The following is a 144179-nucleotide window of genomic DNA, read 5'->3' as shown; positions in this document are numbered from 1 at the left end:
GACAGCTAAAACATTCATTGCCATATGAGAAAAACATAGTCCCTAGTTTATGCTCTCTGGAGGCTTCAACGTCCTCGATTGGGAGCAGGTAAAAAGAGATCTCCAAAGGCTTATAAAGAAGAGGGGCCTGATAATTTCCCTATTGCCACCGTTTCCCTTTGGCGTCTAGTTAAAGGTGCGCTCCTGAGCAACAATGTTAAAGAACAAATGTTAAAGCTGAATAGGACTTTTGAGGAAGTACAGGATTTAGAATCTGTGAAGTCTATCATGGAACAACTAGGGATCCCAACTAGGAGATGATAGTCCTACAGTAACTGATGAAGAAGATACTTTGGAAGCAGAAATTGAAGCTGATGAGCAGAAATGCCGTCCGTCAAGTCACAACCCCTTTTGTGATCCCTTTAGTAGGGTCTCTGTGCCTCGAGGGATAGAGGAGGAGGTCAAAGATTTAATAACCAAGGTAGAAGCATTAGGAAAGGAAAGACAAGCTTTTCCTGTGACTGAGACAGTGGATCCTCAGGATAAGAGGGTTAGGGAGCACAGCGCACTAAATTTCAAGGATTTAAAACAGCGTAAGGAGGTTGTCACTGCTTAAGGGCCCCATGTTCCATTCACTCAGGCAATTTTTGAGTCTTTCACAGCGTTTTGCACCCCTAGTGATTGGATGCAGCTCTGTAAAGCCACTATGAGTGGAGGCCAGGTGGTAGCCATTACCTTTTCTCAGAAGATTCGCAGATGCTCATAGGTACATAGGATTGTAGCGTGGGCGCTACACCATGTGGATGGATACCTTGTTCAGCCTTGGCATGGTGGGGAGGGGTCCTTGGTCTTGCCTCATTGAGATGATGGGGCAGATCTAGTAGACTTCCTAGGAGAGGCCATACTGTCTCTGAGGAGCAGATGGGAGGTGGGGGGAAGCAGGGTGGAGGGCTGGAGGAGAGGTGGGGGGAACTGGGATGTAAGAAATAAATCAATGAAAAATAAACCTCTTTGTGTCAGGTGATTTCTGCCTGATGTAGACTACTGTAAGTGTTCTATGTAGTATCAAGAAAGTATCAGGCTTAATGCTTTGTAGTTTAGGGACATTAGGTGCAGTTTGGATGTTTTGGAGGACATGACTCCATAAGAAATGGAAGGTCAGCTATTTTTTTTTTTTTTTTTTTTTTTTTTTTTGAGCTAGCTGGAATCTGCAAGATTTGCTAATAGACGGGGTCAGAGGGTAGAAAGCTGACTACAGACTTCTGGATGAACAGTGGGGTGGAGTTAGTGTGTGGAGGGGTCAGTAATTAACATGAGGGACACAGGAGGCACAAGGCATGTTTAGATAAGCATCGCATGTCCAAGAGGAAGCAGAGCAGGCAGGAGGAGCCTCGCTCAATGAGTTGAGACAACATAAAGGAGATGTATGCGTTATTGTCCTGTTCTAGTAGCATACCTACTTCTAAAACACTGCTTATCACGGTTTAATAAGGATCTGGTAAACAATTAGGCCGAACAGATGTTTATTCAGGGAGAAATAACTCACAACATAAGACAGGTGAACACCAGCAGGTTCCTGCTTCCAAGGATGCCTCCAAAGTCCTGTCCCCATGAGGTTTCCTAGAGAGCTCCCCCTCCTCCTCAGACCTAATTCCCCAGGTCACTTCTGCCCCTGGCTCCACCCCCAAATGGGCGTGGTCAGTGCCACGGAAGGAGACAAAGTGAATATCCCACTATACTGTCTTTATATTAGATACGCTTCATGAATAGTGAGTGTTATTTGAATAATAAAAAAAACCCTCTCCCCATTTGCTTTCCTGTAAGAAAATAGCAACTTTACTTTTCACAGTAGTTATGTGGGGAGCTGCAGTATTGTCAAACAATTCCTCAGCATATTCTGGTGTGGTTGAGGCCCTCTCTGACTTTCTTATGTCACACATGAGGAAATGTCTGTCTTTCTCTTGACGCTGAGCTTAAAGTCACGATCCTCCTGCCGCAGTTTCTTTCTTTCTTGTTTCTAAACTTTTTAAAATTTATTTCCCTGTTCCAATCCCGGTTCCCCCTCTTTCCTCTCCTCTCACCTCCCCCAGCCCCCCCCCCCCACCTCCCATCTGCCCCTCAGAGAGGGTGAGGCCTTCTACAGGAAGCCTACGAAGTCTGTCCCATCATCTCGTTGAGGCAGGACCAACTGCCACAGGTTAAGTTCTGTGACTAGGATATATGTCACCATGTTTGGCTATATGTTACTTTTGATCGAAAAACAAAGACTTAGTTTGAAAACCGATCCACTATTAGGCTTGCAACAGAATTATAAATAAGTAAAGGAATCCAATATTTCTTCAAAGGGTGACACTGCTGACTTTGTGGGACTTGCCTTGTGGGTCTTCGTAGAACTTTCTGTATGTGTTCTGAGCAAGAAAGGATGATTAGGAGGCTAAGCACACAATCTACCATGTGATCACTTCAAAGGGAAGATTGTTGTTTACTTAGTTCTTAAAGCTCCAGTTTCATTCATTCATGATGATGCATTTACCATATGCCATGCTCCAGGTGATTTTCTAGTCAATTATACACAGTGAAAAGAAGATGACGATGCTAGTTTTCAAGATTTAATCCTTACTTCAAAACACTGTCATCTCTTGGCCTTATTCCCACCCCTTTGTAACTCTAGCTTTAAAAAAAAAAAAATAAAGACAAGACTAAATAACGCATTTAACACTGAAGCAAACAAAAACATTCAAACACGGAAACAGGCTGCGCGCATTGCTGAAGGGTAGAACATTTGCTTAGCTTGTGGAAGACAGAGGCTTCAATACCCAGGACCTTTTGCCATACACAAATACGGGGGAAAGCCCAATTTTTATCTTTGCCCTTCTCAATTGGTCTCTCTATCATATTCTCAGAAACATAACTCCCACCACGTCTAAAGTGATGAATTCTTATGCACGGCAAACATCTCTTCTTTCGTCTACTGCACTCTGCTATCACGGGATGTTGCAAATCTCCAGAGCAGGATTCTCACACATTCATCAATGCTTAATAAGGCCTTTAATGATTTGATACCCATATACCGTGGCCTTTATTTTTATTTTAACAACAGAATAAGTCTGAGAGAGAGAAAAAAAAATCACCATTTCATCAAATGATGAAAATGAAGGAGTTCTTAAGGAGTTAATCAATATGTATTTTGCCCGGGAGCCTTCTCTGTCCCTGAAATCACAGGGTATACGACTTACTTAGACTGCCAGGCACAAAGTCTGGGAGCAAAAACATCTTTCAATTTTTCACCCATGTTACCATTCCCTTTTCTAAAAAGAAAAGAGATGTTCTTTGGTGCTCAAATGACACGTTAGCAAGCGAGTGTCACTGTTGTGCTGCGGCCACGGGCCACATTCAGCCTTGGTTTTCTTTAACTAAATGCCGCCTGTACACTGTGCTGGGCCTCTACTACCAGAACACTTCTTCAGCCTGTGCAACATGTTATTACAATCAGCCCTACTTGTTCCCAGTGCTTTCAACATCTGTCCTGGCAGCTGGCTTGTCTCCCACTTCACCAGGAAGTGCATTCAAGGGTATCCGGCTAGAAAGTTCCCCCAGCAAGCATTTCTTCACAGTGGAAAATGAAGAAGAGAGGGTTCAGTTGAAGGTATTCATATCTGGGGTTAAGTAAGGTAGAATAAAGTCAGGAAGGATCTTCCATCATCAAAGTGTCTCCGTCATGGGTGAGACTTGTCAACAATACCCCCCTCTGTTCCTTCATAGACTAATAGACTGGCATCCCTTTAATCCAAGCTTGAATCAGAGAAAGGGTGAGCAGAATTATGCTCTTGGCAAAGCCCTTGTTTGTTTTCTAAATTCCCACAGGAATTGCTCTCATACCATGGATTTCCTCCAAGATGGACAGTCTGATTATTCCAGTGCACTTTTGTGTGGGCCTTCTTGCATTTTGCCACTAAACAGCCATGTCTATCTTTCTCAAAGTTAATAGGAAAACTCTGGCATGCCCATGTGGTTTTCTTTCTTCTTCCTGAGCAAACAACCTCCTACTGTTTTCCACTTGTCCTTAGGTTCTGAATTCTGAACAAATGTAGAACTGCTTGACGAAGGTGGCAATGATAACTAGGACATATCAAAAATATCTGAAACAAGTCCAGTTAATGAGGAAGGGCTTGAGTGGAAATCCCTGTGGCCCAGAGAACTAACTTCTCATATTTTCCTCTTGGGTGTAAAGCTCTGGGGAAAAAAGCTTGTTTATTTGTATGTGTGCATGTTCACATGTGTATGGCGTATTCACAAGCCAGAGGACAAGCTTGGGTGTCACACTCCTCAGGTGCCATCTACTTGTTTTGTGAAACAGTGTCTGTCCTTGGCTTACAACTCACTATGTAGGTGTGTAGGTGAGGTTGACTAGCCACTGAGCCCTGGGATCCGGTGTATCTGCCTTCCCATATTTGAGGCTACAGCTGAGTATCATCATGTCTGGCTTTTTTTTTGTTTGTTTGTTTTGTTATGTTTTGTTACTGTGGGGTGTAAAAATTCAGACACAGGTCCTGGGATTTACATGGCAAGCTCTCTTCTCTACAACTGAGCCATCATTCATGCCAGCCAATTCATTTTTGTTCCTGTTATAGTTAAACAGTATGCTGTGTCTAGGAATGAGGATTACAGCCAGAAATGCTTCTGGCGTTCACCAGTCTTTGGCAGTTGTCGAGATGAATGTGTTTTTTTTATATAAAGATTAACCGGAGTCTGAAATGTTTAAGGAAGCTAACAATTAACGAGTGCTTGTTTTGTACCAGGAAATATGCTAGGAGTTTCTGCATATATTATGTCATAGTCTTAATTTTCTACTTGTTAGTTTAAGAGACTAATTTTATTAGTATGGTATGAAATGTTGTCTGTGTGGTTTACACTTGAAACAAGGTGTATTTAGTGGTCTTAAAAGAGGTGTGGTTGCTGGGTGGTGGTGGGACATTCCTTTAATCCCAACACTCAGGAGGCAGAGGCAGGCAGTTCTCTGTGAGTTTGAGGCCATCCTGGTCTACAGAACAAGTTCTAGGACAGCCAGGAAACCCTGTCTAAAAAAAAAAAAAAAACCATGAAGACAAAGCAAAACAAAATACTCCAAAACCCCCAAACAAGCAAAAACATAAACAAATTGTTGTAAATACAGGTTTTGTTCACAAATGTGAATTATAAAGTTAGTGGCATCAGAAGACTTCCAAGACAACTTTGAGAACTTGGGACTAAGTACTCATTCATCCATATTTCCAGACTTCTTGCTTATACAGGGTCCTTATGATAGATTATTAGCAAATGACCCTTGCAATTATACATTTTCCCATATCTCCCAAATTGTGGGCATGGCACTTGCTTCAAGCAATAAATACAATCAGAATTGCTGACTGTTACCTTCAGGTAGAAACTTTTAGGGCTAGTACATGCTGGTGATCAACAACAGCCCAGAGGATAGAGGTTCCGCCAGCTGATGGGGGATGTCCTTCTGTATATATGTTTCTCCTATTGGTTGATGAATAAAACAGTTTGGCCAATGAGGCAGGAAGATAGGTGGGACTAAGACATGAGAAATTTGGGAAAGGTAGGCAGAGGGAGCCCACCAGAATGCCATGTACACCACAATGGAGTAACAAGACCACATGAAAATACATAGATTAATAGAAATGGGTTAATAATTAAGACAAAGCTAGCCAGTAAGAAGCCCTAGCCATCAGTCAACAGTTTAATAATTAATATAGCGTCTGTGTGTTTATTCGGGGCTGAAGCGGTGGTGGGACCTGGTGGGACAAAAACCTTCAGCAATAGTCAGCCTGAGTTACAAGTGAAGATAACGAAGTGAAATTCATCAGCAACCCAGTATCCCATGAGGAAAGAAAACAAACTCTTTTTATTCTAAATCCACCAAGCTTTGGCCATGGCTTGTAGACACAACCACTCCTAGATTATTTTGACTAATGTAAGTACCATCTGTCTAGAAGATGGGAATAAAAGGCCTTCTCTAAATGCATCTCCTTTCTGATATGAGAAGTTTAGTCTGCATTTTGAACTGGCCACCCCATTCTGTTTGTATACAGTTCTGCCATGTTCTGCCTGTAAAGACTTGATGACTTATCCTGAGTTTCAAGTTCTTCATCTGGAGAAGGGGGTAAGTAAGAGTAATGCTCACCTTACCGTACCAGTGTAAGGTGAACTAAAATAATATACAGAGGCACTGAGTATGGATGGCTCACCTACAAATGGCTCTGCAAAGACCTTGAGCTTCTTCGTATTGTGTAGTCCAAGTAGTGATATCTAAGAGTCCTTGTGTTTGGAAATGGGGGGAGGGGAGAAAAACTGGCAGGAAGAGGAACAAGCTTAAAGAGGATATAGAATATGGTGGGGGGGATAAAGAGAAAGCTCTAGGAACCAAAAGTTAGAATGGGCCCAGTCTGTTTAATCCACAGGCAGGAAAAAGAGCATCCTTTAAAAGAGAATAGGTTATAGGCTGGAAGGAGAAGACAGGTAACAGGGAAGAACCCTGCTTTTCTAGAGACCCAAAGGGCAAGGCCTGTTCCAACTGCCTTTGCCCCAGTTCTACTGTGTTTTTAAGACTTTATAAATGTTTTCTTGTAGGAAAGTCTCAGATGCCGCGACTTCATTCTTTACTCAGTAGTTGCACCTTTACGGAGTTTCCTTAGTGATTAGAGCTCTGCTTCTGTCAACCGTCAGGTGGTGTACCGTTCTCCACATCCTTGGGGGAGTGGTTCGAACTGAGACGCGTGTTTGAAGTGACACATAAAGAGTTCTTTCTCCTACAGAAAGCTTAGTGGTTAGGATTTCATTGTTTCCATAGTAATCATGATGTGACTTTCCCCAGAAGAAAGCAAGGAAGCTAAGCGTGACATTATCAAAGATGTTGCTGGAAATACATGGATTTTACCAAACTGGCATGTTCAATAGACTTCCCTGTCCATTGTTCATCTTCGAGCTTCAGAGTCCTTTCCTCAGACATGGGCTCTTTCAGAGTTAAGCCACTAAGCCATCCATTAGTCCACTACAGGGGGATAGCTAAAGAGCTGCTAAGAATTGGCCGCACTACACATGGGACCTATGCCAGGAACATGTTATTGAAGTCAAATAAAAGAATACAAGTGTTAGCCTAGGTTATCAGACAGGATGAACTTTGCAAGCTTAAGTTCTCAGTATTTGAAACTCCTGACGGGACATGGAGATACCTCTCTGACCCTCTACCACATCATACCAGAGTCCAGTGAGGTTGCCACAAGGCTGCAACAGCATCTACTTGCGATTCGACTCTAGGCTATACAATAATCAGCAGGGACTATGCAGAAATTGATGCCTCAGGAGAGACTGGGTTCCCCCCATTTGTCCATGGCCTTACCAACCTCTGGGATTGGTTTTAAAGGCTCTTCTAAACTAGAGTGTCAAACTCAGCGTTCTTCTTGACATGGGCTCTCGTGTCTCCTGGTCCTTTTGAAAAGCTCATGTCATTGGTATTACAGGCCATCGTACTTCTCAGGTTTTCTTGCCAACCGGTCGTTAGGTAGCATTAGTTAATGGAAGGCGCTGGTTGAAGAGCGGACAGCAGAATGACTCAGAATAGTCTTTTTTCACTTGGCTTCTGATGGGGCTTCCAGCACTGGCTGCTTGTGTTTGTTTTTTGTGGCATCCCCCTCTAGTTGATCAACTCCATCTCAACATTCCCAGCTCTCACAGAGTACAGTTCTTTAAACTGTGGTAATGAACCCACATGCAGTTGTATAACGGCACATGGAGGCAGGTCCCAAAACATTTGGCAACAGTAAAAACTTTCTGAATATGGGACAGACGAGTTTTAATTTGAAAGAAACATGTAATAAATCTGAAGTGTTTCTGGAAGCGTTTGCATCATGCAAGTTGCAAGCTCTACTGCAATCTTGGAGCTGAGCACATAGCAGATGCACAGCATGCACCGCTGTGTCCAATGCTCATGAACACTGCCTGAAACAGCTGGGCTCAGATTGTAGACTCTTGTGTGTTACGAATTGCAGCATTTTGAGTTTAATACAAAGCTTTCGGCTCTTATGCTTTAACTATAGAAATCAAAGACGTAGTATTTTTCTTTTGTCATTTCTCAACATGTAAGTACCAATTTAACACGCAGATCTTTGGATTTTATTATTTTAGGAGGTTTTCTTTTAACAAGTGACGTTTGAATTCATGACTTGAATTTCATAAACAGTTGTCTGATGGGATTAGAACAGAATTTCCCACAATTTCTGAAGTGGCCCTAAACATACTTTGCCATTTTGTGCTGTATATGTGTGGAGCAACTTTTAAAAATGTTCATGATGCTCTGTGTCCTACAGTAGCAGATATTCAATCAGTTCTTAATTCTTTATAAAAATAAACAGCACACCCATCTCATTAGCATGCCGATTTGCTTTTACCTTTAATAAGTTGATAAAACTATACCAAAGGGAGTTCCTTTTCTTTTGTCTTCATTTTTTTTAAGACAGGGTTTCTTTAAAATAAACATTCATAATTTATTAGTAAATATTTGATTTGAACAACTATTTTTGCATTTATTTACTTAAGATTATGTGTGTATGAGAGAGAAAGAGGGAGAGAGAAAGAGAGAGAGAAGAGAGAGAATACATGTATAGAGGCCAGAGAACAACCCACAGGAGTTGGTTCTTTTTCTGCCCTCTGCGTTCTTGGGATCAAACTCAGACCATCAGGTTTCGTGGTGACCTTTTATCTGCTGGGCCATCTTGCAGGTCCTGGGATTGAGTGGCCCACATTATGTCTGTGACATTTGCTAAGTGGATTTGACCCTAATCCAAGGGAGGGATGTGCCATTCTGGTCTCACTGATATGCAAGTGCTCTCACTAGTCTCCACACACCAGCTTTTCCCCTCCTCTGTACCCAACTGTATCTGTTTTCAATGGCTTAAAAGGTGTCTGCTGTTTTCACTAGATTCTCTGACGCTACCTCTGACATGGTTGTTTTAGCTTTGTGTTGGACCTAAGACTCTCAAACCCATACAGGAAAACCAGGCATAGTTCCTTCAGCTCTTGGGTTTGGCTTCCACCTCTGAACTTCTGACCTCATGAAGGATACAGAGCATTCACCATTGCTCAGTGACTTGCCTTATGTAAACTTCAGTCAACATTGTCAAGACTGCCCTCCTACTAGTTGGTTAAATTAACTTCTTTTACAGCAACAAAACCAAATCAAATCTTGTTTTTGGTTGGTCACCCCATTTTTCTGCCTTCCCTGGTTCATGCTATAAAGTTTACATTATCCTTCCAGCCAGGCTGATGTTGGACGTGAGACTTTAAGTAAGAGACATAAACACAAATACAAAAACAAGGCAGTGAGTGACGCAGGACATCGGGGACCACACTGATCCACTCAAGATGTGCAACAGAAACAGAGTTTGAACAGCGGGGCAGTGATGAGAGGGCCACCAGCAGTGCTCAGTGATGAGAATGAGTGTCCCCTTGTGGTGGTGGTGGTGGCATGGGTGTCACAGAGTCAGCTGAGCTCTGATAGTTTCAACACCTTCCCCAAGTATGTACCTCAGTCTGGTTTCAGGTCTTTGGTTCCCAAAGGCATTTTTCTTCTCCTACCATGTTTTGCTTTCTTTTCTGTTTTAGTCAGCAGTTGTCGTTCTAATGTTTATAACTAAACGATGGCTGCAGAATATTCGTAAATAAATGCCGTGTTCTGCCCCGCAGCACTGTCTATTCTGTGCCCAGGCACACTTTAATTTGATAGGCTGTGAGAATGGCATGTTTACCAGAAGGCTTCTCATAATGATTAGGGGGTCTATAAGTGCCATAAACTAACTCTCTGAATGACAGGTCTTCATGTCCACCTCAGGGTTGCTCAGTGGGCTTGATAGGTAAAGGACAATATTCATAGGAGATGATGTACTAGTTGGATTTGATGGACCTCCCTCCCCTAAGGCTTTCCTGGAATCACCACCCCTTGCTACTTGTGTGACAAGCCACAATACTGCTGTGTGCTGCTACTCTGAGAACAGTGAGTTATATGGAAACATGTTTCTCTCAGATTTCTCTCAAAGTCACTTGCCCCTTCCTGCCTGAGCCCTTGCCCAGTAGTCTTCTCTCTATATAGAATATTATCCCCTAATGTTTCCCCAAACAAAGGTGCCTTTCTAGTGTGTTGGCTTCCACTTGTACTCCAGGTTGAACACAGAACAAAAGATTCCAATCCAGGATCTGCACATGAGAGAGAACACAGGGAGTTTCTTTTTCTGAGCCCGAGTTAGCACACTCAGTATACTTTTTTCCCCAGTTCCATTCATTTACCTGCAAATTGAATGATACCATTTTTATTCATAGCTGAGTCATGTGCCACTGTATATATGTGTCATACTTTTCTTACCCATTCATCTGTTTATGAACATCAAGGTTGAGTCTGTTGTGAACAGACTATTGTGAACTGAACATGGATATGCAAGGAAGTGTCTCTGTAGGATGATATCAAGTCCCGGGTCTGTGCCCCGGAGTGCTACAGATGGGCCATATGGTAGACCTCCTTCTAGTTTTTTGATGTATCTCCAGAATGATTTCCAAAGTGACTACAGTAGTTACTCCCAACAACAGAGTGATGGGTAGATGATCTTCCAGGTCCCACCCTTCCCGAGGAGCTATTGGCCGTTGATAGTTCATTCATTTTTGTGAGGGTGTGGTCATTGATGGGATGGCCCACACCTATACAAATGTGGCAGCACTAACTGGAGTTAATGGAGACTCAGAATAAAGATGTGATTTGGGAGGGGGCATGTTGGGGGGATGAGAGGAGGAAATGGGGTTATGTACTGTCATATTTGTTTATGTGTATGAAATTCTAAATAGTAAAGAAACATTAAAAATAAAGAAAGTTGAAAATAAAGAAATTTCAGTTGGCACCCTTCCTTATGGAGAGAGGAACAGTGTATTGTGGTCTCTAAAACGTGCAGGATTTGAATTTTTCTCCTCCCCTCCCCTTTCCTCATCTCTCCTCCTGTCCACTCTCTTCCCCTCCCCTCCCTTCCCCTCCCCCTGCTGCCAAATTCATCGCCCATTGGTATCTCTGACGCTTTGTGTACTGTTTTGGCATCCCACCCACCGGTGCTTCTCATCAAGAAACAGTGTAGAGACAAGGCTGATAGCCAGGGACATCTTTGCTCTTACCACAAATCCTGGGAACAGTTGGATTTGCAAAAACAGTGGGGTGACTGAGTCATAGTACAAACTTGAAATTAGCATCTTGAAACGCCAGAGCTCATTGGTTAACTGTCATTTGTAGATGCCAATGAGCTGACGGTCTGGGAAAATTTAAGCATTTTGAGAATATGTCTCAGGAATGGTTAGTGGTAGAATTATGAGAGGACCATGCTTTGTACTTTCTCTCTATTCCTGTGTGTACTCTAGTGTCCTTTCAAAGCCAAGTGAATCATTTGAGATATTCACAATATAAATATCATGTCTGGCACATATAGTCATTTTTCTAAGAAAGCTATACCAACTAGCCTGACTTACTGACTAAATTGATTGAAAAGGACATTGCCTAAAATTTTCATTTAAAAGGAAGTAGAAATTAACACAACCAGAAGTTCAGGTTCACATATTTTAGGCTGCAGGATGATGTACTAAAATTGCCATCTACTATTGTGATTAAGTGGAGTTCCAGGACCCTGAATGCTAGGACAAGAAGAGACTCCAGTGGCCTTGTGGCTGAACATAGAAAAGGTGTGCTATGGTTGTCATTTTGGTTCATTGACCCTGCTCAGGCTTCTTTTGTTTGTTTGTGTGTTGGGTCTTGAGTCCCTGTCTGTTGGTATCCTTCCATGAACGTGTGGAGGATAAACTCACGGTTCTTCTTACACAGTAATGCACTGATTGTTTTTATCTGTGGTGTTTTTGAGTCTGGGAGCCTGAAGCAGTGCCCAACTCTGTGAGTAGACAAAGCAGACACTTAGAAGTATCTGCTGAACTGATTTGTTGTGAAGTTTTCAGATTGTATAAAATGCTTGAACCTCAGCCTTAGACAGGTTTTTTTTTTTCAATATCCAAACTCACTACAGCTAGCTCCCTCCAACACATTAGACAAGAACCAGACAATCTGTAATGATACCTCCCACTCAGATATTATACATATTGGCATCTTTAAAAAATAATCTCAAAAATTTGGAGTTTGGAGAGATTTTGAAGGTCAATGAGCCCAACCCGCAGCTGGTTCAAGAATGCCAGATTATTCAAAGAAGTAGAGATTTGGCAGCACCATGGGTTGTGTACTAGTAAAAAGTCAGCCAAAAAGACTAAATTAAATTAAGAGTCATTTGAGGGCCAGGATTATTCTTTTCTGGCTAAATCTGTCGTATTAGTCAACAATAATTAAATCTATTTGTATTTTCTTCTTTGTTTTACATTAACATATTTAACACATACAATAAAACACATAAATTTTAAGTTATGGTATAGCTTTAGAAAATTTTTGACTATGTGTAGCCATCCACAGAACTATCTCACAAATTAAGATATAAATTGTGACCATTGGTTGGTGGTCAACTTGATTGGATTCTGGATCAATTAAGAGACCTACATCTGGAGAGATCTGTGAAGGCATCTCTTGGAATGACTAAGGGCAGAGGGCCCTCCCCCAGAGTGGGCAGCATCTTCCCCACATGTAAGAGGTCTGAGAGGAAAACAGGGCTGCTTTGACCTGTTCCCCTTTGCTCCCTGCTGGTGAGAGCATCTACGCTGCTGCTGCTGCTGCCACCTTTTTTTGGCACCTGAACCCAGCTGCTTCTCCCTTTCAACATAGACTCAGGCCTCACTCCAGACCAGTTCTGAGACATCCAGCCTTGTGGACTGGGTTTCTGCTAGTTTTCAGGCTCTCTAGCCCTGTAGTTAGCCTTGGCTGGACTACCCACTCCACATCCTGTACAACAATCTAATTCATCTTCCTGCAATGTATTATCAGTATGGTGATATATTGTTTATGATTTATTAAAGCTTGCCTGAGGATCCAGAAAGCAAAATCAGCCACAAGCCATAGGAGCCAGGCACACACCTTTAATCAGAGCAGACAGAAGCTAGGAGGTGGTGATACATACACACCTTTAATCCTAGGACTCAGGATTAAGAGGCAGACAGATCTCTGTGAGTCCAAGGCTACCCAGATCTACACAAATTGATCCAGTCCTAAAGAGAAACAGCTCATACAAAGATGTTCTCAGCACCTGGGGCTACATACCTTTACTCCCAGCATTAGGGAGGTTTATAAGACAGGAACAAGGTTTCCTTATTATTCCTTCATTCTCCAGCCACATTGAGGATAGGAAGACATTTTCTCACAGGATTCTTCAGCCATGCTGAGGAGAGGCAGCAGGGTCAGCCCACTCAGCAGAGAAAGAGAGAGAGAGAGAGAGAGAGAGAGAGAGAGAGAGAGAGAGAGAGAGAGGTAAGAGCTAGTGGTCCACTACTTTGCTTTTCTGATCTTCAGTTTGAAGTTTGAACCTCACTATCTGTCTCTGGGTGTTTTATTTTTCATGTTACAGTTCAGGCTAATGGTTCTCTTCCTCTAGAGAACTCTGAAGTTACTCTAGAGGAGCCCACAGTCCATTTTAAGGCTAGAGTTAGTAGTGTAGGCCTATATTGCAGCATTTGGAAGGCTGAGACAGAAGGATCGAAGATTTCCAGGATATCCTGGGGTACATAGCCAGACACTATCACAAGAAATCTTAAAAAATGGAGCATTCTATTACACAGGGGGAAACTTCTTTTATGATCTAATGATCTCTTACAATTGCTGCCTTCCCCAAGAGACAGAAATCTAATTTCTACCTCGACAGACAGGTTCATTGCCTAACTTTTCACTTTATATGAATGAACTACATAGTATGTAGTTCTGTTGGAGGTTCATCTGTGTCGTTGTATGACAAATTCATTTTTTTCCACAGCTGTGTGTGAATCTCACGATTACAAGAATTCACTAGTACAGAGTATATTCAGAAGAAAGCCAAATGTGCAATAACTTTAATTTAGCAGAACCATGAACTCCTTCCTCCATCCATTCTCTTCAACTGTGAATGAACAAGTTGGACTAGAGAATGGCTGACATTTCATTTTTCAGTTCTAGAGTCAATGAATGGTCTATGCTTTGAAGATTCAACCTACAACTGGAAGACATTCACGAATTACATCTGACAAAGCTTTCATGACAAGATATGTCCAAATGATTCCTGTAAATCAATAAGGAGGGAGATTATAGCCTAAGCCAAAATGGGACGAAGGTCTGTGTGTGTGTGTTTGCTGCTGTTGGTTACAGGGAAGACGCGATCGCTAAGCAGAAAATCTTGGCATCTTTGCAATGACCTTAGGACACATATCTTCAAAGTCTCTGAAATGTCTGGCTATCCTGGTGCTGCAGAAAAGTCCCCCTTGTGTTGTTCGTAATGAGGAAGATAAGGCACTGTATTTGAGTTTGGTGGACATGTGGCGATGGTATTACAAAGGGGCTGCCCAAAAAGTAAAGCTTTGTGCCAATGAAAAGCATTGTTGTTTTGCTAGACCTGTATGAATGCACTTGACATCAGCTGCCCTTCAGCCCAGCTGCAGGTGTAGCCACTAGGCAGGGTTCCTTTCCTTTGTTCCTTCGCCACGGCTGTGGGAGAGCCTCTGAATGCACACAAATAACAGCTGTGATCTCCATTGAGCGTTTCGAGTGGATAAGCAAGGTGTACACTGAAGGCATAGCAACAGCTAGGCTTTCATTCGGGCAGGCACAGTATTATTTCCTCCAAGTTTAAAAGGGAAAGTTTTAACAGACCTCTTGGAAGTGACCCTTGCTTTCCCCCACCTGTTCGCAGTTACTGTCAGAGAGGGCGTCATCTCTCTCCCACATGCCCAGTGGGAAAACAACTTTGCCATCCAGAGCAAAGGGAGTATTTTGCTGTGTCAGGGACACAGGGTCTGCATATGGCTCATTGTGCATTTCTCAATTAGCACCCACCCCTCTGTGCTGGAGTTCCCCGCCTTATCATTTCAGCATGAGAAGCCACTTCGAACTAAAGTTTTGCCAGAATGCTTGTGGTCTCTGCCTTGGCCTCTTTCAAGATTTTGCAACACTGGTTGCAGGGTGAAAAAATTGTCCCGTCATTGTAATCAGCCCAGATTGGTCAACCAAAGAGAATTTGCTTGTTCTTCACACTTGCTGCCCGGATCTTCTTGGATGAGGAGATCTTCATGACTCTGCCCCAAGACTGCTGGTTAACTATTAGGTACTCCCTGTCTAGGACCACACATCAATTTACTTCACATGTGATCTTTTTCTATCCATTTCTTTTCTAAAAGATTGCACTGTTTGATAGTAATGTAAATGCATGCACACAGCACACAGAATCTAATACAGTGTAGCTACAGATTACACAGAGTTCTGAAGAACATGTATGGGTTTGAGTCTGAGTTTAACACAATACCTGGGTGATTAAAACCCCAGGATTCTGGATCTATAAAATTGGTACAAAAGCTCTCAGGATTCTCATTCTGTCACATGAGGTAATCCAGTACACCATCCCAGAGAGCAGACAGTCCACAGTAATTGCCTCATAAATACTCTGTGGGATGTTTGTCCCACAGATTGTGCAGCTGGGATGGATCACCCTGTGCAGTGGCCAGCTCAAGTTCACAGCAAGTGTATGATAATCCTAGGACAATAACTAAGTCCCATAGATCCTTTCCATTGGTGGTTAAAAGGCCATGGGGGAACAGTTGCTTCTGTAAGCTTGGGTAGGCAGCAAGATGGTAGAAACAAAGTGAAGTGGATTATGTGTTTGGTTTTATAACGAAGTGGCCTGTTGACTGGCATGGAAAGGTGGCTTTCCTCTCAGAAATGGCGATGCCGGCTTCTGCTTGTAGCTGTTTTGTGAAGAGCATCCATTTTATTTTAAGCTGTTGTGAATAGAAAAGCAAAGGGAAGCTAGTACTACGGGCTCTAGTGTCTCATAACAGGAGCATAGAGTCTAGCACTTCAGCTTTAATTTACAAGAGGCAGTTGTTTTTTTTTTCAGAGAGAAGAAAAGATCTTTGAGAGCAAAGGGAAGATTCTTCAAGGAGAGCTATAGATCTATGACATTGAAGCAGGCAAATAAGGCTACTAGCTGACGATGCTCTGATTGGAAAAGGGAGGTACGTGGTGGGCTGAGCGTAGGGATGAGGAAGACAGATGTGAAGGGAACACGTGGCTAGAGGAGCTATCGAGCACAGGGTGGTGCTCCATTCAGAGCCACAGTTCTACTGACAGAGGGCCATGGTAGATGTTCTTCATGGCTTTTTCTTCGTGAGTCCTCTATAAACCTCTGCTGCATGTCAATCTGTACATTTTCAGCAGCAACAAAACCCTGGATTTTTCTGAACTCCATGTGTGCTATCTCATCAGACCTCTCTCTTCAACCCCCAAGAACACTAATCAACACTATAAAGCGCAGGCCCAGTCTGGGAGTTCCTTGGAGATGTAAAATGAAGCTCCCAGCACTTGTGTTGGGTCCCAAGCAGTACCGTCACTTGAGTTTTAATTTAGAGGTTCATAGAGCAAGCTCATTAAGGGCAGGGTCTCTGGAGCCAGGTGACTGTTTTTTTTTTTTTTTAACCAGGTTCTCTCCCCTTATTAGCTAGGAAACTCTGAGGCAGTTTCGGTGGCGCTCAGAGCCGCACATTCTTTATCTTCCAGATGGTGTAATCAGAAGTCCTGCCACATGGGTTTGCAGTGCCTCAGTGAATTAATACACCGGGAGGACTTTGTTAGAGCAACGTCTGATACACAGTGGAGTACAGTAACTGCCGGCTAGAAATGTTGCTGTCTGTGCTCAGCACAAGTGTGTGTGTGTGTGTGTGTGCGCGCACTTTAAGAGGTGAGAACTTGCCAGTCCCCCCCCCCCTCTTTTGTAATAACCCAAAGAGGAGTTGTCTTTCATTATCTCAACATTTTGGGTGCTGTTCCTTTGATTTTCTATTCCTTGATTAGTAGATGCTTTAAATAATTATGGCGCCCTTATTAGTTGGCTCCTGGCCCTGTTGGTTCTTAAAATAGGCATGCCTCTGCCCTCATGTAGCTTGTAGCTTCAACTGGTCTATTCAACAAACTTCTCTCCCTTGACCTGACTTGGGGCCCATGTCAATCTCCAGAGTATATTTGCAGGTGCTGGAAAGCTGGGTTCCTGCAGCAGGCTGTAAGCTGCATGGTATATGGGTTTAATAATGTCAGGGGAAATTTTCAGTTAATTCCTTGGACTGTGGGTACACCCAGGATTCAAAGGCCAGACCAAAATGACATGAAGAGAAACAGAAAACTGGTAATTATCTGGTGAATTTGGGTCATGTGGAAAGCCAAACCAAATTACTTTAGCCAAGGAAAAAGTGATTTTTTTTTTCAAATGAATTAGCTTTGGTAAGATTTTGATGGGGTCTTCCTCTCTCTTCTGTCTTCCACCAGGTATTTCCTAGAAGCCAACACTTTACTTGGTAAAATGAAAGTTGGGGACTCTGAAGGACATAAAATTGCCCATTTGGGGTCAATCTGTACTCTTCAATTACTCTCAGTATGAACACACATAGAAAAACCAAAGCTAGATTTTTAAACTGTGGTTGTAGGATCTCATTATTTCCTGGGAGATATTCATTACAAATTTTCATTGACAACTTTTTATTAATTTTGAAAGGAATGTTTTCATTGATATTATTTCCTATGTATTTTTTTTAAATCCAGGTTATATTTTATTCCAAATTTGTATTTCTAGAGTAAAAGCAAATGAAAGAAGCAGGCTCTGATTTTTACGTTTTCAGTCATTTATTTCACTTTTAATAGAGGATTTCTTTATCCAAGAAATAGTAATGGAAATTGCTGACTGCATCTGTAACCTGCAAAATCCCATTAACGGGTGTCATGAGAATTTGTCACTTTGTCACCTAGCTGACCTTTTACAACCCAGGCATTCAAACTGAACTGACATCTCCTTCAGTTCTTCAAATTTCATTGTGGCCTCACCAAGAACCCCTTTCCACACAGATCTCAAACAATCCAGGTCCATTTTTAAGCAATGTGCGTAACCAGAAATTGGTGCCAACCTTTGTGTGTCATCCTTTCCATATTTCAAAGCTGTCTGAGACTTGTCTGATTAAGCATAAAAATAACTGTGAATGTCATTAGGCTGATGAACATTCCATGTCTGGTCCCTTGAATTTGTGTTCTGGGGAGATACCATTAAGTCACTGTTAAGTCATTTCTCTTGTAAGGACCCAATCATGCTCTCTAGAGTCTGAAAAATATTTTCATATTGAGTTTAGAGGGTTTGAATTTGCTATTTCTAGTCCACAGAAGTGAAAACAGCTGGTAAGTTAGGGAAGGCCAGCAGAGTTCTTCTGGCTACCATAATCTCTACTGGGTTCTTGGGTTAATAAAGCATCTTTATTGAAACCAGGGTCCCCCTCCCTGCCAAATCTCCTCATTCAATAGAGTTGTGATTAGAAAATAATAATTGACACTTTATTTCATGTGACTCTTCCCAAGCTTCCATAGCTGTCTCTTAAGGTTTCCTCTTACACAGCTTTTCCTTGGCCTTGGGTTATTCTTCTCCCTGGCAGCCCTTCGGCATGGGATATGCAGATATTGGATCTATAGACCACTACTGAATGGAGCACCTTATCATCTGTTCTTGGAGGACCAGCTGCTATCTATGCATTTATTCCTCCCATGGCCCTCAATTACTTTGCACAAATTACCCTTGTCTGTCTTGCCTGAGGATGGCAACAAACAGTTGCTAAAATGTTTCTCTGTTAGTTGGGAATGTTTCTAAAGTCAAGGAAGGTCATTATATGTCTTTTATATGGTGACTAGGATTCCAAATGTGGACAGATATTAACTGGAAAAGTATCACTTAAGATGGGGATTAAAAATAGGCATTTTATGGACTCCGTTTCCAGGCATTCTGGACCTTTTGAGTAGGGGCCATAAGTTTCTAATGTACAATTAGATTTTTGTTCCAGCAATGGAGTAGAGTAACAGCAGTGGATGCACAGTAGCAGATGTATTAGAGAAATACCTGGGACATGGGAACAAGGAATCAAAGATAACTAATTCATACTGTTTCATACATGCTATTTCTTAATACATTCATTGAGACAAAAGAATACTATTTATTTCATTGACCGATAATCTCTCAGTACATATTTAATGGAGCAAAACCAAAACACACAGATAAAAATAAAAAAAACCCCAAAAAACTCAGCAGTGTAGTGGTGGCACAAACCTTTAATCCCAGCATTTGGGAGGCAGAGGTAGGCAGATCTCTGTGAGTTCAAGGCCAGCCTGGTCTACAGAGCGAGTTCATTGTACAAATGGACAAAGAAAAGTCATTGCGAGGTACTTAACCATGGTCAAATAACTCCTACTTTGGGTTTTATTGTTGTGCACTGCAAAAGTGTTGCAGTGAGCATCTTTGCCTGTCTGTCTGTCTTTGTGTACACACAAGTGAGGGCTTCCCCAAGGTAGAAGCAGCTCTCATGGATCATAGCTTAAACTTCCAGTAGTTTCTGTTCACTTGTTACTGTTCATCGTCAATACACCTACAGGCAGGGTTTGAGAACACCCGTTTCCCTATATACTTAATATTCAAAAACCTCAAAAGTTGTCAGTATTATGGAAAAGTAGCATTTCATTGTGGCCCAGTCCTCCGGTTTTAGGCTTAAACTGACAGCAGCCCTCTGTTTTCCATGTGACTGTATATGGATTCACTTCCGCAAGCTCCCCATTCATATCTTCTCCCAATTTCCAACTGGAGTATCTATTAATGTTAATTCACAGGAATTACTAGTAAGATTCTGGGTACTTTCCTCCATTTTTTGTAATGAAGCTACTTAACCATTCACTGGTAGGCTTACTCGATAGGTAATAATAACCCAGTAGAATCATGTGGAAAATTAATTGAGGCAAAACATTAATCTCTTTGTGTAGTGCCTGACGTATGAAAATTGCTTAGTGTGGTTGTTTTTGCTACCAACATTTATAATGTTCAGATGATAATCTTAGACCCTTCATGAAATCTTAATGTAATATTTCCCAGGTCTCAACCCAACTGTTGGTTAACTCATCCATGCATTCCATGAATTTTTGCTGATAGCTGGGTTAAAGAAGAATCTATAAATATGTCTTCAGGACTATGAAGATGTGGTGTCATGCATCGGGGAGATGAACCAGTCCTGTGATGAAGTTTAGTGTTTGTGAGCTTGTGTCCTGGGCTCTCAGACCCATTAGCATTCTTCAGGACTTTTCTTTCTCCAGGAGTGGCAGAGTGGCCTAGGGATGGTTCTTAGATAGTTTAAACTGTGGTAACTCTTAATAGATTAGGCTCCAGTCTGCTAATGTACCCTGGTACTATGCCAACTTCTGTGTTGGAAGAAGGAGAAGACTTTTCAATTTCTGTTGGAACCTGGATGAGTTCCCTACAGTAAATCTCAGAATACTGCAGGGGGATCCTAGAGCTGTCTTGGAGTTTGTAACTCTCAGAATGGTCAGTGCCAACTCTCCATGGTTTGCTATCCTAGGCCTGCCCTACACAGTTTTTGTTTGTGAGTCAATATTTCTAATCTTGGGGGCTATGATTTATCTTGGAGTTTTCTTCCGAATCCAAGAAGAGTGTTGATTTTGCAGTGTGTTTTATATTTACTTTAGGATGGAATTTAAACTTCTATGTCTTTAAAGAGGGAACTGAGACATGGAGGAGCCCTTTAAGAACACATCATGGCCTGCATGCAATGGTTGGTACCTTAATGAATGAGCACTCAGGAGGCTGAGGCTGGAGGAAGAGCGTGAGTTCCAGGCAACCTTGACAAAGCGAAGCTGAGACTAGTCTGAGCCTATAGTATGACGTCATGTCTCTAAAAACCAATCAGGCAGATAGGCAGCATGAGAAGGGGCAGAACAGCAGCTGGTTAGAGCTGCCATTATGAAGCAACACCAACTTCGTAAATTAAGACATCAGAAATGTTCTCCTTATACATTCAGTTCTGGAGACTATAGAGATAAAACCAAGGTGTTGACAGGGCAACCCCCCCTCTCTTTCTCTTTTTCTTGCTCACTCAATACTCATGGAAAGGATTCCTCTTGGCTTTGCCCAATTTTGGCAGCTTCTGGCACCTTGGGGTTGTCGTATCATCAGTCCAGTCTCCATCAACCTCGGCCCGTAGCTTCTTCCCAGTGTCTATGCCCCTCTCTTCCAGTACTTCTCCTTGCTATCAGAAAGACCTTAGTCACTGAATGTGGAGCCTACCTATGTCCGGATGACTATGTTCAGACAGTCTTAACTAATCCACCAGCAAAGACACTCATGGGGAAGTTCTGGAATTAGAAGAAAAGCACCAAGCAGAGTGATGGCATGTTGTACTGGCTCAGTATCAGGATGGTTGATAGATATGCTAGGAGATTGATTCTAACAGAGATACAAAGAGGGCTGGTGAGGGGCTGGTGGGGTTAAAGGCACCTCTCACCAAACCTGATGACCTGAGTTCAGTCCCTGGGCTCACACGAGGAAGCGGAGTGATCCCTGAAAGTTGCTCTTTGACCTCCACATGTGCACTGGGGCACAGGCCCTAACATGTCCCCAATATACACAGACCCCCATAGACACACAGACATAAATGTAAACAGAAATTTTAAAAAATGAGATAGCCCAAACTGTAAGCTGCATGTAATGATTATTTTAGTTGCCACCTTAGAAAAGTAAAAACCCAAACAAAACACAGATGAGACACATTTCAACAGCATAATCTAACTCATTAGAATTTAACTTATATCATTCCAATAAACAATCAACATGTTCCTGTAAGTATGGATGGTCCACTAAGCTGGCCTTGGGTAGATGTGTCTCTCTGGTCTGTCTTTGGTGCTTATCTGGGGTGAACAGAACATTTGATCATTGTTTGTCATGCCAAGTCTTTGAAACGTGATACTTTATAATTGCACACACCCATGTTTGCACCAGCCATATTTTGAGAATGAAATTTCTGCTGTAGAGAACAGTGTTATGAGAGTTGGAGATGGTGACCACACAGAAGATTGGGATAGTATTTCAAAAGAGGACCAAAGTCTGGCAAGGCTTGTATGGAGGAGAAGATCCTAGAGTATAGGATGACATTCTCTGGTCAGATTTGGGGACTCATTTGTTCTGCACAGGTTCAATGTTTTGGATCTGGAAGATACCTCAGTGCTCTTTATCTAAGCATGGGGACCTGGATTTGATCCCAGGGCCTAACATAAAGCCGGGTGTCGTGGTGCATGCTTGTAATCCCAGCACTAAAGAGACAGTGACAGGTAAATTCTTGGGGTTTACTGACTAACCAGCCTAGCTTAATTGGGAAGTACCAGGCTGGTGAGAATCCCTGTGTCAAAAAAAACAAGGTAATGGCTCTTGAGGAACAACAACCAAGGTTGAATTTTGGCTTTTACGAGCATGTGCACGCATGTATACCTACATATAAATAATGAGCATGTGCATGGAAACACACATAATTTGAACAGTCTCTTCCCTTATTACACTGCCCGGCGGTAGACAAGAGGTGAATTAACAGTTGTAATTCAGCTCACATTTTAACAACAGTGTTTTCTTTACTCTAAATTTTGTAAATACCTTGTTGGAGAATGTTGTCGCCTGGGAATGGTCATTTGGCCATTGTCTTGAAGTCAGCAAAACTGTGATTACTCATGTCTTACAGAACTGAGTCCACTCAAATTCCTCTGTGATGAGGGTTAGGGGACAAGTGTTGGGAGTCTCAGTCCCACTAGACAAGCTTGTCTGCAACTAATCAGGTCCCTGCAGCCACTATGAAATAAACATTCTGAGACTTAAATCTACTTATAATCGCTTGGCCATTGGCTTAGGCTTCTTACTGGCTAGCTCTCTTTTATTATTAACCCGTAACTATTAGTCTGTGTATCTCCACATGGCCTTACTTTGCTAGAGAGTTCCCAAGTATACTACCTTTCCAGTAGCTACGTGGCATTTGTCCTTTGTCTTTCTTTTCCATGCTTCTTTGTTCAGAATTCCTACCTAGCTAAATCCTGCCTGCCCATTGGCTAAAACAGCTCTATTCACCAACCAATAAAAGCAACATATATTTGCAGCAGCACATAGAAGGACCTCCCACATCAAGCAAGGGCTCATGGAATAGTACAAGAGATAACTAAGTGGGATGAAGGAGGCAGTTTAAGGAAGAGCTCCTCATCTCCCTTTGGGTATGGAAGCCCTTAACAATCCCTGGGAGATGCTATTGGAACTCACTTTGTGGTTTATCCATCTCAAAGTTACTCATGCTCCTTTAAGCTATCTCTATTAGAGTTGGTGGTTCACCAAGCCAGACTTGGGTGGAATTGTGTCATTGTGTCACAGCTATGTAGGGAAAGTCAATACAAACCATGTTCATGTATTTTCCTAACAGCCCATCTCTCCATGACTGTAATGGAAATCTGATTTCCTTGTAGCTACATTCCTTGAATAGAGCCGCTCACATATTAGGTCTCCAAAATTGCCTGTGACATAAAAGCTAGTTGCTTTCCTCCCATGCGTTTACATATGGTTAGTAGAGAGGACTGTCATAGGACAAAGCAATCTAGTGTTAGACAGTGGAGAGCCAGACTCCTGATAACATTGCAATATGGGATCCTGAAATTCAACAGGAAAAGAATCCACAGAGTTGGAAGTAGCCTAGAATAGCAGAGTTGAAACATGGACCGTGTCTTTAAATGTCTATCCAAAGGCTGGTCTTTAGGTACATGGCAAGAGGGAAGGAGATAAATGGTATGGCAAAGGCAGGATGTGTATGGATGAGTTAAGATACGGTGCATAGTGAAGAAAAAGTTAATTAAGCTAGAGTAGCAGTCACTGGGTAGTAATGGGGTTTGAGTTGTGCTAAGCAAGACTTCTGTGACTGATTTTCACAATGAGTTGAAGAGAGTAGAGGTGGTGTCCAGCTATTGCCAACTGTCTAGAAGCAATTATGGTTGGGTTAAGATGGCGCTTTGGGGACAGGTGGAAGCAGAAATAATGACAGGTGTTTGAACAGTTCCCTCCCTGGACTAATTTAATCTAAATGTACATTTGAAAGTTGAATTCATTGTGAAGGACAACTTCAAGGTTCTGAACTAGTTACTGGGGGATGGTGCTGTAGGCCATAAGTTCAAGATGGAAAATTGCTTTTTTGAGGCAGACACTGAGAGAGGAAAATCGGTTGAAGGCAGAGTGTTAGAAGATGTCTAAATGGAACGTTCCAGTAAACCTTGAGATGATAAAGGGTCTCAGAGAATGTAGGTTCTTTCCAGACTTGTTCTTTTTGCCTATACAGACAAGTTTATGTTTCCCTGTGGCTCAGCTGATTACATTCTTATGTGTGGTTTGATGCTCCCCAGGCTTCAAACTTGTATTTGTTTGGGGCATGGTTGAAGTAAAGTGCTAACGAGCCCAAGGTCATGGGTTTGATCCCCAGAAGGGCCAGTTAGTTTCAATAAGAGGAAGACAGCATTCCATGGTTCACAGACTTCACCCTTAGTCCCACCTAACTTGTCTCAAAGCTATGAAGCATTGTCCCGAGAGGATCTTGTGAGAAAGTGTGAGTGGCCATGTACAGTCCATTAAAGCCACTGGAATAACAGGTTCAGATGGGCTCATCTGGGCTGAACTGCCATTCTTGCTCAGCTCTTGGGAGATCATATTTTCAGAGACAGCATCATAACCAGATGCACATGGGATTGCCACAAGCGTCTCTGCTTCTATCTGCCGTTCCTGGTCCAGTGTGGTGATCCAGGAATGCATGGGCCTTTGCCACACGTACCGTAGTATTGTTAGTTTGATTTTGAGAGCTGGCTTCCTAATGTACAAATAAATCCTAGAGAGCATGAGTGTGCCCCTAAGACTAGAAACAAACCTTTCACTGACGGATTTCCCCATCCCATCAGGCTGCTTTGGTTTGTAGGATAGTCTTTCTGAGAAATACACACGGATGTCTAAAATTCTTGTGCAGTTGTCATTCAAGGATACAGCATCAAGTATTCCATGCCTTCTAGAGGAATGATGACTTCTATAATTAGCCCTGCTGTAAGTCTCCAGAAGACTTCTGCCATACAGACCGTTAACAGTTCTTGTTGGGGTAGTATCTGAAGCCTGTTTCTGTGGATACTGCAGCTTCAAAAATCGATCTTCGAGTTCCCAAGTTACTTTCCAGCCAATTGCTACATTGCGGGGTCCTATGGGAATGATCTCCTCCCCGAAAGAGGACTTGGAGGACTATTTCATATATCTTGAAAGACAAGAAAACAGATTGACAGCTCTTTCAGGGAATTAGAGTTTGTCATGCTTGGGACATTCAACTACTGAAGGCTTTGGAGTAAGAGTCCAAAACACTCTGTACCATTGAACAGGCTACTAGAAATAAGATTGATATCCTTGAAAATTATGCTGTTGAATTAGTGCCTCAGTGTAAAAGAGTAACTGCAGAATTAACTACAGTCCAACTGATTGAAAAAAAATATGTATTTGTACATAACAAGAAGCAACTGACTCCCATGCCCTGCTCGTTTGGGCTGATTGCACTGGCAGGCACAATTATTTGGGTGAGATATGGAGAGATCCTGAAGCTGTCAAAGAAGAAGTCAGGAATCATGAGCTCTACTGCTCAGGTTGGGGTTGGAAACAGGAAGAACTACAATAGCACAGCAGAGAAAATGCCTGCCCAGGAAATCTGGGTTTGTTGCCTGGTACGAGAATCCATGCCAGCATTTCTCCTGCAGGAACAGGAGAGAAAAAGTAGTCACTTAGTTAGCGTTAGAAAAACTGAGGTCATGAGTCAGCACGAACATAGGAAAATCCAGGGAAAGCCAATGCAGAAGGGCCTATTGTGAGAAGTTTACACACAACCCCTGGTTAGGTCTCATACCTGGACAAATGGCTACCTGAGGCTCCCATTAACATATCACAGCAGACCTGGCCTCCAGGTTCTCCCAGCATCCCTCAGTCCCTACCTGTTACAGGGCCCTCCTGGCTGGCACGCCTGCCCCCTACTCCAAACTTCTCTGTCCCAGGAGCTGGGCTGCCCTTCCCTATATAACCCAGACATTTTGGTTACCTGGTCCTTTACCTTCAAGACCTCTTGATCTGCGCTCCCCCATCCCTCCCCATGGTCCAGCTCAGTCTGCTCATGTTCTCTCTGGACTCTTCCAGATGCTCTGCCTCTGGCTCTGCTCTCCCCACCTCGTATCTACGATAAACCTTCTTCACCACACCTAGGAGCAGTCATGTCCTCTTCCTTCGTTATTTCTCTTTTTCACTCACCCTTCCCTCTCTGTTTTGCAGATATTATTGTATAACCCCGACTGTCATGGAACTGGTTATGTAGATCAGGTGGGCCTCAAGTTCAGAAGTCCACTTGCCCCTGCCTCCTAAGTGCTGGGCTATCTGACAGTTTTCTCATCCTTAGTAAGAACAAGAGAAGCGGCGATAATGAAGGTGGTGACATTTAGTCCCTCTTTCCCGTTCATATGTCTCACCTGTAGACGGGAGGGTATGGAAGAGGGAGGGAGAAGCAGGGTAACTAACACTAAGCGTGTTTGAAAATCATGCACATACACTCTTATGTGCAGGGTGTCCAAGAGGACGTTCCACTGAGGGTCCAGCATCAATAGCGTAGCAGAAACCAGAGGGCTCAAGCCAGGCCAACGACTCTTTGCAATGAACACTTGCAAATGAAGATTTATGGACGAAAGGGGTGGGGGAGGGAGGAGCCCAGAGCTGGTTGTGGGGTACCGCCTCTCCCCAAACATCACAGGCATTTTGCCATTGGCCTGAGTTTCCCACAAGAACTTGGTGGTAAGACCCTATTGCTAAAGACACCACATACTCTGTTCCCGGGGCGCGGAGACACTGAATTTGGTACTGAGCTGGAAACTTCTTTCCTGCTGACTAGCTTTCAGAGTAGTAGAAGGTGCTATGGTGGCTGCTAACAGAGAAAAGTCATCAGCAACTGTATCCAGCTGTGAGCTCCTGTGAGCTACAAATTATGACTGGCACATTGAGATATGCCCATGGTTACAATGGTGTCATGAGCCATGTGATTTCTGAATGGATTTCGGGTCTGATCCATAAGAGGAAATGTTCGTGTGTCTCCTATTGTAAATCTGGACAAGAACCCATGATTGTGAAACTCGCCGACCCCGGGGGCTTCTAGATGAATCAAGTGGCCCCTTAAATTTGTAATCATAGGTCAGTTCGGTGTTCAGATCCTATGGGAGGCATCTGTGTGTGCCCTGAGTGTCTGGCTGGGAGCCGGAGCCACACCTAACCTGCTGTCTGCTTGATTGCAGCACACATTGTTCTCTTCCTGTTGTTTCTGTTATTGTTTGTTTGTTTAGTCAGAAATGCACATTCCATGTTAGAATGTGATGTATACTTGCTTTAAATATTTTTTCTTATTTTACATATCAATCCCAGTTCCCTCTCCCTCCCATCTCCCATCCATTCCCCAGGGAGGATGAGGCCTTCCAGGAGGGATCATCAAAATCTGTCCAGTCATTTGGGGTAGGGCCTAGGCCCTCCCTCGTCTCTCTAGGTTCAGGGAGTGTCCCTCCGTGGGAAATGGCCTCCCAAAGTCTGTTTGTGCAACAGGGATACATCCTGGTTCCACTGTCAGAGGTCCCATAGACTGCCCAGGCCTTCTAACTGAGACTCATGTTCAGGGCGTCTGGGTCGGTCCCATACTGGTTTCCCAGCTACCAGTCTGGGGTTCATGAGCTCCCCCTTGTTCTGGTCAGCTCATTCTGTGGGTTTCTCCAGCCTGGTCTTGACCCCTTTGCTCATCACTCCTCCCTCTCTGCAACTGGATTCCAGGAATTCACCTCAGTGTTTAGCTGTGGGTGTCTGCTTCTGTTTCCATCAGCTACTGGATGAAGGCTCTAGGATGACATATAAGGTGTTCATCAATCTCATTATTAGGGAAGGGCATTTAAGGCAGCCTCTCCACTATTGCTCAGGTTGTTAGTTGGAGTCATCCTTGTAGGTTGCTGGTCAGTTTTTTCTGTTTTTACTGCATAGAGCCCCCTGAGTAAAGCAGATACTATGTATTTAGAGGGAGAATTTAATGTAGGCAATAAAGTGATGGGTAGTCAAACAAAGGAGAAGAGGCAACCCAAAGATGACAGACTTTGATGATCCCCCATGGCTTCGCCATTTCTATGGAGCAGAAGAGGGATGGGATGGGGGTTGGTGGGGGGCATAGGAGGACGGGAGGGACAGGGAACTGGGATTAATATATAAAATAAGTTTGTTTCTAATTTAAATAATAAAAAGAGAGACAGAAAAAACCCCAAAGATGAAGAAGGAACAAAAATCAACAAGCCCAAGGCGAGGGAGACAGAGAGGGGCTGTGGTTTTGTTTGGGAAAACTACATGAGGCTAGATGAAGCTCTTTCAGGGGAGACAGGCACTTCTTGGGAGGCAAAGACCATGCATAGAAGAACTGCAATCATTAATGGAAGTCTACTTTGAAAAGGATAGTAAGGGAACACTGTTTTCTTCCTTCCCGAAGTCCTCCATCTGTTAGAGCCTCCTGTTGGCCACACTTAGTCGGAGACCAGAGACAAGGAAGAGGTGCTATGAAATACAGTTCCTTACAGAAACAGATTAAAATAAATGTTGAGAAGTAGTTGCGGGAGAAAGCAGCACATTCTGACACAGTCAGAAGTACCTTATTTCATTTCAGCTTTTACTACAGTAGTGGGGTCTAGAAATACCCGAAGCTTCTTCTTCTCAGTATTTGCAGTCTAAGAGAACCAATCTGTTTGGCTAGAGAAGGGTAGGAATGTCTATTTCCAAATGACCTTTAAAGCAGAGAGAAGTAAGGAGACATTTGATTGTGGGGTGGTTCTAATTGTGTGTGTTTTAGGTTACATAAGGAAGGCTAAACAGAAGCACTGGGCCAAATAAGGCAGGGAGACACAGACTTGAAGTATCTCTTCTCTTTCTGTTCTCTCCTTCAGGGTCTCTAAACACCCACCTCACCCCTTTTCCATGTTTTGGAGATCTGAGGTTTGGAAGAACAGTTCTATGTTTATGGGGTGGAACGTTAGATTCTTTTTTGCAGCACTTGAATAGAGAAGTTGCCACAACTACAGCCTATGACACTAGCCTCAAATTTCCATTTGGAAGCGGAAGCTTTCTCCTTTGTCCCTTCTGCAGGGTGCTGGGGATAGGTGGAGAGCACTGAGTTCAGAAGGTGAAACTGAGTTAGGAAATGGCAGGAGAATTACTCAATCTTTAGCTTTTTCTTTATGCCAAGAAGAGGAGCACTCCCGCCTTTCTTGAAATCCAAGGGCAAATTCTGCTTCTGATGCACGGTTGGTTTCAAATCCAATTTTCACCTGTTTTGTTTTCAGTGACTGCTGTATTCTTTTCAAAGTCATTTCACCCATCACAGGGTGAAGGAAAGAACATCAGATGTTGTAGTAACTATAGCCGTTATTCTGTGTTGGATCTCATGGAGAATTAGTCTCCATCTATAAACTGGAGATGTTTTTCTCAGCTCAGTTTTGCCCTTAAGACTCTTCTCTGTTTAGAGAACAAATGCTCTGTAACCCATCTTCCATTCTGACCTCGGTTGACTCATAATTGATAGTCCTGAGGTCTCGGCTTTATCAGAACCACAGTCCTGAGAAATTTAGGAATGCCTATTTTTGATATGCGAAATGTCCCAACATGAAACGCAATGCCCGCCTATACAATTTCAACAGTGAATTTTTGCAACAATGCACGAACTGAATTGGGGCAGGGAGAAAGAGAAAGGATGGAAAGGGAAATACACACAAGATGGAAATGCCTGACATTACTCCACTGAAAAACACAATGAAGTCACCAGATGTTTGTAACCACGTGAAGAACTATAGTGGCCTAGAGTGATGCAGGTCAGAATGGAGACTTCACATAACCCAGTCAATGTCACCATTGTTAATATGATTTTCTAAAATGGTGGATAAGACTTGGCAAGGTTCTAAACAAAGGATAGTGTGGCCCTCCGGTGAGTAGATGTTGATTTTATCCTTGTAGCATTCAGCTTGAGTTAAAACCATGGAAAAGACCTTTAATAAGCTGAAGTTGTGTTCTAGGCTGTGATGATGATAAACAGGGTATCATTTATATTAAATGTCTGAAGTCTTGGTCTCTGCTCAATAGATGCCAATAGCATTTCCCTTGTTATTCAACAACGCTGAGTATCTCCACAGGGTTTCAAACTTTCAGAACCACTTGTGTGACTTTACTAAGGTGAGTCACAAAAAAAGAGGAGTAGTTGTGTTGATGTTATGAGACTCCAGGATATATATATATTCATTCCAATTCAGCCCAGTCATTTGCTATTGAGACCTCAGCAAATTAGAAACACTGTTGAGGAAAAAGCAGATGGATTACTTCCAAGTCTGTGGTAAGAGTCTTTATGATCAGCGTACACATTTCCTTATGTGTGGATTGTTTGTTCATGGACTATTGCTAGTCTAAGACATAACCTTGCTCATTGACATCTCCCAAGACTGATTTGCCCTTGGATTTCCCAAACACTAAACTGCTATCAAGAATTAACTCTGTAGTCTAAACAAGTGGAGGAGGGCAGTAGTGTGTTGAGAGATCAGCTTTAGTCCATTGCTGATGTGCAGAAATGCTTACTTACCTTGATATTATACTCCAAGATGGGTTATGACTCAAAGATATATGTAGCTACGTTTCTGACTCTAGCATGGAAAATGAAATTAGAATAAGAAGTGTCAATTAGTATGCTGTTGTGTCCTTACATCTGAAGTAAATATGAAATGATGAAGTTTTAAGTATGCAGGCTTTTGTGTCTTCAGACCATATTCAGGTCTGTTTTGACTGTCTTTGACTTTTAGTGTATTAATGTGCTTGAGGCTCTGTTCCAAGGCTTTAGAGTTCATAATAGTGCTTGATGCTGTTTTACAGGGATAAATGATACAGTACAGGCAGATGCAGCAATAACTCATTGTTGTTAGCCGCTATTATTGATACAGTTAGTGGTAATTATCACTGATACTCATCAAAGAGGAACAAATGTTATTTTTAAGAAAAACAATGATTTGGCCTAGATGATTTTTCCAGGAATAAAATGGGTCTTTAACTCCTTGGGAAGAAAACAGTTTTGGATAATATTCAACAATAAGAAGTAAGGCAGTCTGCTCATACCTCCAACCATAGGCAAAATTGTGAGGGAAGGTTGCTTTCCAGAACATAATGGACTTTTTATTGCAAGCTAGTGAAATGTTTGATAGGAAGTCATGTAGTCCCTGGGAGAATTCCAGACTAGGACAGGGTCCCAGTGACCTGTGAGCAGTCAGAAACCCCTTAGTAGGTTTTTACTACTAATGATGATGGGTGTCAAATTGGATACCTAACAACCTCTCACTTCATTATCTACAAAACATTTCAGAAAAGGGTGTACCTAGATTAAATGGATGTGAATGGAGGGGACAGGTATCATCTTGGTTGGAAGAAGGAGCAGAGCTACACAGAAGATCATTGTCACAGGAGACGAAACACACAGAGGATTCGGAAGAAGGCTGCAAAATGTTTGTGTGAAAAATCTATGGCAATTTTAAAGGAACAAAGGTTGGGAATTAAATTGAGCACAGCTACCAATGGTTTGTGGGACAATATTAAAGAAAACATCTGCCTCATTCCTTAAATCCATGTGCAAATCTCATGACTTCTATTACTTTTGTGTATCTTCCTAAAGAGTTAAATGTAGGTTTATAAAAAGGAAGTACAACCAGACTCTTTTAAACAGGAAAAAAGTTTCTATTTTCTACAACTTGTCCTACTACTAGTTGTGTGATTGTGATTCAGTAAATAGATTTCTTGAAATAACTCAATGCAGAAGAATCATTTTCTAGCACAACCTCTTCATATAGGAGTGCATCCAATGTTATTTATGTATGCTTTTTATAGGATGTGTTTGGATCTCTTGGCATGAGAATATTTTCCAAAATACTTGAATAAAGGGTTATAATGCACTGTTGGGTCACAGTGAGTGGGGTTGTTTTTATCCACCACTTCATTAGTCATGAACATGCTATACAGTTCATATATCTCTTATATATACTTTGCATAAGTCCTTTGAAACATTTATCTATAAATTCTGTAAGATATCCTTACGATGTATGATTAGTTTTTATTCTGGATGTTTTCTGTGTTTATGAGTTGCATACACCATCATTACTAAAAATGCTGTATAGCAGTAGACATTTTAAGAAATGACACATTACATCAAAAAATTAATCAAACATGATTATTTTTAATGTACTTACTAAAGAAGGATATAACATTTTGTTATGACACTCTAGCCATACATTTTCAAAATATGCTTACTAAACAGTAAATGCAAGATAATGATTCAGTTAGTTACATTTTTAGAAGTTAGGATTGATACTGTTTTTCCATAAATGAATTTGATAATAATCATTCGAATACAATCTGGATTAATTTGATAGAAGATGTTTTTGAATAAAACAGATACAATCAATGACCAATCCTTTCTTTCAGGTTTCTGTAGGAAAATTAACCCAATGTCTGCAAGCTAATTATCACATGTGACTGACTGTTGTGTGTGATAAAAATAAATGAAGAAAATACATGATGTAATCCAAATTCTCATAGCTCATTAACTCACTAACAAATAGAAGTCTGATATGCTATTTGGAGTTTTTATGTAAATTGAATATAAATTGCATGATGTTTGGAAATCTTTGATATTTTGAATAGACACTTTAATGATACATAGACACAGATAGGAGTTATGAATAGACAGCTTGAGGTTTCAGAGTCCCTCTGCACTGTGTTTAGCAGTAGGTACAAGGTAAATATTCAAACCAAATAAGATTAGGACATCAACAGAAGAGACTGTGCAATGAGCTGGTGAGTGGGGTCATTGGGTGGTTTGGAAGGGATTTTTAGGGTTCTCTTCTCATTTTCATACTTTACAAAAGTGCATTTTGGGCAAAAGGAAATGAATAATACTTGCTTTTAGGCTCAGGCAATTTAAACACAGATAAATTCTAAAAACTGTGAAAGGTCATGGTGAAGGTGATTTAGCCTGGATTTTCAGTAGGTGAAAGTATTTACATGGTAGCTCATATTTCAACTGAACAGTAACATTTGGAGTTTTGTATCCTTTACCCTTTTTATGCTAATTAATTTTTCTCCTTAAAACCCATATCGGTGATAGATAAAAAGTGGAGAGAAAAATCATGTTCAAAATCAATGTAATTATACTTTAAGAGGGAACATATGAAACTTGTGTTTTAAAACACAGTCCTTAATTGTTGGATTTTGTCTGGCCAGCCTCTATAAAATTCTGAGGCAGATACTGGGGGAAAAAGGACTGGGAGGAACAAAGGCAGCTTCAAAAGTCCCCTGGGCCTCTGTCTTATCTGAAAAAATTCCTTAAAATGATAAGAAAGAGAGGATTGTACCAGATGTGACTTGGTTATTTAAACTGATATCTTTATCATGTACCATATGCACTTAAGCTCAGAAAGTCTTGTCTCTTTTCTTTTAAATAAAAACCACACAAAAAAGGTATCTATATATCAATTTCTAATACCCAAAGGGAAAGTTTTATAGAATATCACAATAGCAGTAAGCAAGTATGTACGATAGGATTAAGTACTAGCCTTGAAAACAAAACAAGCAATTAAAATTTCCCTTCATTTCCCCCCTCAGATTCAGGACTTTATGATCTTTGTGGGGCGTGGGGACAGAGACTCACACTTCTACTGTATTTTAAGGAAAATAGTTCCTTAATGTTAATCCTCCATCTTTGAAACCATGGGGAACCCATATCCTTTGAGTGGGTTTGGTCATTACTGGGAGAAGAGACAAAAAGGGCCTATTCTAATAAACTAAGACAGTCTTTTATGACTGAAAATAGAAATAGAAATAGAAAATAGAATAAGACACTTAAAATGGTCTGATTCAACAAGTCAAACCATACATTTCTAGCTAGCCTATGAAGTCTATGTGAGTTTATCATCTTTCATTCTACTAGGAAAGAGAAAAAAAAAAAAAACAAGTCAGTTTTGAACATCAAGATTTTCACTCATAAAGACTGCATAAAGCAAGAAAAAAAAACACAAAACAAAATCTTCAAAGGTTGTTAGCCATCCTCTTCAAAAATTTCTCATAAATTCTTCTCTTTCTTTGTCACTAGATAACCCCATCTCACAAGGAAATACTTTCAACCTTTCCCAAAGAGATCCGTGATTGATTGTAGGAGAGTGTCTACTGTTTGAGGTGTCTGCTAGGAGAGCATCTGCTACAAACCAGAAGTCAGTGCATACCCCAGAGGATGTGGCAGAAGCTGTTTCTAGCAATGGTAAGTCTACGTACGTTCTTAGAATCTTTGTTTTTATTCTCTTCACTCTCTAAGTATTTGTTTTAGAGTGGAGAACACACACACACACACACACACACACACACACACACACACACATACACACACACTCCAAACTGAAATAAAAACCAAAAATAAACAAGGGACCCAAATAACTAACAAAAAAAGCAAGAGGGAACTTAATCCTCTTCTGCCATTTGCCTCAAGTTCTTTTTCTCCTCCCATTTTTACTCGAAACAATTGACCAACATTTCAGATTGGGTAAAGTATTGTTAATTTCATTGGATTTGAGAGCCAATGGAACAATGGAGCCTTCTCACTTTAGAACCATGACATCCTCTGTCTCTGAACCCCCAAACTCACTTGGTGAACAATATTTTACTTGTGAGTGATATAAAGTTGAAAGGTGGTGGCTAGATCTAATACTATCTTATTAAGCCATATATCTATAGAATTGTTGTTTTCATACTTTAAAAAAATATGTCTATGCTTTCTTTTTTTTTCTTTTTTCATTTTTTTTTTAGTCAAGTACTTTCTTAAAGAAACAATAGCACCACATTGGCATAGCTGGCCAAACAATAAATGGGAAAGCAAAACATGCTGCATCCTCTCTCCCTCACGCCCTCCCAAGGACACAAACCAACAACAGAAACCCTGGAGCCTCGGGGTATGAGATGGGTTCAGCTACACAGACACTCCACATTTCACTTCGATATTCCAAGAAGGGGAAGGAGTTTCAAGTGGGCAGGGATGCTGGGTTAAAAATAAGAGTTTCAAGGAAATGACTTTTAAAGAAATTATTCCACGTGGAGCCTCTTAGGGTGAGTAGATATGTGTCACATGTTTGTGGTGTGTGTGTGTGTGTGTGCATGTGTGTCCTTATGCATACTCCTATATGTGTAGGGTATATGCATGTAGGGTTGGTATTAAAAAAAGTATTTTTTACCCTAGGAGAGTAGATCATAATGGAGAGATATGTTAGTTTTTTTCAGTAGCACTGACTTATAGCATTCAAACAATTGATATTCTTTGGCGAATAGGACCACGATTTCCCCTAGGTAATGTGTGTTTTTAATTAAAACAGGAATAAGTCTACCGAATGAAAACTCCTTCCCACCTATCTTTATAATTCTTTTGTGAATGTCTTAAAGTAGCCCCATTTCTAGACACCAAACCATGTAACGCTGTAGTGGAACTTACAGGATTTAGAGTTGTAAAATTTGAAGCCTCACTTTCTGATTCATCATAGAGTGACCAGCTGGCTTTCAGAGTTTATGTAGTTTTATCTTACAGTTTTCATTCATTTGAGAGTATAATGATATGTTAGTGTCATTACTTTCACTGGTTGATTTCTGATCCCCTTGGAGAGAATTATGTATTGGATAAAGGATTTCATATTTAACTTTTCCTCATTGAGAGAATTGTTGACTGTGTATAAAATCAAATGAACAAAATATGTGACAGACTCTCAGAATCACCATATCCAACGATGGCAGGAACCTCACAGATCTGTAGAAGACTGCCAATTTTAAAAGCTACACTTGGGAAGCAAGAACTAATGTCAGAAGTGCCACCCTGGGTGTGGGAGGGTCCAGTTTTTTCCTACCACACCTCTGGGAAACAGGCAAGACTGCCTACTATTCCATTTACATCTTCCCATGGTACTTAGGGCATGCTCAGTCTGCCTGCTCATTCTCAGAGCTTTTTACTTAGGGCATGCTCATTCTCAGAGCTTTTTTGAACAGCACATTCGGTATTTATTCAGACTCTTGAGGCAGCCCAGTAGAGGGAAAGGTAAAAATGTATTTTTTTTTTTGTTTTATCTTATATATTTTATAAGAATATTAAGGAAATCTGCAAAAGAGAGCAAAGCTACAGATAATAATATCATCTGAATATTGGGGTTTTTGTTGTTGTTCTAAGGAGGGAGACAATCTTGCTTTCACAAATAGGGAACACATTCTAGACTTTTTTTTGGTTATCAATGTCCAGTTGAATGTATTCAACACATCTGCAGGAAGCTGGATTCTTCCGTCTAAGCAGATGCTAGGGAGAACCTTGGGGTTGCGAAGGAAAATTTTGCATCTCAAGTAGCAATTCTGGCCACACATTTTCACAAAAATAAAATAAGTATGTGTGTACATAAGCAAGGGTATAAGACTATATCCACTAAAGTAACTTATGATTCTTAATAGATATTATTTCAAAACTTAAGAATATTAAGGTCTTCTTTAATATGCTAAAGAGAAGGAAAATGTGTTTTTAAACTTAGTAGATTGCCATTGAGGATGTTAGAGTTATTCCTAAATACTAAGTGCCTGGAAGGGTTAATGAGAGCGGATGAATGGAATGTTCCTTCTCTCCTTTTCTTCTCACTCACCTTTACACTCGCAAGTTCAATGCAGAGACAAAATCAAATCACAAACCCAACGTCTCTTACTTTGTGGTGCGTTGGAGAGAAGGAGTTACTAGCTCTTCGCTGGTCAGTTGAACAGCTCCACCCATTAGAACTTGGATATGGAATTAGCATCTCAGTGATTGACGAGTAATCCTAGGAGCTACATGGCCAATGGGTTATGTACAGGATTCCTTGTATCCCAGTAATCCAAGGGCTCTGATGTTGCACCCACCTGGAAACCCAGAGGAAAAACCTGAGGGCCTATCTGTTTAATATCCATACCACCCCTTTGAGGTAGGTAGATGACATATTGCCCCCATTTTGCAGATGAGGAAACTGAGGCACCGAGAGGTGGAGTGACTTGACCAAGGCCACACAGTGGTGAGTCCGCGTGGCAGAGGTGGCAAATACTTATGTCATTTGGTGATAAAAAAGAAACCAGGACTCCTAAGATCCCTAGCCTCTTGCTTTTCTCACTCCATAGTATCCTCTCTGGACTCACCAAGGAAGTGTGTCTTAGCAGACTTTGTGTCTTAAACTCCTCTTGGAAGGTGTAGCTGGGGAGGCCTCTGATCTCCGAAGAGGATGGATTTTTTTTTTCAGTTTCCTTCCTAATTTTGTCATCTTAGGCTCCAGGCTTTTGTTTTTGCTTTGCTTTCAGCTTTTACCGTTTTGACCAGATTCTTTCATATAACAAACTACAAAATAGCACCATTGTACTGAAAAACAACAACAACAGAGGTTTACATACTGTTTGATATATCCTGTATTATCGATATGCTAAATTTACATAGTGCTCTATATGGAAAAAATAAAAAAGAGAGAAATGGCTGTTTAGGTTACACACTAACTTATCATTTGAAAGAAGCATGGAGAGTCAAAGAGACGTTCTGTGTTTCAAACACACACCTAAAAATGATTGGCCTCAAAGTTGCGGTTATTGTCATTCTATTTTTTTTTCCTGTAACATGATGTGGAAAAATAAAGCTTTATGTCTAAAATAAATGTATCAACTTATATTTGGTACAAATGCCACAGACAGAATCGGGTGGGTAAAAACTTGGTGGGCTAGTTGACTACTTACTTGCTATTGCTTTTGAGGAGGCCAAATTCAACAAATACCCATGGTAGGAAAGGGCAGGGCTAATGGAGATAGACAGGATTATTGAACTCTGTAAAACAAGCAGCTTGAGCTATGTGGGGAAAAGTAAAAGTAAGAGAGTAATTCATAAACCACTTATACGCAGTTGCTGAATGACTGGCTTCAGCAGCCAAAATTCAGAGAGGAATTTAGTGCAAGTGGATCTATACAACACCCATGCATTTTCGGCTCTTGAGAGGCAGGGACTAGGAGATATAATTATATATATACTTTTTCTCTATAGAACGTTATTGATAAAGGATCAAAAGCAATCTACCCACTCCAGAACCACTTTTGCAAGGTGCAAAGTTTTTGTTTTTGTTTTTTTTTTAACAAACACTCCTAAAGACCATGTTGTAATGTTTACTTGTGTATTTCATTGGGGGAAATGCCCATCTTTGAAATGTTATTCATCTTATTGTTAATTTTTTTGATAGGTGTTCCAATGTTTGCAGGTTGTTAATGTAGATCAAAGGGTCATGCAGTGACTCATCGTTTCTGCTTCTTGTAGGCTCTTCCTACATCCTGTAGTTCTTGTTTCCCGCACTTCCTCTACTTGCGTTCTTCAGATGTACTTCCTACAAGCAAGGAAGAAAAGGCCCCATTAAGTTGTGGTTTATGGATCCATTCATGTCTTTAAACAATTCATTCTTCCCTTGTTCTTATTAGTCACTATGTGCCTGAAAAATTATTGGATTCACAGATGCAATGCTCAATGGCCAAAACAGCCTGAGTAGTATTTCAAAGCCTTTAAGGACTCATCATTTCTTTATTTATATAACTGCACACTGTCTTATGCTATAAGAGATTATATCTGATTTTTTTCCTGGGTATTGTGCCCAGCTATTTCCAATATTATATTTCATCCTTTTGTATCTCACATCTTAGCAGTCAAGCTAAAAGAGGGTTTGAGTCTTGGATTCTTTGAGACGCATGCAGATGGACAGGACTTTATTTAATACTTATGTCTATGAGCTTTCATGACATAGGTACCATGGCTTTGTAATCACACAGAGATGCCATTCTCTCCATCTGCCCCTGTCCCAGGTTCAGTCACAGGAAGGAGATCCTGAGAATAGTAGCCTTCTGGCTGCAAGTGCATTTCCCCCAGTGAGTAAAACAAAACAAAGCCAAAAAAAAGTAACAAAACCCCAACACTCATCAGGGTTACCTCTGCTGCCTCATTACCTCTTGTTTTACATTATTGTTTTATTAAAAAAGACGTGTTGCTTTTAGTTTTTGTTAATTTCCCCCATGGGGAGAGGTAGAGTTTTGAAGCAGAAAACAACACCTTTAACTGAGCTCAAATCCTACCCTCTTCCATCTGCCAGTCACGTGAACATGTTCAAATAATAGTTTCTCCATCCATAAAATAGAACAATGATAGTGTCTACAAGATTGAGGAATTAGCATTCATGAAAGCCCTTCTCTTGTCTGGAGGTGTAATAATCAGCATGGTTATTAATATTGTAATACTAACCATAACATGAGTATTATATGTTATTATTGATTCTCTTTAGCATGTGATCTTTGTACTCCTGTATGTAGGTGTGTGTAGTGTATGTGTGTGCGTGAACACACTCGCGTGCAGGCGGATGTGTACGTGGGCACACCTGTAGAGCTACCATCTTATATATATATATATATATATATATATATTTCATGAAACAGAGTTTTTAATTGAGCATGGCTAGAGTACTGAATGGCAAGCTCAAGGGATTTGCCTGTTTCACCCTTCTCCCTCAACATTAGTGCCTGACGGCCCACTCTCTACAGGAGTGCCAAGGGATCTGAGCTCGGATCTTCATATTTTATGGTGGGCTCTTCCCAAACCAAGCCATCTGTCTTCCCACTCTTGTTATGTCACAGTAATTGGAAAACAACAACCCTAAGGCCCGAGTTCTTTGACTTGCTACTGTTATTGCTTCCTCAACAAATAAAAAGGATGAAGGAATGAAGGACTACGAGTTTTGTTTAGAAGGGCAGTTCTAACATAGCAGATTCGAACTCCTCATGATTGTTAAAGCTGGGAGTCTAGCTTTGTGATGTTACAGGTAGTCGGAGGGTGTTCTGTAGGAAGATGCAATTATAGGTACATGACATCACTTCAGAAGTCACACTATCCCTCACGACTGGGGACATGCTCTGTCAAGCCCAAACAGTCATTCTCACACTAGCATCCGAAACTGCCAAACTTTTCTCCTGCTTAGGGTAATCCCCACTCAATCTCAATACTGTTAGGAGGTAACAGACTTTAGAGACATAGGAAAGAAGATTTAATACTAATGAATACTGGCATTTCTTGGGATCAAAACCTATCAGCCAAGACTCTTAAGTGTGCGGTGATTTTTCTGACACATGCTGACCAGTTCTACCACCAAGTCCTTCACGAAATATGGAAGGGAACTAGCTCATTGTGAGTTAATGGTCAATATCGTACTGACTGAACAGAACAAAGGTGGCATCATCATGTAAAAAAAATACTGTTTAAAATAACAGGTCCATGCCCATTGTAAAAGAAGCGGCCAGAAGAAAGTAAGGCCTTGAGTAGAAGATTGTGAATTGCCAGTTTAAAATATTGAGACTTTCCCTTTTTATAACATATAGCTCTTGGGAAGTTCATTTAACATACTTCCATGGCTAGGCAAAGCGTTAGCCATTACTCTACCAGTGAACTTCTGCTCCTTGATCCTTGTCTACTAATTATTTTCTAGACAAATGAAAGGAAGGCATCTGTGGCAGGAGTGAGATCATTGAAGTCCCCAAACCATCTGAAGCTACGTGTGGATCCATTTGCTTCATCTTGCCACATGCTTCAAGTAGCTGTAAATGTCAACAGCACTATTCTATGAAACTATTGACCAAATTAACTAACAGGCAAGGGAGTATACTAACTTGAATTATACTTTTTTCCCTATTTAATATGCACACTAGCTTAGAAATAAAGGACAGCGAGTCTAAAATGCACACGCTAAAACAATTCAAGAATGATCTGGTAACAATGAAAGAAATCCCATGCTCTCTTGAATCAAGCTAAGTTACAAATTTGTCGAAGACCGCATTCAGGCATTTGCGGTACTTTATACTCTGAGTGCATGAGGGTTGTACAGCAGCTAGAAGGGAGACATGGGGCTACATCAACCATCTTACAGATCTTTGTCTTCTGGTTCTTTTTCTTTTCTCTGAAAGCAGAAGGGAGATGCGGGTGAGGTCGAGTAGAAGTGTTCCCTGCTGGTTTTCTTCTGGGTCTGCCTCAGCATCCAGCAGGGCTATGGGCTGAGACTCAGCCACCACTGCTCTAAGTAGCATGCTTCCCAAGCACTCAGGCTCTGCGAACCCATTTAAAACCAGCTGTGTGTCTGGTTTGCATTTGGCTCTCTTCCCAGGCTCTCACATGTGATTTCTTTGTTGCACACAATGACAGTGACGAACAAAAGCACTCAGGGACTTGGTCTCAGTTGCATCTGTTGCTTCGCTCATTGTCTTAATTTAATTACGGTGGCTACCCTTGACAACAGGCTGCAAGCAGAGGCCTGGTAGGAGCAGCCGTCCTTGGAGCTGGCACCCACCTTCAACGCACTCCTTGAAGGGTTATGAAACAGTTTCACATGCAGCCAAGCAAAAACTTCTCACTTCAGCAGCTTGTCCAAGTCAAACAAACCAGCTGAAACTGTTTCTAGTATACAACTAGATGGATTTTTGGAAGGAAAACAGTAGTGAGTAAATATTATTTCCTATTGACACTAAGAAGGTAAGATTATTAAAAAAATGCCAGTCTTCCAGCTCACTGGGGTCGATGGAAGAAACTGGCCCTTCTGAAGGAAGAGCTAACCAGAGTATCAAGGTATCAGCTGGGGAAGAGATTAATTTGTAATAGAGGGCATTTGCTTTCTTCCAAAGCTTTTGAACTTTCCCTTGGAAAGTCATCCATGGTCCTTTTAAGGACAAAGGTCATCAAAGGCTAATAACAATAGACATCACAATAATCTTGTTTGACACCTGCTGCGGCTTTACAGTTGAGTACATCCATTTTGGCAAGGTGACCTTATTTGTATCCAAATCATTTCCAGGCTGAGGCTAGCTTAGATGTGGTGATGTGCTTCAGGCTGCAGGAAAACAGGCTGTGAGAACTAAGGAGAAATAACAGTAGCCATCGCTTGAGCATTGGTAAGGCACTAAGGCTTAGTTCATACACGTCCGTATGCTTTCTCATTTAATTATCACTGTCCTCCTCAGGATGGGCACTGGCATCTTGACCATGTGACCTTTAAGCAATGTGGAGGTTTGAAAGGAAAAAAAAAATAACCCACCAAACCAAAACAAGTATTTCTTAAGTTAAACTGGGCTTCTGCTTTGGGTTTCTGGTAGTTCTTGTGAATCTGGGGCTGACTTGCTAGCCTACTACCTACCACACCGACAGGTAAAACAGCACCCGGTGCGGCAAAGTCCAAATGTCTTTCTAATGGCAGTAGCTCATAGTGTCATCGGTTGTCCACCTCCCCAGCTGGTTCACTGATGAAGGTAGAACCTCAGGGGGCAAGAACTCCGAAGCTAAAAGGGTGGGTGTCCTTCCTGACTTCAAGCTCTGCTAGGCCACATTTTCATGATTTTGTTTTATAGAGCTATGGAAATAGAGTATTTTCAGTTAGCAAAGGCTAACTCCTTAGATATAGTTACTTCTGATTTTCATCGTGCCTGTTTGTTGGGAGGGATTTTTGCCTAAGGGGCAGAATGAAAGAATGATGATAGGCTCTTTAAACTTCAGGAAGGAAGTGTTGATATTTTCAGGAGACCATGCTTCCATCTTCCACCCACTGCAAACAAGTTAAGCATTGTAGGTCATGGTCTAGAGAAGGTCTGGCATCCTATAAAAAACACTGGGGAAATATTGGCTGACATAGACTATTAGCAGCTTATTTACAGCATTGACCTTCTCCACAGAAGGTCAAATGGGGTGGGGAGAACAGTGGGTGATTGAGAGGAGGCCCAGACATCCAGCCTTCAATTGTTGAAAAGGATGTGCTGTAGTTCTTTTGCTCTGGTGGGCATGGGGACACATGGCATTGCGGAGGATGATTTAGATGTCTTGGTATCAGTTTTGAGATCTTTTGACTTCAAGGAATCCCAAGTGCAAATTCTAAGAGCATCAGAGCAGCCTCACTTCTCTGGCAGCTGAGCTGAGAGTCATGAGATCTGTTCTGTGCATTAGGATGTGGCTTGAAAACTGAAGAACAGAGCACACAATTCAAGAGACCTGTGCTCCTGTTGTGTGACGCTGACTCTTTAACACAGAGCCACATGTGTGGACATGTCAGTTTGCCTTTGGCTCTTTTGTAAAAACTGCCTTCTTTTGCCTTTAATGTGATGGGAATGGCTATGTAGTCCTCTCCCTCCCCGTGATGTTTTCCTTTGAACAGTTTGGATTGTTCCAGGCTAACCCCTCACCTAAACTGTGTCTGGGTGGAGTAGGGATTCCCATTTATGGAACACCAACAGTTTTAGCGGTCATTTTGTCTTAAAGACTCCTTGGTGGCGTTTACACTGCCCTTAACACCTTATATAATAAGCCTCAGACATTGCTGCCTGAGTTCCTTCCTATCTCTTTTTCACTTGGCATCAGATAACACTGCAGTTTGATGGTTTGCCCTAACTACCAGACTCTGAGCTCTTTTCTTTCTCATAGGTATGTCTCCTAATAAAGTCGTACTCATTTGTCTCCCAAGGCCGTGGGTTTACATACCTAGTTTTGGTCCCATCTCCCCCACCTCACAAGAGTTGCTTGACTGTGCACAGTCACTGACGTGTTTTGGCCTTTGTCTCCTCTTCTATGATGCCCAAGGACGGGTGAAAGCACTGAATTCGTCAAGTTGGTTGATTGACTGTCCGACCTTCAGTACATTTAGTTAGCACGGGAGACGGCGTCTGCTGTGTGCAGGAAGACTCACTGACAAAGACACGTGGTTTCGGCCCATTCTGTGAACTTGACTTTAGCAACATCATTCTAGACTGGCTTGTGTGCTATCTCGTTTGCTAGGACTTCGACATGTTTTTAGAGTGAACTCTGCTCATACTTGTCTCCCTCACTTAAAGGGAAGCCCCCGAGACAACAGGGAATATTTCCTTAGCTCTGTCTCCTTCCTAAACCCAAGCAGGGTGTTTGAGAAATGAAAGCCAACAGCTAATTAGTCTTCTTGTCTACACTGTTTTACATTTTCTGCAGAAGAGATGAGGTAGAATTTAGATCAATAGAAAGCATTGCATGGTCACCTGTTGTGTTCCCAAAGCAAAATGAAACAGACTCTCCCCTGTCTCAGAACCTATACTGATGATTGTGGCATAATTGATGTGAACCGAGAAAAGGAAAAAGTAGCAAGGTGCCTTGTGAGGAAAAGATTTTACAAGACATTTAGCCTGCTTATGATGATTAAGAGAAATGAGTCACTAAAGCCCTTGCCATAGGGTAAGTTTTAAACAAATACTATCTATCATTACTCTCCAGCTTTTTAACAGTTACTACTGCCAACACACTTTCTATAATAGAGTGCTATCCCTTTCTTCTGAATATAGGCAAAATTAGCTACCTTCTGGACTTGCTGAGCATCCTTGAATGCTGTGGTAGCAGGCCCTCAGCTAGTTTTCCTTTTCTCTTTTAATGAATGGTGTGTGCCTAGGAATGCCCAGGAGACAAGGACCTTGTGTTCACCCTGTCATTGTTCCAGTATCGGCTTGATTTAAGAACTTTCTCCTTCTTCAGATAACCACCTGATTGATTTCCAGTGGGTCTCACTGTGAGCGAGGAAACCACTGGTTAATGGTTTAAAAGGCTAGAGGGAAATAAAAGAAGAAAATACTGAAGGTTTTTCTTTCCTTAGACAGCAGAAAGTATTTTTTACATAGTCTTTAACAGTCTAGAAGGGTGTTATAAAATCCTGCAGGCTCAAGGTTGTTTAAATAAATTTTATGGACAAAGTGGTTTGGATATTTGTATTTGTGATTAATAATGGTGATGATGTTAATGGTGGTGATGATAAATAAGCCTAATCTTAATATTGTTCCCTGAGGGAGCTGATTTTGGAATCCCTGAAAGCTGCAAATGTGACATTTCAAAAGTGCAACACCAGATTCCAGTGATTTTACTGGTGTTTGCACCTCTCACCTGAAAACGGGTTCTGATGTTATTTTTCCTCACGCTTTCACAATGCTATTGTCCCACCTGGCATATGGCTTACACTGACATTGACCTAGCATGCGTGCTAATTTGTATCATGATGTCCTCAAGAGACCCGAGGCTCTGAAAAGTCTTCTGGTGTCAGTTCAACGTGCTAGTGATGAATGAGTTCACAATGTCAGTAAGAGCGGGTGCTACCCTCTTCCACTCAGTTCTTTGAGTGTGTGACAAATCTGGGCAGAACATTTAAACTCTGTGTTCCGAATTTTCCTTCTCACTGAATTGAGAGAAATTTTGGAAGCTTGGTAGACTCTCCCAAACTTTTTAGGATGAACAAAATAACACTATGACAGGTTGAAGTGATTTGCATCTGTTTGAGGTTGATGGGAGCCTTCAGCATAGAAAAGTAAACATCAGAAATGCCAGCCAGTTTTTTTCCAAGGCAGAACAGGCTACAAGAATGGTTCATGCAAACAGTTTTAAAATTTCAGGATCATTTTGTGGTGCCAAAGTACCTCTACCTCTAGCCCTGTATTTTTTTGTTTTGGAAGAATACAAATATTATTCACAGAGACAAACAGAGCATTTAATTGTGACTCCGTCAACTAATTCTGACTAGAGAACAATAATGATGCTATGTATTTATTGCTTCATTTACACTTTCATGTCTTCTTGTCTTGCAATTTTCCATAAATCTTTAAACATGCCTTGCCATGACATCAGCATCACACATTTCCAAGTGCGCCATTGTCAGATGATTAGGGATCTTTGCCAACCCTCAACCTGCCATACTCTTAATTCTTTGAAATTTTTGTACTGCCATCATTGTTATCTACAGCTGTGAAAATAGCCCATCATATTTTCACAGATGGCAGGGCTGGTTGGTCTTTGATTACTTAACCTCTTGGTGTTGGCCAGACAGAGAGCCCCGTGTGAACATTTCTAGACTTTACACAGAATTTTGTAAAAACTTTTGGCATATGAATCCTTGCTTAGAAGTCAGGGCCATTCAGCCAGTTTAAGCTGATTTAAAATTTCTTAGTCTTTCCTTTGGAACTTTGGGACCATTTAACAAGGATAAGGGTATTTGCTGTCTTGCTCAGACTGTTATAGAATGAACGGGGATATTCCAGAGCGAGAAGAGGTCATTGAAAACTTCGGGCTAAGAAAATGGAGACTGGGTGTTGGAGAGATGACTTCCAGGGTAAAGGCAATTATTGCCAAGTCTAAAAACCTGAGTTTGATCCCCAGGAATGTCATGGTAGAAAGTGAGAACCAACTCTGTCAAGTTATTCTCCAGCCACCATTTCAAGCCATGGGGTATGCCCTTCTTCAGAATAAATAGACATAATTTTAAACCTTTTTAAAGGAAAGGGGAAAGAGACAGCAAAAGTCTGGCCATGTTATGGCCAATCCTAGTGGCCGAGGGCAATGGGGTGATAGGAGGGGCCCTGACTCACGTATATGATGTATGGATCCACCTGTGGGGGTCAGGGTTAGAGCTGGAGCCCTGACTCACATATATGATGTATGGATCCACCTGTGGGGGTCACGGTTAGAGCTGGAGCCCTGACTCACGTATATGATGTATGGATCCACCTGTGGGGGTCAGGGTTAGAGCTGGAGCCCTGACTCACATATATGATGTATGGATCCACCTGTGGGGGTCACGGTTAGAGCTGGAGCCCTGACTCACATATATGATGTATGGATCCACCTGTGGGGGTCAGGGTTAGAGCTGGAGCCCTGACTCACGTATATGATGTATGGATCCACCTGTGGGGGTCAGGGTTAGAGCTGGAGCCCTGACTCACGTATATGATGTATGGATCCACCTGTGGGGGTCACGGTTAGAGCTGGAACCCTGACTCACGTATATGATGTATGGATCCACCTGTGGGGGTCAGGGTTAGAGCTGGAGCCCTGACTCACGTATATGATGTATGGATCCACCTGTGGGGGTCACGGTTAGAGCTGGAGCCCTGACTCACATATATGATGTATGGATCCACCTGTGGGGGTCACGGTTAGAGCTGGAGCCCTGACTCATGTATATAATGTATAGATCTACCTGTGGGGGTCAGGGTTAGAGCTGGAGCCCTGACTCACGTATATGATGTATGGATCCACCTGTGGGGGTCAGGGTTAGAGCTGGACCTAGTTTCTCAAGTTGCAACTTGATTATGTACTTCAGATGGGAAAGGGTTGAAGCCCTGCTTCCTGAAAAATGAACAAAAACAAAACCCAAAAAACAAAACTTTCTTCTGCCCTTACAAAAGGGCCCCTCATTTTATTCTCTGGATAACACTTAACTTGAGGACTATATCCCAGAATTTTACTGGAAGACAAAGGAATCTTGAGATTTTGTGGACGACAATGTTTAAAAAAGAATTTATATTCACTGAAAGAAAACATCTCACTCTGGTATTTACCTGTGAGTTTGGAAAGTCATTAACACAAAACCCTACTAGGTCAAGGGAAAGTACACAAACATATGCATCCTAGATGTACATGTGTACTTGTGCTCATTTGAACACACACATTTCTCTTCTCTCAAGGCTGTTTACTGTACTTAATTACAGATTCCAAATTCCTACCAAAGATATTTAGAATAAAATCATCTCTAAGTACATACAGAATTATTATTTCTAACTAGCAACCCTCTATTTAAAAACTGTCCTGACCAATGCTTTCTAAAACTATAACTATGATGGTTAATAAAGATGGAAATTTCCCATCCTCTCCCACAAACTTTAAAAGCCAAAAACAAACAAACAAGCAACAACAACAATAAACCAGTTCCTAGTTCTTGTGACTCATCTAGCAGACTACAGGAGGAGCTGTTTCTGGGTTCCTGGTGTGCTGGGAACTTTCTTAGAGGTGCTGTGTATCTGACTTGGATTCATAGATCTGTTATAACGTGTCTCATCAGCTCCCCAATATCTACAGCATCCTAGTCTGTCTTCTTGAGTATAAACCTAAGTTGACATTTCTTAATTATATATCTTGGTTGTTAGATGAGACCCAAAGTCATTGAGAACCCTCATTAAAGATGGGTTCCCAATTTCTGATTTCAACCAGGCCCCTGGAACTGGGAAGCCGGTGTCACCCTTGCATCCTCTCTAACTAGCGGCAGGTGCCTTTCTTTCTTAGGTCAAAGGAACCAATAACCGGCCTTTCAGCTCTGAGGTAACATTTAAGCAAAGAAGTTCTGGGGGCTTTGCTCCCCTGATCTTCAGTTTTAACTCTGTCTCTGGGTATTTTATTTTTCATGTTACAGACTCTTCTACTGTTCCAATTTTCTGAAGTACAATGATACTAGCTAGTATTTCAATAGTGCTTATTATGTGTAAGCACCATTTTGAGTATACACATACACATTTATATGTACATACATGCATAAATGCATATAGTTCAGTAAGTCCTCACAGCAGCTGTAGGGGGTAGATTCAGTTGTTACCATATTGAGAGATGAGGAAACTAAGACATAGATGAGCTAGACAATTTGCCCATGAGTACACAGCTAGGAAAAGAGATTTCACTTGCATTGAGGCAGTCTGGTGGTGTTCTGTGTTCTTAATGATAATATTAGCCTGCTTCTGCGACTTGAAAGCTTTACACCTCATTTAGACATTTACAATCAATCAATTTGTCTCAGAATTAGGATTCATTATATATTTTAGTTTTAAAAACAGTTATCAATTTGTCTTAACAGAAACACTTGAAATATGGGGATTATAAATAAGGATTAATACTTTATTTACTTTGGGAAAATACTGAGTATATAAATGACATCACTGTGAAGGATTTAGCTAATCACAAACTGTCACATTCAGTCTTTGAGCAATTTCATTTTAAACTAAAGAAGGGCATTTCAAATGTGTGTGATGTCAGCAGACCTCCTCTGTCTTTCCTGATTTATTCTGTGATTGTCTCACTATCCTACGTAGAAAAGGAGGAATCACTTAGCCTCAACAGTTCTACTTATTTTTTCTGGCCTCTTTCTACTCTAGTGTGTCTGTCTGTATCACCCATTTATCCTTTCAAATATCCATCCATCCATCCGTCTGTCTGTTCATCTGTACACCCACCCACCCACCTACCAATCTACATACCCATTCATCCACCCACCCATCCACCCACCCACACCCACCCACCCACCCATCCATCCATCCAACCATCCATCCATCCATCCATCCATCCATCCATCCATCCATGCATCCACGAATCCTTCCATCCACCCAGTATAGTATGCTATGCATATATATCTAAGTCCTTGGGTATCACTACAAAAATAAGTTGAAAGGACAATGTTTTATGCTTTGCGGATTCCTATTACATGACAATGGCATGTAGCTATGTTAACGATTGCTTTTAAATGGATAGAACCCATTTAAAAAAATGCATTTCAATATGTAGTCCAGGACTATGAGATCTTATTTTAACTAGAAGGTTCTAGCGATTTAAGTTTTACTTCAATGAAGTTTATAAATTCTGAATTATTTTGCTGAACTTCGGTCTCTCAAAGAGCTGTCTGTGTTTGAAGGCTCTGCTAAGTTGATGTGACATTAGTGTCAGCTTTTGCCCGAGGCTGGCTCCAAAGTGTGCTGTCTTAACAGAATGCAGCATCTTCTGATAATCTAGGATCAGTTTGCAATGATACCAGAAGTAGGCTAGCTTTCACTGAGGATTTTGACACATACTTCTCACTGGACCTTTTAGTCATATTTTGTGCTCTGGACATCTCTGTAATATTGAGGAAATCCAAGACTTTCAGTGATTCATGGAGAAGCAGTAATTCTGTAGTAGAAAAATTGCCAGGAACATGAAGGATTAGGCAAAAAGGATTCTTCTTTACACCAGGCCTTCTAGGTTATATAGATGAAATCTTTCACTGTGGCTTTCTCCCGGAAGTGGCTTCTACACTCCCACAGAGTGGTTACTCACAATTTGGATAGTCTTGAGATTTTTGCTTTTGCTCTGTGGAGATCTTGCTTGAATTGATTAAATCAAGAGAAGTAAGAGCAAAGGTCGCTGAAACGCATTTACTGTGAGTTAGATGACAGCTTCTTCACCTTCAGAAAATTCAGCACTCTTGCTTGAATTCATAACCTTTCTTCCAGTAGAAAAATGCCAAATTAAAGGGAGACCTCCCATGCCCAGTTCTATTCCTTCTCTTTCCTTAGTACTTCATTCACGTTGATAAAGTGTTGATGTCTGCCCAGAAGAAGTTTAGAAACTAAGTACATTTCTACCTATGTCCAGATCTGGTCTTTAAAACAGTCAGAATCAAATGTCTTCCAAGGCCTTTACAAATGATAACATAGCATGGTCCTAGGGGGTTTCTAATAAAGAAGAAGCTCATAGGATTTAAGTTCTCAATATATAGCTGTGAGTGAGTGAGTGTGTGTGTGTGTGTGTGTGTGTGTGTGTGTGTGTGTGAGTGAGTGTGTGTGTGTGTGAGTGAGTGTGTGTGTGTGAGTGTGTGTGTGTGTGAGTGAGTGTGTGTGTGTGAGTGAGTGAGTGTGTGTGTGTGTGTGAGTGAGTGTGTGTGTGTGTGTGTGTGTGTGTGAGTGAGTGTGTGTGAGTGAGTGTGTGTGTGTGTGTGTGTGTGTGTGTGTGTGTGAAGAGGGAAGAGGGAGGGAGAGAATGGATAAATGGACAGTTGAAAAGGTTTTTTCTAGGATGTACAATCAAATAATATAGTTTGATATCAGATATGTTCATTTTTGGCTAACTGCTATCCTCTACTCAAATATTCATGTTTAAGGTACCAATTCTCAGTACCTCAAAAATAGAGTGCACTTGGATACATGGTTTTGATTGAGGTCATCAAATTCAAACGAGATCATTAGAGTGAGCCCCAGTCCAGTTTCACTGATATCCTAATGAAAACGAAATATTTGGACTCTGACATATGTACAGAGGGAAGGCTGTGGAAACATAGGATGGATGTCTCCAAGGGACCAATACCTTGAATGTGGCTTTCCATTCTCTAGAACTGCGAGGGAAAATATATATATTAAGCCACTTACTTTGTAGTCTATGCTACTTTGTTATGGCAACTGTAGCAAATTAATACATCTTTTATGTCTGATACCAAAGTACAAAATAAAAGTTCAGAGACCTTCTAAAGGTTACCTCACAGGCTTTTATGTCAATACTGGATGCTCTTTGGCCTAAACCCTGGCTGGACTAAGAAGCAGAGTCACCAATGAAATTCAGAAAGAAATCTGGGAACTTCTATGACACAATACATGTTGCTGCAAATTTAGGGCTAATATTTAACCCTGAATATATATTTACATGGGCAATTCTTCTCTAATAGATTAGTACAAAACTTAGGATGCATGCAAAAGATGTGGTCTTTCTTTGCATATTTTTTGTTCGGATGTATTTTTCGAAGAAGGGGAAGGGTGTATCTTGTTGGCATGGTTTTAAATTTTTCTTTGTTCTTGATGTCAGTTCTTGTCACTTTGTGCTTTCCGAAGTGTTATATTTCCCTTTTCCATTCCTTCCATGTGTAGTTACTGCATTGCATAGCAGGTTATTTTCACTTCACTTCCATCATAGACGTTATCTAGCTCGGTGGAGGCCATTTTTCTTCATTTCCTCTCTGGCTTCCCTATGGCTGTCTGTTCCTTTCCCTCCTTGCCTGTGTCACTTCCCTTTTGGCCTGTGTGGTCGCAGCTCCTAACTCTACTACCCCTTCTCTGCGCTTCCTTCTCTCCTCTGATGTGCTGAGTTGCTTCTGTTCCCTCCTTCCCTCCAGGCTCTGTCTTTGACTCACCTTTTCTTCTCCTTAGAGGCTTCATTTTCTTGTTTGTAGATAGGGGCTGGGACTGCAAACATCACAAAAATAATTGCATTGAGAATGGATGGTTCCTGAGCTAAAGACAGGCTTTGAGTCTGCCCAGAAGGCCCGGGCTCCATAGGGAAAAGGAGCCAGCCTTAGTGCTGGGGAGCAGTCTACAACTCAGGCATCAGAGGTGACATTCTGGAGCTTTGGACCTTGTATCTCATACCCACATTGTCTTCTACTACAAAGAACAAACACTCCTTTGTGCTTCATTCACACACTGGCATTCTTTCTGAGTCTTGTACCAAATGTGTTCTATACATACCTACCAAGTCCCCTGGCATCCTTTGAGGTGACACACTAAGGTGATGTCTCCCCTGAGGCACCATGGTCCTCCTTCAGCCTCAGCTGTGGTTTAGAACCAGGAAATAGCAAGGGTGTGTTTGTGAACATCTAGGTCTCTTATCCTGTGCTTTTTACATAATTCTAGTTTTGTTTGAATGATAGAATATACATGGTCAGCTTTTTGTTTGTTTGTTTTTGTTTTTACCAGCAGAACTCCTCACAACACCTAAGATAAGGTTGTTCTTTCCTTCCCATTTCCTTTTCTAGTTTTTATCTTCTCCTTATTTCTATGTAAGGACTACGACTTATTACTTAGGCTCTGATATATTTGTTCCTTCATTAACAAGTGTACCAAGTGGTCAACATGCATGAATGTTTTATCTGTTTTTGATCACACAGATGGTTTTTCTGAGGTTGCTTTACAATAAGTACTTGGACAAAGGATGCCTTGTGTTTTGATCATTAGAAACATCTATACATTCCTATAGCTGAACAGAGTATGTTTATTTTCAGTGTTTATTTTTTCTCTTTAGTTTATAATTGTCATTGTGAATTTCAAAAAGGTCCTAGTAGCGAGTCTTTCTATCTTTGGACCATTGTAGAACTCCAGGACTTAATAAATTTTGTTAGTAGGTACAATTACAACACATGTTAATCCTTGTCTAACAGATACTTGGTGCAGACATTCCACTTGTACATGGAGTGCATCTTAGAGTATATCAATTTGCTGAAGTCTGACAACTTGATACACTAAATACTGTCATTATCACAATTTTATTGATAGTTAAGACTTGGTATGCTATTTGGAAAAGAGGCTTCACTGGGCAACTTGAGATTTGGCAGGTTTAGTCCAGAGCAGTGAAAAAGATAATTTTCAGTAGAGAATGATTGGAAGGATGGACCCATAAGCCATTCTGTTGCTGGGATTGAAGCCTTTTTGACCTGTTATGTAGGAGACATAGGACAGAGTTTCCATTTCCCGCCCCCTGTGAAATGAGTACTCAAGAATGACTGCATTCCATTCACACACACTTACCTTCTGAGTCTTGGGCATGTCAGTGTGGCGCTGGGCACGGATAGAGCGGGCTGATTTTGTAGGCTTGAGCGGGGCACAGTACATCTCCAGCCTTCTCAGATCACAGCTCCGGAAGCAGCACTCGTCTACAATGCCTGTCTGAGGTGCCCTCCGAATGCTGGAGCCATAGCCTGTGGGCTTGTCTGCACAAATCAGAGCAGCCTGGAGTTAGACAGAATTGCCTATGTTCACAGATTTCCATCTAGCCCCTTTGCCTCTCTGTTCCCTACAACAAGTCTCTATGCTTCTCCAACACATCATCCTTTTCTTGAAGTATCTCCAATAACATCTGACCCAGTATGTTCCTTTAGATTCTAGTATGTTCCCTGGAGTTACACCATACTCATGTGCAAGAATCCATTCACCATACACTTGTATTTGTATTGAGTCTGCCTATGTTTTGAACAACCTATAATCAAGAATTCTGTCTATGTCCAGTTCTATCCCTTTTCTTTCTAGTGTCTTAGTTGAGAGATCTTTAAGTGTACCACTTAAAACAAAATTACAGATCAAGTTTTTTACATTTTTGTGAATATACTGATTTGCTTTTGTTGTTTTTAAATTGACAACATGATTGTAGATATTGTGAGGGTACAGCATGATACTCTGGAACACAGATATAAATAAACACTAAATAATGATCAATTGAAGGTTCTTAGGTTGACTGTTTTCTCAAACATTTGAGCAAGAGCACCATTTAATACATGACGCTGGGGAAACTTAGTTTTCTTAATGATTTAGTGAATGTGTACAGTTTTCGAACATAGGTCAGCTAAATTGTTCTTTTCTTAACTATTTCTCTTGTGAAATCAAACTGCATGTAGGCAAAGTTTGAAGTCTAGAAATATATCCTTATTTTATGGATGAGAAAATTGAGACTCAGGTTTTGAATGACTTGCGCAGGGTCACTCATGCAGTAACTGGTGAAGTCAGGGTTTAAACTCTGATCTACTTGCTATTAAACCCAAGAGCCTCATGGAGCCCAGAAGAAACCGGTGTATAGCTCCAAAAAAGTCACTTAAGCTCTGCAGGTCTCAATCTATTTGTACAATGGTTAATAACATCTTTCTTGTCAGAACGAGGATAAATTGAAACGATGTATTAAATAAAACAATGTATAGCACCAGGTACAGAAGCGATCTTAACTACATATTAATTTGCATGCTCTTTTCTAAGATCTCAGATGAGCTATGAAAAACCAGTGTTGCCACTGAGCACACCCAGAAGTCCGGAAACTCAGAACAGATTATAATACCAGTGGGGAAGGAAAGGGGCTTGCATGGCCACCCCAGAAATGCTGGAACAACCATTTCTGTTACCTTACAGTGTAATTATTGGGCTGGGATGGAAGGAACTAAATGCCAGTGAGAACCCTGATATTAAACCTCCTTTGATAATTTACAAATCAACTGGACTTCTTTAATTGGCTAGGTTTTGGTTTTGATTTGGGCACACTTTAATGGATTTCAGAATTAAAAGAAATGGTAAAAAACAAGCTTACATAGACCTTAACAGGCACCAAAAGCATCACTTCTTGTCACTATAAAGCTGTTGTAGATCAAATTTTGTCTATACAGTAGTGTATTAAATGTACAAAACATGAAGCTGTGCTGTCAGTCAGGTATACAATTTCTATCTCTTCTCAGTTCCTTACATCCTTTGTGACATGGGTTACTTATGGTCTCTCCCTTGACATCTAGGCGCCATGAAAGAAATGTGCGAACCACTGATGTATAAGAATCTAATTAGCAACCTGATATATGCTTAATCCTAATTCCCAACCCAAGATGGCATGGCATTAAACAAAGTCTTAATATCACATAAATAATGACTCAATAAATAATGGGGTTCTGAAAAAAATCAAAGTTTTCACCCACATTTTTCACCTCCTCATTGGGGGAGGGCGGTCCCACGACCATGGCCTGCTATCATACTTGTTTGGCTGCCACACTGCTGGAAAGGCCAACAGTTTATCGTGTCCTCTAAGAACCCAAATGTTTTCCTGATGCTTGCCACAGAAACCTCGCTGCTTCTTCCTCACATAAATAAGGCTTATTCTCAGGGCAGCTGGAGGTAGTAACTTCGTGAGGGTTCATTTGTTGTCTTTCTGAGAAGGTCTGCTCTCTCTCTCACACACACAGCAGACCCTGTGGGCTGCCTGTGGTTGTGGGCTTGGGGAGGGACCAGACAACTGGGATTTTCCTTGCCATAGGAGGGAAGACTAACATGAAGTGGTCTTAGGGCTTTTGCTTGCCAGTCTGGCCCTGGCAAGTTGGAACACAGCTAGTCCCTTGGGCAGTGTAAACAGTGCTTTTGTTTTCTTGCTTTTTATAATTTTTTTCCTGGGGCTATAAATTAGAGGAAAGACAGAAATGGATGTCCATGGCTCTTGTAATCCACAGAGGACTTCTACATAGTTTTCTAACTGGATAGTCAGTTGAGACTAGGGGCTACACTTGGGTCCTTTAGAAGGTAGGAAAAAGGAGAGGGGAACCCTGTCTCTCTACTGTACCTATCACAATAGTAACCTGCAGGTAATTACTGGCCTTTTTTTATTCACACATTTCTTAAAGGGCGTGCATAAAGAATTACTTGTTGATTAGGGGATAGTTATTTGATATTTGGGATTGGAGTTGTAGGAGTCCTTCTAGAAGCTTCCAAACTTGGCCAGTTCACATACAACTGTTTTCACAACTCAGGCTTATGGATTGAAAATGGAGAGGGATAGATTGGGAATTCTAGAACCTATTTAAGGTTTCTATTCCAAGCACTTCTCAATCTTAATTCTTCGATCCATGCTTCCTCTAAGGGAAGATGCCATTACCTTGGGATCAGCAAAAAGCATTTCCCTGCACCACATGACCCTTCTTGGTGATTCTCAAGAGCCATGAGACCACTACAGGTCTTTTCCATCTTCTAAAATAGATAGTAAACATCACCACAGCAAAGCATGGCACATCATCTCAGTGCCTAGATCGCTGTATGTCTCAGAAAAGCTTAGAGTTTGATGTAGTCCATACTAAAGGTAGCTGTGCTTTCCAGTCCTTAATGTTCCATTAAGGAGCTTGACTTTATCTTATATCTGCATCTTTTTTTGAATGTTATTGGAGTAGTGGGACACATATGTGGATTTTTCCATGAACCAGTTAGCTCAAGCTACCAATTCTACAGGGCTGGTTTTCTTTGTCAGTTCATAATGACTACCTACAAAGGACACATTGTACTTTATTCAGAATTTATGAGTATATCAAATGTTTGCCTATTGCTTTTTAAAGCTTAGTAAATCCTTTGACCTGTCCCATAGGCTTGTTTTTAATAACCATCATTTCTCAGCAATTGAGGGGCCACAGTTGTGGGTCAAAGTTTTAAGTTTTATTGTCAACTACCTCACATAAGTCTTTTTGTTTTCTAAAGAACCACAATAAAAGTATTTATTGTTATGGTCTAAAACAGGAAGCCTAGTGCAATACAGTTTATCAGATAAGCAATCAAACAAATCTCCTCAATATCTATTGATAGAAGTATTTTGCTTAATCACATTTAAATTACAACAAACTTCAGCGATTTGATTTTTTTAAATGAGCTAAAACTGGTTGCTATATCATTGCCTTTCAAAACTCCTTGTTACAGATTGATAGAATCAGAGTTATCAGGGAGATAGAAGACAAATTTGGCTTAACATAAAAGATTCTGAACAATTTGAAGAAAAAGAAAGCAGGCTTTCTTGAAAAGTAATGGACACCCCACAACAGGAAGCAGCTAAATAAAGGCTGCACAAATGCCTGTCAGCGACCTTGGAAGCAGACTCCTGCAGGGAGATGGATGACTACTGTGGTCCTTTCCATTCCAGGGATTCTATAGAAAATTGTGTCTACATATTCGGCATAGTTAGGGAGCGTGTTGTCTTCAAGAAAGAGTTTCAAATATTTTTAAACTTAGAAGATGGACATTTATTTTGTAATTATCATTTGTGTTCTCCAGAATGCTCAAAATACTTTTCCTTGTTGGTACCCAATGCAACAGTAAGATACAGATAGGTGACTGCGACAGTTCCTTTCATGGTGACGTGTGATCTGAGGGTTCTCCTACCAGCTACACATTTAACTGTTAGATGGTATAACATTCTGCAGAAATTTTGCTCACAAAGTTTTAACATTGAAATTTCACAATAAAAAACTTACTTTGTCAGAATCTTAGTTTGGAGGTCATCTAGCATACAGATCAAAGACAGCTTAGCGGACAAGCTTGCCACCACTTAACCTAGACTTTGAGTCTATTATGAGTAGACATAAGGGTTACACATAACACACTGCTGTATTTTAAACATGGGCCAACACACAGACTTCCAATAGTTAAACAGCTGGCGTCTATAATAGCAGTACTTCTATCTAAATAATGCATGGTCACTGCAGTAATTCAATAATCTTCAGGGCAAACTTGCTAGTTACAAGGGTTTGGGGCAGAACTGTGGTATCATCAAAACCACACTAATTAGCTGAGTATCACATTTTGTCAGGGAAGCAAGCGACTCACTCCCCTCCATCTCTGAGGAGAAGTGTGCACTTCAGAGATTTAACTGGGGTCATCACTTCTAGAGCAAAGAGTTCTGCCCATTCATCATGAGTAAAACAACCTCTACCAGTCTGCATGAATTCTCATCAGATCCTGTAACTGTACTTGAGCCTGTACTTGAGACACTGTACTGAACTTTGATCTTGGTGAACTTTCCTTTCTTTCTTGCTGAGAATGCAAACATTTCCAAAATAAGAATATAGTTTTGAAGATATACACATATTTTTCTTTAGGTTACAAAAATAAAACAATTCTCTAAAGCAATTGATAATAGGAAGAAGAGGTACCAAAGTAGATTCTTCTCAAAACTGATTTTTAAAAATTGAAAACAGAATGAAGAGGCAAGAGAGGGTTTGGAGGTTATTTCTAGAAAAATTTCAGTCACACACCTGATAGAAAATATAAATCAAATTATTAAATAATAAAACAACATGTCCTTAACTTTTAGTAGCTGAAGATTGATTATACAAGCAAATATCATAGCTAGGATCTGTAGAAATCAGAACACTGGTTTTCTCACACAGGTCTCTGCTCTCCTCTCCTCTCCTCTCCTCTTCTCTTTTTTCCTTTTTGCCAGCCTCTAGATTCACTGGCCTCTAGTTCAGAATAACTCAGGGTGATTAGGTTCTCAAGTCAGAACTGGCCTGTGACCAAACTTATCTAGCAAAATTAATCAGTTGACTTCAGTTTGCATTGCTTATTGGTATAAGAAGTAATTTTGCAGCTGCCCAATAAAATTTCACTCATTGACCTGAGGAGAGAATGAACACAAGCTCCTGTCCATGCTGGACACACTGTACTACTTACTACCGCCCCAAGCTTCTGACCTTGTGCTTTAGCATTTCAATGTCCGTTCCTTGCTCCCTTCCTCTCCCACTCTACCCTTTCTTCCCACCCTTCTTTCCTTGGTTTTCTTGGGGACAGGGTTTGGCTACATAGCTCCAGTCTCCCGAGTGCTAGGATTATTGGTTTGTACTATAACTCCTTGCAACATCTTAATGCAAAAATGGAAGTTACTTCCCAATCTTTCCTACTTTGGGTAGCTTTCTATGGAAAAATGACTTGTTTCATGATTCCTAATATAAGGAAAACTATGATAAAGACATCCTTAGTTGGATGGTGGTAGCACATGCAGTTAATCCTAGCACTTGGGAGCCAGAGGCAGAGGCAGAGGCAGAGTTAGAGGCAGGTGTATCTCTGAGTTCAAGGCCAGCCTGGTCTACAAAGTGAGTCCCAGGACATCCAAGGCTACTCGGAGAAACAAACATCCTATTGTTGATATTTCCTCAATCCATATGATTTATATTACCCTTTAAAAACTTTATAGCAGTCATATTTAATTGAAATAAATTAATAAGGTGCTCATGAGCATGTGCTTAGAAAAGACAGAGAAAGGGAACTTACTGTTGCACCCATCACTAGCTATTTATGATGAGATGGGTGTGCACTTACAGACTCAAGCATATTAGAGAAGAAAGCAAATCCTCATCAGTATTAAAGGTTTTCAAATTAAGATTATTTGTAGAAGCTTTAAAACCTATATTTAGAAATAACGCCTTACTGATCCTTTTCTAGTCACCGGTATTCAGGGCTGCATTTCTGTGGTAGGATCTTTCCAAAGCTTGACCTTTGGCACCTGGAAAGGTGGGCACTGAGAAAGCCTTCTCTTTTCTATGAACTACATGTCAGAAACAGTCTGCACAACCTATCATATTCAGGCATGGATTTCACTTTGGCCTGTGTTAATTTTTAATTGGCAGTGTTTCCTAGTTCCACTCCTTCTCAACTGGATGAAGTCATCTTTTCTAGGAATCATGACCCTATGTGACCCACCCCATCCCCACCACTCTCCAGCCACTAAATCCCTATAATGCCAAAGGCCAAAGTCTCCTTGTTACCCAATCATGTCAGTGTCTATGTATCTCTGGGTCTAAAACGAATGGAACAGAGCATCAAGAGGCTTCTCCTTTCTCGAGTCTCTGCTCTTTTGGAAGCCCCACCTTGAGGGCAGGTATGGAAAGGACACTGTTTGTGGACCCTTTGCTTCAAAGGTCAGAGAGTTGAAGTGCAAATCTCAGGGTCAAGAACAGCTGGGACTCAAAGCAGAAACGTTTCTGTTTAAGACATCTTAGAGAAATGGGCTGCCAGAGTGGGAAGCGATGTGATGTATTATTTAGCCTGATACAATACCCTGGAGGACGAGCATCTTGCCAGGCCAGCACAATTTACTAGTTTAGGTCTTATTCCAAGGCTTGAAGGAGAAAGACATAGCCAACAAAATTATACTTTGGCAAAAGAAATGCTTCACTGCACAGAACCGTTGTCCTAAGGGCATGGTTTAGTTTATCATCGTCTAAGGTGAAAGGTAATCAAATGCCAAGAGGTCAGTTTTATGTTGAAATTATTTCAATGGGACTTTCTATGTAAGTTAGCTATCATTAACTAGTTAGGCAATTCCTTCTATTTACAACAAATTTCAGAATCTCAGTGAAATCTTCCAGTAATACGTGCCACACCAACGATGGAGGCCGTATACCAAGTGGTACTTCTTCAACTGCTTGAGTTGTCAGACTTCCTTGGCAGCTACCACCCCTTTACCTGCCATACTGACCCTGTCACACCTATCTGTGGGAAAAGGTCCAGATGGCCCCCACAAGAACCCCAGTCTTCTGAGATGGAACCCAGTGTTCTAAGATCAATCTTCTAAGAGTCAGATCTTCATAAGTCGATTTGCCATACCAAAAATTTATTCTAGAAATGCTGTGAGAATTAAGAAGCTCTTTTCCCAATGTTGGGCATGCAGTGAACTGCATAAATATTGGCTGCCTGTATTATTCAGTTTCGTTGCTGAACACAACACTTTGGGCAAGAACTGTCTTCCTCACTGTTTAAAATGCATTACCCCCACCCAAAAGGGAGTTTATTCCAAACAGGGTTTCTAGAAACACAGGGGCTGTCTGCATTAAGATGAACGAGAAAGGGTTCCCTTGGAAACATCAAAACTTCATGTGTGCAAACCACCCTGACTGATCTGGAGTTGATGGCGAGGATGGATCCTCCAGTCACGTCAAATAACACGATGCAGATATGCTTTACCTTTGCCTATTGCTACCTTTGATCTTTCTCAAGTAATCTACTGGTTAAAACCATTGCCTTCCAAATGCCATCTCATGCCATCTGAAGGCATGGGATGAGTGGAGCAGAGCACGTGGTGGGGGAGGTCCTTTTCACTGCCACTCCGTGTCCTCTTGTCTTGCTTGTCCCTCCTCCCCTAATCTTGCTTTTCCTGGCCCGAGAGTGAAAGCCACTGATGTTACCTTTCCTCACTAATGACTACTACCCTGAGTCCGTGTTAGGCGAGTGTTGATAATAGTTCCCTCCTTGGATAACTGAGAACTAGGACTCCCTCCTCGGCAGGTCTTCTTTGGGAATGAATAGGCACTAAGTACCCAGTAGACCCAGACAACTAATCACTACTCCATCTTGGCCTTGTGCCTGGATCCGTAGAAACTGTAAGAATCAGAATGGCATTGAGGACTACATGTGTGAGCGTCAGTGCTCTCCTCCTTGATCTCTCTCTCCGAAAGACTGAGACAAAAATTGGTGGAGAGTCTGGATCTAATCTGGACATAGTAGCCTTGGTATTGGTATTATCTCCTACGCATACACGGTTAGTTCTAGTTTACTCTCAGCTGTGATAGGAGCCTTGTAGCCAAAACACAAGGCATTCATGACTAGAGGGCATTACCTCTCTTTCTGGTGCCAAAGAGGAATGAATCAGCCAAGGGGGTATTAAAATACACCCTCTTTAGTTTTAGTTTTATTCTGGAGTCTATCATTTCCCTTTCCTTTGCAACTTGGCACCTGCCTGGTTTTCTCAGGGCCCTGCTCCCTGTCAATCTCCTCTACTGAGGCTTCTGGGTATTTTTTTTGAGGGGGGCATCTGGACCTTTTCCCAGGGATAGGTGTGACAGGGTCAGTATGGCAGGTAAAGGGGTGACAGCTGCCAAGGAAGTCTGGCATGTCTGAAGGAAAAGCCTTGAGAGATGGAGGCCCTGAAAGAGGCCAGGCCTGCACCAGAGAGCAAGCTGTTGAAAGACAGCCCCCGCAGCAGCATAAACAACTCTTGGCATGGCGGCAGAGGAAAAGGCAGCCAGGGTCAATGACAGATTGAAACACACAGAGGCAGGAAAGGAGGAGGGTAGGCAGGAGGGGACAGTCTGGGCGTTAAGTGACATAAATAACTGCCTGATGTGTGCGCAGATGCCCGCTGGTAGTTCATGATAGCTCTTTGATGCTAATGTTCTCAGGTTGGGACATTCCGGGGAGTGTTTCTAGCGCTGAGCCCTAAGCAGTGAGGGGAGAGAAAGATGGCCGCATGAATACTGAGAGCAACACTGGGTCTGCACCTTAGACCCTACTCATGGTCTCACACACCACCCAGACGATCAGAGATTCATTCCCACAGACAAACTGAACTCCGGTTAACATCAGGCATCCTCGCTGAAGACACCAAGCTGGCTGTGCTTCCCATGTTGGGAATAAATAATGTTCACATATGGCACATGAATACTTTTCAGAAGCGAGAGGGCAATGTAGCAAAGGATAGAGAGTCAGAGGTTTCCTCCCTGATGCGTGTCAGACACAAGCAAGTTTCATCAGCTCAGTTTAAGGACAGTCAGAATCTGTGTTAGGCTTGATGGCAAAAAGTGAGGAAAACATCAAGTTCTGCTACTTGACTAAGGGACATAGATAGGAAAATCTGTGGGGACTGCAGAGGGCCTTTAAGGTAGGGTTCAAGTGGAATTGGAGGGAGAAAGGGATTTGTTGGAAGTATTGGAACACTAGGAAGGCACATACTACACACTGATAACCCAGATGTTAATGGAGAGGAACACTTCTCATTTAATTGGGAATTTGCAAACGAGTCTTGGTGTAAAGAAGGGGTCTTATAAAAATTTCTTATACTTTTAAAAGCTTTATTATGTGTGAATGAATTATTTTCTCTGCATGTGTGTGTATGTCACAATCATGCTTGGTGCCCGTGGAAGTCAGAAGACGGTGTTAGAGCACCCGAGACTGAAGTTAAAGACAGGCGTGGGCTACCAAGTGGGTGCTGGGAATGGAATCCAGGTCCTCTGCAAGAGCACGGAGTACTTTTGATGAGCCACCTCTCTCTAGCCCTGTAAAAGCCCCCTTGGAATGGGTCTTTTACTGTTATTCTTCACAAGGCTTCATCTACAGAAGGTGACCAGGTGGCTCTCTGCCATGGGCAGCAAAGTCAGTAATATTGTTGATCAGAATGTTCAACTCCCTGGTATTCAGTGGGGGTTTTATCCCACATGATGCTCCCTCCCTTTCAGGTGGGCATGTACAGTTCCCTCAGAAAGGGTTAGATGCAGCTCATGGCATTTCATCTTAGGTAATGGGAATGGCCTTCTAGGCAGGCTACTGTGAATACCATTGGTATTCAACATGTTCCCAGGGGACATCATCAGGTAATAAATGGTAAATACCCTCCCTCCCTCTCATTCCTTCTCTCTCATTTTTTTACTCTACCTCATTGTCTGTCCCTCCTCTCTCTGTAAAGCCAATTATTTCTAAGGTTACTAACATAGAAATGTATACTTGTCTACATACTAAATGTATACAAGAAGTTCTTGAATGAATCAGAATATATTATTTGTCAAAGTACCAAGCAAGCATACAAATTGAAGCTGGATGGTTCATTTATAGTAGAGTACATATCATCAATACATAGCAAGTAATTTATTTCAGATACAAGCAGACTTGTTAGACTATTAATATCTTTGTGGACTTCGCTGCCACGGCTGCCTCCTGTTTTCCTAGTATTTGATTTCCTAAGTGAAATCAAGAGGCCTTATGTGTTTTCTTCAGATTTCTTCTTTCAGTTTAGCTTTTTAAAAATGTCTTTGGGCATTGCAACAAAATCAGAGTCAACAAAAGTAGTTTCTCATCAAGATTTTGGCAGTCACGGAGCCTGTTAGCTTTGATCCTTTATATTTCCAACCTAGCACCACCCAAACAAGGTGAGCTATGAATAAGCACAGAGAGAGAATGGGGTAGGGAGAGGGAGAATGAGAGAGTCAAGTAATGGTTTGACTCCAAGTTAGAAGATGTTCTCATATTTATTTCATCTGGGACCAGTGTCATTCCTACATTCCAAAACTCATTAAATGCTTTTTAGCAAATATAATTATCTGCCAAGGAAAAAAAATATGATTCTTTTAATTACTTCACTAAATTCAGCATAGAAAATAAAAACCACTTTGGGTGTGTTATTGGATAGAGAAATCTCATTTTTATGTGTAGTTACAAGCCTAAACACAGAATGGCCACAGTACTCTCTCTGCCCTGGGACTTGTTCTGAGGCAATGGTCATTTGGCCTTCTGACCAATCACTCACTTCTGCGAATTTCCTTTCTGAGAACTAAAGGCTGTTGCCTCAGAAGTCATTTTCCAGTTCTTCACAAAACTTATTCACAGTTGCCGAATGAGTTGACCTTCTGGAGAACAGAAAATGTGAGACCTAATGTGACACACAGCTGGGAAGATTCTTTGGTGCAGAGGGCTAGCCTGACTGCTTGTGGGCCATTTGCTTTTTGATTGCCTCTGTCTACCCACTTTAGCTCAGATGCAGGTTTAGGAAAGCTCTGGGAGCGCTAAAGGGTAATGAACTCTATCCCAACATTATCAGGAAATGGGCGTCTAATGGTCTCTTGTGATACAGTCTTGCAGAAGGGCAGTTTCCATTCCAGTTTTCAGCTGGCCTTCCAGAACCTTCTTCCTCATAACCCCACACAGGCTTCTCATCTTTGGAAGAAAAGACAATTTAAAGCCCATGGACCTATCGATGGGTATGGTCTCCACAGTCTTCACCATGATAAATACGTGTGTATTCATGAAGTAACTCCATCTATAAACTTTCAGAAATGACTCTTAATGTCTCTTAGCCATTTCCATACAATAGACAGAAAGAAGTGAATAGGAGGAGTGCTCTAGGAAGGGACAGAGGACACCCCAGGCTCTTTTCACTGCACCAGTTATCTTGTTGTGGCTGTGACAAAATGTCTAAAACAAGCGACTTGTGGGAGGAAGGATTTCTTTTGACTCATGGTTTCAGGCCGTGATTAGCTGGCATCTTTGTTTTTAGGATGCTTCTGTGGCAAGACAGAAAGCATCATGATAGAAAGGTGTGGTGAGGGATTGTATTTTGCCTCATGAGGGGAAGGGAAGTGTGTGTGTGTGTGTGTGTGTGTGTGTGTGTGTGTGTGTGTGTGTAAGGAAGAGAGAGGGAAACATGGGTAGACAAGATATGCCCTTCAAAAGTATGTTCCAGTGACCTCCTTCCTCAAAGCAAGCACTACTTCTTAGTAGTTGAGTTAGGTACCATCAGCAGGTCATCCATTCATGAAGTTGATGCCTTGATGCTCCAATCACCTGTCAATCACACCACAAGCTGGGAACCCAGGCCTTCAGCATGTGAAGCTGTTGGTGTCACTTGACATTCAAATCAAACACACCTACACTGTAAGCTTGAATCACTGAAGAGGTCTTCGAAAGAAAGGGATGATAGGACAAGGACAGAGCAGGAACAGTCTCATCTGCTTCTAAAGGTTCACCCATTCATTTTTCTCCTGATCTCACTTCTCATCATCTTTTCTGCTTCTGGATCAAGAAGATATTCAGATAAAGGTCAGTTGAGAAGTTCCAGGCTCTTCATTTCTTCTCAAGGAGACTTGCTCTATTGAGATTTGCCTTTGGCAGACAGTTCTTGCAGTGGGACCATGAACTGTCATAAATTCTTCCCATTCTTCAGAACATCTGTGCCTTCTTTGGCCAAACCTTTTTCTTGGTATGCAACAGGCTACAAATCACCCTCTGCTGCCCTTTCCAGGCTATGGATGTCTTAACACTCTTCCTTCAAACCAAATTCTCTTGTCCTTGGCTGTACTCTTGGCACATGAGCCCTCTCATATCCCCCATCTGGGTTAGTCATCTGTGGCATCTCCATCAGCATTGTTCCGATCTGTCTACCTGACTTGAAAGGTTGCCCTTTTCCACATGTTGGAGTTGCTAAGGAGGCTGTGTTACCTCGTTTGAAGTTTAAAGTCTCAACCTGAATTGTACAGACTAAGCCAATACTTCTATATAAACAAGAATACTGAAGACTGACAGCTAGAAGAAACTCACTAGCTAGTGATCCAAAAAGCATCCAAAAAACAATCCAGAGATATAATCAAAAGGGGCAGCAAATGTTTTTATTAAATACTGTTTTCTTTGTGACATTAAAAAAATCCCAAAGACTTTGCGACAATATATAGTCAACAGAAGTTCCCCTTTTAAATGATTTCTATTAAACTTTTCACGTCTTACTACCTTGTGTGTCTTATTTATATCTTTATAGCATATATGTGGAGTAGGCATTATGCCTGTATCCATTTAACATAACAGATAAACTAAGATTTATGAAGATTAAGTAGTAACCTAGTCTGTTAAGTGACAGAGCCTTCCTAGGGACACTCTAAAAGTGAAAGAATTCTCTGGTGAGAAAAACATTCTGAAGTTGACACCATTAGTAAGATTTCCATACTGTATGATGCTAATATCCAGGGAGGTCTTATATATATATATATATCTGAGGTCTTATAATCTAGCCCTTCAACTCAATGGCTCAAGCACTCCCATTAAACAGTTTTCTCTGGGTAATGTGGTACATGGGAGAGAAGTCTTTGGACTTCTGCAACTGGATGCTCACATCCCATTCATGAAGCCATGTCTCAGTTTCAAATGGGGGTCTTCAGCTCAGTCATATAGCTAGACAATTTCACTTCCAAGACCACTGAGCTTCAAAAGTTATAACAACTCCAACTGATAGTAAAATAGTGAGCAATTTATCCGTAGCTTAAATATCCCAACAAATTGCAATACCTTCATTTTTGTAATTTTTTTCCTCATTCTCATCTGGGGATATATTATTTTGATATAGCTAGAGACACAGCCAAAATTTAATGTAACGTTATATTTCTTCCACTTAAAGTTTTATTGCAAGCATTTCCTGTATTTCCAACTGATCTTCAAAGTCATAGTTTTTAGGCCGCAGAGTATTTTATTGGGTAGATTTATCACCCTTAGTTTCTTCAAGCATTTTTGTATTCCTAGATATTTTGGCTATTTCCAGTTTTATTATTGTTTTAACTAATGCAGGAATTAAGTGTTCTTGTAAAGATAATACTCTAATCATAGGTCATTGATAAGAACGAGTGCTCAGGAATGGGTTTATTGAGTCAAAGGATACTATGTCACAGTCCTGTTCTGAGGAGAGACTGCCTTTTCACTGTAAGAACCAGAAAGAATTTAGTCACCAAAGCAGATGATTGAATCCAGATTTCCTCTCAGTGTTAGAAAAGGGAAAGCTAAGACAGAGTCCAGACCGGAAGCTTACCTGCGTCTCATGAATTAGAATAAAGAAGCCACTTTCTGTTTTCAATTACTAGTGCTGTTTTGACGAAGGGAATGTGGGGTGTAACCAGGCTTGAGTTTGGCATTCAAAGGTTTACTAAGTAGAAGAAAAACCAAGGGAAATGAAATTGATGACAAGAAGCCCTGGTTCTCAAGTTTCAAAAGCTCCTTGTACCTATGAGGTTTCTTCTCTGGAGAGGGCTGTGGCGACCAGGCAAAAGCCCAGGGAAGGAGTGTACCTTTGTCTCCCAAATAGCCAAGGTGCTGTCCTTACGGTCCTCTGAGCTGATGCACTCTGTGGAGAATTGAGGTGGTGTTCAACCTTCTTTGGGGGCACACACAAAGCTGACGATCTACCTTCCCACCTAAAAGAAAACTTAGGCAACCATATTTGCTATTCTGTTACTACATCATTCTTCTGCTTGTGACCACTTAAGGATTTTTACTTAGCACCTACTCTATAGTATAGACACTGTTCTCAGGGGAAAAAAAAATGAGATGACAGATCAGTATCCCCTATGACCCTGGTGACTGTGGCAACTTTAATGACTACTGCAAGGAAGAGATGCTGAATTCAACACTTCAAGGACAATTTTTTAGAGAAAATAGTCAAGCCCTGAAATTTCTTTCAGGTCCTGGGGTGTATTCTGCTCTATTTTGATTCCAATAACCTCTTTGAGCATGTAAAGCAACCAACAAGCTGTATTTAACTATTTATTTGTCTTTACCTTCTGCTTTTTGAAGATCAGCCCATCCATGTCTAAAACCACAGCTTCAGATATGTGGGCATTTCTTAAATTCTCATTGGTACATGTATTGACAAGCCTGGCACACAAATAGCACACACAGAGAAGCAATATGAAAAACATCTGGACATTGAAAAGAAGAAACCACACACACACACACACACACACACACACACACACACACACACCCCGCCACCACCACCATTCAGAACAACCATCTCCAAAAGGCCGGGGTTAGTGTCTGTATTTCGAGGTGCTCTGTTAAAGGCATAATACTAGTACCTACGTCTATGGGTAATCACGTTAAGGCACAAAGACAGCTGGAATAGCAGGTGGCATGCAGCAGGCCCTCGAAGGGCGTCGCCTCAGATCACTGTCCTAACCAGCACCTTTGTGACATGAGCATGAGGTTGTGGGAAGCTGGTTTGAATATAGGCATCGGAGCCACTTTTCTTGAGTTAAGACATTGGTTCCAATTATTTCAAGATATGGGAACTGGGCCACACGCTCAAGCTACTGAACATCTCAGGGCTCATTAGCTCGCAAGGCTTGTGATGGACACAGGAAATGCTTAACAAGTTTAGTTAATGTCATTCAGCAGAGTTAGTGATCGGCCATTATGTACCCGGACTTGGTGCTCCTAATATAGAAGAGGACAAAGGAGACAGATAGTTCCTGCCCCTCTCCGTCACCCCCACCCCTTGGAACCAGCAGTTCATAATGTACGTCAGCATTATCGATTCATACAGCCAACTATCAACTGACTATCGATCCATAAGCCATGAATCTTGGCAGTTCCTGAAGCAGCTAATGCCCAAGAGGACTAACACATTCTGGGATACCCAATAATACACACACATCAGAGGTTTTCAAACTTAAGCCTGCATTGGTATCACCTGGAGGGACTATTAAACATGGGCCACTGGACCACACCCCAGGTCTCTGTTTCTGCCTGTCTGAGCTAGGGCCTGAGAATTTACATTTTCAACAAGCTCTCAGTTGATAGCATTGCTTCTGTATAACGCTGGCTGCCTAGATATGGATAGGACTCAGGAACAAGTTTAGAAAGGAGGGGCCATTGAGAACTGCAATCCCAAGAAAGACCTCTTTCAAACACTTAAAATAAGCCAGAATGTTTTCATATCTTTGGTTGATCGCCTAGTAAAGGTATCCATATGTTAGTCTGGTAGCAGAACCAATTTTATTTTGAATCACGGAAAGAGAGAGAGAAAAAAACATCAAAACCTTCCAAAGGAAGACTTGGAAACAAAAAACACATGTTCACCTCTCCCCCTTTACTGGCCTTTCGACTTTCAGTCTGTGTCATCCTGGATTCCAGCACCTGAAGACAAGAGGCTGGGTCTAGGGGTTGGAAGCCTAAACAAGTTAGCCAAAGAGAAATCTGGGAACACAGAGACGCCTCCGATACTGAATGCTGTTCATTTATGTTCCATTTGTTTCTCAGCTTTCAAACTTCTATGGTGAGGATACAAGCCACCCTGCTCAATTGTAAACCCACACCCAAAGACAGGCTTCACAAGAACCTGGGGCCACCTTTTCTGTGCCTTCCACCTGTATTACCCTCCCTAGGGTAATATAGAGAAGTAAAAAATAAAAACAATTAAAAAAAACATGTGGGGTGGGCTTATGCCACACATTCAGAGCTGCATCATCAAAATACCCTTTCAGGTACCATTTAGAATGAGGATAACTAGAGGACATGTGATTATGCAAGAAGAAAAATGATAACTTCCTGTCTAAAAGCATATATATATATATATGGTCTCAGGCAAGTATTTGAATCATCCTTGCTGCAGAAGCAGGTTTAATTAATATAATTGCCTCCAGACACAGTGACAGGAAGCAGGCAAAAGATGCTTTATTTATTTTTCAATCCCTCCTCGTGAGGTTGTCTTGGAGCTTCTTGTGGTTTTAAACCCAACAGTGCCCTGTGGACAGCAACCCCAGGCTGGCTGCACAGAGGGAAGGCAAAAGGTATGGCCGGTACCATGAGTGAAACTTCCTTTAAGTTCCACATTGCGTTTCCCTCTTGAGAAACAACAACTAGGTTTTTTAATGCTTCTTTTTCTAGCTATCTACTCTCCATTTCCTCCCAGGGACATTTTACACTTCTCCTTCACAGATCTATTTCTGGGAAGGATGAGAGGTCTCATTCACTCAAGGAGATCCCCAGGGATGGCTGGCACCTCTGAGTTGAGACATGCCCACATCTTCCTTACTGGTTTCTCAAAAGACTTCTAAGGACCCTCAAAGATCTAAGGATTGTAAAGACTCTTCTGCCATAGGCACAGAAGTATTCATGAGCATCCCTTAATATGTAGGTGCTCACCAAGACGGAGAAGAGTTTAAAGAGTGATAAAACACTTGGCCAGGTCCAAAAATGTTCAAAGGCTACTAAAACACATTACCTAGAGCAGTGGCTTTCATCCTGTGTGTCTCAACCACTTTGGCAAACTTGTATCCCTCAAAATATTTACATTACAGTTCATAACAGTAGAAAAATCACAGCTATAAAGTAGCAATGAAAATAGATTATGGTTAGGAGGTCATCACAACATGAGGGACTATATGAAAAATTTGCTGTATTAGGAAGGTTGAGAATCATGCATGATGAGGGTAAGATGATATGATCCAAGAGAAAAGCTTTATTCAAAATTCAAAAAACAAACTCCTTAGAAATCTTTTAGTCTACGCCTCTGTTTGTCATCCTTTGCATGTAATATAACTACATGTCTGTGGATTCTGTAAGAGAGAGGAAATTTGGATGTGTGTTGAGCGTCCTGAGTTCATGGGAACTTCCATGGGGAAGAAGTCTAATTTGATGTCACTTGCTCTGCACTTAGTGACACCATACTCCCAGGTTTCAGAAGTAATAGATGTGATGTTACCCCTCTGAGTTAACAGCGCTCTGAATCTCTAAATTCCCTGTTTATCACATTAGATTAAAAGTCCTGAAAGAATCCATTGGGCATGTTAATAATTAACTGAGGAACAATGTGTTACCAAACATTAACCTCCCATTAAAAGTTCTGGGTCAGAGAAAACAGACGGGTTAGTTTGCAAAAGGCAATTGATTTAGAATATCAGAACTTCCTTAAGTTTTAATGTCTTCAGGACATTCTATCCAAAAAGGGTCCCTACTGTCTATCTTAAGGTAGCCTCTACCCTCAATTCCATGACCCTATTGTTTCTTTCAACATATTCATCAAAACTTGATGTGATCTATTTTATTTATTTGTTGACTTGTACTTATTCTCCTTCTGCCCTCAAACCAATTAGAATGTGAGGTCTATGAAGTCAAGAGCCTTCTACTCTGTGATCACTGCTTATGGCCACAGCAGCCAGAATAGCTCTGCCCAGAGTCGGTGCTTAATGAAAACACTTTAATACATAGACAGACAAGTCAATGAATGGATAGAGAAGCTGATTAATTTATTCTGAGCCACCCCCCAGGGCTCAAAACATGATCATTGCATAAGTGAATGGAGAGGGGTGATTTGCACTATTTTTCAAACTTAAACCATGTTTATAGGGAACAGGTGATGTTCCAACCCTTCAGAGGATTTTCAGATTGCCTTGAGTCAGAAATAGATTTTAGAATTGGTAGAAAGTAGGGTTAGACTTTAAAGAGATCTTTAATGACTTCAAAACAAGTTACTGAAAACAGAAAGATGTTTAAAATGGACAGAAATGGGCTTCACCTGGCAACAGCACTGTAGCAAAGTATCTGTGAGCTCTGGATGATCGAGAAAGTACTACAACACACCGTAATTTGAGGAGGGCTCATGGGGGGGGGGGATTATGAAGTGAAAGCCTAGAGAGTTATCTCCCCACAAAATTTGGCATTGCTGAAGTTTTAATTAGAGAAGGAACTCAGATTTCACCCTATTTTAGTATTCATCTGGAGAAGCTGGAGATATTCCAGAAAGATTAAAAAAAAAAAAAAAAAAAAAAGATTGACTGTTAGAAAACAAAGTTAAGATGTATGTCCGCTAGAGAGGCAAGGCTAAGATCACCGTGGGGAGGTCTAAGGCAGGCTATGGTCTCATGGTACCCTTCCTCATTTCTACTGAGGACTAGATGTGGATAAACAGGCTCTGTCTACATCCAATGTATTCCCATTTAGAATCAGAAAGAATTGATTAAATAGGGGAAACATGCTGAACCAGGGCTGTGAGAAGCTGAGTAATTGCTACCCTGGAGACCTCTAAATGTAGGACGACAACCATCTGCTTTGGAAGCCTTAGCTAGAGGCAGGGGACTGGACCTAAGGCCCTCTTGGCTTTCCTTCCATCTTTGAGTCTGTGTTTAGAGGATCGTAGCCACTAAACTCCCCTGTTCTTTAGTAATCCTCCATTCCCATCACAGGACAGACCCCACACTGTCCAACTCTGAATGGTTTCCCTTGGGGGAGCTCGATTGTTCTTCTCTGTACTGGAAGGAAACTGACGGTGTTGCTTCAGCTGCTTCCCTTCCCCAGCCCCCACAGACAGAGGCCAACTTCTGTCCCCATGGGGCTCCTAACAAGCTGAAGCAGCCTGCTTCTCCATCTTGTGTGGGATTGGAAGGTGGGTACAACTGGACACAATCATAGGATGCCAGATCAGTCTGGATCCCCTCGTTACTCAGACTAGACCTTCGAAGGTAAAATAACTCTCAAGGAATCCAGCCTGTTCTTGCGCAGAACTGAATTGTAAACCACTTAATCCGCAAGGTTTACTTGCTACCTGTGTTTGCACTTTAGTTGGAAGGAATATTTTCGATGAAGATAAAGTGCCCAAAAATCATATCTTAAGTAGCTGAACTGGGAGTGAGAAAGTTAGCAAGGAAGAACACACATTTTAATAGAATTATTGCCATTGCTGTTATCCTCATCCACAAGGGAAGCATTTGGAACAAGAGCATCAAAAAGCTTTACCAACTCCAATATGTTATAGTCTCTGATTAGAAATTATGATTTCAAAATAATAATGGGTAGATAGATACTCAGTTTATGGTCTAACATGTGAAAAAAAATTAGATCACTTATGCAATTGAGTGAAATCCAATCTTTTTGAGACCTCAAAATGACAACTTTTATTCTAATTTGTGTGCATATGGTATGTTGTGTGTGTGGTATATATATTGTTACTGTGCTCATGCACATGTGGGGGACAAAAATCTTTCATGGCTCTTCACCTTAGTCTTTGAGGCAAGAACTTCTTTCTGAATCTGAACTTCATTGACTCAATTAAGTAAGGCTGGCTAGCCAGTAAGCTTCAGGGATTGCTGTAGCACTAATAGTAAAAGACCTAGAGACTGATATTGGGGTTCAAGCTGATGCTCAGATAAGCCAAATAGCTGGCCATCAGTTCTTATATCTACCTCAGACTGAAAGTGTGATCCAATTAGCTCCACGCATCCCCAAACTATAATCCTAGACTGCTGCCTCTCCACAACATGGCTGGAGAATAAATCTTTAAGGATGATTTGCTTCTTCTTTTTATACCTCGCAAATTCTGGGATTAAAGGTGTGTGACCTCAAGTGCGTAGATCACCTTTGTGTGAGCTGTTTCTCTTTAAGACTGGATCAATTTCGTGTAGCTCAGTGTGGCCTTGAACTAACCGAGAACTTCCTGCTTGTCTCTTGAGTCCTGGGGTTAAAGGTATGTGTCACCACCTCCTGGCTCTATGGCTTTAAGCTAGCTTTGTTTTCTGTACCACCAGGTAAGCTTCAACAAATTATAAATAATGTATGTCACACCACAAGCACCTGATGGGGTTCTGGATCCCTGGTCTTCTTGCTTGCACAGCAAGCATGCTCCCAACTGGAGCTATCTCCCAGAGCATTCGTCTTTCATTTTAAAGTTATTTATTTTTTCATGTTTGCTAAGCAGAGTGAAGGGTATGCTTTAGTTGTTGCCTGTATGATGAAACTTCTAAACTAATTCTTCCGTGATGCCCTCTCTTGGCATTGGGCTATTATCCTGATAATTCATGGGATTTGCCTGTCCTTTGTGGCTCAGTATCTCTAACACCAAAATCAACATCTTTGTTCCTTATTATTAAATCCAAGTTGACACAAGTCAAGTCGTTGAACTTGACATTTATTCATTTTTTACCCAGACTTTATATAGTTTGACAGTCGCTATTTGACTTCTTCCCGTAAGTGATCTATTGCTGCAAGTCTTCTGTTATAGGTCTCTTGGCCCCTTTCTACAGCCCATTCCTTTTAAAAATGACAACAGCTGGCTGCTACCCTCCCACCTTTTCCCTATCATTTGGATAAACTTAGAGCAAATAAGACAAGTGAAAAGGCTCCAGACCTAGAAGTCAAGAGTGAAAGTGGAGAGTGGGAAACAGTTGGGAATCTGCCTGTAACGTGTGATGGCTTAGGAACGTAGAACAAGAAAACATAGAAAATAGAAATCATAAGCCGTCTTATGTAGATACTAGACAGAAATGTGACCTGAGGAGACTGAAAAACCTGGGGACGTCTGGTTTGGACATGACTGTGTTGTTTAATCTCTCATAAGACTCTTATAGTAAGGACACCATTATTTGCCTCGTTTATTGTTGAGAATATTGAAGCTTATAAAGTTTAATATCATGTCTCTAGCTCACCTGCCTATTAAATGGTTAAGCCAGAACTCATACTAGGTTCCTTCTAAGCACCAATTTATTCTACTACATCGCCTCTTACCTTAGGTAGAAACTTCCTGCAAGTCAGAAGGAAGAACTCATTGCCTCTTAGAACGTTCGCTAAGAGTCATTTAACATGAAACAAGAAAAGAATCAAATCATGATACACTTCTGAACCATTTACCTGACATGGTATAATAACAATGTTAAAGAGAATTTACATTTTTCTTTACCCTCCTGTAGTCACTGCTCACAGTGCTCTTCTTGGCTGCATTAAGAGCTTAGAAGGGAAAAGAATGCTGTCTGCATTCTGAAAAGCCCCTCCCCCATTCTGTAAACGTTCTATTCTTTTCTTGCATATTTCTGATCCTAGTCATTATTTCTTATATCTCTGAGAAGTTTGTTAGTCTCTTCTGTCTGGCTCAATAACATCCAACAAAGATGGAGAGGAAAGGGTAGATGAGGATAATGACACTCTCTTGAGCAGCTGTTCATTTGCTCACATGCATCTGGTGAGTGGATAAGGGTGTGAAATTACTCAAGAAAACACAGCTGTCAGGAACTTCGAGAATGTTTTCATGATCAGGTTGATTTACAGCCTGGAGCAGAGCCAGCCTTGCGTGCACACAGAATTATAAGAGTACTAAAAGTGATCTGAGCATCTATACTATTTTGTGCTAGCCATCACTGATCATCCCATATCATTTTACAGGAACCTAAAAAAGAGGTTTTGTTTCAATTTTTGGTAGCCTGGGAAATGGTTCAAAAATCACACAATAAATGATGCCCAAAGATAAGGTGTAAGTATAGATCTGACCAACTTGAGAACAGCCTCAGATTTTAAAATGCCCCAAGGTTGAGCATCCAAATCATATCACTTAAAGAACTCAATGAGTTCTATTCTTACAGTATTTCTATCTATTGTCTGGGATCCTTTTTCCTGGAACAATGGAACTCCTAATCTTTAGATGACTACATTTGTTAGCCTCCCTTGCAGCTACATTTGACCATTATTTCAAGTTCTATATAAATGAATAAAAGTTTAAAGCATCATATAAAAGCTTTGGGGATTCTTCCTTACAGGTCAACCAGAAACCTTCCTCTCTCTACCTCTCTCTCTTTCTCTCTCTCTCCTATCTGTTGGCTGAAGCATGATTAGAATGTTGAACTATGTGTGGCCATGTTGATGAGGATTACAACATAGGATGATGAAATAGAATACCAGAAAGAACTGAATTCTTTGTTAAAAAAGAAACAAGCAAAATAAAACTTTGTTATTATTTTTTTTGTGGTGTGTGTGTGTGTGTGTGTGTGTGTGTGTGTGTGTGTGTGTTTATGCACACATAACAGAGCGTGCTTGAAGAGGTCTGAGAACAACTTAATGGAGTCAGCTCTCTTCTTTTACCAGTATGATGGGGACTTCAGTCTTGTTATTCTACCCAGCTGGTCAGTGCGGCATTGCATTGATGGGCATTTCTGTTTGCAGAACAGGGGAGGCAGTGAAGTTGATTCTGGTCTCTATCTCTGGAGAAATTCCAGCACAGGCCTCTTTCAGGATGTGGAGGAAACATCTGTCTCCTTTGCAGAGGTATTTTAGGAGGTGGAAGATCTTTTTCAACTCTTTGATTCTGGGGTTCTATTTTGTGTTTTTAATTTTCATTGTGTATGTTCTTTGCATATGGTGCCATGTTACATAGGCATTTTTATGTGAGTTTATATTGTTCTTTGACTAAACTTCCCACTATACTTTTCTCATTTACCTTTATTGTCTCTTTGTTCCTCTAGACAGCTTGACTTCGACTTTTTTGTTATATTTGCATGCATGATTTTATGTATCTATATAAAATTTAGGGACCACAAATGAGAAAACATGGAATTTGTCTGTAATATTTACTAACTCCCCCATGACCCTCAGTTGCATCCATTTCATGGAAAAAATGTAACTTACTTCTGGTACTGTGTACTGTGTATACACCATTGTTTCTTTAAGCATCCCTTTGTTCATCTAGGTTGGGGGTCCATCACTGAGCTATTGCTATTGTGAACAGTGCAGCATCAAGCATTGGTGTGCAAATATCTTTGTGATCTGTTGGCTTAAGTTCCTTCAGGGGAACACTCTTGAGCGGTATAGCTAGATATGGTAGATCTCCTTTAAGATTTAAGGGGAGCTCCCTTCCTGATTTCCATAATATTTGGGTTGGTTTATTTTTCCAATAAGCAATATATATGGCTCCTTTTGTCCACATCTGGGCCAGGCTTTGTTTTTATTTGTTCTTTTAACAATTGCCACACTGGCTGGGCTAGAATGAATCTACTTCTATTTTTGACATGAGCTCTTTCCATGACAAAGAGTTAGAAAATAGCACAGAGAGCAAAGTGACTATTTTGGATACAACAGGGATGACGTTTTCCTTTGGGATCTGTTTTGTGACTTGGTAAAGCCTCACTTGCGCCACAGCACAAGAAACTGTTGCCATGACTCGAAAAATAGCCACCAAGTAAAGCTCCACAGAGAGAAAATGGTCTTCAATGGCCCTGGGACTAATTAACCTGACAAAATATTGTTTTTGAGGGGCTCCTCCATCTCCTCTTCACCCTCCGTTTGAAGGCTAAGAGTAATCACCATCTAATTCTTCGTATGAACAATACCAATAAAGGATACATTTGCCATTTATTTGGTTTTTAATTATAAATTACATCCTATTTGGTCCATTGAGGCAAGTTCTCCTAATACTTTTAGTTCCATTTTCCCATGTTTACACGCTCTTTGCCAACACAGTATCTTTCCATCTATTCATCTACTTTTGAGTCAGCCTGTCTAATTTTAATAAGACTTCCATAATACCTTGTAAGTCAAAGGAATGGCCTTGAATTAATTTCTCTTAATCCTCTAACAACTGAAGTTAGGATATGGATACTAGGGAACCAGAGTCACAGACCAGTACTAAAAGGAACCTTGGAGGATCCTTTTCTATTTTAGTAGGTTACTCTAATGGTATTTTAAAAATAATAAGGAAACAGCTTTTGTAAAATCACAAACTTTCTGGTGAGTAAATAAGCTCATATCAAAACACTCCAAAGTTGTATCAAGTGAGTCAAAGTCTCCTATATGGAATCTGATCAATGGTTCCACACGCCTAGACTAGCTTGTATCTTTCCAGAAATCATGCAGTCATAACATTCAACTTCCCAGTAGGGAGTGGCTTGATCAGTAAAGTTCTACCAATCACTCTGGCTTCTTTATGTTCTCTGTCTTGAAGGAGATGAGATGACTCCAGCAGACAGGGCTCTTCCCTTTCTGGTTGTTCTTTGACTCTGCCCATTTGTGCACCTGTGACAGCAAGCCTGTCAGTCTAGTTTAGCACCACAGCCCTTGCTATTGATAGGTGCATATTGCTACATGTGCCTTACCAGTACTCAGTTTTGCACATCTGGAACACCAGCTGAATTAGGTCAGTCTGGTTAGTCAGATCATTGTAGGCCATTTGACACCTTTACTATTGTTATTGACTTGCTGAGTTGAGGCAACTAATGACAAACATTAACAGGGCCTGTTTAGAAGGTGACAATGTCTTCCTACTGGTAACCTAATGTATAACACAAAGGATCTTGGGAAGATTTGGATAGAGAGAGAGAGAGAGAGAGAGAGAGAGAGAGAGAGAGAGAGAGAGAGAGAGAGAGATCATGGTTTGGAATATTTTAGAGAAATTTGGACCTTAGAGACAACTGTGTTGCAAAGCAATTTAATTTAAGGACATGGGCTTGAAAAATAAAACTGCAACTGCCTTGCAGAAGAGTCAGTTAGGAAAATGCTAGAATGACAACACATCATACCCTGTGAAAACTCATGACTTCAATGTAGAAAAAGAGAAAGAGGTTTCAATTAAATTAGGTGTCTTTTAATCTTCCTCAGGGGCGTTGAGGTTTAGAGTTTGAGAAGCTGAGAAGTTTATGACGATGAAGGAAGCCTTCTAGAAAATCTTGGAACCCCAGAGCCTTCGATAAGACAAATCATCCACATGTGGACAGTTTTGCCTTTAGAAGCACTGTGGTCAATGGCGTTCTTTTACAGCCAGCCATGTGTGGCTGAGCCTGGAATGGTAGACTTGGTTGTAGCCCAGGCATGTCTATATGGTGCTTTCCAAGCTCACTCATATGGGTTATAGAGACTTAGGAGAAGTCCCCTGTAGGGCTCAGCATTTCTCAGGCACTTATTTGCCTTTGGGCTTTGATTTGAATTTGAAAAGATTATAGTAGAAAAGCATGTTTTTAAAGCCTTGACCCGAAGCTCTGGCATTCAGCCCAATTCAGGAAATTCTAATTGTGTGGTTTCTATGTTCTAAACATTGTCCCAAATCCTAAGGCTATCCAGAGGAGTGTGCCATCAATTCTGGCTGGATGAAGTTTATGTATAAATTGATACACACACACACACACACACACACACACACACACACGCACAAATAAAGAGATGCCCAGAGTATGTAGTGACTGCTTCTTACTAATAGTGTTAAGAAAACACAGTAAAGCAAGGAATAGATTGTTTCAGCCTTAGGGTTATCCAGGAAAGTAACTGAAATAGGACAAAGAGCTAAAGACATGCCAGGCACTGTGGGTGTCTAGCTGGTGGCCTGTGTGAAAACCTTAATTGTCTCACTTAGATTGTTATGTTCCCATGATATATGTGTGTTTGTGTTTCTCACTTGTAACAATAACGATCGTTCCTGTTTTACATAGGTGGTTGAGAATGAAACGTGTTTATGTTTCACAGAAGTGCTTAGAATAATGCTGTGTGTGTAAAACGAGACCTCAGAATATGACAGTTATTATTCTTCAATGTAAATGTTGCACTAACATATCTCTTTGGCTTATTTTGCCAAAAAGCCTAATATGTAGACTATTGCCTAAATGTATTGTGTCCCCTGCCCACACATTCCATGCTTGCATCTCTAGATACCCCTTTATATTTTTACCAGAACATCTCCACCTATCAAATTCTACATTCTACCCTAACCTCTAGCTATGAATTTTAGAGGCATAAGGGGATTCTTGTTGTATGCCACCAGGGCTGACATTGACCTTTAGAGTGACTCACAGGATCTGAGAAAGATCCTTTATCCCGAAAGAGGAGGACATGTAGATAGGAAAGGGCAGACTCAGCTTCCTGCTATTCCTAGATTTCTCTGAAAGATGACAGCAATACCAAAGGAACAAGACAAACACTCACATCAGCTGGTCACTGGCATGCGCCAATGTTTGACTTCACCGAGTCTAAAGGCCATCTCCACGTTTGTGAACAAGCCAGGACTTGGCGCTCTTTCTGAAACCTCCGAAGCACATGCTAGGACAGCTTATTTAAGAACAGAAAAATGCCTCACATCATCAATTATAACAACTGTTCATAGACAGAGCCAGATGTGTGATTCAACAGAGGTGGAAGATTCCTCATCAAGAGGCCAATCAAGTTAGAGGTCAACACTGAATAGAAAGACAGGCTGTTGGATGTAGCCCAGACATCTTACAGGGATGACTGGAGGGTGTCTGCTGTCTGTTGTTTACCTAACAGTCTGGGAACAAATTAGTGCATTCAGACCCATGTCTTCACATCCCACTGAGTCAGAGTCTACCATTAATGTAGTGCTTGGCAGGGAAGTTGAGGGTTGGCCACATAAGGGCTTGAATTGCTTTGTCACTTCAGTTCTGGCAAAGCCTGAAGAATTTTGGACTGGCGTGTGGGGGAAGGGTAAGAAAGGAATGGAGGACATGGCTCCAGCCACCCGAAGTTCCATTTCTAGGTTTTGTTAGGAAAATACTAGATCTGATAGCATTGACTTAAAAGATCCAATGATGTTTTGGCTTTTAAGAAGAATGAGGGGCTCTGGTTTCAGGGTCATGGTCTTTCTTGAAACTTCTGACTCAAAACTTGAATGCATAGCAAGTGCAGTTATCAAAGTGACATTGCTGTGGGTCTGGGTCACACAACAGCATGCCAGCTTTCTATTGGGAGCTGACCTGATGGGTGTTGAGCAATGGCACTTGGAGAGGGAACACATACTCAGTGACCTGTTCAACAGTTCCAAGAATTTACGTTTAAAATGTTTTATACATAGTTTCATGTGTTGGGAGCCAGGCTTTCCAAGACCCAATCTGTTTTGTTTTTGTCAAGCAGTGAATTTCCAGCTCATGAGTTAAATGCATTTAAAAATATCCCACGGTGAAAGCAGAAGGGATCATTCCGGTACGTGTGAGTTTCCCAGGAAGATCCCTGCCCATCACATCAGCCTCACCCCCAACCATCTCTATCTACATCCCCTTCTTCGGCACCCCGTCTGAAACCCACAATGGGTCAAGGTGGGGAGACATGATCCTGTCCCCTCATCCTAGCAGAGAGGAGATGTCTACCACTGCATTGCATGGAGGAGAGCCTGGTAAAGGACTGAGACACACAGCTGCTCTGTACTCATCCCAGGGTGACCTCAGAGACAGCTTGGATAAGAAGCTGCCATTTCTCACCCTGACACTGGAGAAAGATGAGTCATGAGCACACGCAGAGCTGGCAAGTCAGTCATGAAGAATTGTGATCCCTCTGGGTCTTGCTCCGTTCATAAGGAAAGAGCAATCATTCCTTATCCAGCAAGCGTTCAGGTGTGAGAAGTAGGTTTCTCCCTTTGATAGGTTCTGTTAGCCCCAGTCATGTTACTGCTCATAGGTGCTCAGGGGCATCGGCATGTACATAGTAACTTAGCACAGGTTTTATTTCATCAAAGGGTTGACTGCTATGGCAGGGCATGGCCGTCATCGTGAGAGCATGCGAGCAAATAGTTTTACCCCTTTTGAATTCATAATACTAACATTCGGTTTGTTTACTAAGGTGTGTGTGCGTGAGTGTCTTGTCTAGTCTAGAGGGTAAGGAGAGGGCCAGAAAACTGCTGGGTGTGAACAAATTGACTTTAAAGACGAAGCTGCAGTTGAAAGTGAAAAGTCTTTGCTTAGATGAAGGCAGAGAGGCTGCCTCAGGATGGGATATCATCATCCCTGTTAGCATGGGATGATTTTGTCAGAGGATGTTCCTTCCTTCATGTCGGCTCAAGTAGACTTTCAGCTACTGTTAATCTTCTAATCAAAAGGGACCGAATCTATTTATAATTGACATAAATGATAGTCTTATTTATAGTTCTCCTTCGCCTTCCATGTTTCTCTGTGGGAGATTTTCCCAGAAACAAAAGCATAGTTTTTGGAACAACTGTATTCCAGGGCAGCCCTGATCATTTCTGTGGCCCAAGAGATGTATGCAATTAACCTTTTATACCTACTCAAGGGGTGGTGGAATGTTCAAAGGAATGACCAGTAATATAATGACTACTATTTTTGCCCTTGTCATTGCAGACAGAGGCAATCATACATGACCCAAAATAAGAAACTGTAGCCCTCAAGCTCTAATGGATAGGTCACAAAGGCCACCGTAGCTAACCCAGTTTCAGCTTCAATATATGTTAAACATAGTCCAATATGCCTTCAGTTCTAAGAACTTATGCAAATAATTAGTTAGTGGTGGGCCTTGAGTCTCAGAATTTGGTAACGACTCCACAGTTGTCACCTCCCACCATTTGGTGGACAGTGGGATGTCTGCCTTTCCATTTTAAAGGGAGAAAATTGCCTAAAGTTTCCCAACTCACAGTGAACTACTTCAAAGCCCTCCATGATGACCAGAGTTCATAACTTCATGCCAAGAGTTCCTTTTGATGGTCATTGTTGTCTTGCTGGTAGTGAAATAAATGTTACTCCAGTGTACACAGACACTCACAGTTGGATCTCTGCTTAATTTAGGAAAAAAGAAACCCTCATGTTTTGAGAAATTAACAGTGCCCACGTACTCTCCATTAAGATCCTCTCTGCATTGTGAGATAGAGATAGAGATGAACATTATAACTCTAGGTAGAACTTGGAAGGTATTGACTTTGACCTTATGTTGGTAAGACTGTCCCAGCAAGTTCACAATAAGAAGGACTTCTAGGTGATCTTTCCACCGATTCCAACTTAGATTGACTTGTCCATACAGTATTTCTGGCCTCTATCAAGCTACAAGGCACATTCAGTCATTTACTTCACCAAGGATCTAAGCCAGGAGTACTCAGAAGCACTGCATTCAATGTTAAATTGAACATCAGCGGAGGCTTTATATCATCATATATAAAGAGAGTGAGATAAAATTTCTTGATAATAATTTGGAAATTCAATGATACAGTTTAAAATCTTTCATATGCAGGTAAAAGGGAAAATTACTTTTTAATTTATCATACTTAACACTAGGTGTGATGCTTAGTTCTTTACATATAAGTAAGGACCATTTTAAAACGTGACTGAAGGACCCTAAGATAGACTTTTGATAGTATGATAGGTGCCCATTAACAGTAATGTGCTCTCTGATTTTATTAATTTAGTTTTCTTGTCCACTCTAATTCTATAGCAAATAAATAGCAACTCATAAAGCATTGCAGGCTTTAATTCAATTTATAACAGACATTTTCTTCTTTTTCTAAAGCATTTTACAATTGGACGCTCCAGTCAAAGGTCATTATGTTGAGTCCACTTCTGGAACATAAAATAGATTCTACAGTCTTGATAACCCACTTCTCCAGGTACTCAGGGAAAGCAGGGATGAGAGTCACTCTCTAGGTAGCCTGAAACTATAGAAATAGACACGTTCGGAAGTGGGAGGCAGAGCACTTTGCATTTTCCCTTTCCTGTGATTTGTGTTTTGCCTGGCATTGGCTCAATGCACAACGTTCAGCTGGTCCCTAGGGATAGACTGAGTCCTATAATTCTAAACAAGTTACTTGTTTTGAGGCATCCCATAGTGCTTGCATCTGGAGATGTAGCTAGCTTTCAGCACAAAGGGATCAAGTTCCAGTTACCTAAATTCCCTCATCAGTTTTGTTTTGTTTTGACACATCCGTTCTCACTCTGTACTTGAAAATGCCTAAAAGTCCAGAATGAACATTCAACCCCACCATATCTGAAGTTTAGATGAGTTACTGCCTTCTTATGGGCACACAACTAACACAGTCTTCTGGGTCCAAAGGAAAAAAATGGGCAACAATGAATTCTATGTACAAGGAACTCTTACAGACATTAATAAAACATAGCCCTCACCTTCAACAAGCTTTTTATAAGAAGATAGTAAGAAGATAGTGGAAGGTAGGAACACTCACCAGACAAACAAACGAACAAGCAAAAAACCATGACATGAACATATTATAAAGGCTTCTAGAATAATATTATTGCTTTCCTATTGGCAAAGATTTTTTTTTTAACAAAGGAGGTAACATTTGAGAGAATAAGAGGAAAAGTTCAGGGAAACAAAACGTGGTGGGAAGTCATGTAGGTTGGATGGTGAAAGACGTAGAGAGCATCTGTAGACCCAATGAGTTGACAGGTTCAGTGAGCCATTGATTGTAGCAAGTCATATAAAGGAGAGAAATGGGCCAGAATAAGACAGTTGAGAACGTGGAGGTTTTGGTGAAGCAGAAAGGACATGCCAGTATGAAGAGCCGTGTAATAAATATTGGCAGATAGTTCAAATTTTCATCAAAATACTGCCTTTGCCAAGAAAAGTACTTAATAAGACTGGGTATGACTTACATACTGCTGTTCTGAGAGCACCGCTGTAGGGAAACATTAAGAAATTCAGCTGGAGAAAGTCAGAGAGTGGCATTCCTTAACATGCCTTGCTGTCAAGTTGAGGAATTTGGGCTCAATTTATTTAACCGTGCATGGTCCCTGGAAAGTTGTTTAGGAAAGGAATAAAGTGATTAGAACTGTGTTTATAAAGATGAATCTCCTGGGTGGGATGGCTGGTGTCAAGCAAGATTGGACACAGAGAGATCCACTGAGGAGGCTGTTGCAATAGTTTTGGTGAGTGATGAGGAAGATCTGAATAGTGTTGGGACTGGAAGGAAGGACACATGTGCGATAGTCCAGTGAATTGGTAACAGCTGTTCTGGATCTTGGTGCCAAACAAACTATAATGCTACAGCTTGCTTTGTCTAAAGAGTTGGGTTTGATGGTCTGCACTGTCCTAAACATGCTGGGTGATTGCATAAACCATCCATCTCATTGGCTGGGAACCTGGCCTCTTCTGCTCAACAAAGCCCCTGGCCAAATTCTCCACTTGCTCTTGAAGGAACATCCCTTTGATGATCTCTGAATTATTCAATGTTTGGTATTTCAGACTTGGGTTCTTCTTCTAATCAGGAGAGCCTGATATTTTACAAATTCTAGATGATTTGTACCTTTGGTATGTCTGGGGAGAGCTGTGGAGTTGTGCAAAGATAACGTCTGTGTGGTATTCCTATGAATCAGCAGAGATTAGCTGAGTGAGTGGCTGATAGGGCAGGCAATAAGTGAATGATAGATGGAATGAGAGAAAAGTGGATAGTTACCAGACAAAGGGATCTTGCCTATCTCAAGCAAAAACAACATGGATGCAGAATAAAGGCAGATGGGTTCATAACCAAAAGAAGCAATCCTTCTAGAACACTGTGGTCAATGCTAGTGTTACGGTCCATTCACTGACGGACCCAGACGAGGGATGCCACTCAGAAAACTAGGCCCTGCCACACTATGTCACCCTATTTTTCAAGTGACTATGTTAATTTATGATTTTGTTTAAAACATCTTGATTATCATAAGGACAAACTTGTATACATATGCATGTATGTATATATAATAATTCATGTATGTGGATCATAGTTAGGTGGGTTATGAGTGGTGACTGGCATCTTGTGATACATGCTTGCAAACTGTATGAGTGTAGTGGTTGTGCTAACTTAACTCTTTGGTCACCAGCATGTGGTTAAACAGGCGGCATTCTTGAAATGTGAAATAAAGAGATGGAGCCAGAGATGGAAGAAGTATTCCCATCTGATCGAAATTTGGGTTGTAAAATTGATGCTTAAGGGGACCTTGGGCACAAGGGCTAAACTGTCAAGGAGGGCTTCATCTTCTCTTGGGTACCATTTATATTGCTGTAATTGAATTTTTTATCAAAGTACCAAGTAAAAGTTAATGGGAAAAGAATGCTAACAACAACAAAAGCAAGTAATGAACCTCTTAGATAACTGGATTTTTTTTTAAAGTAGGACTAAAGTGATTTGGATGGCATATTAACTGCTAATTCCAGGAAATGATGTAGATATCATGTTGTTAATATTGCTTCCGGGATATCATTGCATTCAAATAGTATGATCCAGCTCTAAACAAATCAAACGTAAAGTTTTGGTCTAAGAACAATATCAGCTTATCCTAGACAGAATATCTCAGGAGATGTCAGAGAGCTTAAGGAAAATGCATGTGAAAAAATCTGAAATTGTATCTATCAATTGCCCATTTTTCTCCCAGAAAAAGAAAAAAGAGATCACAACTACCCATTTCTGAGTCAGAGTGCCTTGGTCTATCTTACCTCATTGTTTCTTCTCCAGAAAGTTTAATCACTGCATTTACTGGGTTATTTAGTTCTGAGTAGATCCAAGATCTTCAAACTGCTCAATGCGAAGCCCCTTTTTTTTGCCTCTTTCTAGCATCATTTGGAGAACAGCAATTCAAGCTGGCTGGCTTTCACTATTACCTGCTCTGCTGCAAGACTATGTCCTCAGAAGGCTATTGTTTATATACCTGGACCTGTATTACTAGGCTCAAAAAAGGGAACTGTCATAGTGTACAATGGTCTTGTGGAAACTTGGGTATCACCCTGAGATACCGTTTTAAAGTTTATCCTTTGCTTTCTGACAGATGACTGAAATATATTATTCTCATTTTCATTTGTTTTTTATTTAACTGAAATAGGAGCCATGATGGTTTCCCACTCAATGCAGTTTCTTATAATGCACACATGTAAACAGCCATCCACACGTACAAATGCATCTAAGTGCACATACACAGCACTGTTGCTGGGCTATTTTTGAAAATGGTGACTACTGAAAAAGCAACCAGCAAGATCTAAAGGTCTGGAGCTGAGGTCCTGGCCTCGGTGACAAGTTTAAAAACTGCAGCCGCAGCAATTAGGAGTTCCAATTTCTAGTTCATGGAAAACCAGGCCACAGGGTTATCCTTAGAACATCTCTGTGTTTCCTCTGTAGAAAAAAAAAAAGCTCCACTGACTCGAGGGAATTGCCAGACTGCTGTCTCCTTGTTTATTGGTAGTGACCATAACCAGGATAGACCTCAGCAATGTCATCAGTTTCAGTAAAAGCTGAGCTTTGCTTAGTTTCTCTTCTGGAATGAATGTCACCAACTATTTTCTAGAACAAGTTGCCTCAGACCCCAGTGTGCATACAACTCCCAGGACATCTTGCCAACATGTAGATTTGAGGTCTTTTGGGGGTGCTAGCATCCTCTGGTCCTGCATCTCCAATAATCTCTCAGGGTATCTTGAGCAGCCTGCCTTCTAGATCCACGTTCTCACACCAAACAACAGTAATATGCACCTTGAAGAGCATTTGCTATCCAAACCTAATGACTCAATGTGAATAAGAGATTGCTTCTTTTTATAAAACAATTTCCATATATATCAAGCACACATTTTTCCTTTATCCCACGAAGGGGTAGATTTTCGCATTCTTTGATATTGCCAGTTTTTGATGTGGGAGAATAAAGGTCATTTATGTTGAAACCAATCATCCATCCAGTGATTTTAAAGCTCCCAGTGGCAAGTGCCTGCTTCAGAACCAGCTAGAAATAAGTCTGTCTCTGTCATTAGTTTGTATATCACACGTCTACATAGTTACTGGCCTATGGCTTATCAAAATACATTTCACAATTTCATGCAGTGAATTATCATGGTAAGCCTACAGGAATGCCAGCCAGACTGAGGGCAATAACACTTGAAAACCTTGGGATTCCTACAACTTTAAGGTTCTCAAAGTCTACCTTACCGGAAGCCTACTGTGTGAGTACGACATTGATTACCTAAGACATTATCTCCAAATATCTGTTCCATACCTGGAGGTAAGTGCCAGCAGAAAAAAGAATCCCTGGAATTACATCTGTGCTAAAAATATATTCATCCTTCTAACAGGGAACATTTGCTGTGCTTGACAAACTCACAGCAAAATCGTTGGATCCATATGAAGGAACGTGCTGAAAATGATTTCAGTTTGATCCTGTTTTTCCACTCAATAGCCATTGATTGAGGGTGTCTGCCAAGGACAGTGAGACAATTATAGTTTTTTTTTTTTCCTTCTACCATTCTAGGTAGAGTTGCTGCTAAGAGTTATGATGTGTTTCAGGAATGACAAAGCATCTGTAGGGTACAAATGTTTGGCAGTATGGCAGCTGATGAAACCAGAAAGAAAGTAGACAAATTATCAATTTCTTGGTCCCAAATTACCCTAAGGAATTAGACCCATTTTCAGTAGCTTCGCCTTCAAATTTCTTCATTACATGAATCAGCATTACCTTCTGCCAAACTAAATAAGCCTATGAAGAACTGGAGACTTTAATGGAAATAAATCTAAAACTCAAAATATGTAGGAAAACTTAAGCTCCTTTACAGAAGGCCTTCAGGGAAGACTGGCAAGTCAGGAATGCATCGAATGAGTCTATACTCCTTCGTTTTGGGTAGCTTCTACCAACACACAATAGAAAACACGGTAAGCGGCCAACCAATTGACATGACATACCTCCAAATTAAATTGACTCAGAAAACATTGCCTTTTAACCGTTCCCCTTTCTTCCTGAAGCCTCCAGCTGTCCAGTTTCTAAGATTTGTGAAGATATCTGTGGTGTGCCCTAGTCACGCTGACGGGGGTAAAAAGACAGTGGTGTGGGGAGAGCCGGCCTTTTGAATGAAGAAGGCCTCGGGGTGTGAATGGGTTGTCTCCTTCACAAAGCAGCCATGCGACATAGCAGTTTGTTGTGAGGACTGGAACCCTGGTCACCAGGACTATTATACATGGGTTTGTCAAGGGTACACTTAATGGGCCTACTTGTTCAGGAGTTCTCAGCACTCGAGTGGACCACCGAACTGCAGTTCCGGCTTTCCCCACTAGTCTGCCTTAGGACCAGGTGCACATGGTGTTTCCTGGTTGCTCTGTTCTTGGATCTGACTCTTCATGCCCCTTTCAGCTCTGCTTTGGCAAACACAAACTGATTGTGTTCTTTCCTGAGGGCGGATCCTCCAGCTGTGCTGTCTAGCTTTCAGATTATATGTCAGGGCTCCATCACTTCCCTGGTCTAGAATGGCTGCTTTACAACTAACCAAGAAGCACAAGCGAGAAGATGTTGGGGCACACTAGCCAGGGTCTTTGAAAGTCCCCACTGGGTAGTCTTGAGCTGAGTTTTCAGTTGTGAGGGAAAACTCATAGCTGACACCTCAAGCAGACTTGAGTGGAGACCTAATTCTTCTATTCTTTCTGTCTCAGATACACAATGGCAGTAGCTGCCAATGGACTGCAAAGTGCTTATTCTGGGGATGGGAAGAAGGAAGAAGATTTGGGGATGAATTTTTCATTATCAAATCAGGAGTGTTATTGTGTTCCATATTGGCTACTGTGAAGGACAGAAAAAGAAAATTCCATGGGACTTTAGTCTCCGTTTTTCCAGTGTGCTGGAAACTCACAGCGACAGTAGCCAGTACCTCCTTGTGTGCTGCACAAGGGTTGACTACAGCAAGTCTGTGTCCCTGGCAATGATGCAATGACTGGATAGAAAGCCCCCGAGAGAGAACAACACCTTAGTACTGGTCCTTATGCTAATAAATGCATACTTTGTATTGCATTAAGGTCAAGTTTAAATAAAAAGCTGCTTCTTTAATCATTGTCTTAAGTCAGTCAATGATAAAAATAAAGTACTCTAGATGGGTAACCTGAGGGAGAAAGATACTTTTCAGCCTAGAAATGCATTCCCTCTGCTGACCAACGGTGTTTTGAGGCTGCCAGAGCTCACTAACAGCTGACTCAAGTGAACACACATCTTTTGCTTCCGTGTGATACTGCAGCGACTGCCTGGCCACCTCCTAGTGGACAAAGTCTCAGCAGTCTCCACGAGGTAACATAATAGGCTTCACCTTGCTCTTCTCACCAGTGAAAATAAAAAGTAACACATAACCAATAAACATGCTCACCGAGCGGTCGTTCTAAATACAGGGATTGGAGTGCTGTTGCTTTTAATTAAGATGCTACAGGAAAATGCATGGCTGAATTCACTTCTCTAGATTATAATTGGTGCAGATGGTTTTATAGAAAAAGAACCATTGAACTGACTTGTCAGTCATGAGTAAAGTATCACTCATTCTCTTAAGAGTGATATCTGGCCTTTCCCCTTCAGCTTCTGAAGCATGTCTGCGGCTGTGTCTCAGAACAGTTCTGAGGAATAATATTTTTATTCACATTTTATGATGAGGCATGTGAGACTCAAGACCATATTGACTTTCCCAGGATCGCAGAGCTGATTAGTAAGGGGCATGGTGAAACTCAACATGGGATAGCTTAGCTGCCTTTCTGGACAACAAAATGAGTTTGGTGACTCTCAGGGAAAGCAAGACAAAGACAAAAAAAAAAAAAAAAAAACAAAAAAAAAAAAACAAAAAAAAAACAAAAAAACCAAAAAGGCCATTTACTGGGACTGAGGCCTTTTGCTAGTGAAGAACTGCATTTATTTATTACGGGTCTAAGAAAGGAGCAGTCACCGTCACAGAGGTGACTTTACTATGTGTAACCAGCCCTTTACTCTGGCTTTAGGTGATCTCAGTCTGACTTCTAGAGCCTACAGGTTCCTTTTTTGCCCTTCTCTCACTAAAGACAAATGGTTTCTACGGCGATAAGACAAGAAAGAAAGTCTGCAAATGATTTCAAATACTTATAGAAAGAGCTGTATGTTTCCACAGGAAAGTTTTCTAAACTTTTAGTCCAGGCAATAAGCTATCACCTTCTGATTCAGTGACCAAGGACTGAGTCCATAAACCTGTCACTTAGGAAGGGTTCCTAGGTGGTGTGTTATTTTTAATTTTGTGGATGATTTTCCTCCACTTTGTTAGTTGTTTCTCTTCTAGAGATTTTTCTAGTCCAGTAGCTCTGAACTGGGGGTGATTTTGCCCCCCAAATATATTAGGCAATGTCTGGAGTAATTTGGGTCTATTACAATTGGGATAATGGAACTCCTGGCCTTGGCAAGAACCAAATGTATGTAGCTGAACCTACTGTAATGCACCAGACAGGTCTCTCCTTCAGTAGAAGCAACCAGACCCCAGTCTGCAGTAGGCCTGCAGCTGAAACTCCTACTGCTGGAAATATGGCCAGGAAAAGAAAGGGCTGTTTTAAGAATGAAGTGTGATTTCAAAGCATATTACCTGGATCCGCAAACTGGCAAGGAGAAGAGAGAAAAGAAATCCCCAGGGTCTGCGAATCAGCTCAATGCAGAGCTCCAAAGTGTGTGCTCCTTTGCCCAGTTTCATGGAGAGTCAGGAGTTGGCTCTGTGTGCTTGGCTGCACACGGTCTCTAAATTGCTCACTTCTGACGAAAGACCCATTTCATCAGGGTAAATGGCACAGAGGTAGGGCCATCTTCCCAGAAACTCAGAGCTGACGAGGCAGTGTAACCAAACTTTAGCTTAGACCTGCCCCTCAGACAGCCTTTCCTAGCACCCCATGAAGGCCACAAACAAAAAGGAAAGAGATTCCTCTGGAGATTCATAGAGTAATTGGTAGAGCCTCTGGGGGGGGGGGGAGAATCAGGTGTAAATTTCTTTTGGCATGAGACAGAGATAACTCAAAATAAATAAATAAAAACCACCACCAACAAAACCCTGACCCTACAACTCATCAGACTGTTTCAGATTTTCCAGGAATGTACCTTTGCTAAGTCAGCCAAAGCATATCTACTGAAGTTGACATTGGAGAGAGTAGACAGAGGATCAGATTATGATAATATACAATAATAGTCGAAATTACAACCGTAAGTGGACTTTGCTACCCAAAGCATATCTGAGGGCATTTTTCACCACAGACACAGACAGACAGGCAAGGGATGTCTGTAATTTAGTAATATTCCTGCCACAAGGGAACAGATTGTTAACTTTCAGGTGGGTTTATTAGAACGAAGGGTTGCCTGGGACTGTTCATTTGGATGAACTTTATGTTACACCTCTCCTGGTTGTTTCAAGCTACCAGGTAATTTCACAGAGGCATGATTAATTGCTGCCAAGTGGAGGTCAGAACAAAAAAGGAATCAACATATCTCCTACCGCCACTAATTAGCTATGTGACCTTGAACACATCACTTCTCTCTGGGTTTCTGTTTTAAGGTTGATGAGATTATTTTCAAAGGTTTCCAAGCTTGTAGCAGGGGTCAATATTCTTTCCTTTCATTAATCAGGTAGCTTAAAAGAGAGATAGAAATACATATATTTGATCAATTATCAGGTTCTTAAGTATCTTCCTAGGATTTCAGCATAAGTTTTTTTTCTTTTCTTTTGAAATGGAAATTACTATTCCTGCAGAATGCCTGAACATTTAAAGCAAAAGGTTTTAATTTAAAAGACTGGGTGTTCTCTTCTGGGTTGCACAATTTCTCTTTGTGTCTCTGCTTCTGCTGATCAAATATTGCAAAGCCATTAATTACCTTAGGACAAACACAGAGGGCCACGTGCAGAGGGTCTGGTGAATTACATAAAGCAGTATGCCAGATGTAAAGCAAGGGAAGGGTTTTCCTCGGTATCTAAGGTTCAGTGGAAAATGAAAAGGGCAGTTATGCCAAGAATGAATATCCAGGGCTTGCCAAGTGCCTCTTTAAATGGCTCTAGCCAATGTGAGACTAAACAATGCATTAAATAGGCATGCAACTTGCTACAGTTGGGGAATTGCATGTCAAATAACAGCTCTTTGCTATGTTTTAAACATGATCTCACATATAGATAAAGACAAACAAAGCCCTGTGATGTCGTCTCCTTGGTCTAACAGTTAATAAGAGGTTTGAACTTTCCAGACAACCAAAATAATTTTGGGGGATGTAAGAGCTGAAGAAGATTTATGGAAAGGTGCGGGATGGAATGGCAGCTCAGTACAAGCAGGATAATCTGCCACCGCAGTCATCAAAGACATCTGGCTGCATGGATGGTGAAAGCCTGTATGACCTGTTATTGAGGACAATGGGGACACTCTTTGGGAGAGAAACCCTGTGTCTCATGTCATTGTGTCTGGTTCTTTGCTGTGGGCTTTGAAATCTGAAGGAAGGCTTCAGGAGAGATGGGGTTGGCTCTGATGGAGTGCATAAGAGATGCTGGCATGGCTCATGGTGTTAGACAAGGTAGTTGGAAGAACATTGAAGTCCTATGATGTTCAATCTCTTTCTAGAAAGTGAAATGTCTACCTGCCACCGATGATGTGAGACCTTCTTTCTGATGCCATCGCCATTAAACAACTGTTGAGATAGATACTGGTGGCATAGATAGAAGTCTTGTGTTCCAACCCACTAGCTGTTCCCACCTCTGTAAGGCTCACACCATGCATGATAATACTTCTTAACCTTTGCCACTACTTTCCCAGTATCCTACAAGAGATGATTAGCCCAACTGCACAGCCTTTTGGTAAATCATTGAAAAAAAATTCTTCCAAACTGACAGTTTTGAGAAATGAAACATTTGAGGGTGAGGGAGAGGAAGATGCAACCAGTGAGTGATGGGTAAGGTTCCAGGACACGGGACTGCATGGTGCTCTTAGGAAAGAGGCCACATGCCATCTGAGTGGGTCCTGTGAAGCTTCTGCTACAGGGGTTATCTCCGATCGAAGGGAACTTTGCGTCTTTCCTCTGAGGAAATCCCGTTGATATTTTATCAATGGTTCAGGGGTAAAAGGCAGGCTCGTTACATGGATCGTCCCCTCCCAGGCCCCATTTCAAGATGATGCTGAAAACCAGCTGCTTTTTACCAGGGCTCTTGCTCCTTATTTCCCAGAGGGTGTCTAGGGTTCGGGGAGCATTTCCCTAGACTACCAAAGAGTGCGGATGACCAAGTCTCTGCTTGGTCTCCTTATTGGAACACTGGAACTGTAGACTCATGCCACCACATTTCCATGCTTGTGTGACCAATGTGACCCGTGAGCATTTCCCTAGCCCGTGTCTTGCTTGGCTTGTCTAATGCAATAATCATCTTTGCCTGTCAAAATGGGGATAAGGTCAAAAGTGGGAGGGCCAGTAGAGTTTGAAAAACTACATGTGATACAAGCAGATCGTTTCTCTTGTCATTAAGAAGACTAAGACAATGCACATAATTGCTATTACTACTAATTTTATCAGCTGCCCTGAGTGAAAAAATTGTGAGTGTAGAACTAACTAGACTTTTCAGATATATTATTATTATTATTATTATTATTATTATTATTATTTACAGTGGATTCTGCAACTGAGTCTAAGAAGAGAGTAACAAATGCATTAGCTAATGGGTATGGGGTTGCTATGTGCCAGGAACTGCCTGCTCAAAACTAACATTCTAATCTATTAGCTCATTTGACCCTAAAATCACCACTATAAGGAGGTCCCACTTTACAAATGAAGAAATTGAGGCACAATGTGGTCAAGGAGCTTGTTCAAGGTCTCCTAGACTAAGTTGCAGAGCTAAAGCTCAACCCTGGGTTCTTGCCAAAGGAGGCATCACTTTTGCTCTTTAACCCTTCATTCTCCTGTTTATAGTACTCCATCCAGGGGAAGACAGCCTTAACTGATATTAATATGCCATAAAGTTGAAAGCTATTTTCCATTTTCATACAGAAACCATCATTTCCTTAGTCCCACAGACAAGACTTCTTGGATATATTTTTAAATGTATTAGCAAGCATTTGAGGGTCAAGATAAAAAGGCTCAGTGCCTTCCCCCCCCCAAACAATATCTGCAGCCTATTAGCTCTGTACTGATGAGGGCAAGGTTACAAGGTCAATTCCACATGTATCAATTTCAAAGAGCACAGTTTTTCCAAGGGCAGTGACGTACTCCCTCCCAAACTTGGACCAGCACTCACAGAAAAGTGAGCTTGGAATCCCCAGATGGATGCTGTGTAAAGAAGTGCACATGGATGGATCTCACAATCCACATGGCTCAGAGCAAAGCTAGCATCAGTGGTGTGTCCTTTTGAATCCCCTCTCTTTCCTTGGACAGGTTGTATAGAATCGGCTGCTGTACCTATCAGGTTCTAGCTGATAGTATCTAATAGATTCATAGAGTCCTCTTCCATGCTAATGAACAGACTCCCTCACTGCTTCTGAAAGTTGAGGCAATGTGAAACTGCAAAGATGACAGTCATCAGGCCGTCCTTGATAACAGAAATGGCAACCTCAGGCTTATGACCTGGGACTTTGTGGCTGTGTCTGAGTTTCTGTTCTGTCCTTGAAGAAGTAAAACCGAAATTACAGCTGGCTTTCATTTCGTGAAGTGAGCAGATTGCCTACCTTTGGGGACCAACTGAAATGATGTCAAGAAGACAAAAGAAGCTAATTGTCCCTCGGTCACTAGTTAAAGCCAGGTTTCTCCTTTCTTTAATAGCAGGGATGCTTGTTGGTCTCAGCCTAGACATCATCTGTTAAAGTTAGATGTCATTTACTTTAACAAAATTCCCTTGTTTTATAGACAAGGACATTTCAGCCCAGGAAGTTTAAACGCCTGCCAAAGTCACATAAATAGTGATTGACAGGTCTGGGGGTAGTTTCCTGAGTCCTGTATATCAAAGGGAAGAAACCTAAGTTCATAATAATAACCTAAACTTAGGAAGGTTGTGCAATCAATAACAATGAAAGCTAATTGCAAAGTTTCACTTAAACGCTTTAAAAACAGTGTGCTTTGACACATGAAGGATGCCATTCGTTTATTCAGATCTGTTCTTAATAAGCATGCATTGTAGGGATGGTTTACAAAAGCCATAAATCTGGGTAGCTGAAAGGGTTTCTAACTTTCCTTTCTAATTGATTTACTTCTCCTTTCCCCAAGACCGCCCGAGGTAAAGCATATACAGTTTATTTAAGGGACTGTTTATAGACTCTTAAACTAGAAAGGACCCCAGAACCTCTCTTTCTTCTGGTTGCTCTTAATTGAAACCATTCAAGATGGTTGGTTGCCTGTCAACTTTTTAAATACCTCAAAGGGGAAAAAAATTCCAGAAGTTCCCAAATAGCATGTTAAAATGGTTAATCGCCATAGCTGTCAAAAATTATACCTATGGCAAACTTAACTTCTCCCATTTCATCTTACCCATTGGTGAGCTTCAGACAAAACAAAGATATAGTGGCTACAATGGGTCACCCTCTGTGTGGGTTCCAGCAGGTGACAATACAGGTTTTTACCCAGTGACATTTTGCCTTCACGATGGCATCACTCTCCTTACAGGATCAAGAGAGCACAAGTCTGATTGGCGTGCTCTTTGTATGGTGTGCAGGGAAGAGCCCTTAATTAGCCCCTCATTGGGCACTTCACTCTGTCTGGGGAAGCTGCATGAATTTGGGATCAACTGTTCGGCTTATGCTGTCAAGGCAGCCACACAGCATCATCCAGGAAATTGTGCTCCCACAGAACTTGGGCATAAGGAGAATGTGCACCCATTTGCAAAACTGGGCCAATTTACATGAAGTAATGGGTCACTATTTCTCCCTAGTATATGAATGGACTCTTGGAGCCCATTCCACATAGAGGGACACTCCCTCAGCCTAGACACATGGGGGAGGGCTTAAGCCCTGCCCCAAATGATATGACAGACTGTGAATATTCCACATGGAAGGCCTCACCCTTCCTGGAGAGCAGAGAGGGGATGGGGTGGGATTTGGTGGGGGTGATAGGAGAGGAGGGGAGGCTGAGGGAACTGGGATTGATACGTAAAACAACCTTGTTTCAAAATTAAATAAAAAAAAGGGGGGGGGGGAAGAATTACCAAGTAAACAAATTACTAGAACAAGTCTAATAGAATAAAAAACCCATACTTGTTATTTTGTTTTATTCAAAAAAATAGAGATAGAGGCAAATTTCTTTCAAATGTTTAGATATCAAACTAAGATTAGACACTCTCTTCACTATTAAGAGAAATACATACTTCCAAAGTAGAGTTGAAACAGCATAGAATAAAATGGTATGGGTGCAGTAAAACTTTGAAAAGAAGAGGAAACCCCAGTAGGTGTCAATCAATTGGAGGGACAGATGTGTGGAGAGTGCTTCCCTGTAAAAGGTCTTGATGCTTAGCACTGACTGCCACTCACAGTAAATCTCAAGATGAAAAGGAAACTCAATAAAGGTTGTTGGCAACAGTTAATGCCTATAAGAATAATTGGTTCAGGAACAAAACAGTCCACAAATGTATCTTTGGGATGGCCAGAGTCCAGCTTCTGATTTCTTGTTGATAAACATACACTGCATTCAATGGGGGAGGGGAGGAAGCAAACCAGTTTCATCAAGTAACTGGGTAGGCATGAGGTGAGCAGTATGTCACAGAATATTTGACAGTCATAATTCTTGGTGGTTCTTACTATGAGAGTCCCACAGAAGCACATCTATTAAGTTTACTTGGATTTAATCTTGCCAGTCCAAGTTGATAAATACCTGCCACTACTGTATCAGTCAGACACTGAACTTGACACGGATCTTCAAAAATAAGTAGCTATGGCCTTTGAGGGGTTCACCTAGAGGGCAGAACCCTGTGAAGACCTGTCATAAATGAGATAGGATATTCAGGAAAAGTGCTACGAATATAAACTCTTCTCCCAAGCTTCTTTTCTCCTACAGCATATGATACTGTGATTACTATGATACACAATTTTTTTTTCTAACCAATGTCTAGACTGGAGTGTTTTAAAGGCAAGGTCAGTCTGTCATTCCTCTCTGGTCATCTCAGTTATACCTTGTGCTACTGCACAACAAATCCCCCCCCCCCCAGTGTTCTGGAGTAAACTAAAGAAATTTTAAAAGATCAGCTTTTCTCAGGTAGAGAAGATTGTGGTGTTGAACAGAAAGCTATCAAAAATACCTTTGTGCTTAAGGAACAAAGACAGGCAGGGGATATAGGTTAAATCATGTAATTCTATAAGGCCGAATGTGATTTTAAAGACAGAAATACTTCTAATGACAGAATTGACAATAGTTAATGTTTCACAAAGCCACTTTTTTTTTTGTTCAGAGCCCTTTGATGATATGCTATCCCTTGTTCTTTTCATTTTATTTTGCCAAAACCATGATGAATACACATTACCAGTCTCCTATTTAAAACATCAAGTGCCTATATGGATTCTTCGTATTTTAAGTTACTAAAATAGAACTTAAACACCTTTCCTAAAATTTTACCCTTGTGATCAAATGCAAAAACCTTTTCAGCGTATTCAAATCGATTCCCAGTGTCAGTGTTCAATGCTCAAAGTGTCTGTGTGAGCATGTATGAGTATTCGTCAGTTATCTATGGTTGAGTCGTAATTTCTCGTCTTACTTTTCATTGTCGCAGGTATAGAAGAACCAGGTAGCGATGAACCAGGCATGAAAATCCTGGAGGATGTCACGATGACTTTTTCAATTCAACCTAGTACTAAAGTAGAGGCACTTTCAGGCTTGGAAATTATTAGTGGACTAGATGAAAGGAAGTTGCACAAATGGGTTTCCAAGGCAAGACAAAGTCCTTGGGAATCACACTTTGTAAAATGGATACATGGATCTATTGTGGCGAATTATAGAATGATCACAATTCATTTTTCAGTCGTGTTGATGGCTCATATTCACCTTCTATAGGATATTTGTAAAGATGGAACAAGTTTGGTATTAAAAAAAAAAAAAATCACCCACCCAATGAACTTACTCATTTACCCTGCAACAGAGAACTAGATGGGACTATTTCATTGCCAGAATTTTAAGGGAATTTACTCGAATAAAGAACTGGCAGGAAGCACAAAGTGAACATTTTCCCACTCAAACAGCTAAAAGCACATTTAACTCTTAGATAATATTCTGTCACTTGTCTTTTTATTTTATTTTGCCAAAATCATGGCAAACACACTTTGCCCGTCTCCTTAATACTTCCCTTGCCCATCTTCAGACTTGTATGCGTAAACTTTGCAAAAAATCAAGGTCACTTTGCAAAGAGGGCATATTGGTATGCCCTTCCAGTACACAGTTAGAGAAAGCATATATATATATTTGCAAACACTTCTCGGTGAAGATCACCTTTGTCCACTCATGGTAACTTTGTATCAAATGAAGGCATCTAATTTGTCCTCCATGTATTCATTTCTCAAGTTTACATGAATTTGGAGTGGGAGGATCCTTATCATTTTACTCTAATTACAGAACACTCAATGTAACCCTGCATGTCTTCTGCATGTTTACATACGTACTCCAAGGTCTAAGAGCAGAATCTCCAATACTCTGGGGCTGCTCTGTCCTATTCCTTCATTAGCAGGGATAGGATAGTGGGGGAAGACCAGAAAAACTGACTGGAGGAAGGCTCAAGAGGAAGCCTCAATGACAAACTCTTAAGGAAGAAAATTCCACCTTAAGCCTCTCAAATCTGCCAAAGCCTGGCAATGCATATTTAAGGAAGGTCTCAGGGGCTGAGGAAGGCTGTCAGCCCTGGGCATTCACTCAGTCAGTCACACAATCCCCTGTGGTTGTAAATCCACAAAACCATATACTTCAGAATTGTAGTAGCCCCAAGAAGGATGATTGATGGGAGTCATGGGGTACAGGAGAGCTACTCACTGAAGTAAAAGCCCCTTGGTCCACACACGAACTGAAGAGCATCCACCAGCTCAGCCCCACAGAGAGTCTCTGGTCCAGCTGTGGCAGAGCTGGAGAAGGTGAGCAAGCAGAGTGCCAGGTAGAAGAGGTGTGAAGAAGACATGATGTGTGTCTTCATCTGCAGGGGGAAAAAAGGGAAGGTTAGGCAGGCGTCCTGGGTCCTGAAGCAGTGAGACACTGGGCGGTTGACATCAGACAACCACGTGTAGTCCCTTTAATCTTCAGAAGTCACAAGTCCTCCTGTGTTGTGTTTTGTTACTTTTTTTTGAGTTTTTATTACAAATAAATGGGGTAAAAGGGCTACAAAATTTACTGGGTAACAAAAGATGGCCGTTATTTTAGTGGGGGGGTATTCCCATGTAATTTTGAGAGCCCGATAAAACATCTTAATTATCGTAAGTTAAATTTGCTCAGCTTTGCAGTGACACTGTTTTAATTTAAATGCTCTAAAAGATGGCTGTCTGCAGATGGTGTATATATTCATTATATTTATTACTTATCAAAATACTAAATTAACCAGGACATCATTTTCTGTCAATAGATTAAGAAGATTATACTGGCTAGAACAATATTGTGCAAATACATCATTACAGCTTTTCCCAGAGTAAGGGTGGAGGAGGGAGTGGGGGAGGGGGGTAAGGTGGGGAGACTAGGAAGCTTACCTGAGAATATTAGCAGCTAACACAGCCACAAGTGGGAAACAGACAAACAATCCAGAAACAGGAAAAACGTGAGGATTTAGGAATGAAATCATCTCCCGAAAGCACAGTGACAGAAAGGTCTGATGCCTTTTTTTAAACACCGTGAAAGTCATAGCCTCCGCCTCTATCACAAAAAAAGCAGGCTGAGGTGGGAAACCCAGCATGTCTTGCCTCTCCTGACTATTCTCTGCCCCTTTGGGAAACATTCCTAAACCCTGGGTACAGGATTCAGGCCCTCCCTGGAAGAAGGGCCAATAATCCACAACCAGTCAGGCAGGCAGGCAGCATTTGCTCTGGCCAGCTCCTCTACAGAAAGTCTGGGGAGGTTAGAAGCAAATGTCATGTTTTATGGCTGCCTTGGGAAGAGGTTTCTAGTTTCTATGCTTGCCTTGGGGGAGAGTGACAAGCAGGAAAGGGAGGATGGTCAGGGAGTCTAGAAATCATTTTGTGGGCTTTAACATGAAATGGAAGCAGTTCTTACATCCCAAACCTCTCTCTTCAAGTCTGCTACCAGAGAGGTCCACACGGAGACTGCTTTTCTACGTGCAGGGCACTGGCCTGAAAACTTGCAAGAGCCTTTTCTTGAGCAACAGGAATTCTGACTTAATCTCTGGAGGCCCTCATGGGTCATCCTATCAATTTTATAACAGAATCCATCAAGGGACTTCTGCTTGGCAAACGTTAGTCAGTGGTTGATAGCCAGATATCATCCCTGCCAAAGTCAGGGTTCCTGTGACTCAAGTCTGTCTTCGTTCTAAGAAACAGATGGATAGGAAGACAGACAAATACTTTCCGCATTGCTACTTGTGGAGTCAGCATGAGCTTCCTTCCAGGGTGGTTCCCGAGGTGACAGCCACACCTCTTTCACGTGCATATATGCCTAGCAGCTTGGAAAGAGTCACCACCATGGCATAGGTGACCTGCTCTATGAAAGGGGTCCTGGAGGTGCACCGGGAGCTATAATTTTTAAAGTTGTTGTTGTTTTTTTTTTTTTTTGAACCTCACAGTTGGGGAACGTTCATTCAATCCCATCTGGTTGGGAGAATGAGACCCAGGCATTTTGTTTATGGCCACGTTCCCTGTCCTGTGTGAACTCTCAACCTAACGGCTCGGCATCCCTGGCAAAGTTTGCTCAATTATTTGAAACACATTTCCTGCTTTGTGCCTAGATCTTCAGCCTAGCATTTGGAGGGGGGCAATGGGCCCCAAGCCCCTGCTTCTTGATAGCACAAGGCAAATATTTAATAATGTTTGTAAAGCAGCTGAAGATGGGAAGAGTGGTCTCTACTTACATACATGTCACCATGAAAGAGAGCTTGCCTTGCCGCTACAGAGGAGGGATGCCTGGGTTAAGCCCTTAGTACATTTTCTCAGTAGGAGTTTGCATGGAAGCCCTCCATCTCTATACAACCAAAGACGGAGGAGTTCCCAGGAATGAGCTAACATCTACCCATTTCTCTCAGTTATGAAAGGAATGAAGGGGAGTTTCACCTTTAGGATTTCTCGTGGAATCCTGAACAAATCCAATCCAACAGGGTGTCATGGTTCTTTGTGAAAGGGTAGCCCTGTAATCCCCATAATTTGTCTCAGAGAACACAACCCCACACACTGCCAGCATCAGCTCCGGGATGAAGAATACTCCAGCAAACCCACTTCTGGAACACGGCCCATCCATCCCTGCCGACTTTCAGATAGCGCTGAAGGCCAGGCACCTGCAATGGTTATTTTGGAGCAACTCCACAGGAACTATTACTCAATCTCACAGCCTCTGTAAATTTAGACTGTCATGAGCTGTCACAAACTACATTTTAATCGTTTTTTTAAGGGAGAGTGCATTTTCATCTAGCAAGACATAGCCATCTCTAGAAGTTAAAAATTGCTTTAACCACTCTTCTCCTTTCTGCGTGGAGTTATATTGAAAAGCCCTGCTTGGTAAGCATCAGTATTTACGATCCTAGGCCCTCTGCTACATTTCCCTTTAGCTCAGTGACTAGTCCAGCACGCCCACATGGAGCTAGAGTTTATCACACCGTGTCCCCAGACAGAAAACAGTACCAAACTTGCTTGGGGCCCAAGAAAAGTTCAAAACAAGTCTCCCCATATGTTCTCCATTTCCTCTGCCCCTTATTTCATCAACCACAAGGAAAACGAAGAGGGCGGAGGCATAAAAGTAATAGGAAGAGGCCAAGGCAGAACCTGAGAAAGAGAGGGCAAAAATAACCCAGTCCCGAACTCACAACGCTTTCCTCAAGAATCCACCCACAAACCCACGTTTCCAAAGGCCTTTCTGTGTTAAACAAGTGGGGTATCAATGGATTCCAGATGTCTGACCAACAGTGAAAATGTCCAGTTGAAGTGTGAGGACAAGAGTCATGAGAAGGTACTCACTGGAGGTGCAGCCATTTTGGTATGTCCCTGGTCTTTTTCACAGCAGGTCAGGGTGGGTATTATGAGGCCGATGCGAATAGAAAACTGAGGACTTAAAAACATGTGCTGTTTTGTGGGTGGGGTTTGGGAAAGCGTCTAGTGACATTTGGACACCCAGGCAGGTATGCTATGAGCCTGGGTAAACTGCCTTTTGTCCATTCAAACAATGAGCAAATCGCACAGCTGGGAGTTGAGTCAACCCCCACCCCCACCCCCCATCCCCACCCCCCACCCCACCCCCACCCCCTTACCCCACACCCCCACTTCCCACTCCCACCCCCCATCTCCAGTGCAGTTGCTGATTCCCATTGTACCACTATCTATCCTAGCTACCCAGAATAGTGATCCAAGTTCCAGCTTCTTTCCTCCCTCCCCCACCTTCCCCTGGCTCAAGAACTGGGAAATACCTTGAGACTTAAAGTACAAAGCCAGCCTGTGCCCCATGTGCATGGCTCGGCTCTAGGCAGTTGACCTCTAACCCCTTGAGTGACATTTCAAAGACCACCACTCAGCAGCCCCCTTCAACAGTCTCCTGCTGCAAGTACAGGAAAAAGTTGAAGCATATTGCTACCTCCACTTCTCAACTGTTCTGCACTTCCAGTAAGGAGAGAAAGTTCATTTGGAGATGATTTTCCAAACTTGCAATGAATACCGGAGGTAACATTCCACAGTGTCTTTGATGAGCCCTTTAAATAGGGAGACACGAGCCCAGCTGCCAGACCACACAGCGTATAGGAACGCGGACTTCATTCCTGTAAGGTGGCTGGAGCCTGCTCGCATCTCAAGGAGGGCAGAATTAGGTGCGTGACAAGGATGTCTCCTTAACTCCCAAGCCACTTATTTGCCTAAGCAGTCCTAGCCATGAAGCGTTTGAAAGCAGCAAAGAAGAAACGGCTGCACTCAGGCTGGGATCTTTTATGAATTAAGCCCTCCGGCAACTGCCTCCAAGGAGCCAGTGACAGCGGCTTAAAAGTGCTTGCAAATTGAAAAAACACAACTCTGCAAGGATATAATTTTGCTGAGAATGGAAACTTGAACTAGAGCCAGTGATCGGAAACAAGAAGTCAGTGCGTTGACAGCGGCAGCCGCAGCCAGATTCACCTAAAGAGTCTTAACTGCAACCAGTGTAAGAGCAGAGGCTTGCAGCCCGAAATCCAAAACCAAACTCAGTCCACGAAAGTCCCCTTCCAAAGAGCAAAGTTGGAAAAGCAGCCGCCAGAATGCTCCTGCCTTCCGAGCACAGACAGCGTGGATCTGTTTAAATTTTCTGAATATGCAAAGACAGCAAGTTGTCTAAGAGCTCTTTTTCAGAAAAGCACATTAAACTTCCCTTTAACTTTGACTTTCTGGGCATAAGTGCAAAGAATTCCTGATTCTTGGCTCCAAAAAGCACATTTAAAAAGCTTTCTTATTGTCTAAAATGTAACTTTCAGTCTGTGACATGCCTCGTAAATAAAATCCTGACGAATTCTACACAAACACAGAGACAGACACACACGGACATGGTCTTAAAAAGCAAACGCCTTCACCTGTGAAAGGAAAAGCACACCCCAAGTTCATACCCTTGCTTTCTAGCCCCGAGCCATAGGCAAGATTTAAAGGAACCTTTTAAAACGGCAGCGCAGCGCGGAAGCCCTGTGGAAGTGGAGGGTTTAGCATAAGTACCTTGCAATAGTTCTACCCGCACAGATAGCTCTGCAATTGCATTCACCTCCCGGAGCGCTTTTCACGGCTCCCACAGAACTGCACATTCAGCAACTTGTAAATAACTCCCAGTTCTGAAACAATGCAAATTCTAAAGTGGATAACAATTCTCGGCAAAAGAAAACAGTGCACAGTTTAAATACAATTCCCCAATGAGTCCAAAGAATAAGAGACACTTACCTTCAAGAAATCACAGAAGCAGCACTTAAATAATTGAGTCGGGAGACTGCTGATTTTTCCCATTGCTTCTGCAGTACAAAGTCTGGAAGTGAATTGGTGAGCAGGAATAATGAGGCAAAAAGAAATCCAGAGAGATGGGAGATGTTAGAGCAATGTCACATTTCAATTTTGAGGACTTTATTCCATTGCGCAGGCTCTATCTGCTCCGAATTTAGCAGTGACAGTGAGATTTAGCAAACAGAAGAGGGATTTAGAGAAAATCCTCACATTTATCTACAAAACACAGACACTGTAGACAGGAAACAGCTGGGGAGCATTTGCCTCTCTCTCTCCCTCTTCTGGCAAAGTTATCGAGTAAGGACTTTTTTGGGCACGGTGACAAATAACATCATACCTTTGCTGTTAAAAACTGGAGCACAGAAGCCCTTTTTTTTCCCCCCCTTAAAAGAATGTGTGTTACTGACAGGGTTAGCAGACATTAAATACTGATGCTGCCATAGCAAACAGGAGCTGTTCTCTGATTAACTTTCCACAGGGCATGAAGGTACACATGCCTGTGTCACACCTTTCCAGGATTAGAGGATCTAAGTGGGACAAGGGAGCGATTTTATATTGTAGGGCAAATAAAAATTTGAGAAAAAAAAGAAATCAGAAAGAAAAGATCATCTCCAGCAAGTCCAACAATGTTAACCTTGAGATGACAAGGCTAAACTAGTTTGAAAGGCAGCGCGCTCCACTGACCCCTTCTCCTAGCTGCCAAGCCAGGACAATGATCTCATTTCCTAAAACCTATAGAAGGCAGGCAGCAATGGGCTGGGTCCCATTAGGACACTGTCTCATGCTTTGTGCAAGGAAAGAGACTATGCTGAGCTCTGGAACCAACTGAAAAATAGAAAGACCTTATTTTTCAACAAAGCTGGCTAGCTGTCACTTCCTCAACCCCAAGGAAACAGCGTGAGGCATACACTGATTCCCCGTTGGCCATATTTTTCTGCATAACTCTGTGTGTGTGTGTGTGTGTGTGTGTGTGTGTGTGTGTGTGTATGAGAGAGAGAGAGAGAAGTAATACCAGCTGGCTAGCAATACCCTCTGCAGGGTTATGTATGATGTCATTCAAATCCCTTAACTGGGTAAGTGGCTGGCTACATGGTTCCAGCCGGCTGCTTCGCTATTTATAATGTATACTTGCCTTCGTCGTAGAGAATTAAGTTCTGATCCTTTGTTGACGCTGTTTATACCTATTTCTCCAGTAGTTTTGAGAGGCAATAGATAGGAAAGTGAATTATGAAAGACGGTTACAAAAGCCAGATTAGAAATTGTGCTTTCCTTGGATGTCTTTAGGTGTGGTTTCCCAGGGGAGATAGAAATGAGCCTGGCTTTCCTCGCTCTCTCATGACTCTCTAGGGATCTGAAGATACTGATGCATAGTGGAGAGAGTATTCAGCTGGAAACTATACCCTGCCTTCTTATGCTGCCCATGGCTGGAGATCTGCTTGCAGGGGCGGATGTCCTCAAATGAAACCAGTTTGATTTTGCAAGGGTTTTGGGCTTGTTCCAACCCTCTGTGTGGTCAATACTTTATGGCTATGTTTACCTTTAGGATACAGACATTGGAAGCCTGGAGTTGGGCTGCTGCACTGGTGGGTGATGTTTGGTATCGTTTAATGAGAGCACCTACTATGTGCCCAATCACCCATACCTGTGGAAAAGCAAAATGGAACACGATACAGGCAGACAGAGAGAAGCTTCACGACCATGTGCTGAGCATCCACAGGGGTCACATACGTGAGCAGTGCACAGAGGCCGAGGACAACTACTCAGGGAGGTAGGAGTGAGAGCCCTTTCTGGAAGTGAAGAATGGGGGGGGTTGCAATGTGAGAGGCATGGGTACTCAGGGAGGTAGGAGTGAGAGCCCTTTCTGGAAGTGAAGAATGGGGGGGGGTTGCAATGTGAGAGGCATGGGGCTGGGAAGTTCTCGCGGGTACACGAAACTGCAGCATCCCGGGGTGGTCCTGGCATGTCTGCAACTGTGTGGGCAATCCCTGTGCACAGAGCAACCCAGGGCTTCCTCTAGCAACAAGCCCTCCTTGAGCACTTGATTTATGACAGCGCATGGAGATCTTTTTCTTTGTTGCTGAAAAAAAAAAAAAAAGTCCATCTTCCTCTTAAGGCCTTGATGATGTACACACTGCAACCCAAGCCCTGCTGGGAACTTGTTGGGTTCCCAGCCAGGAGAATCAGGTTCAGGGGGTAGTCCAGGTAGCAACCCCTTCCTTGTTCTACCACTGAATGCTTCACAGGCGTCAGCACTGCCGATCACCTCTTCCCAGCCAGATGCAGTGTGATTTAATTAGTCTCAACACATTCTAGAATCTTTGCCACGTTTCTCCAGGTTTGCAGCTCTGGTTCCTGTGCTTTCTGGACACTGTGCTGTGCTGTGTGGTACCAGGCTGTGCTGGTCAGTCTCACGCCATGCAGTGCCGTGCAGTGCCGTGTTTTTTGTAGTGCTGGGCCATGTTGTGATGTGCTGTGCCATGCCACGCCATGCCACGCCGTGCCCTGAGGTGCTGTGCTATGATGCTATGATGTGAATGGAATAGATTTCCTTATCCCCGACTGCTTCATCGGAAGGTCTGCTTTGAGCACAGAACACAGACCCTTTCCTCAGATAACTGCGCTCCAGCAGTGCTGACAACTCAGGGACTCACTTGGTTTTATAACCCCAATTACCCTTAAAGGATAATTGAGTTTTAATTTATGTCCCAGTTAAAACTGAATTTCAGTGTGTCGTCATCAGTTGTGCTGTGGAAACATTCTGATGGGGATGATCAGTTTCCTATGGGGGGCGGGGCGGGGGGAAGCGATTTCCTGAAGTGATCCAAGTCCGTTTCAAACTGGAGAGTTCTCCATGTCAGCAGGGACCGTGAGCCAGCAGCACAGCAGGGGCAATAATTCCTGGAGGACCCTCATTCTCTTTGTGAATTCTGGGAGTCAGTGTGAAGATGAAAGGGCCTTTAATGATGGGTGCAGTTCCTGTTTAGGACCGGGCAGGAGCGAATCTACTGGAAGCTCAAGGTGGTAGTAAGTTTAGTACCCAGGAAGAGAACAGGCCAGGAACGCCCCCCCCCCTCCCGGAGAGGAATAGCCGAGGTCTTTCTGAAATTGCTGAATGCTTATACAGTTGCCTGTGTGGAGAAAGAATCTAACAGATATGGGAACTGTATGCCACAAAAATAGCTGGCTGCAAAGATGCGCTCATTGTGAGAACATCCACTCGGGAGCCTCAGGCTCCTGCACAGCCTCACCTTCCACATGTGTAATGCCTGTGGGATATAAATAACTAACCCTCCCCTCCAGCCTTCTACTTGAGTCTCTATTTGCATAAAACTGAAGCTCCAGAAGGCTTCTCACACCTTTCTTAAGAAATAAGCAAAATGAACTTGTTCATTCTCAGACAGTGAAGGCTGCCTGTGAGCAGCCGGAAATGGGGCAATAGCTGGTGGCCGGGTCTTTTTGCTTCAGTCATATTGACAATTTCCTCTGTGTTCCTTGGAGAGGTGACACCTTCAAAGGTCACATTGCATCTCTGAACACTTAGACACATAAGTAATTTTTGTCTTTACAAAATTATATATGTGTGTGTGCTTGTGTATGTGTGTGTGTGTAGATATGTGTGTGTGCAGGCATGTGTGTAGATGTGTGTGTGTGTAGATGTGTGTGTGTAGATGTGTGTGTGTGTGTAGATATGTGTGTGTGTGTATAGGCATGTGTGTAGATGTGTGTGTGTGTATAGGCGTGTGTGTAGATATGTCTGTGTGTGTGTAGGCGTGTGTGTAGATATGTGTGTGTAGGTGTGTATAGGCATGTGTGTAGATATGTGTGTGTGTATGTGTGTGTGTGTAGATATGTCTGTGTGTGTGTAGGCGTGTGTGTAGATATGTGTGTGTAGGTGTGTGTAGGCATGTGTGTAGATATGTGTGTGTAGATATGTGTGTGTGTATAGGCATGTGTGTAGATATGTGTGTGTGTAGATATGTGTGTGTAGATATGTGTGTGTATAGGCGTGTGTGTGTAGGCATGTGTGTAGATATGTGTGTGTAGATATGTGTGTGTGTAGATATGTGTGTGTGTGTAGATATGTCTGTGTGTGTAGGCGTGTGTGTAGATATGTGTGTATAGGTGTGTGTGTAGATGTGTGTGTGTGTAGGCGTGTGTGTAGATGTGTCTGTGTGTGTGTAGGCGTGTGTGTAGATATGTGTGTGTAGGCGTGTGTGTAGGCATGTGTGTAGATATGTGTGTGTAGATATGTGTGTGTGTGTATAGGCGTGTGTGTAGATGTGTGTGTGTGTAGGTGTGTGTAGATATGTGTGTGTGTAGATGTGTAGGTGTGTGTGTGTGTAGAGACACGCTGGTAGGTGTGTGCACGTGTCTGTGTGAAAGGGCTAAAGTGATGTTTGGGGAGGGAAATATTGACAAGAATGAGGGCGAGAAGAAAAAGAACAAAGGGACGCTTGTGACATGCAAACAGAAGGAACGACTATTTAGGGCCAAGAGAGGAGCAAAGAGGAGGGAAGAGAAGTCCTGGGTGGAGATTTGGCGCCTGGAAGGACACAGGTCAGGGACCTTCCTGATGATCTCGGTGTCTCGGATGGGTCGTTCTTTGAAGGGACGGTTGCCCTGGAGTGCGAGTCTATGTCTGATCGGAAATGCTTATATACAGAATAAAGAACTTAGAGGAAAGGGATGTATCCTCAAACTCAACACGCTAAAGAGAGGGGACCCGCTAGGTTTTCCAAGCTCGGGATGTTCCTGTTGATTCTGGGAAAGCTGCTGTAATTGCTTGAAGGAACTTTTCCCCACAGCAAGGGGGAAATGGGAAGACAAATCCTTTTACTGAGGAAATCAGTGTTTTTTCTCAGCATCAAACTTGGATTTGATTTCTGTTAAAATTAGCTAAGGACAAATAACTGAAACAGAAAACTAATCGATGCAGGTTTGTGAGCAGAACAATCTCAGTGACGGCCATGAGGGTTAAGTGTGGGCTGATGGAGAGAGAACTTGAGGGTTCAAGGCACTTGTCCCAGGTTGAACAGAAACTGGGAAAGGACACTCCAATTCTGAACCTCAGGGCTAGAACCCAGGCTTTTTCCTTGAGAATTAAAAAAAAAAAAAAAAAAAAAAAAAAAAAGTGCGCCCTCTAGTGGGAAATTTTGAAACTGCCACTTTAATCTTCACGGGCGTGGGGGGATGTGAAAAGTCCTGGATTCATATGAGCTGCATGTATCTTCACTTAATTAAACCTTTTAAATAAAGCAGCATATATTCGCCTCATTGTCATTTAAAAGGGGGTGAAGTGTTGAGGGGCAAAGAAATACTGTAAACTTCACGGATGTCCTGTCTCCCAGTGTGAACTCAAAACATAGTGTCAAAAGACTTCAGGTACGGAAAATAAATGTGATAAAAGTAAATTATTTTCCAAAGTCATAAACCCTCTAAGTGAAACGACAGGCCTTCTCGTTTTATAAATAAGAGGAATGACACAGGGTATACCGATGTGTTAAATGAAGCCTAAATTTAGGTGCTCCCAAGCTCAGCCCCCCCCCCCCACCTCCGGGCCAGTCTTCCTGTGTACATCTGCGTTTTCAAATGTGGGTTAGAACCCCTGGCGTCAAGGACTCTCTAGGTACAGAAGTGATTCCATTTTTAACCCTCTTTCTGTCCTGAACCTGCGAAGAAGAAAGTTTCAACCTGACCCTAGTCAGTTTGAGTGCCACCTCCCATTTTGCTTGTCCCTATATAACAATGGTACATCTCAAACCCCACAACTTTCTAGATGGCAGTTTCTAGCCAGAATTCAATAATATTGATTTCCTATGGTTAATGTTAATATTTAATGTCGTTAACATTAATATTTAAGATTATTACATTTAAAAGGTCTGTTTGAGACATACATTATTAGGAACTCCTATTTAAGATAAGGAGTGCCAGACTTGGAATAGACGTAGGGTATTATTTTCTAGGAATGAATTTATTTTATTTTTAAAGTTGGCACACAAAGCAATGAATTTCCCTGTGGGTTTTTTTTTTCATACATAAATGTTAGATGTCATTATACTTGGTTCTTACTTGACTTCCTATGTCCCTCTCTCAGCCCTAAATAGTCCTTATGTTTTCATGCCACTTCTTTCGGATCTTTCCTTCCTCTCATAAATGCCCTTTCTAGTCTCATGTCTATACACATGCACGCGCGCGCGCGCGCACACACACACACACACACACACACACACACACACACGAGCGCGCGCACACACACGTACAGATCAATTCAGAGTCAACCCACGAGAAAAAGCATGTATTTTATGCCTTTCTGGGTTTAACATTACAATAAATAATAAGGTTGAATATTAAAACACACACCCAAGTCTCAACAACATCAATTTAAGAAAAGATATATTTAAACTACGTATATAGCACTGTGGATGTTCAACAGTTACGGTAATGTATGGGTGATGTGTGGAAGTCTGGTATTTGAGAACTGTACCACGTGACATGTTATGGTGTTGGGGAAGCAAATGAAGTCACAAGACAAATATTGAGACAAGGACTATGGATGTTTAGAAAAATGGCACTCTACAAATGAGCCAGTTACATTTCTGGACAGTTTGGATTTCCGTTAATCTCATTAGTGTTTTGATCTGGTCTTTGGAAGGATCTGGAGATGTCAGTGCAAGCTGGTATTGAGTTGGGGCCTGAAACACAAGCTCACTTCCTAACTGGAACTCAGTGAATGCTGCTCCATGCATGGGCAACAGGATGAGCAGAAACGTGTGGATATGGGTTTCAACAGTCGGGCCGACATGAGAGATGAGGCCATTGCCATGGACACAGGTTTCAGTTCTGCAGTCTCTCTGGGGTCTCTCCCTACCCCACTATTGACAGCTTCCTTGAACAACTGGAGGGCAGCCTCAGCCCCTCATGCTTCCCTAGTGTGTGAAGATTTGCCCATTAATTAAATGTGTGATGAGCCCTGTGAACGACATAGAGCTCCTAAAAAGCTATGCGGTAATGGGCTGTGGTAGTCGGGGTTTCTAGAGGAACAGAACTGGTAGAATGAACACATACTAAAAGGGGACTGTACTGTATTGGCCTACATGCTACAGGCCAGGCAGTTCCAACAACGGTGCTTGAGAAACTGAGAACTACGTAGCTCTACATGCGACTTCCAGTGTGGTACTGAAAGATGCAGGATTTCCCGAAAGCTGCCGGTCTTCAGTCCACATCTAAAGAAGGAGAAGTCAGATTTCAATGTGATGAAGGCTGGTGGTAAAGGGAGTGTCTGCAGATTAGATGTACTCACACTCAGGGAGCAAAGACAGACAGGCAGGCAAGGCAATAAGGGTGTGTCCCCATTGTGGTGAAGGGTTGAGGACCTGAACTGCCACTGGAAGGTGACCCCATTACAGTGATGAAGGGTTTTCTCCCTCAGATAATCAGTCTCTCCTGGAAATGTACTCAGAGGCTCTCACGAAGGTGTGTCTCTGTAGACTCCAGAGCCGATCAAGCTGATGATCAGGATTTACCTTAACCTGGACTCAGGTTGCATTACAACCCAGGCTGGCTTCCGCAGCCCTGGAGAGGAATGTGCAGTTCACCACATCGTAGTGGTCTCAGCTACTCCATTCTGAAAAGCACAATTGCAATACATACAACCAGGGAGGTAGACTTTCATGGAAAATTGAAAGTATTGTACTTGGTAATGATTTAAGAGTTGAGGAAAAAAGATGTAATTTCCGTGAAGCCCTGTACTGTCCAGGAAACCTGGTTTCTCGCCTCATCCTACTTCCTTGTGTGGTTTAAAGAAGTTTTAGCCTGCTCTTTGAGGCAGGGAACATGGTCTCTGGCTGCATTTTCTTTTTTAGCCATCAAGGGGGCTCTTGGGAACCTTTGAGACTACTTCCTGAAGGGTCCCTTGCAAGGACAAAAGTTTGAGTGCCCGACTGAAGTGGAGACTGTGTATCTATTGGGGCTTTTGGTAGTAAGCACTTGCTAAACAAAGCTCACTTCCAAGCTGGAACACCATGCAGGCTGTCCTAGGCACTGCGAGCAGTTTGAGCACTTGCACAGGGGAATGGAAGGTTTCGCCTGTTGGGGTCACATGGGAGAAGAGGCTGCCGCACTGGACTGTGGAGTCCTTTTGTCTCTTTCTTTGAGCCTGGAACCAACCCAGAACAGACACAAATATACTTACAATATATTTTGGTTCTATTTTATAACCTCTTAGTGAAAAGCCTCAGTTTCTTTCCTAGACTGAATATTAATTATTAAACATCCATTTAATAATACATTCAATAAAAATTTAAACACAATTGCATTAGTCAAGATTCCCTAGAGGAATATAATGCATTCATGTAGGGTTTTCCTTTTATGGAACTGACTTACGCAGATCTAGTTGGCTATCTAAAATCTACAAGGTAGATCAGTAGGCTGAGAGGCCAAGGAAGATCTGTCATTTGAAGCAAAGCAGTTGGATATCATAGTTCCCTCTTTTTCATCCAAGGAGGCCAGCCATTCGTTAATGGATTTTATGTATCCACTAGCTATCAATTGGATAAGGCACAAACATGTGTAGAAATCATATTCATTAGAAATCTGATTTAAATGTTAATATTTCTTTAAGGAAAATCCTAGGAAGACCAGTGTGATGGGTCACAGGTAAAGGTACTTGCTGCCACTTCTGACAACCTGAGATGTATCTCCCAGAACCACTCGGCAGAGAATCAACTCTCTCAAGTTGTCTTCACGTGCATATGTATGCTTATGTATGCAAACATGCACACAAATGCATGAGCACACACATAAGTGCACACACACCAAATAAATACACATACTAAATAAATAAAAGGTAGCAAAACATCACAGTAGCATGAAAAGGACATTTGACTAAGTATCTAGGCACTGGGCTCCACCTAAGCTGACACACAGAATTGATCGTGTCATCAATGGCTCTCAAAGATACCCTTACTAAAACTGAACCCTCGGGATAATAGAAATCTTTTCCAAGTTACAAAAAAGAAATCCCAAGCGAATGGCCTGCGGACTCTGATTTTTAAGGTTTCATTAGCACATTTCCTCAAACCTTTGGTCATCTCATTTATTGTTTCTTGGCTATTGCTTTGGTTATGCCATTAGAAGTTTACAAAGGTGCCGCTTCCTGGTGACAGCATTTTGATTTTTTTTTTCTGCAGAAGGAAATAAATATGCATAACGCACACACGGATATCACATCACTCAAACGCTTGCACAAATGCACCTACTTAAACATCTGCGCTACTGTTTTCCAGACAGGATGAGGCATGCTTATTCCCTCATAGCACAATCTGCTGTTTGGAGCAGTGGAGAGAAATTTCAGGCCTAAGTATATGGGGCAAGCCTGATCAAGACAGACATCTCCACGTCCTTTCCTCTTCAGAGGCTCCCCTGTGCCTGGCCTTACTTGGGTCATGACATTTTGTGTAGCAGAGTGACAAGAGATTATTCACATACAAAATGGTTTTTTTTGTTTTTGTTTTTGTTTTTTTGCATTTCCATTTTCTTTTTCACTGAGCAGATACAACAGCTGTTCAAAACTTCATTTTCTGCCACTAGGTGCTATATACACTCTTGTTATTAATGTCAGGGGAAACTCTAGTATATATATGTTCATTTGTGTGGGAACATGTTTATTTTATCAGTTTTCATTTTTATTATTCAAGGGCTCTGGACCTCTCTAAGGGCAAGGCTGATCTTGGCTTGTCTCTGTGATATCTCTATGTTCTTATTAACCAACCTCACCAAAACTCTTCCACATTCTCCTGTAATGCTCTTTTATTATTACTTTTTTATTATTTTACATATTGATCCCAGTTCTTTCTCCCTCCCCTCAAAGCCCTCCTTCTCCCCCCACCCCCCATTACTGCACAGGGAGTGTGATGCAGAAGGGATCATCAAAATCTGCCATTTAGAGTAGGAACTAGGCCCTCCCTCCTGCCTCTAGGTTAAGGGTTCCCCCTCCATGGGGAACGTGCTCCCAAAGTCCTTTTGTGCACTAGGGATTCATCCTGGTCCCACTGTCAGAGGTCCCTTAGACTGCCAAGTCCTCCTAACTGACACCCACGTTCAGGGGGTCTGAGTCAGTCCAATGCTGGTTCCCCAGCTATCAGTCTGGGGGTCCATGAGCTCCCCCTTGTTCAGGTCAGCTGTCTCTGTGGGTTTCTCCAGCCTGATCTTGACCTCATTTTCTTATCACTTCTCCCTCTCTGTAACTGGGTTCCAGGAGTTTGGCTCAGCGTAATGTTCTTAACATTCAATCTTCTCCTTTCCAATTCCCCCATCCTGTCTCTCCACAAGCAATCCAGCCAGTTAATGATGGCTTGAGCCATTTTCTTTACATCGTATATTCAAGGGGCTCACACTTCTTCAGGCATGTGAGGTGGGTCCTCAGATTCCTTTGGTCCATTTAAGTCATTTTCCTAGCTTTCAGTGCATCCTCTTTCTTGGTGGCTTCATCTGTTGCTGGCTCCTGGTATAGCAAACTCATAACTAAGTTGTAACTGTTTGTCCACACATCCCTAACTCTGATCACATATCTAGGTGTTTAATGACTGTTCAATAGGATTGTTCACTTAGAATTATACTACCACTACTGCGACTGAGTGCATATTATATCCAATTCTTTATGTAATCTTACTTTAACGATCTCATTTAATTCTCGTGTACTTTAATGGAATATTCCATTTCCGTTATCACTTAAAAGGGCTCAGTGCAGTTCTAGGAATATATAACAACTCTCCAAGTAGTTGCGAGACACGTGGAGAGAGCCAGGAGAAGTTAAGGGCTTTTGCTAACGTGTGGATAGTAAATTAGAGACCCCAGATTTAAGCTAGTTATTCATTCTTGTTCAGACAGACTTCCTCTCATGCTGGGCTACCTCTAACAAAACGAAGCAAGCACTCAGAGCAATACAATTAGACCATTATTTTCAGAAGGGAGAATTGTAAGAGCCCAAACCAAAGGCTCAGTTGAGGTTCAACTTGGACTAGAAAGCACTTAAGCTTTCCTGGTAATAATAAAGGTTGGGCTTCCTGCAGTGTAGTCTTTCTGGAGCATTAGGTGTTGGGGGCTTCAGAAGACAACTCCAGTGTTAAGCAACACTCTGCTGACCCCCAAAGGGATGCGACAAGTAAGCTTCATTCAGGCCTGTGGGCTTACTTGATGACTACCCCACCTCTCAGAGAGCTAGGCTCCAGGGCAAACACTGGCTTTGTTTTGCTGTCTGGATTTCTTAAGGCTGAAGAACTCAGATATTCTTTGTGGCCCATCTGTACCCATCTCCATCCTTTCTTGCCTTCCCTGTCTAATGGGTATCAGCTGAACTGGCTCCCTTTAGTCAATCCTGGCTTCACATCCCTGACTCGTCAGGGGGAAAATGGTGACTTCAGATTTGGAGCTTGCTGGAGTTAGAGCCCTGCCAACCCAACTGGCAGGCCTTCCTCCCACTTTGGCTCTCACCAAGGTAGTGATCCCACATCCTGGCCTTGGCGAGCTCCTCTGCAAGGTGCCAGGGTTGTTAATCTAACTCCACTGGTTGGCAAAATAAGAGCCATCCAGAAAGAACTGTAGTATTTACAGATTTGGAAGAAGCCTCAGGCTTCTAAGTGGGGGCCTCTGTTCCTACCAAGGGCCTTTTTAGGTCAAACTTCCTGACATCTGGCCTTTACCAAATCTCTAACTCCTGGGGATTTTGCAGATAATGCAAATGAAATCGTCGACAGTTTGCCAGGTGCGGCCCATAAGCACAAGAGCAACCAACCTACTCTCAGGACCCAATATAAAACAAGCATGACACAAACCCCAAAGGCCCTGGGGGCCGAATGGAATCTTTACAGTGGGAGGGATAAACTCAGAACAGATGCTAAGTGAGGTCACAAAGAACTCTAACGACAGACATCAGTGTCCTGCACCAATGGCCATCCCTGTGCACTTCTGCAACTAATAGGTAACATTTCCACAGGCTTTGCGCTGAGCCCTTGTGAAATAGTTCAGGGGCACCTATGTCCCAGGCTGCCAATGATAACACCATGCTTATCCTACCCAGGGGAACTTCCTTTATGAAGGAAAAAACCACGACTTCAATGAATGGTTGGAGGATGCAGCTCATCACTGGGGCAGTCCAATCACTCATGCTGAAGGTGGGGTTGCCCCAAAGTAGAGCAAACTTCTGATGGCTGTTAATCTACACTACCTAAAAGATAACTTGATGTGTCCCAGAGTCATGCAAGTTAGTTCAGTCTGTAAAGTGAGCAGGAGAGGCCAAGCTGGGCTTCTTGGGTGCTGTGAGCTACTGCGTTGCTGTAAATGGGCCCCTTGCTGGCTCTCTTAAACAAATGTTATGTGACAAAATCATGTGTGTGGCATAACTATGTTAACACATTTTATAGTCCGAGAACCCAATGGGATTAGTTCTATGGGAATCACGTAAAGAAGCCGAATATGCACTCCAGATGTTCACGATGCTATAACTCTTTGCTGGGAGCAGAGAAGTTTTGTTCTCTCTCTCTCTCTCTCTCTCTCTCTCTCTCTCTCTCTCTCTCTCTCTCTCTCTCTCTCTCTCTTTACCTTGGCTAGGAAGCTTGGCTTCAGAAACTGAGTCAGTGATACAGTTGGAATTTGATACATTTGAGGTTATAATATTAAGTTTCGTTCTTCCAGTTAAGTAAGTGTAATTTTTCCCAAAACAAACCAAACAAAAAGTGAAGAGGGTATTGAGAAAAAGAGAGAAAAGGAGGAGGAAAAGGGAGAAAGAAGCAATCGAGTAAGTACAAGGAAACTAAAGTTTCCATCTTGGATAGTTCTATCTCACTCCAGCTGTGCTGTAAACCCTTTAGTGCTAAACCCAGTGGTCATGTCAGGGAGGCTCAGGGGATGGAAGAGGAATTGAGGAATGGATCCTACCAACAGTACCACTGAGTCACAGACTTGAGTGAAAGCAGATTCTTTAACGGTGCGCACGTTCAAAAAACAAAGCGTTGAGCTAGTGCCTAAATTTTAGACTCCTTCGCATTAGTCCTAAGCAACTTCTAATGAGTTCCTCTAAAAGAATGTAAATAATAAAGCAATAATAAAGTGTCTCCTCCTCTTTGTATAGGGCTGTTTCTTTGAGATGTTAACTCTTACACTTTTGCTAGTGTGCTAATATGCTGGTGGTAAAGTGCGCTTGATTCATCTTATAAAAGAAAAGCACATAGTGTATTTGAAACCAAAGCGATGGTTCAGCCTATAAAATGGTGCTCAAGCAAGGACATCTGAGTTCAGATCCCTGGTACCCACACTACAAGCCATACAGGTAGGGGGCACATTCCTTTCATCTCAAAGCTGGGGAGGCCGAGACAGGAGGAGCCAGAGGGAGAGCTGGTAACTGAATCCAGGATTTTCACATTTAGTGAGAGACCCTGCCTTGAAAAATAAAGTGATGATTAAGGAAGGTATCTGATGCTGACCTTTGGCCTACACACACACCAAAGGATGCTCACATCTGCACGTAAAGCACATTACATGCAGATTTCTAGACCACAAAAACCTGCTTCAAATTGTTTTATGAAGCAAGTTTCTGTGTTCTAGAGTGAGATGTGCTGAATTCCATCAACCTCTCTGTTGGTGACACTATGGAACAGGGCAGCTTCCCAAGTCCTTTGCTGCTAAGTTTGACCTGAGCAATATAAGAAAACACACGGTTTTACATGCATAACTCATCTGTTGTATGGCCATACTGTAGAATCAACTGGAGGGTAATGACACTGTCCTGTCTGTACCTTTAGCTCCTGTTAAAGGATTTTCATCTCCACTGGCCTCAACCCTTCAGATAAAAAGCCTGGCATATTTGTTGCCCTGATTGCATCAAACATCCTGCTACCTCTTCTGTGCCATGCCCCAAGTCATCCCACATATATTGCAGAGGCTAAAAATGATGGTTTATCCCTGGGAACTCCTGTATCACTTTGTCTTTGTGCCTTGTCGTTTTTGCATGCATGTGTGCAAATATATATACACTCATTTATACATTTACCCATGATTTCATTCGCAAAACAGTTACTATTCATAATAGGCAATATGCTAAGAACTAGAAAAGCAACGATAACGTGCATTATTTTCCCTATATGGAACTTTCTCACCAGGGCAGGAATCACACTAATGACTGAACGCACATCCAGTGAGGTGCATACACTATGGTGAATTGCTATTGTTAGTTTTTATATTTTCTTTATATTTACTTATGCTTTTGCACAAGGTAACAAAGGCACCTGATCAAAGTTTGACCTGAGAAGGAAGGACACAGGGGAGTATTCCTTGGGAACAATGACAGGGATGCAGGGATTTTATTTACTTACATTTCGTGTGTGCAGATTCACTCACTGTCCACTTTTGACATTTTCTCCGCCAGTTCTGAGCAGAGTGTGGGGCGGATCCCTTTCTGTCTGCAGTGGACCATGGATGACCACTCAGACAATTCACTCAACTAAGCATCATCACTTCACGTTTATGGAAGTTTATCCTACACACTGGACATTGTCAGATGGTCAGGGTACCATGAGGGGCAGGACAGCATCACAGATGTCACCCAGTTTGCAGTCTAGGGAGTGTGTCTGAGTGTGTGTGTGTGTGTGTGTGTGTGTGTGTGTGTGTGTGTGTGCATGGGAGGCTGGAACAAACATAAGCATGAAAAAGAAACAATTTCAGAGAGTACTGAGCACAAGAAAGCAAGTAAAACAAAGCAACAACAGTAGATAGCCAAGCAAACCGGCTGCGTGAGGGTTAAGTAGGAGACACAGTGCAAGTGACCCAGACGTGACCCTGTTTGGGGGAGCAGCAGGACCCATTTCTGTCTCTTTTCATTGCTCTTTTGATTTGGGGACTTTTGTTTGTTTGTTCTGTTTTTGCTGTTGTTTCCACATGTCACCATTGTATTTGTTACCCTCTTATGCAGGAGACAAAACCCTTTTCATCTATGGTGAGCTTATCACTGAGATCCCTACAACAAAATACAGACTAACAAAGCACATGGGGTCATTTAGTAAGGTTATTTTAAAGCTTTTACTGGTGTTTATTTAGTTATCATAATTTTGCATCTTTACGTGTTCACATTGCTATCAACTAGAATTCATTTAGAGACAGGATAAATATTTTTTATATACTTCTATAAATACAAGTGCAGCTTTTTACACTCACAACTGAGAAAGATATGTGGCAAAGAAATAATCTGAAAATTGTGCAGTTTGCCCAATAGAAATACAAATTAAGAGAAGAATATAATTTGACTTATCTGATTATCAAACATTCTCCACATTTGTATGCCTTTTATTAGGTACCCTAATTATATAAAATGTATACATACATAATATCTTTTGATCATATTCAATCCCTCCTCTATATAACATGCTTTGGAAATGAAGCTCCAAAGACAGAAGAGCATAGGTATCTTTATGTCATGTTTGATAAAGCACGGGTGGTCCTGAAGCAATGGGAAGACAAAGGCATGATGGGAATGGGGGACACAAAGGCATGCTGGGAATGGGGAGGCAAAGGCATGATGGGAATGGAAAGGCCTGATGGGAATGGGAGACAAAGGCCTGATGGGAATGGGGAGACAAAGGCATGCTGGGAATGGGGAGACAAAGGCATGATGGGAATGGAAAGGCATGATGGGAATGGAAAGGCCTGATGGGAATGGGGAGACAAAGGCATGCTGGGAATGGGAAGACAATGATGCAATGGCGATGAGCTGGAGAAACTGACGAAGTCTTTTCTGCTCAGCTTCTGGTCATCTCCATAGCCTGTTAGCACTCTATGACTTGATTCAGAGAAGCATGGGGTGCTGAGAAACTTGAAGCTCCTGCTATTTCCTAAAACGACAAGGTACCATGTTTGGGGATAGAGTGTCCTAAATCCCATCACTTTCATCTGCACGCTTTTAGAAATACAGCTCTCAGCCACCATGAAGTGCCCAGAAGGTCATGGCATTGAGCCATTTGATGAGACACCTCCTGGAAGCACAAAGGGAAAATGGTCGCTGTGAACTTTGACTCAGCAACCTGAATCCCTAGTCTCCCTTTAGAGTCCTCATCCTCACACAGGTGCCATGGATTTGCTTGTCTCCACTGCTCTGTCTAACGTTACCTCATTTCTGTCCTTCCATTAACCACACCTTTGTTTGGTTGAACCTTTTTCACCTTCTACATCTTAAAGTTTCGCAGCTGTAAGAAGTTGGTTTACGAGTGCTTAGAAATTCTACAGGTCTGATTCCAATAGGATAGAAATTAAGCATTTTCCTTCTCTGGGGGGAACCCAAAGTACCACTTAAAGGTGGATATTGGGGCGCCCAGCTGTGCTGTGCAATCAATCATCTCCCAAGCACTTCATGGCTGTAGACATCTTTTTTTTTTTAAACATATAGTTTTTATTTCTTTGAGTTATTGGATCAAGTTTTTTTTAATTAAAATTTGGAATATAAATTATTAATGCATGAAGCATTTTTGCTTCATAATGATGATAATCTTGACCCTATAGTAGTGAATAATAATTTATCTTATGAAATTGCACCAAAATTTTGTTAGAAGTAGGTGGATAGCTATTTTGGGAAATAATAAATTGCAAGAAATAAAATGTAATTGATAACTTGCCAGGTTGTTTCTAAAACTCTCAGACATCTAGAGCATTGGTTCTCATCCCACGGGGTCGCCACCCCTTTGGGGAGCAAAGATCCTTTTCGCAGGAGTCACATATCAGGAATCCTACGTTTCACATGTTTACATGATAATTCATAACAGTAGCAAAATTACAGTTATGAAATCGCAACGGAAATAATCTTATGATTGGGGGTCACCTCAGCTTGAGGGACTGTATTAAAGGGTCATAGCATTAGGAAGGTTGAGAACCACTGAGCTAGAGAAATTCAACAAATTCATATCCCTAAAGACAAAGGCAAAGATATGTTTCTTGTGTTTTTACTCCTGAAAACACTGATTTCAGAAACTGAAACCCACAGCCATCTTCCCTTCTTGTGCTCAAACCTGTGCACCTGGCCCCACGGAAGAGGCCAGAAAAATGGGGGCCTAACATTGTAGCAATTCCTACCATTGTGTTGTAGGCGATGGGGCAATGGGGAGACAGGGGCAGGGGAAGGCCATATCTGCAGCCAGGGAAGGTCATCTGAAGGCCAATGTCAAACGCAGAGAATCTTTGATACTTGTCAAAAGAGGAAACACAATAACAAATATTTTAAAGCAAACATTTTAAAGAGCATTTAAGGTCTTTAACCACAATTTAGCAAAGTAATAATACTTTCATATTCCATCTCCCCCCAGGTAGAATGATTATGAATAAGGAGAAAAAGCCCAAATATTGACAAGCTGTAGGGAAGGAGAAAGTATTTTTCATCGTTGGTAAAACTAATTAAGCTGACGCAGTCAATAAGGAAGTAACCGTGGAAGTTGCTCAAAAAACTAAAAATAGAACTGCCACATGACCAACTGTCCCATTACTGGGTATATACCCAAAGTAGTATGTATCCTAGTCCAGCCATACTTAGATATTCATGTATATTGCTGTTTTATTCACAACAGCAAAGAAATGGAGACAACCTAGATGCACATCAATTAATGAATGGATAGAGAAAACATGGTACACGTGGACATGGACTTTTATTCAGCCATAAAAATGTGGAACTGAAATTTGCAGAAAAATGAATCAAGTTGAAAAATGCGTTAACCCTGACTCAGAGAGATGAATAACCACATAGTCTCTCTCCTATCTCTCTCCTATGCAGTGATTGTGTGAATAGATATATATATTTACAGTTACCTGGGAGCAAATGTGGGTAAAGATCATGAGACTAGAAAGAGGGACCAAAGACACTTCAGGAGGGGGAGTGGGGAGCGTAACAGAACACATGTGACATGGGAGAGGAACCCTGGAGGAATTCAGGGACAGGTAGAGGGGGAGTGAAGACTGGGAATGGAGGGGAGAGGATTATTAACCCAAGCATTCGTGTGTGTGTGTGTGTGTGTGTGTGTGTGTGTGTCTGTGTGTGTGTGCGCGTGCGCGCGCAGGAAGAAAACCTGCTACTTGGCATTCTAATTTAAAACCAGAATACTGTAGATTGTTGAGATGTCAGAACTGGGAGGAACATGAGTTGGGCACAGTAAAAAGTCCAATTTCCTATTGATTTCATATCTCATGGACATGGAGAGAGGGAGATCTGGTAGAGAATTAACTCACATAATAATTGGGTACAGTGACCCTAACTGGCAAGAGAATAAGGAGGAAGAAATGGGTATTTCATGTTCACTAATGCTGCTCTTCATGGAAAAAACAGGATAGGTAACTGTTTGGGGAAAGTATTTCTTCTAGATTTCTGCTCTCAGAAATGACGGCACACTAAAATAAAAAGAATTATTAAAACAGACTTTTAGGGAATAGGCCAAGCTTCAAGATAATTTCAATGACAGAGAGTGAGTATTATGTTAATAAAAGAAAAACAAGGTCCCCCCCAAAATAAGTATTAGTGAGATTGGGATAAAACCCACAGACGTCACTGTGAAGTTCTCTGGCCTCCAACATGACAGTTGTGCTTTCTGGCTTTGTCAGACTGAGACAGACTGAGGATGTTGTAGTGGTTCAAGATGCTAATTCCAGCACTCAAGAAGCAGAGGCAGGAGCATCAGCAGTAGAGTCAGCACGGGCTACCTAGCATAACCTCATCTCAACATAAACAAAGAAGAGAATGGAGAGAAAGCCAAACAGAATTATTGGCTGTGGGCTTTGAAAACATTATCTGTGCTCTGGAATCTTCTTAGGTATCAAATTAGGATATGTTAATACCCACCTCCTAGAGTTAGAACGAAAACACTAACAGCATAATGAGGGTGAGGTACAAACTGCCCTGTGTTCCCCAGAAGACTACTGAGCTCCTCGTGTCCTCGCAAGTCTCCCAACATTCCCTCCCTCTCTGCTGAAGACTGCTTTTTAAACACTAATCCCAAAAGGGAGGCTGAAGTCAGAACTGCCACTCACTGCCTTTGCACAGGTGAACTCCACATTGTTTAATCTCTCTTTACATTTCATACTGGAGACTATCAATATCACCCTGCATCTCTTAATTCCACCATGCTCTCTGGAAGTCATAGCACACACACAGGGTCTGCGGAGGACAGATAGGTATCTTCCCCATCTTATTTGACTATTTTCAAACGAGCTTTGATCCTCCTACAACGCTGTCTCCAACTTCTGTTGGAACAGACCACCTTCCTCCCATGGATGCTTTTATCCGTGGTCTTCTCTATGAGTGCCCTCCTTCGTTAAGCACTTGGTGTCTGGACACTCTTCTTCTTTCTGCCAGCTTTTGTCAACATTCTTGAGTGTATTAGCATCCGTCTAGGTAGTCACATAGCCCTCTCAACAACTTCATCTCCTTGCATTTAATTTCCTGTTCCTCCACTCTGCCTCAGCTTAAACTCCATTTACGCACTCTAAACTTTTACCTGCATTGCTTCCAAAATCTCCAATTAAATCATCCAATGTCATATGTTCCATCAAACAGTAATCCCTCCTAACCCTGCCTTTATTGTTACCAAGGTCTCCATTCTTTGCTTCTACTCTGACTCCTCATTCATTACCTCCTTCAGCACCCCAGTGGCCAATTTACAGACTTAAACTCCAGGGCTCATTCATTCATTTAATCCACTCCTATGTAGGTCTACTTTGTCCATTCCTCCCCCCCCCTCAATTTTTTGTCAAAATGAACCCCACTCAATTTCTGTCAACTCCTTACTTGGGCTTGAGCAGCTGAAGTTGGAGAAAACATAATCTAGTTGAGTGGCTTCACTTTCGAGATCTGACCAGATATCTCCAGTCTTCATTCAGTACAACTAGAAATCAAAGAACTTTCTAGGAATAACACAGAGAGTGTTTAAAGGGATGGCAAAACTAGAAGGAAGAAGACTGGACAGAGTTCAGATAAGGGGATTGGAAAAGCAGCAAAAAACAAAGAACTATGACGAGGCATGGACTAGAGAAGTGATCACAGCTATATGAGCCACTGGGAACATCCTAGACATATTTAAAAGGTAAAAATCAGCAGGATCTGGTACGTGGAATTATCTGGGACAATTACCTTTGCCTGTATCTATACCTATCAGGTGGAAACTCAAAGAAATGGGCAAAGGCAGTCATTTCTAAATTTAGGATTTTACCCAGAACATTTCCTTGGAGAAGACTTACTAGGCAGACCTCTCTCTGCCCTGCCCACCCTTTCCCAAACATCTTCAACTTTCTCAGGAATCATTCCGGATGTTTCCCTCGTTTCCAATCTTTTGTAGCTTCCATTATCTTTATATTTATGATCTTCAAGATGAGGTGTAGAGTAAAGATGCTGACCACTAAAAATACGATGGAGGGAAGATACAGTTCCGGTTTGAGATACTCCCATTCCCATGTGAAAGAGTGGTGTGCACTGGGCAAATGGGTTTGACAGTTGAAGAAGTAGAGCTTGAAATTACAGTGGATGCCTATTCGCTTTCTCTACTAAGAACCCATTAACTTGCTGTTAGCACCTGTACTCTCAAAATTCTTGGGGATGCTCTCTCTTAAGTAGTCTTGTCCCCTTTATCGAAATGGCCTTCTTTGTCCGTATTCATGCACTTATTTTTTTTTTTTTTTACCAATTTCTTTTGCTTATTACCTGTATCTCCCTCTGGAATATCAGCTCAATGAGACTATGGACTTTTCGCTCACCATTTTATTTGGGAACCAACAACTTGCCACATAGAAAGTAAAGCTTTTCTCATGCCTACTTTTAGGAATAGTGGTGTGACTCCGGATTAAGGAAGTTAGCAATTCTATACAGTTGACATCAATAATGGCTTGATTAAGAATATAAAGCAGTAGAGCCCAGAAGTTTGAGCACGTTATTTTGGAGGTTTCCAGATACCATCTAGAAGGACCTGTACTAAAAGCAATGGCAACTCAAATGGAAACAGAGGTGGGAGACAAAAAGAATACAGTCAAGTCCTGGCGGCCTTCTTTAAGACCTAGCTAAAAAAGAAATTGTCTTTTCTTTACTTTCTCTCAATCTTCCTTAACTTTGCTTATATTTGCAGCCATCTACAAACAACAGAATTAATGCTAACATCAGTTGTAACTGAAGTAATTTGAATAGATTAAATAATGTGAACAACACAGATAATATAAGACTAGACAAAGGGAGCGGACATTTAATTTATGGTTGGAAGACAGATACAATGAAAAAAAAAACCAGCTTAAAATGTAGAGGAAAGGGAAGTAGTTGGTAGAAACCAGGGAAGAAAAAGAGTATCAAACAGAAGAAAGGTGCAGGAAGAGAGCTCGGTGTGTGAGAGCGCTGGGAAGAGGCCAGGCATGGCTACGTGTGCCCACACACCAGCACTGAAGGGTGGACACAGGTAGATCCTGAGGGATTTATGGGCAGCCAGACTAACTTCTGGTTAGTAGTGACCCTGCCACAAGACAATAAGGCAGAAGGTGACAGAAGACAGTTTGCATCCTGTTCTGGCCTCTGTGATGTATGAATTTGTGTGCACATCCAGGAACTCAGGTGTGGGGGACACACACACACACACACACACACACACACGCACGCACACACACACACACACACACACACACGCACGCACACACACACACACACACACACAAGGAAAGGCGGGACGGCTGGCAGTATGGAACTTAAATTAGATGTGTGCATCAGAATTACCCAAAGTATTTGATAAAGGGCAACTTACTGGGCTTCACCTCTAAGCAGATATTGGATGAGGTCAGTAAATTCAAGTCAAACAAGTTTGCAGTCAGTAGTACATTTGTATCTCTGAAATAACTGAAAAGAGGTTTTGAGTGCGGCAGAGGTTTATTAGACTTGACTGTGGGAAAGGAGAGTATACCTATTCTATGTTGAGTAGAAGAACACACAGGCAGTTGGGAAGGAATTCAGAGGTGGTGATGGTAGTTAACTCTGCCACCTGAGAGATTATTAAAGAAACGAGGGGCCAGCTACAGGGAATAGCAGGGAATTCAAACATGGATTGAGTTTGGGGATATTTCTCTGGTAGTGTCAGAGAAACGCAGGGAAGTCCTGAGAAACGCAGGACGTGGGAAGAATGGGAGGGAAGAACTGCTCAAGTCGGAAATGAGCAGAGACAATAAGTGAAGTTCAAGGGTAGGGGCTGAGGAGGAAGGATAAAGGACGGAGGAGCTCATGCTCTGTTTGATCAAGGTTTTTCTTAAAAGAAAGCAGGGTCCTATGCTTAAAGCAAGAAAGGAGGTATAAGAGGACAAGAAGAAAAGAGGGGACATTTCAAATAGTTTAAGAGAGGGCACCAAGAGAGCAGCTGGAGTTGATAGTTAATAACAATAGAGAGATTCCCTTCCATCAAAGCTGTGCAGCCCCACAGAAACAGAGAAGGCTGAGTAGGTTTAGCCAGGGCAGAAATGACTTTCTGTTTGTCTTATAACAATAATACCTCCATTAATGAGTGCTCCGGGAATAAGACTCTTTACTATGAAAACGGGCCATCTGCAAAACAAAAACAGGTTCATAAATCACAAGAGCAGAACATTTGCTGCCTTATGACAAAATCGTTTGGTACGCAGCTCCTTTTTGCCTTGGTCTAGATTCTACCCAGGATCAACATGTAAAATCTGCAAAGATTATCTTCTGCCCCAGGTCCCCCTGACCTATTCCAAAGACCTGGCAGCTTTGGCACCCCACCCTCCCTTAGCAAGCTTGAGATGGATTTGATAGTACTGTTGCTATTGATTGCAAACTGCTGGTGCCCCTCACCCATGTGTTGCTCTAGCTAAGACTAATACCTCCCATGCTTTCCTTCTGCCTATGTGATAGTTTCCTCTTAAAGGTAAATTTGAGGTTGTAATAGTCAGGTTTGTCCCTTAAGGGCTCAGGCTCTGGAGGCTTGATTCCTGCTGGGATTGAGAGGTGGGCTTAGTGGGAAGTGGGCATTGCATTGCCTACTTCTAAAGGCTTGATACCTAATTTGCAAGAACAGTTTAGATTTCAGGGGACTTGGTTACTGGAGAGTAAGTGAGTGTAAAGTAATTCCCAGACTCTCTCTTGTTTCCTGTCTCACACGTGAGCCCCATCCCCCCCCACATAACTTCATTTAGTGATAACATCTGCCATGTTATGGCTGAGTCAGCTCTTCCAAAGGGTGACAGGATGGGGCCACCTGATGTTGAATTTCAACCTCTGAAACCAAGTTAGATAAATCTTCTTTCTGCAGAGAATACCAGACCTTGGACAATTTGCTATAGGAATTACAAAATGGACTGTGAGCAGTGTCGATTTAAAGGTGGATGGAGTTCTGGTAATAGAGGTTGGGGACCCGTCTGATCTAATCCAGAAGCCCGAGGGGGTATCTGGCATAGGTGTGTTTAACAGGTACTGATGGAATGGAGTGAAAACAGAAATGGATGAGTAAATGGCAGTCAGTGAGTTGGGCAGGAGATAAAATAGGAGGACAGGCATTGTTGCAGGATTTGCAACAGACATTGTTGCAGGATTTGCACGTTATTATGGTCTCCTAGTTCTACTTCCTCAATTCCGGAGGCTGAGAAGTCCAAAATCAAAGTGCCAGCATCTACGATGGCCTTTCAGCTGTTTCTTTACACAGCACAGGGTGGTAGGGTAAGGGAGGGTGATGGGAGGCCAAGGATGGAACTCCCCTGACCTCAGCATCTCCTCTTAGGTCCTAGCCTACTGCATCGGGGATCGAGTTTTCAACACACAGATCTTGGAAGACAAGTTCAGGAATAAAAATAGTTGATTTGAGAGCTGAGTCCCAGTAACCCTAGTTAGGGAATATAGAAGATATAGGAGGGGAAGAGAAGGATACAGGAGGGAGTTTTGATGAGACAGTTTTCCTTACGATAATATGCAGCTTGATGCTACTGATGCATTTAATAGATGAAACCGATTAGTCTCTGACCAAAATACAAAGTGGGGCATTTATTCACCACTTATACTTGTCAGTGAGTGGTGGCTGCTCTTGGGTATGTCCACTCCTCAACACTTCTGATCTACCCCATAGATGGACAGACCACAGTATTACAGTTAGGGAAATCTCCCAGACAGAGTGACACAAATGTTTATAGTAGAAAGCCATACATGACCAAGAAAGGAGGGTATCAAGAGAAAAACTGCAGTAGTATCCTATCAGTGTATTTCAAAAAATTTAGAAGCACTTAGCTTTCCATGCAGTAAGCTCACATTTTCTGTATAAATGTATGTACTTGATAAATAAACACATGTACTCACAAGGGTTTTCATTGTCGAATTATTTAAATAACAAAATATTGGACATGACCTCAGCACTCACCAGAAAGGAGCTTTTAAAATGATTTACACGTGTTAATACCAAAAAAGAGTCTATATCACCTTAAGTTTTAAACAGTGAGAAGCATGAACTCTTGGACAGAGCATTATGGTGTCATGTAAGAAACACATACTTATATGCATTCTTTCACATATGCATGGTATAACATCAAAGTCACTAACAAACTGTAGACAACGATTGATTGCTTTGACATTAAAACAGAAAATCAAAAAGGCAGACAAAACAGAAGAGGAACGCTTTAGAATCATAATCTCTTTTATTATGTGATTTTAAAGGCATAGTCATATGTAATTTAATTTAAGAATTAAAAGTATTGAGCATATTAAAATTCTGGACACACACATACACAGACACACACAAACACATACACAGACACGCACACACAGACACACACCGACACACACACAGACACACACATACAAACACACACACACAGACACACACAGACACACACACAGACACACACAGACACACACAGACACACACAGACACAGACACACACGACACACACACTCACACACACACAGACACACACACAGACACACACAGACACACACAGACACACACACACACACACACACACACACACACACACACACGCAGCTTCTAAAGCACAACCCTCTCCCACTGCCTATTTTCCTACTTTGTAATCCAAAGGAAGCTGAATGCCAAGAGACAGTGACAGTGCCCTGGTGTTGGGATTATTTTCCTCCAAGTCAGTAGGAGAGGGGCCTCCAGGAACATTCCTGAACTCCGGTAGCACTCTCTCTGTATTGATTTATTTAATCCTTGATTCTTTCCTGTCACTCCAAGACAGTGGCTGGTAGATGTCAAAACAGCTCAGGCTAGACTAAATATCCTTTAAAAAATGATTTATTTGATCTTATGTCTGCAAGTGGCTGTCTTCATGTATGTGTGCATATAAGTGGTTGTCTACATGTATGTATGTTTACGGCATGCATGCTTGGTGCCCATGGTGGTCAGATGAGGGCACCGGATGCTCTGGAGCAGGAGTTACAGATGGCCACAAGCCTCTATATGGGTGCTGGGATTTGCACCTTCTTTGTCTGAAGGAGCTGCAATGCTCTTAACCACTGAACCATCGCTAGAGCTTCATACTAAATGTTCTTGATAGTAGACTGTGAACAAAGTCCTTGAACTGGCCATGGTGCCCTGAGCAGAGCAGTCACTCCTGGGGCCACCTAGAATATTTCAACACTTGCCTGGGTATTGTGATGCCACAGAGAGTATCTAATTAGCATGGGTCCTCATTTTGAGGAAGTGGCTTTCTCCAGGATGCTAGGGGGAGAGGAACTAATCATTCTTATGAAACTGACAAACTGTTTTTCTGCTGTCTCAGCCTCCTCATAGAAGATGGGATTAATCAGCTAGTTGCTCAATTCACTCAGTACAGAGAGTCACAGCTGACTTAAAGTGCCCCGGCTGGGTGGCTTGTGTATTTTTTGTTGATTTGTTTGTTTGTTTTATGGGTGCTTGCTTGTTGTGTTTGCAAGTAGTACGGCTAGATATGCAGAATGCCCATTTCTCTTTGTTAGGAGTCACTGAATGATAATGACAAATGTCACAACTTCCATGTGAATCATTGCAATAGGAACAACCCTAGCCATGCACGTTTACACCATATGTAAAGATGTGGGTACAGTTAGTGATCCTTCTAAAACACAGATTTAACTTACATGATCCATTTCTCCCTCTGCGTGTGCATGTGCGCACATGTGAGTATTCAGGTACACGTGCACAAACACAGAGGGCAGAACTTAGATGTCCTCCTCTGTTGCTCTCCACTTATTACCTCAAGGCCGTCTGCCTCTGAAGCAGAAGATCACCTTACTAGGCCGCCCACTCAGTGAACCCAGGGGATCTGTCTGTCTCCATCAACCTCATTAAAACCTGGGGTTACAACACTCGTACAAGGCCCAGTTCTTTGTGAAACTAGTGGTGGTTTGAACTTGGGTCTTTATGCTTGCAGATGAGGTATTTTTACTTTCTGAGTCATCTCCCCAGCTCCCGATTATCTATTTCTTGAAACCGGTTAGTAATACTTTATTTTCTAATAAAGTAAAATACATTCCACTTGCTCATCAGTCTTTCTATCTATATTGCTTTCCATTGCCCATGGTTTTATTTTATTTCAGCCATATTTACTGATTGCTGCATGAAGTTCACGTTCCATATCATCAAGCTCAGAATGTTGGCTCTCTGGGGTCCCATGAACCTGATACGTTCCTTCCCTGGGTTAATACCTATTACTCTGTCTTGAATGTTTATGTTTCTTTGCCTATACCTGTTATTAGGTGGTAAAATTTTCTAGACTGATGCAATTTTTTATCTTTGACTTCGCAGCATGCGGGAGACATTCAGCACAAGTTGTTTACATCATTCAGTTCCCTTGACCCTTCCCATGAACCGCTGCCACTGAGTGAGGTTTCCTACAGAAGCCTCCACCGTGCAGATTTGTGTGTAAGGTTTTGGGCTAGTTCTCTCAGAAACCGGACCTGCAGAGGAAGAGAAAGAAGCAGAGTGGGAATACAGAGAAGTTAGCCTCGTGTGCAGTAGCAACCAGGCCTCGGTTGAGCAGACAGCAGGCACTGAGGCCTGGGTAGTGCTCAATAGTTGGCTTTTGGCTTTTATACCAATACATCAACTGGGCAGTAGGTACAGGCTATCCTTGAGAGAGTCATGACCTTGAGCCAGAGGGTTCTTACCAGTTGTTGATCTGGGTTCTGGAGTCAGAATGTCTTGAAGAGTATCATCATTTGCTATACTTTTTATCCATCCAATGCTATGTGATAAATGGACTCCCTAAAATAATAGCTTGACAACCAGCAGGTATTATTTTGATCACTGGCCTGTTTTGTTGCTAGGGTTTGATAGGGAGAGTTCATTTTTTTGTCCACATAGTGTCGGATGGAATGGGTCTTCTAAGATTGGAACATTCACTTCCTGCTCACTCACATGGTTGGCGATTTCAACAGGGACCTCCTTGGATTTCCTCATAGGATGATGGCTCAACTGTAAGAATATATATCCCAAGACAGCAAGGCAGAATCAGTGTCACATAGAAATGACATAGGCACGGAAGTCATCCAGTGTCATGCTTGGCAGAGCAGTGTTGTGGGTTGAAGTTTGTCCTCTTCCAAAGTCATGCTGAAATTTGATCTTCTTTAACTGTATTAAGAGGCAAGACCTTTAAGCAATATTAAAATCATAAAAGGCTTGCCCCCATGAATGGTTTAATGACATTATCATGGAAGTGGAATCATTATACATTTCCATTCACTATTAATTATCCAGGGTCAGCCATCATGCTAGAGCAGCACAAAACAGGTTAAGATGGGTGTCTCGGTCACATTGCAAGTTTGGGAACATAGAATCAAAGACTGTGGAAATGCATTCTCCCATAACCTCCTGCTCATCCTTATGTGAAATTAAATCAACCTATTCGTAGACCCCAGGTTCATCTCACTATGTCATTAATTACAGTCACTCAAGTATCATTTTTACCTGTGTCTAGGCAGCAAGTGATCTGCTTCTCTCACACCTCACATGATGTGGGAGCTATAGAACAGCCTCTATGCATCTGCTCACTCAAATGGGGGTGGTGGGATAAATGTACCACTACTATAGGTAGTTTGTAAGTTTGGCCAGGGTTCCTCCTACTCTTTGGGAAAGGATCCGCATGCATTCTTTCTTGGTTTGATCTTTGCGTCCTAATTTTATACTCTGAATTGTCCTCCATCTCCTTTATTCAAAGCCGAGTCATTTTCTCAGCTACATACTATATTCTAGGCCTATATTAGCTTGCATAATCCTTTTGTTCATTTTAGTCTGAATCATCGGCTCTTCTACCAGAACACTCCTCTTTAAAGAGCTGTAGTGGGGTTGAAGAGGTTTCTCACGTGTAGAGTCCTTTTCCTGCACTCAAAGGATCTGGATTTGACTTCCGAGACCACGAGAACACATGGCTAGCAGGGGCATGGCTAGGCACGGTGGCACGTAGCTGCAGTTCTGGCACTAGAAGGGCTGTGGCAGGAGGATCTCAAGGTTGAGACTGGTCTAAAGTAGTGATATCCAGTTGTTTACTTCCTGCCCCACCAACACACGCCACACCACATACCAAGCTTTTAGAGACAGCTTGAGAGACATTTCAGCAACATCAATTGTTTGCAGCATCTTTTCAATGGACCGGTGGTTAAAGGACATGCTTTGCATTAACTTGGTCTTTGATAACTTTATACACACAAAAACAAATGCATTCTGGTCATACTCATCCGCCCCATCCCATCCCTACCTCCTCCCTCTGCACCCTCTTACACACACTTTAACGTCTCTTTCGTTTGAGCTTGGTTTTGCTTTGTGAGACATTGAGTTTGACAGGGGCAGATCCTGAAAGAGTAGTTGGGACACTACCCTTTGGAGCGGAGTACCAGCGGTTGCACCAGTAAAGAATATGACTTCTTTTCCAGCAGCCTTTGATACTGATGTTAGCTCCCCTGGGAGGGGCAGACCCCCTCCCCCACCCATGACTGCATTTGTACTGGAGTAGTCTGTGTGGATCCTATGCAAGAAACTGAAGCTGTTGTGAGCTCTTAAATGACTGTGTGTGTGTGTGTGTGTGTGTGTGTGTGTGTGTGTGTGTGTGTGTGTGATCCATCCGAGAGGAAGGAACCCAAACAGAGATGGCATTGTTAATGGTGGGAGAGGGTGGGGATTTGACTGCAGAACAGCCTTGGGCCTTTCATACTGCAACATGGGTGGAACTTAATGGCAATATACTAAACAAAAGATGCCACACACAAAAAGGACAAATATCGTGTGGCTTTTATGGGGTCCCTGGAATTGTCGAATCCCCAGAAAAAGACAACGGAAGGTCAGTTCCCAGGGGCTGGGAGAGGTTAGCTGGGAATTCATAGTGAACAGATACCACATTTCAGCCTAGGAAGTCAACTATAGTTTTAGAGAGGAGTTGTAGTTATGGTTAGATTTTTGTCAATTTGACAGAAGCTGGAGTCATCAAGGATGAGAGAAGATCAATAGAGGAACTGTATCCATCAAACTGACCTATAGTCATGTTAGTTGGGGCATTTTATTGATTATTAATTTATGCTGGAAGGCATAGCCCAATTTGGGAAGTGCCACCCCTTGACAAGTGGTCCTGGGTTGTATAAGAAGGCAAACCGAGCAAGCCATGGGGAGAAACATGTAATTACCATTTGTCCATGGCCTTAGTCCTGCTGCTAGGATCTGCCTGCTTGACTTCCTGTCTTGGCTTCCCTCAGTGAAGGGCTGTGATCAGGATGTGTAAGGCAAATAAACCCTTACCTCCATTAAGTTGATCTTGCTAATGGTATTTATCAGATCAATAGAAATCAAGCTAGGACTGGTAACAGTGATGGTTACACATTTATGAAAATAGACTCAAGGCACTGAGCTGTACTCTTAGTAACTGGAATGATAATCGAGTGTTATGTTCACGTGACCATATAGTTTTTAAAGTATTAGAAAAAACATTCAGGAGATTTTGTTCCTTTCCTGTTTGTGAGGGTCCTTGTATATGGCCCTTAGGTTCCTCCTTGTATCCTACTTGTGTGAATTATAGGTGATCCTTTGCTCTATGTCTACATTCCATATATGAGGTAAGTACATACTATGTTCCTCTTTTTGTGACTGGGCTACCTCATTCAGAATGGTTTCTTCAAGTTCCATCCATTTGCCTGCAAAATTCAAGATTCCAGTATTTATTTTTTCCCGCAGAGTAGTATTCCATTGTGTAGGTGTGCCACATCTTCTTTATCCATTCTTCAGTTGAGGGGCATCTAGGTTGCTTTCAGGTTCTTGCTATTACAAATAATGCTGCTATGAACATAGCTGAGCAGATGTCTTTGTTGTGTAGATGTGGATCATTTGGGTATATGCCTAAGAAGGGGATTGCCAGGTCCTGTGGTACACTGATTCCCATTTTCCTGAGGAACCACCATACTGATCTCCAAAATGGCTGTATGAGTTTGCATTCCCACCCACAGTGGAGGAGTGTTCCCCTTTCTCCACATCCTCTCCATCATAAGCTATCATTGGTGTTTCTAATTTTAGCCATTCTGACAGGAGTAAGAGTTGTTTTGATTTGCATTTCCCTGATGGCTAAGGATGTTGAGCACTTTCTTAAGTGTCTTTCAGCCATTTTGGATCCCTCTATTGAGAATTCTCTCTTCAGTACTGTACCCCACTTTTTAATAGAGAAAAAGTGCTATTGTACACAAGTGAGTGATCTAACAGCTGACATTACTTCTAAAATATCTAATTAAAAACAATAACAAAATCAATTAGAAGAAACAAGTCCATAAAAAGGGCACAATTGCTGCAATTGTGCTGGGTAATGGGGGCTGATGATCACAGGCTCTACGCTAGGCTGAACACTCTGTAGTAAACACTTTTTAAAAGCCCTCTCATGGTGTTTTGAATTCGATATTCTTAGCTATACTGTGCATTTATGCTCTTTGTAGATGAGTCAATGAAGAACAAACAAAGCAAAGGCCCCTCCCTTAAGTTCCTGGTAGAAGCTGCCACACTTTGCAGTTGCTGATAGTGAGGGCTGCGGCTGAGAGAAGAGGCCATGGAGGATGCCCTCCTGTGAGCTACAGCAGTCCTTGTCTGTCCCTGAGAAGCTGCTGCACACATCACTGGTCCTTGCTTCCTCCACCTCAGCCCCCCTTAGGGACCTTGTACGATGCTAATGCTCCTTCAGTTGAAATAGAGTAAGTGAGGGAGACCCCAGGGAACAGTATGCTTTAAAGTTACCTAGGTGATTCTAACAAAGGCAAGGTCAAGAGCCATTTGTATATTGTGCTTAGTCTGCTTCCTGTCCGTGTGTCAGTGTGTCCGTGTGTGTGTGTGTGTGTGTGTGTGTGTGTGTGTGTGTGTGTGTACCTGAGACAGCTTTCAAAGAGAAAATGCTCATTTTATCTTACTATGTTCTTAGAGATTTAAGCCTATAGTTACCTGGCTCCATTGTTTCTTGTGATGAAGCAGAACATTGTGGCAGAAAGGCACAGCAAATAAAAACTTCTCATCTCACGCTGCTGGGTAGGAAAGGGAAGAGAAGGATCTAGGGAAAAATTTACCCCTACCCCTCAAGACTATGCCCCTACTGACCGAGTTCCTTCATCTCCTGTTTTTTCATTTTTTATCATTTTCAAGATCTCATTAAGTTATGAATGCATGCATGCATTCATGGATTAGTCATGAACCGGGGTAACATCTCACAATCCAACTATTTCCACAACCACCACCTCTGAACAAACTGTCACCACATGAGTTTGGGGGACATATCATATCCAATATGTAACACACATGGATCAACTGGTAAGTAGTGCTTGCTCATAAAATGTTGGCTCAAACCTGAATCTGGGATGGTTTGCTTGGTTTCCCATATATTTCAGCCACTCGATTAGGCCTTTACAGCAAATAAATGATTTCTTTATTTATTGTGATGGAGTTAATTACTCTTGTGGCACAATGCTTATGTGGAGAGTCAATTCTGTCAAGGTCTGTGAGTTAAGGGGGTCAAGCACAAGTCATCAGACTTAGTAGCAAGCTGCCACACCTAGTGAACAGGCCCACCAGCTCTCTGACAAAGAATTTATATGCCAGCCTTTTATCTCTCCTTCACAGGGCTTCTAATGGTCAGAGGCCATAGGCTTGTTTCTTGAGTCTTTCTTTTCTTTTCTTTTTTTTTTCTAGAAAGTTTTTTGAGTCTTTGCTGGAGCAGGATCGTGTATATCCAAGAGAGCATTGTTGTGGCTGTTAGCGAGCCTGTGGAAAGATAAGAAAAGCTTTCAAACATTTCTGAGGCTTCTGAAAAACACCACTGTAACACAATGCAACTTGTAATAACATTAAAAAATGATTAATACTTGTTTACCAAAGATGAAAATGAAAGCACCTTGGACAGGACTGTGAGTTTGGAGTTGAAGTCTTTAAGTAACTTCACAATAAGAGATGCAGTCCCTCTGTGAGGTGAGCAATGATAAGCAGCCTCTTGCAATCTGAAGGCGCGGCTATTGGCATTCAACTCTGTTTCACCCTCGAATGTTTAGGATGGAAATATTTTCATAATCTAGGGCAAAATGTCATGAATGGATTCACGTAACTGGATGTGCAGTACAAAGAACTCCACATAGCTTCTGTTCTTTACCTCTGTGCCTAGGAATCTGGAGAGAATACATAAAGGTGTATTCTCTGTGTCCAATCAAGTGGCCTGAGCTTTCACTGAAGTAGCTCTTCCGTGCAGTAGTAGAAGAGAAGAACCAGGGTTATAAGTGAAGAGTGGGAGGTTGTCTTGTTTTCTAGTGCTAGAGTGAGGACCAAAGCAATACAATTGCCACACTTACCAAACACAGATTTCAGAAGGTCTCGATAAATTTAATTTGGGGGACAAATGTTTGGATTGAATGCCCAGGGCATGTTTATATAAAAATATTCAGCTTTTGCTTGAAGTTCTGATTAAATTAGGAACCCTTTGTTTTGTCTGGAAATTCTACAATCAAGAAAGTAGACACCCTTTTTTCCCCTCTCAGATGCACAGTCTCAATATCTTACTTCAAGGATTGCTATGCATAGGAGATACTACAAAGTAAGTAAAATAGTTAGCAACAGCTATATCACAAATGACCCTAAATTTATGAATCTTGAGATAGACATTATTTACTATGCTAGATTCAGTGTCATTTGTTCATCTAGGGTAGATCAAGAGGGTGAGTAGCTGTCTGTTGCTGGAGATCCATGGTTCAGTTGGAGTAATTTAGAAAAAGGCTAGCTTTCTTCTTTCTCCTGAGACCCATGGGGCAACTGGGGAATAGTCTTCTAAGACACAAGAGTACAAGTAGAGATATGTAAGGCCTCTTGCAGTCAAAGTTTAGGACTAGCACACTGACATTTCCACACATATCCATTGGTTGGCGTAAACCACATGGCTGAACCCCAAGGCAAGGGAGACAAAATATGTTTGGTTCACAAAGAGGCCACAGTGAGTATTAGGGGAGAAGGAATTAAGAAATGGAGCTAACAATGGAATCAACCTTACACTGGCACCGGGAAATTGAGGTACAGGAAGAGGAAAGTTAGTCTCCTGTGCTTCAGGTTGTTGGGGGAACACGGCTAGAGAATGGTGAGGCTACTAGATGGAAGAAGGGTTTAGGTCTAAGAGTTATTAGATTCCTGAAATTCAGTCTCTAATCTAAATATTTCCATATTTACCTATAAAAGGTTTCATGGGCTGAGATGAAATGGAATAGATGATATGGTCATGGCTATGAAAACTGGACAAAAGGATTATGGTTCAAATTTCTCTTCCCTGTAACTCACTTGGACTCCTTGGCCTCTCATTCCCCATTAATGACTCTTGGTTAAATGAGACCACGGCAGGAGAGAGCTCAGTGTGTTCATTAGTGTTGCCATCAGGATTTTCTCCATTCAGAAAGAGAAACTCCGAGTCATTCAAGATCAAAAGGAGAGCTATTAGCACATAAGCCAAATAACTAGGCATCTGGCTTCAGGTTGGGCTGGGTCCAGCTGGTCAAGTAATGTCACCAGGATTCCTCCTTTCTCCCTCCCTACACTCAGGGCTTCTCTGTGATAGCCTCGTTCTTACTCAGACCTTTGCTTCACCCTGTCATAACAGCTGCTCCATCAACATGACAACCCAGGCCAAGTTCAGCAAAAAGCTAAGGACTCTCTTTTAGGATTAACTAGGGCCCAATGTCTACTTTGAGACCAGGCATAAGAACCAGGGCAGTGGCTTCCCAGTCCTGGGTATGCCAGATTTGCGTGATGAAATTTCACAGGGCTCACCTAAAACAAATAGGCTGTGTATAGAAGAGGGATGTAAAAATGGGGAGCATAGAGGATGGGCCATAGATTATGAAAAAGGAAAAAAATAACAGATACATCTGCCCAATAGCTGGTCAGTTTCCTTAGAGTAAAAGATCCACCAATATGATCATTCTCCTGTCCCCTTCATCTTCTCCCATCCCACCTGACCTCAGCCACTCTGGACACCTTCCTCTCACACAAGCAGACACAGAAGACCGTGCCTCAGTCTGACCATCTTCTCACTGAGCCCTTTCTAAATATTTAATTTTAAACATCAATCTGATACCTCAATGCTTCTGATCTCTTTTGACCCTGATTTAATTACCCCTACTTATTCATATGTAATTTATTCATTTCCACGCCTATTGTCCACCCTGTCTCCATTCTTATTAGATTTCCTGTCTACTGGGTTCCACAAATATCAGGGCAGAGTCTCTCTGTATTATTCGCTAATAAATATGAAATGCCAGCAACACTCTCAGGGCACTGTATAAAGCCAATAAATAATGTGGAATAAATAAATGCCTCAAATCTTAGGAAATGATAAATATCAGACAATTTCATAGGAGAGAAGAAATGTTCCAACAATCCTCTTCTTCAGGGTTCCAGTGATAGACCTATGACTGAACCATGCTTTTTCTCTCTTGAACCAGATGAGTCCCACCAGGCAGACCTGTTATAGCAACCAAATGAAGAATTCTTGAGGTGGAAAGTTATACTGTATTCCTGCTCATGCTCAAGCAACAGGACTTGGCTATCAGCCTGAACATGATATAGCCATAGAGTACTAGGTGCCTGGTTTGGGACAAAAACGCATGTTCAAAGTGAATGGATAGAGAAAGTCTCTTAGTTAGAGATTTTTATTGCTGTGAAGAGACACCATGACTATGACAACTCTTATAAAGAAAATATTTGGAGACCCCCACTGCTGGGCCTCTTCCAGAGTGCCAGGAGATCCACTTATCCCTGTGGGACCACCCTGAGTCCCCACCTGCTTGATCTTTGACCCCCATTGCCGGGCCCCTGCCCGAGGAGAGACCTCCTAGAGAGATTGGACCACATAGAGCTACAGACATCGAACTAATGATACACCTAAGCCCACGGTGGGGGGGAGGTACCATAGAGAGAGAGAGACTCCACCTGCATCCACTGGAAGAAGTGATGGTAAGATGGCAATACAAGAAAACACCTAACAACAGAAAGACAAGCATGACACCACCAGAATCTAGGGACTCTACACCACCTAGACCTGAATACCCCAAAGCAGATGAAGCAGAAGAGAACGACTTAAAATTATCATGATAAAAATGATAGAGGCCCTCAAAGACGATATGAGAAAATCCCTTAAAGAAATGGAAGAAAAAAACAAACAAAAAATTCGAAGGAATGAACAAATTTCTTAAAGAAAGTAAGGAAAGCCAAGAAAAAAACAATCAAACAGGTGAAGGAAACAGTTCAAGACTTGAAAACTGAAATAGAGACAATAAAGGAAACAGAAGGAATGCTGGAAACAGAAAAACTAGGCAAACAATAAGGAACTACAGACGCAAGCATAACCAACAGAATTCAAGAGATGGAAGAGAGAATCACAGGCGCTGAAGATAAACCAGAGGAAATAGATTTATCGACCAAAGAAAATCTTAAATCCAACAAATCCTTAACACAAAACATCCAGGAAATGTGGGATACCATGAAAAGGCCAAACCTAAGAATAATAGGCATAGAGGAAGGTGAGGAAGCCCAGCTTAAAGGTCGGGAAAAGATATTCAACAAAATCATTGAAGAAAAACTTTCCCAATCTGAAGAAGGACATGCCCATGAAAGTACAAGAAGCATACCGAACATAAAATAGACTGGATCAAAGAAAAAAGACTCCTCACAACATAATAATCAAACACCTAACATACAGAATAAAGAAAGAATATTAAGAGCAGCAAAGGAAAAGGACAGGTAACATATAAAGGCAGACCTATCAAAATTACACCTGATCTTCTATGAATGTGGGTGCCTTTGTATTTGGGGCATAGATGTGCAGAATTGAGACTTTGTGCTGATGGATTTCTCCTGTGATCAGTGCAAAATGACCATCTCTTTTGATTGATTTTCATTTGAAGTCTAACTTGTTAGATATTAGGATAGCTACACCTGCTTGCTTACTGGGTCCATTTGATTGGAAAACTTTTTTTCCAACCCTTTACCCTGAGGTAATATCTGTCTTTGAAGCTTAGATGTATTTCTTGTATGCAGCAGAAAAATGGATTCTGTCTTCATATCCATTCTGTTAGCCTGTGTCTTTTTATAGGTGAGTTAAGACCATTAATGTTGATGGAAAATAAGGACCATTGATTGTTAATGCTTGTTTGTTTTAGATTTGTTGTTGGTGGTGGTATTGTGAATATATTTGCCATGCTTTACCCTTGGGTTCTGGTGAAGTGGGATTATCTATTGCCTATGTCTTTGTGAGCATTGTTAATTTCCTTGGGTTGGAGTTTTCCTTCCAGAACTTTCTGTAGGGCTCGATTTGTAGATACATATTGTGAAAATCTGGCTTTGTCATTAAATATCTTGTTTTCTACGTCTATAGTGATTGAGAGTTTTGCTGGGTATAGTAGCCTGGGCTGGCATGCTTGGACTCTTAGTACTTGTAGAACATTTATCCAGCACCTTCTGGCCTTGAGGGTTTCCAAAGTTCAAAATTTCTTCTGAGATTCACGTAATCTCTTAACTGTAACCCCCTGTAAAACAAACAAACAAACAAAAAACAGATCACGTACTTCCAACATCCTAACATATAATGGCACAGGATATACATTATCATTCCAAAAAGTAGGGACGGGAGCATAGTGAAGAAATACTGGACCCATGCAAGACCAAAACCCAGCTGGGCAAGCTTCAAACTCTGAATTTCCATGTCTGATGTTGAAATGCTCTTCAGATCTCCAGCTCCTCTCAGCTTTGTTGACTGTAACACACTTCTTTCCCTTGGGCTGGTTCCTCTCCCTGTTGGCAGCTCTCCTTGGTAGGTGTCCCATGACTCTGGCATCTCTAATATCTTGGGCTCTCCAAGGCAATCCGGGCTTCAACTTCACAGATTCACACAATGGCTTCTTTGCTAGGCCTCCATTCAGGGACACCCTGACACATACCTGGCCTCGGTGGCTTTATTCCATAACTCCTTTCCTGGGTCCTAAACCCAGAACCATGTGGCTAAAGCTGCCAAGTTCTGCTGCTTGCTGGGGCTGGAACATGGCCCCCTTGTTCAATCATATCTTCACCAGTTTTCTGTCCTTTGTTGCCTAAGTTTGGCTGTCCTGAAACTTGATCTCTAGACAAGGCTGGCCTCAGACTCTGAGATCCTCCAGCTTCCGTCTTCCAAGTGCTGGGATTAAAAGTGTGCACCCCTGACCCAACTCTAAGCTTTTCTTTAGCTCCTTTTCACAGGTTGGACAACTTAGCATGGTGGGATCTCACCCGGAGATCTCCACTGCCTACATTTCCATTTCTTAACTTGTTTGTCTCCTTGAACACAGGATTTTGTGACATTTCACTTCCTGGTGTTCCTTTCCTCCATGAAATTTACATTGTAAATTTACCCTGCTCGGCAAGCTCTTTTTTTTTATCATAAATCTTCCTTAGCATTACTAATAACCACATGACAGCGCCTATCTATACCAGGCTGGTTTGAGATTTCCTCTGCCAATGGAATTAATCAAAAATTCTTCACTTTAGCCTTAGGCAGACTGTTTTGGCAAGGGCAAGCTTTATTTATTTACTTTCTCCTTCACCAAAATGTCACAAGGATGATCTCTAGGCAATATACGAAAATTCTGAAACCTCTTGATCCTCGCAGTTCATCAAATCACATTCAGCAGCACTGTCTTCCATGCTTTTAGGAGTATGGCCCATTAAGCAGTGGTTAAAGCATTCTACTGTTTCTTAACCCATTCTCCTCAAGTCCATATTACTCCAAACAAAAATATGGTCAGGTCCAACACAGCAATACCCCAGTCCCTGGTACCAACTTGTGTCTTACTTAGGGTTTCTATTGCTTTGAAGAGACTCCATGACCACAACAACTCTTATAAAGGAAAAATTTAATTGGGGTGGCTCACTTACAGTTTCAGAGTGACTAGCTACATATGTCACAGCCAGTTCTGTTGAGAAATTTGATTGCTAAAAATTTTCTTCCTACAGGATCCCATGGAGCAATCATTGTCCCTTTTCAGCAGGAAGTAACCTTAAGACAACGACACCCCCTTTCCTACTCTTGGAAATTGGGGATAATATTCATCATCTTTGGGTTGGTCTTAATTACTTAGGGTTGGGGGTGGAGCCAAGGGCGGGAGTGACCTGGGGAACTAGGTCAGAGGAAACATGGGAGAACGCTCTCTTGCAAGCCCCATGGGGACAGGAGGATGTCCGGAGGCATTCTTGGAAGCAGGAACCTGCTGGTGTTCACCTGTCTGTGTTGTGAGTTATTTCTTCCTGAATAAACATCTGTTCAGCCTATTTCTTTATCCTGATCCTAATTAAACCACAATAACCAATTATCATCATGGCTGGGAGCACGCAGGCAGATGTGGTGCTGGCTTTATCTTGGCTTGCAGGGAACAGGAAGTCAACTGGGACACCGGGCAGTATCCTGAGCATAGAAAAATTCAAAGGCCGCCCCCACAGTGACAGATTTCCTCCAGCAAGGCCATACCCACTGCAACAGAACCACACCTCCTAATAATGCCATCCCTATGAGATTATGGGGGCTAATTACATTCAAACCACCACAGGGTATATCAAGCTGGACATAGTAGGAGAGGGAAGGGATACCTCTCTAAAAACAGGTTGGATTCTTGTATTTATATCTTATCTTAGAAGGAGAGACCATACTTATCCAGTTCAAAATCACAACTGAAAGACCTTCTTAGTTGCCCGGGCATTCGTAGAGCCCTTATTTCATTTCTCTGAGCCACACACACAGCTTAGCCTCTTTCTTTAACATGAGAACAGTAGGATTTGGCCTGATAGAGACTCCATAATCAATTGCTCAAGTTCTGTCCACTTTTAGGAAGAGATTGTCACTCTATGTACTAGGGTGATGCTGTTGAGGTGTACTATGAAGAGATGTAAAATGGGCTTGGATTTGCATCAGGTTGGACCTTGTTCACCTGGTAGACAGAGCCAGTGTTTGGAAGAACAGATGCATGTGAAAGCTCTCTTTGAAAG

At 41.8% G+C, this 144179-nt stretch overlaps 1 protein-coding gene across 5 annotated transcripts; it reads right to left on the bottom strand.

Annotated features, from left to right (window-relative positions):
- Positions 1 to 37622: 37622 nt before the first annotated feature.
- Igf1 (insulin like growth factor 1) lies at positions 37623 to 105115 on the bottom strand. 5 transcript variants are annotated; one of them, XM_051206318.1, is made up of 6 exons: positions 104993 to 105115; positions 104599 to 104680; positions 99548 to 99704; positions 53364 to 53545; positions 51974 to 52025; positions 37623 to 38593 (listed from the first exon to the last, which is right to left on the bottom strand). In XM_051206318.1, the coding sequence occupies exons 2-6, from the start codon at positions 104659 to 104661 to the stop codon at positions 38568 to 38570; spliced, it is 480 nt and encodes a 159-aa protein (XP_051062275.1). In that variant the 5' UTR covers positions 104662 to 104680; positions 104993 to 105115; the 3' UTR covers positions 37623 to 38567. The 5 variants fall into 5 exon arrangements, with proteins under 5 accessions (XP_051062275.1, XP_051062277.1, XP_051062272.1 ...); XM_051206320.1 differs by lacking the exons at positions 104599 to 104680; positions 104993 to 105115 and adding an exon at positions 103286 to 103445; XM_051206315.1 differs by lacking the exons at positions 104599 to 104680; positions 104993 to 105115 and adding an exon at positions 102676 to 102764.
- Positions 105116 to 144179: the final 39064 nt, after the last annotated feature.

The sequence above is a fragment of the Phodopus roborovskii genome, unplaced genomic scaffold (genome assembly GCF_943737965.1).
Source record: "Phodopus roborovskii unplaced genomic scaffold, PHOROB, whole genome shotgun sequence".
Taxonomy (NCBI): domain Eukaryota; kingdom Metazoa; phylum Chordata; class Mammalia; order Rodentia; family Cricetidae; genus Phodopus; species Phodopus roborovskii.
Note: the sequence above shows the minus strand (reverse complement) of the source record. Positions and strands in the feature narration are given on the sequence as shown.

Bases quoted from the DNA above. Each gene is read 5' to 3' on its own strand.
- Igf1 (XM_051206318.1), bottom strand. From the start codon at position 104,661: ATGGGAAAAATCAGCAGTCTCCCGACTCAATTATTTAAGTGCTGCTTC. The intron at 99,705-104,598 runs GTAAGTGTCTCT...TTCCCCCTGCAG, and splicing joins GCTTCTGTGATTTCTTGAAG to ATGAAGACACACATCATGTC. The intron at 53,546-99,547 runs GTGAGTAGCTCT...TGATTTGTGCAG, and splicing joins ACCAAGGGGCTTTTACTTCA to ACAAGCCCACAGGCTATGGC.